Source organism: Schistocerca gregaria, chromosome 2 (assembly GCF_023897955.1).
Source record: "Schistocerca gregaria isolate iqSchGreg1 chromosome 2, iqSchGreg1.2, whole genome shotgun sequence".
In the NCBI taxonomy this organism is placed as follows: Eukaryota; Metazoa; Arthropoda; class Insecta; order Orthoptera; family Acrididae; genus Schistocerca; species Schistocerca gregaria.
This window is the reverse complement of record NC_064921.1, coordinates 26,071,939-26,216,117: the sequence shown is the minus strand read 5'-3', so window position 1 is coordinate 26,216,117 and position 144,179 is coordinate 26,071,939. Positions and strand designations below refer to the sequence as shown.

General features: G+C 43.4%; 1 protein-coding gene and 1 pseudogene across 1 annotated transcript; one reads left to right on the top strand and one right to left on the bottom strand.

Moving 5' to 3' along the window:
• Positions 1-26,845: 26,845 nt before the first annotated feature.
• On the bottom strand, positions 26,846-103,165 carry LOC126336253 (cytochrome P450 6k1-like). The gene is made up of 8 exons (XM_049999748.1): positions 103,025-103,165; positions 95,448-95,671; positions 76,183-76,421; positions 69,114-69,376; positions 58,693-58,874; positions 46,853-47,074; positions 38,434-38,685; positions 26,846-29,184 (listed from the first exon to the last, which is right to left on the bottom strand). Exons 2-8 carry the CDS (start codon positions 95,665-95,667, stop codon positions 29,021-29,023), a joined length of 1,542 nt encoding a protein of 513 aa, XP_049855705.1. The 5' UTR covers positions 95,668-95,671; positions 103,025-103,165; the 3' UTR covers positions 26,846-29,020.
• Positions 103,166-134,499: 31,334 nt separating this feature from the next.
• LOC126337121 (5S ribosomal RNA) lies at positions 134,500-134,617 on the top strand (annotated as a pseudogene).
• The last annotated feature ends 9,562 nt before the right edge of the window (positions 134,618-144,179 follow it).

The following is a 144,179-nucleotide window of genomic DNA, read 5'->3' as shown; positions in this document are numbered from 1 at the left end:
TAGTGAAACTTCCTGGCAGATTAAAACTGTGTGACGGACGAGACTCGAACTCGGGACCTTTGCCTTTCGCGGGCAAGTGCTCTACCAACTGAGCTACCCAAGCACGACTGACGCCCCGTCCTCACAGCTTTACTTCTGCCAGTTTCTCATCTCCTACCTTCCAAACTTTGCAGAAGCTCTCCTGGGAACCCTGCAGAACTAGCGCGCCTGAAAGAAAGGATATTGCGGATACATAGCTTAGCCACAGCCTGGGCGATGTTTCAAGAATTAACAGTGTATCTAAGAACACAATTCAATACTGCTTCAATGACCAACATAAAATTATTAAATCTTTCCATAAAAAGCAGTGTACCTAATCAGTACACATAATTTTCGACATATTTCTACAGAACCACATCTGAGACGCGTCAGATCTCTTCTCTTGCGGCTTTCCCACAGTCTGTGACTCACTTGCACACAATCCGGGAATCGAAATGCACATTCTCAGAAATTTCGCCCTCAGATTAAGCATGAAGTATGATAATAGTAGACTTCATTTGGCCAGAAATGCCCTGGTGTTCTTTTATGCCTTCTTTGTTTCGTCCAAGGTAGCGTAATTTCTTCGCTTCGTATTCCCAATTCTTATGTTGAGTTTATTGTGTCACATTTCACATATTTCTAACTACTTCTGTCTTCCTTCGGTTTATTGTCAATGCCTTGTGAGTGCTCATTAAACTATTCTCTCCATTCGGTATGTTCTGCAATTCTTCGTGACTTTCCACGAGTGTAGCGGTGTCATGTGCTAGTCTTAACATTTAAAGCTGTCACCCTGAGTTGTCGTTCCACACCTGTAACGTTACTTACGTCATTGCTTCTATGTATCGAGTGAACTTCAGGGGCGAAAGGCTATATACCTATCCTACATCCGTTTTAGACTGAACACTGCGGTTTTGGTCTTATATTTTTATTGTTTCCTCTTCGTTCTTGTACGTATTGCATATTACTCGTCTTTTCCCGTAGATTACACCAATTTTCCTGAGAATTTCGAACGTCTTGCACCAATTTATATCGCATAACGATGTTCATAGGAAGCCAAATCATACGAACGTGTCAATTACATGCTCATAAAAGAGGTGTACATGCCCTGAGAAAAGAGGAAGGGGATGAAGTATCGAGTCTATAATTTCATTTCTAGTTTGTTTTATGTGGGTTAGTGGGATATCTAAAAGAAAGGAATGTACTTAATGAAAAAGTCTAAGGGAATAGTGATTAAATTTCCCGTCGCTATTTTTGGTTTTTAGTTGCCCTTGTTCATTGAAAATAATGTCAAGATATGACACCATGCATGTGAAAATTCCTATTTCCTCTAAAATATATAATAGGCTGTCTTTTCCATGACTGGTAATTATGACTGACAGGCACTGCGTTATGTCACGTGAGTGTCCTCCTTTTTTGTTACGAAACAAACGAAGATATGGTGCTGCCAATGAGATTCAAGTTTTCTCTCAATCTTGTTTTTAGTTTTCTTCCCCATGTCTCCGAAACATGTTTTCTCATATTCGCTGTAATTTAACGTATAAACATTGAAAAGGAAAATTTATTAGATTATTCAGTGGAATAACAAAGTTGCGTTCTGAAGCTCATGTGCAGATCTATTCTTTCAAGTTCAAATTTGTTTTTATCTGAAAATTTTCCCCAATATGTTGTGACAGTGATTTGAGATTGATTGTTATCGCTTAGCTTTACTATGGTATCGATGTCTTTAAATTTGTCTTCATTAGTGTACCTCTTTTATCTAAATTCCATTGACCACTACGGTTTTGATAGTTTTATTAGAGTTTCTAGTTCACATGCTACTTTTTCTATACTTAGTGGATGTTTCATTAGTGTTCGTTAACACTTCCGAAAACATCGTGCTTTGTGTGATTTTGGATAGCAACAACTATTTTGAATTATGCAGTTCTCGACTATATTTTCGAGAAGATCCTCATTACGTGCACTTTGGTGACTTTGTGACTTCAAGATAAAGAAAGTATAAAAGTGTATATACAAGATGAGTGTGAAGAAACTTTATTGTTTTAGACCTTAATACATTAATAACCATTTTAGATAATAACAGTCGCTTTTCAACATGTGACAGTATAAATCGTAATGTTTTGTTTCCTCATACATATAAATCAAGCTATGCACACACATTGACACGGACAACGCCCATTTTGTATTCTGTTGCTCTTTACATAACTGTAGGAAGTCCTTAGTATTGGACATCTGATCGTTTACACAACCCCATAGGTAGAAGTCTAGTGGTGTGAAGTCAGGCAGCCTTTCTGGCCACCAAATCGAACCAGCTATTCCATTCGAGTTATTCGGATACTTTTTGTTCAGAAGCTGATAGATAGTTAGGGGTGAATAATGTGGGACAGCATGCTGCTAAAATATGACGTAGGGTGGAAGGTGTTCCAATTGTGGCACGGCAAATTCCTGTGACATATACAGATAAACATCTGTGTTGACGGTAGACTCGACGAAATGAGTACCCCGTGTTGCACTTGCGCATAACTTCATACCACACACTGAACTTGGGACTGTCCCTTTCCACTTCGAGCAGAGTACGGGAACACTTTGAATCGTAGATACCAAAGTTATGACGATTCACCTTTTCTAGATAGGCCTACTTGAAACGTTGACGCATCAGAAAAATATATTGTTTGCTTTAATCTTGGCTACCATAACCACTTCAAACGGTTCGAGCTGGGTTTGTCCATCGGCTTTAGTTCGTGAAACAGACGCATCTTGCGGTCATAAAGACATGACCAGGTTTTGTGTACTGTTAATCACAGCATTTTTAGCTCCTTGCACTGATTTTGTGATACTTCTTGCATACGCTCGTCGTACCTTGTCCACGTTGTCAATCCGCCCCATTTTTATGTAGAAAACTACCTGTTTCCTTAAGTCACCTAAGCTAAGGTCGAATAGTTATTCAGGATGGTAGTTTCCATGCACACCGTGGCCCGGAAGTTCCGATGTGATTTAGTGTCGGATTTTGTCTCCATGAACGGTGAGTTTAGTCCTGTGATATCGACATTATTCATGCCGTCTTTGGCAATGGAGAAATGAAAAGCCGGTTGCGTTATCTTGTTCTATGTTGAAAACCAGCTGTTATTATCGAGTGTAGTCTGAAAACTACTTGTGTCTAAAGGTGTAACGATAATTTATGGACACCTTATATTAATAAAAACATAATATTTTTCAGTATTTGCAAGCTGAAGAACACTACACGCACAAATCTTTCATTTGGTAATGTAAATGAAAATTCGTTTGGCCATTTATCCTCAGATAGGAGGTATGTGCTAATTAATTTAATCCTCTACTGGAAGCAATGTACTTAGACACTCCGTTAATGAAATATTGATCTGCTTTTGCCCCACTGCCAGGCTGGGAAAATTCATCAGGTCGAAAGTTTCTTAATGGCATTAGCGAGGAAGTTCGATTAATATACCAGCAGCGACTGAAACTCATTTACTTCTTAATTCTCTGACTTCACTAGCATGGAAATGTCACTGAATCCCGTGTCAGTGAATCACACAGGTCTAGTGCAGGATTTTGCTGTATGCATACCGTTGTAGTGCCCACGAACCTACCTTTTCACTCTTTCTTTACGTGACTGCAATCTAGCAGTGCTGACCACAGTTCTTTGCCTTAGTTACCTTCCTGGGCAACATATTCTGATGAACAACATGTGGTGGTAACACTGGTCTCTGCTATCTGTGCTTACCTCCCCGTTACGTCAATAACTATCTGCATTTCAGACTACCTGCATGACAACAGTATAAAAATTATGAAAATCCTTGCTGATATTCAGAGTGTTGATATTGTGCTTTCGAAACATGCGCAGCGCTAAAACCTGAAGACCAAAATCTTCTCCACTTCAGCTCTGTCCTTCATATTTGCAGGTCACTTTGGGGTCATCACCTATTACTAACCAATTGAGCACCTCAGTAGTACACCCGAGGGGCGTTCAAGAAATAATAGAACACATTTTTGTGGGACATCGTGGAATATTCCCACTTCAGTCGCAACAGTTTCATAAATTTCCGATCGGTGACGACGCTACACGTAACCTTCAAGACGTCTGTAACGTAGGTGCGTTTCAAGTAGAAAGATTTTATTGAAGTTCTTTTAGCGGAAAACCTCCATCGCAGGTATTCGGAGGCGATTGCGAAATGTCTTTAGAGAGCTTGCACTGAACAAAAGCTGGATGAGACGTTGGGTGAGACGTCTGTCCCCATTACAGCAGGGAACCATGCGGTTCTAGGCCCTACAGTCTGGAGCCGAGCGACCGCTACGGTCGCAGGTTCGAATCCTGCCTCAGGCATGGATGTGTGTGATGTCCTTAGGTTAGTTAGGTTTAATTAGTTCCAAGTTCTAGGCGACTGATGACATCAGAAGTTAAGTCGCATAGTGCTCAGAGCCATTTGAACCAAACCTGTCCGATCTCCAGCGTGCCGGCCGGCCGCACACAGCCGCAGGAAACTGAAGATATATGACTTCATAGTGTTCGTCATCACAACAATGGAAACAACTTGTCCCTCTCCGTGACATCACAAGGCCTCACAAAAGTCTGTACTCCCGGAAGGACCTCAAAAAACTTCATTGGACTGTTCTTCCTCATCCTCCCTGCAGCCCAGACCACGTACCTTCCGACTTCCATCTGTCTGGCCCAGTCAAGGATACACTCTGTGGGAAGCAGTAGGTGGATGACGGGGAGTTTATTAATCCATCAAGACGTCGGCTCCGAAGCCCGCCAGTACAGTACAGTAGTACCACGTGGGTACAGAGGTTCTACCAGTTTTTTTCTTTTTAATCTCATTTTGTTCTCTTTCGTTTGTTGCATCTGCTCGTGGCGGACGTCGTAAGATATCCGTTTAAGTTTTTTGTTGATCGATTAACTCTTTTTTTTTGTTACATAGGGCAGCTAACACTTTGACCGAATACGCTGAGCTACCGTGCCGGCGAAGTTAGGTGGAGTAGGTCCGTCGCATTGAACGAAGATTATATTGAAAAATATGGCTGTGTGTCCTTAGCGTAAGTTGTTTTAAGTTAGTGCAAGTAGTGTGTAAGACTAGGAATCGATTACCTCAGCAGTTTGGTCTCATAGGAACTTACCTCCACCTCTCTACTGCTTATTATGGAATGCCTCTAGTACATAGCTAGCGATCAGTTTGACAACTAGTGTGGTCTCTTTTCAGTTTGTTAATTTGTGTGTGGTTCTTCGTGAAAGATTCAGGTCACTCAAGAATGTAATGACGCCGGAATTGGAATACGACTTCCACGAGGATATAGATTCAAATATGTCTGAGACCCACACCATTCTCACTGTCTGTGTTGAAACAATCATGTCTCGCACTCAACGTGTAAGTTTTGTTCTGCAAGCGTGTGCTAGAGCTCCATATTCTGCACATGAAAGACTTAAAACTGACAGCATCTTTAAATGACATATATGGAGTGAATGTCCTAATGTCTATAGTACAGACGTATGGTACATACACGAAGAGAACTGGTTACCTGTGTAGCCCTGTGGTATTATTTAATGAGGCATCTCACATGACTGCTGGATGCCAGCACCGAGTGCAACCGGTTGGGACAAAAAATAAATTAAGGGATATTTTTTATTGATGTCAATTATTTGGGAGTTGATATTCTTTCCCAGCTGCATCTCTCTGTAAAAGTGCTGCTGTGTTAATGGAAGTTTTGAAATTGCGCTGTCTCTGTGGAGTCCCTGTCACCAGATACAGACTGGAAGCTTGTTCCGTCCAACGTCAGCGTATCTGTTTTCCCGGTTGGTGTCCTCATGACACCAAGTCGTTCAAGGCTTTGTTCCCACGACCTTTCAACTTTTTCGCATTGGCCTCAGTGAGACAGACGGATGCAGTTGCTGCCATCAAAACAGATACATTACGTCAGCTGATCGTCGCCTGTGAGCACGCACATTGGGATTGGCTCCGCCGCCAATTAGCCTTTCTTGCCAGGACGTCCTAAGCGGCAATCTCCAGTGATATTCTCCAGCATCCCGATTCAGCTTCCTTCCCCAGAAATACAGGTACGTGGGTATTACGGTCACTACATGGGGTGCCAGTATGACCTGGACCCATGTGCCTTTTACCAGTATTTGGGTTGGGGTTGGGTTGTTCGGGGTAGGCGACCAGGCAGCGAGGTCATCGGTCTCATCGGATTAGGGAAGGACGGGGAAGGAAATCCGCTGTGCCCTTTCAAAGCAACCATCCCAGCATTTGCCTGGAGCGATTTAGGGAAATCACGGAAACCTAAATCAGGATGGCCGGACGTAGGATTGAAGCGTTGTCGTCCCAAATGCGAGTCCAGTGTTCTAACCACTGCACCACCTCGCTCGGTGTATCAGTATTTGGTTCCGGCCCATTGGACATGGCGAAGAATGACACACTATCGTGAGCCTTTTGTGAATATGCTGTATCTGGTTTTCAATCGTCAAAGAGATGGATAAAATGTAGAATCCCTTTTCTCTTATAATATTTCATTCCTCTTACCTTCGATACAGTTACCCACAGTCGTTTAATGAACAAAGTAAGAGCACATGGGCTATCAGACCAATTGTGTTATTGAATTGAAGAGTTCCTAGATAACAAAACGCAGCATGTCATTCTCAACGGAGAGAAGTCTTCCGAAGTAAGAGTGATTTCAGGTGTGCCGCAGGGGACTGTCGTAGGACCGTTGCTATTCACAATATACGCAAATGACCTTGTGGATAACATCGGAAGCTCACTTTTTGCGGATGATGATGTAGTACATCGAGAGGTTGTAACAATGGAAAATTGTACTGAAATGCAGGAGGATCTGCAACGAATTGACGCATGGTGCAAGGAATGGCAATTGAATCTCAATGCAGACAAATTTAATGTGCTGCGAATACATAGAAAGAAACATCCCTTGTCATTTAGCTACAATATAGCAGATCAGCAACTGGAAGCAGTTAATTCCATAAATTATCCGGGAGTACGACTTAGGAGTGGTTTAAAATGGAATGATCATATAAAGTTGATCGTCGGTAAAGCAGATGCCAGGCGGAGATTCATTGGAAGAATCCTAATGAAATTAAATCAGAAAACAAAGGAAGTAATTTACAGTACACTTGTTCGCCCACTGCTTGAATATTGCTCAACAGTGTGGGATCCGTACCAGATAGGATAGATAGACGAGATAGAGAAAATCCAACGGAGAGCAGCGCGCTTCGGTACAGGATCATTTAGTAATCGCGAAAGCGTTACGGAAATGATGGATAAACTCCAGTGGAAGACTCTGGAGGAGAGACGCTCAGTGGCTCGGTTCGGGCTTTTGTTAAAGTTTCGAGAACATACCTTCACCGAAGAGTCAAGCAGTATATTGCTCACTCCTACGTATATATCGCGAAGAGACAATGAGGATAAAATCAGAGAGATTAGAGCCGACACAGGAGCATACCGACAATCCTTCTTTCCACGAACAATACGAGACTGGAATAGAAGGGAGAACCCATAAAGGTACTCAAGATACCCTCCGCGACACACCGTCAGTTGGCTTACGGAGTATGGATGTAGATGTAGATGTACTTTGCTTTAACTTGACAAGAAAAACAAGAAAAAACAAGGACAGGAAAACAAAGTGTTGAACTAGCAGCTGCTCTTGGTATTTTCACCATGGTCCATTTTTTACGTGTACTATTAGACAGATGATTTTTATTTGTTAATTAATAAAAAATTAACATTTTTACAGACCCTGACCGAAAATGAATTCTTTTTTGATTTTTTAATTCGTAGGACCATGTAGGAATAAGTTTCGTTTCTTTCTTTTTTGAGTAGAATGTTGTGAGGTTTCAACAAAAAATAAAACATGTATAAAGATAAAAGCTAAAGAAGGCCGGTACCTTGTGTAGGACCAGCACAGTGTGAAGCGAGGGGGAGGGGGAGGGGCAGGGGGAGGTGAGAGGCGAGGCATGACGGTAAGGCCTCGGGATCCCACCCCACCCATCTGGTCTGCGCCAGCGGGAAGCTGTCTGTGTACGCCCTTCCCTGCCGCTAAACCGAGTCCAAGTAATTTTCAAATACATAAAGGTCCCGAGAAAAAAAAGAAAACAGAAAAGAAAACCTCAGCGAACACGCGCTGAATGGCTAGCAATAATAAACAAAACCTTCTTTCTCACGGCACGGCAGGTAGCCAAACGACGGAATCGCCAACTTTCTCAAATGCTCTTACACAAATTGTTTGAAATTTAAAGGCTTTCATTACTGACAGGTTTATATGTCAGCTTCATGGCACAATGAATATGGTTTTGTCTATGGTCGTGAGTGGAGAATTTTCAGTAACATCTAAATTTCCCTTGTTGCCACGTCAAAAACTGCATCTTCAGCCAAATCACAGCGGAGTTCACACGCCGGCTGCAGTGGCCGAGCGATTCTAGGCGCTTCAGTCTGGAACCGCGCGACCGTTACGGTCTCAGGTTCGTATCCTGCCTCGGGCATGGATGTGTGTGATGTCCTTAGGTTAGTTAGGTTTAAGCAGTTGTGAGTTCTAGGGGTCTGATGACCTGAGAAGTTAAGTCCCATAGTGGTCAGAGCCATTTCCACCTTTGGAGTTCACACAGCCTCAACTCACTAACACGCTATGCTGTTGCAATTGCGGCAGAATCCCGGAACAATTCATTATTAAAAGAATACTAAGGGCAAGTCAGATGAATGGTTCTGAAAAAGCATATACTCCTGATAAATAGAAATGTGTAATTTCTTAGCTTATGCTGTTGCGAAGTCACACTAATTTTCACTTCATCGTCTATTGATGACGCTTAAAAATTACATTATTGCTTATCCTCCTTCCAACTTTATAGAAAATGTCAGTATGTTAGTTAAATTTCGTATCTGTTATGCACCTAACGTAAATACATAGTGACTCTACTTTTCGTTGCAATCTATTCGAATTTTGCGTGGTGTGTTACATAAATGCGAAATATCTAAAAAACGTATTATACGCACATCAGCGTAAGGTTAATGAATAAAAGTACAAGATTTGAAAGACTCAATTTATTTTAGCACACAATCTGTTTACAAATCACCTGAGTAAATTTGCAGGGTAGCCATAGTGCATGCGGTATTATAGATGTAGTCCCACTGTTACACCTTGACTAGCAAGATAACCAGCGCTCACTCCAGGCTCATGTAACTGAGCTGGACAACGCAATGAGCCAGTCAGCTTGCTGTCTGTCAGCATCCTATGTGTACTTACACATATAGTAATCGTCGAGGTTGTAAGGCACTTGATTTATCTTTCTTTAAATAGAGATATCATTGCCTCCACGAAAATTGTATTAAATAATCAGCAGAATTATGTTATTTGTACAAAAGTACTTTCCTGGTAACAGTCTCTCACTCCACTTCTGCAGAGGTAATTAGCACTGTCATGCTCAATGAAGAACTAATATTTCGCAATGAAACAGGTTCGTATGACTGCACGTATTTTCATTCATTAACATTTTTCCACGCATAACACTTTAATTTATGCAAATCTACTTAACAAAATTTTCTTTAAAGATACAAATCTTTGTTAATGGCAGTCATGGGCAGTGTTAAAGTCCTGTCCAGCCACTGCTCAACTGAAATACAAAAGTCATGTTTTCATTTTGCATTGGATTTTTGTCGAACTGGAAATAAGAATTCAAAAATTACGCGAACTGCTCCTTCCAAGAAGATACAAATACTTTTCTGGAAGAGGAATATTCCGTGGTTATTTAAAATTAAAATCAGTGTAACAACTACATTCTGAGCAATTAATTTACTTCCAGAAAGATTAGTTTTCAATACAAATGTCATCCATTATGCGGAATTGGTTTACTGAAAAAGAAGACATTCATCTTTTCAGCTGCACCACAACGAACTCCAAGTGAAAATGTATTTTCAGAGACAAATAAAACTATATCAGAAAACAGGCCTGACCCCAGACTTAGATCCCGTGGCTTTCTTTGGAACGTCACCTGCCATACCTGGGAGAAGTCCAAAAACTAAAGATTTGTTACCAGTTTCATCGACTGCTTTCTTCGCAAAACATATACGATCATTTAATTAGGAAGGCTTTGGACGAGACATTAACTGGAGAAGGTAGAACATGCTGCCCATTTTGAGAGTGAAAATTCTGACAGTTGTTAAATGTTGGTTTCGAAAATTTTGTTTGTTCTACAGAGTAAACAAATTGACGGGACTACAAAATAAAAATTTGCTCTAGACGAAATTCGAACCGAAAATTGTCGTAGTACCTATGTTGCTTTTTTTCCACTTCCCCTCATGTATCTCCCTTATTGTTGGAAGTCCGGTCTTAACGTGAGCGCTATTCGTCTTTCCGAGTTTGTTCACGGGATGAAGGCGTATTTTCGAGTACGACGAACTGCAGTCGATAGAGAGTTCGTCTCTTAAATGCTTATAGGTAACTTAAATACAACTTAATCTATTATTACAATCTACTGATTAAATTGTTATCCAGCGCTCCAAACCAAATATGTGGAGGCAGAACATGTAGTTTGTTTTATACATATGTGGGAAATAAGTTCGTTCAAGTCATCTGCGACAACATGTGCATTAAAAAATGAAATAAATGAGAAGAAACTTTTATAATCCATGGTGGGGGTGTAGTGTGCAAACTGCACGATTTAGGACCTATGAATCTTGTGGTCTGTTTTGATACTCAGAAGGTGGAAGATGTCGCGTATGTCCATTACGTCACCTATATGTAAATTCGAACCGCGCCTAATTACAGGTAAATGAAACTTCAAATCTGATATGGAAACCCAAAGGAATCTTTGGAACTGTGTGCTGCATTTCCCTTTTAGTGTTCCACGGGGAATGTCATGCTTTGAAATGAGGCAACTGCAGAAGTCCTGAAGGTTCAAGTGAGAGATATCTAGAGCATACAGTGCTGTCGATAAATGCCTTTGAGCTTTCAGAAGACGGCTGCTGAAAAACTACAGAATGCACTGAAAAGAAACACATATCATGGACATGGCACCTCTCCTGGTTCTTACCTCACATTGCTGGTGCTAAGTATCGATAGAGTTCGTAATGCGGCAAATGGCAATAAATGTTTGTAGTTGACAGGTAAGTCATTGACACGAATTGCCCGGGAAGGGGCGACAACAGCTTGTTTTGGATATCCGTTCATTGTGATGCCTGTCTGCAGTGCATACGAGAGTATGGAGCGGAAGATTTTTGAGTACGGTATCGCGTCATAATGTAAAATAAATATATCGGAGAAACCAACGATTCGACCACGGTTGCAGTGGCCTTTTTCTTGGTCTACTCGTGTAATTTGGCTGTACAGTCACATATATTATTGTTATTACTGCTCACTGAGCGTGACGTTACGTCACTGTTTTAAAACATCGTTATGGTGACTGGTCTGCTCAGGGGGAAGGAGCGGGAACCTTGTCATAACAGATTACTACGGTCGAAGCAGTGGGGATCTGCTGCCGTCTATTGCTTCTTGCATTGTGTGCGAATGAGGCGTGGGCTCTCGCCTTCCCCCTGCGGGACGCATCACGTGCTGTTGGCGCTGTCTGTTATACTATGAGGGCTGGGGCCAGGACGTAGCAATCCTGTATCCATCCTCTCTGTCCATGTTACGATGATTGGGGGTTGGGTTGTTTGGGGGAAGAGACCAAACAGCGAGGTCATCGATATCATCCGATTACGGAAGGATGCGGAAGGGACGCGGCCGTGCCCTTGCAAAGGAACCACCCTAACATTTGCCTGGCGCGATTTAGGGAAATCACGGAAAACCAAAATCAGGATGGCCAGAAGCGGGATTGAACCGTCGTCCTCCCGAATGCGAGTCCAGTGTGCTACCATTGCGCCATCTCGCTCGGTCTGTTACGATGGTTTACCATTCCTTTGACTTTTCTGATTTTGCGATTTATCAAACCAGGGTGCTTTGAAAGTACGCAAGTCTTTTTTAAATTTTATTTCCTTGCCGCAATTCTGGTGGTGTTCGGCCACTGCAGACTTGCTGTCTTGCCTTAGAGTTCCCCCACCCGCAGTATTACTTGCTTGCCAGTCGCACCGATGTACACTTCTCCACATTGACATTCCACCGCGTGTTTCCACGCAGCCTAACGCGTCCTGAATCTTGCAGCTGCTGTGGCTGACAGGGTGAACACCAACCCGGCTAAGATGTACGCTCAGTGACAGGTTTTTATCATGAAATGTATTCGCGAATTGTTAATCGGGTACCACTATTCTGTACAACTGACTAGAAAGAAATGAATATATGTGTCGGGATGGGACACGAACCCGGATTTCCCCCTTTATGTGAGTGGTCGTCTGAACCGTCCGGCTACCCTAGCACGCTTCAGGGACAGACGCAGACTTCCATACGTACCAGTCAGTGTCTGCTTCCCGCAGTGCTCATGGCACTGCTTCATGCCCTCACAGGGAGACAGACGTGTCCGAAGGAACATTGCGTCGAACTAGACTGACACTGTCAAATACATACACTGCACTAATGTATGATATTTTTCACATTGAGTCAAGGCACTGCTGGCTACAGTTTCACAATTTCTTGCCTAGTTTGCTTTCTTTTGTTAGCTGACTCTTTCGTCCCTTTCGATTTATGGTTGTAACCGTTAGCCAGAAAAGTTTTACGCAGCCTTTTAAGCTCATGTATTGTGTTTTGAGCATCACTTAGGCGTTGAAGATCGGATAACTATGTTCTTCTGCGGTGCGTTGGTCCACCGTAGTAACACATTACAATAAAGTTTCCGCTCCATCCGTTCGAGAGACCATCGCAACAACGATCTTTTAGAACTGTGATGTAGTGTCCTGCTAAATGCGCAGTAATAATGAAATCTGATGACTCTGCACAGCTAAAACACTCTATTAGACCCAGAAGAAGGCCAATGTAACCACGGCAGAAACACTGGTGTCTCCAATATAACTTTTTACGTTATGATGCGCTACCAAAAGCGGAAAAGTTTTATGTCAGGAGACTCTGCCGCTAGAAGCCCACGTAATTATATTTGGCTACATGATCTGCCATCTCTGAATCTTGCGCAGCTATGCCAGGGCGCCTACTACGAACTGAAACTTGCAGAGATGCTCCGTCCAGTGTAATGTGCCAAATTTCTGTGTGTCTTGTCATGTCCTAGCAATCGTCTTCTGAAATCCTGCAGATACGTATGAATAATCGTGCATAGTTCCCAGTTGTGCCAGCATATACGTAATGTTTTGCCACAGACTACGTAGCGTCGCATAAGACACCTTCAGCATTTCTTATGTTGTGTGTGGTCTACCTTTTCCTTAACTCGTGTCCACATTTAGTATTTTTCCATGCAAACAAATGTTTCTGCTAGCTTCTCTATGTGCTGACTCCTTTCGCTTAGGTGGTTCGCTGGAAGAACGTTCCTAGCTCCATGGCGCTATCGAAAGTACAGTGGTGTCCAAAATTAAAACAACAAAACATTACTTCCCCGTCCCGTGTCTAATTTACAATATAATCATACAAACTGTCAACACATGTCCGTATGATCGTGTTCTTCACGGAAGATGGCGTTCTGACTAACGGACAACCACGCCAACGATGACATCAGGGCATCTATCAAACAGGATAGTGTTTACTGGGTAGTCCCAAAATGTTAAAATGTGTGTGGAACTTTGGTGGGACTTAACTGCTATGGTCATCAGTCCCTAAGCATACACACTACTTAACCTAAATTATCCTAAGGACGAACACACACACCCATGGCCGACGGAGGACTCGATCCTACGCTGGGGCCAGCCCCACAGTCCAGGACTGCAGCCTCTCAGACCGCTCGGCTAATCCCGCGCGGCGGGATAGTCCCACATCCACAGTCACTCTACACAGCCACACATAGTGCAATAAGGTTCAGAGAAGACGCCTGCAAGACTGTCTGTGCTGAAGGGCCTAGGAAAAATGAGAGCACAACAGTCGGAAACAGATGTGGCCCGATGGTTTAATGTGAATCGTTCTGTTGTTTCTCGGATGTGGCGACAGTTTATAGAGACCGAAACTGTATCCGTGACACCAGGGCAGGGCTGACCACGTGTGACACCAGAAAGAGAAGACCGTTATTTGACTGTAAGGATACGACAGTACTGACTTACTACTACACGGCAACTGGCATCTGACCTCGCTCCGTCCACTGGTCACTTTGTATCGAGGCAAACGGTGTACAGAAGGCTTCGTCAAAGTGGCCTTTTTTTGTCGGAGACAAACTGTATGTGAATCTGTGACTCATCTTAACAGAAGCGAACGTCAAGGGCGGAGTCATCAACATACCATCTGCATGGTCCAACAGTGGGCAAATGTTCTTTTTTTCACGGATGATTCCCCATTTGGTCTGGAGAGTGATTCCCGACGGATTCGCATCTAGAGAGAACGTGAAACATGAGTTTGGGACCTAGACATTGTGGAAAGAGACCTATATCGAGGAGGAGCCTAATGGTGTTGGCAGGCGTTCTGATGATCACTCAGACACCTCTTCATGAGACAGTGCAGCTGAACTGGCAAGGTTTAACTGCTGTCAGGCAACGTGACGAAATCTTGGGATATCCTATGTGGTTGTCGCGATGTGCTATGGGCACAGACTTCGTACTGATCAACAATAACGCTCGGCCTTATAAAGCACGGATAGCTGATGTTTTCCTGGGAACAGAAGATATTGCACTCATTGTGTGGCCTGCTCGCTCTCCCGGTTTGAACTCCATTCTGGGATGTACTAGGGAGTCAGGTTGCATCACGTCAGCATCCACCAGCCACTCCGCAAGACTTGCAAACAGCTCTGCAGGAAGAATGGACGTTATTGCCTCAAGACGAAACTGAAGACATCATTCACAGCATGCTCAGTGGATGTCAGGCCTGTATTGTTGCCAAAGATGGTCACACGCCATACTCAGCACGTTAATCAGTTGTTGGAATTTGTGTGCATATCCGTTAAGTTGAAGCAAAACGAAGAACATTTTTGTCTACAGTTATGCATGTTGGAATTATTTATGTATAGTATTTTTGACACTGTTTCTACTTCACTATCACCTGTTTGTAATACGCTTAACATCTGAGGTCATCAGTCCCCTAGAGCGTAGAACTACTTAAACCTTACTAACCTAAGGACATCACATACATCCATGCCCGACGCAGGACTCCTACCTGCGGCCGTAGCAGTCCCGCGGTTCCAGATTGAAGCACCTGGAACCGCTCGGTCACCCCGGCCGGCACAACGATATGTGTGGGGTTCGATTCCCAGTCAGCACTGAACTCTTCGTCATATTATTTCTAGTTTAAACATGCTCACATGTCGCTGGTATTGTAACCCATATTTAACGTTCGTTTTCTGTAGAATGTGACAGCGATATGTTCCGGTTTGGAGTCATGAGAAAGAAAAAATTAATGTTTCGTCTCGTCATTCTAGTTAAAACATTAGCTACTGCCGAGAAAATCCCATATGTCGCAGTTGACTGTGCTTCGATAACAATCCGATTAGGTTTTGCGCTCGAATCACTGTCCAACACAAAGCTTTACCTCACGGCATTTCGAGTATGTTTCTACATCTACATCTACATTTATATTCCGCAAGCCACCCAACGGTGTGTGGCGGACGGCACTTTACGTGCCACTGTCATTAACTCCCTTTTCTGTTCCAGTCGAGTATGGTTCGCGGGAAGAACGGCTGTCTGAAAGCCTCCGTGCGCGCTCGAATCTCTCTAATTTTACATTCGTGATCTCCTCGGGAGGTATAAGTAGGAGGAAGCAATATATTCGATACCTCATCCAGAAACGCAGCCTCTCGAAACCTGGACAGCAAGCTACACCGCGATGCAGAGCGCCTCTCTTGCAGAGTCTGCCACTTCAGTTCGCTAAACATCTCCGTCACGCTATCACGGTTACCAAATAACCTCTTCTTTGGATCTTCTCTATCTCCTCCGTCAACCCGATCTGATACGGATCCCACACTGATGAGCAATACGCAAGTATAGGTCGAACGAGTGTTTTGTAAGCCACCGTCTTTGTTGATGGATTATATTTTCTAAGGACTCTCCCAATGAATTCAACCTGGTACCCGCTTTACCAACAATTAATTTTATATTATCATTCCACTTCAAATCGTTCTGCACGCATACTCCCAGATATTTTACAGAAGTAACTGCTACCAGTGTTTGTTCTGCTATCATATAATCATACAATAAAGGATCCTTCTTTCTATGTATTCGCAATACATTACATTTGTCTATGTTAAGGGTCAGTTGCCACTCCCTGCAGCAAGTGCCTGTCCGCTGCAGATCTTCTTGCATTTCGCTACAATTTTCTAATGCTGCAACTTCTCTGTATACTACAGCATCATCCGCCAAAAGCCGCATGGAACTTCCGACACTATCTACTAGGTCATTTATAATATTGTAAAAAGCAATGGTCCCATAACACTCCCCTGTGGCACGCCAGAGGTTACTTTAACATCTTTAGACGTCTCTCCATTGATAACAACATGCTGTGTTCTGTTTGCTAAAAACTCTTCAATCCAGCCACACAGCTGGTCTGATATTCCGTAGGCTCTTACTTTGTTTATCAGGCGATAGTGCGGAACTGTATCGAACGCCTTCCGGAAGTCAAGGAAAACAGCATCTACCTGGGAGCCTGTATCTAATATTTTCTGGGTCTCATGAACAAATAAAGCGAGTTGGGTCTCACACGATCGCTGTTTCCGGAATCCATGTAGATTCCTACAGAGTAGATTCTGGGTTTCCAAAAACGACATGATATTCGAGCAAAAAACATGTTCTAAAATTCTACAACAAATCGACGTCAGAGATATAGGTCTATAGTTTTGCGTAACTGCTCGACGACCCTTCTTGAAGACTGGGACTACCTGTGCTCTTTTACAATCATTTGGAACCTTCCGTTCCTCTAGAGACTTGCGGTACACGGCTGTTAGAAGGGGGGCAAGTTCTTTCGCGTACTCTGTGTAGAAACGAATTGGGATCCCGTCAGGTCCAGTGGACATTCCTCTGTTGAGTGATTGCAGTTGCTTTTCTATTCCTTGGACACTTATTTCGATGTCAGCCATTTTTTCCGTTTGTGCGAGGATTTAGAGAAGGAACTACAGTGCGGTCTTCCTCTGTGAAACAGCTTTGGAAAAAGGTGTTTAGTATTTCAGCTCTACGCGTGTCATCCTCTGTTTCAATGCCATCAACATCCCGGAGTGCCTGGATATGCTGTTTCGAGCCACTTACTGATTTAACGTAAGACCAGAACTTCCTAGGATTTTTTGTCAAGTCGGCACATAGAATTTTACTTTCGAATTCACTGAACGCTTCACGCATAGCCCTCCTTACACTAACTTTGACATCGTTTAGGTTCTGTTTGTCTGAGAGGTTTTGGCTGCTTTTAAACTTGGAGTGAAGCTCTCTTTGCTTTCGCAGTAGTTTCCTAACTTTGTTGTTGAACCACGGTAGGTTTTCCCCGTCCGTCACAGTTTCACTCGGCACGTACGTGTCTAAAACGCATTTTACCATTACCTTAAACTTTTTCCATAAACACTCAACATTATCAGTGTCGGAACAGAAATTTTTGATTTGATCTGTTAGGTAGTCTGAAATCTGCCTTCTATTACTCTTGCTAAACAGATAAACCGTCTTCCCTTTTTTTATATTCCTATTAACTTCCATATTCAGTGATGCTGCAACGGCCTTATGATCACTGATTACCTGTTGTGCACTTACAGAGTCGAAGAGTTCGAGTGTTTGTTATCAGTAGGTTCAACATGTTATCTCAACGAGTCGGTTCTTTGTTTAATTTCTCGAGGTAATTTTCGGATAGTGCACTCAGTATAATGTCACTCGATGCTCTGTCCCTACCACCCGTGCTAAACATCTGAGTGTCCCAGTCTATATCTGGTAAATTGAAATCTCCACCTAAGACTATAATATGCTGACAAAATTTATGTGCAATGTATTCCAAATTTTATCTCAGTTGTTCTGCCACTATTACTGCTGAGTCGGGAAACGGTGAAGAAGCAACATCTCTCGTAGTTCGTTAACAGGGTAGCAATTCACGTCCCTTAAAAATGTTTATGTTGAGTAATTTAAAGTTGATATTTGGTTACGGATACTGTCTACAATCGAGGTATATCATTCTCTGTATGCCTAGTCAGGAATGACTGTTAGTTTCCGTCAATCACGAAAACTTTGCTTAATCTGCATGACCTAGCATTGAATCCATATGCAGAACGAGATGGTTCGTCGTGTCATTTCAAGTTCATACATATTCTCAACTAGCTGCTCGTGAACAACTAAAATTTTTAATCTCATTTTATGTTAAATAATAGTACGGTATGTTACTTTGAAGAGGAAATCATGAATACGACAACTTACTACGTGCATTACCTATCTGACGTAATTATGGTAGTGGTAACATTTCAGGTAAGTCATTTATTGTAATAAATGTGAGCTTACAAGCCTTAATGGCAGTCTTATCTGAGACAGGGTGTTACCTGATAGTGGTAGTATCGTGGTATTACTTTACATCTTGAGTTATTGCAATACAGAGCAGTGTTTTCTAGTGGTGACTTGTTGGAACCATTTTCAAAAGTCAAACGACTACCGAGAAGCGATTGGAGGACCTGCTAGACAGCTGCATTAACCGGGTTGCAGGAGAATCAGGCGAAATGCAATTGAGGTCGTTCGGTTACTTTTGAGCACGACTGTACATAACGCAGTAGGTCACTATCATGCACATCCTGTAAATTGCATCGAGCATCCTCGAAACCAGCTAACTTGTTTTTGTAACAATTGCGCTTTGTCCTCCCTTAATATCCATAAATTTTCTTATGATCTACACGATCTTACTGCTGCTGATTTATTCGAAATCTGTTCATAATTGTTTTTTTATTATGCTGTGTATGATCTTCCATGTGCGTAGTTATGTTTAGTACCCGCTCCTTGGACAAAGATATCCCTTTACAGCAGGGCCGGCCAGAAATTCTGCACGCGTGCGGTGCTCCTGCACATGTGCAACTTCCGGGTTACAGCGTGCACGCCACAGCCGTCAGCGTTCATGTAGTGCATGTTTCTACGCACAGATATCGCTTTATCCACTTGCTGGGATATTCTGTACCCGCGCATTCTAGCGCTCTGTCCACAGCTTGCAAGCCAACCATGGGAAGGTATTCGCGTATCAAACATTTAAAATACTGTCACAGTCAACTCTTAGAGACGACTACTATTATGTTAACAGTTTAACCCAGTAAGACAAGTAATACAGTTAACAACCGTGCTTTTTTTTTATTAAGGCAGCTTGACTGACGGCATGTAAATACGCGTAATGTTTTTGATCTAGTATTTAAGAAAGAGAGCACTTAGCGTCTTCCATCTCCGGCGGTATTCCGCAAGGTTACCGCCCTTCGATTGTGCAATTTCCGCACTAATCGAAACGCTAGGGTTTCAGGTGCCAGCCAGCCAGCCAGCCATCCAGCCGAGCAGCAGCGGTCCAAACGTGCAGCAGCAGCACCAGCAGCAGCGTGCCCGGCCAGCAGCAGCGGTCCCGGCCAGCAGCAGCGGTCGAGCCGGCAGCAGCCAGCCAGCCCTCCAACAGCGGCGGTCCAGCCAACCAGCCAGCAGCGGTCCCGGCCCCGGCCACGTCTGCTGCAGTAGCAGCAGCTGTGGCGGCATTCCTGCCAGACGTCGTCGGCGTCAGCGTCACCGCCAGCGCCAGCAGCTTGGGACTCTGATCCTTATCTGTCTTCGTCTTCATCCATCTTCGTCTTCATCTTTCTTCGGCTTCTTCCATCTACGTCTTCGTCTCCGACTGTTCCCAGTTGTTTTTTGTCCTTGCCGTCATGTCAGCCCCTACCACCACTACGACCACTACCACCACAGCCATAGTTTACACTTCCCCCTTTGCCGCCACCACCACCATAACATGGTGTGCCCAGTCACACCCCCCTCTTTCCATCCCTCCTCTTCTTACTCTACCTTTGCCCTCGCTGTCGCCCCCTCTCCAGCTTCTTCCTCCCGCTCCTCTCCCTCTGATCCTTTGCCCCCACTCCCCCAGCCTATCACTGCAGCTCCAGCTAGGGTGGTGGCCCGTTGGGCCAATGCCGATGCCCTGCTCTCCCCATCGCCTTCGCCATCACCGCCGCCGCCGTCGCCTTCACCGTCACCATCACCATCTCCGGCGCCAACTGCTGTGTCCACGCCGGGACCTGCCCCTTCCCACCACCTCCCTATAGCTCCCATCCCTCATATCACCACCCACCCTTCTGCTGCCCTTAAGCGCCGTAGTGGCACCACCACCTCCTCCGCTCCCAAAAAGGCCCCGCCCCATCCTCTTCCCCCCCCACCCCCCAGGATGCCATGGATGTCTCCCCACCTGGCCCTGCTCCCTCCGTCTCCTCCTCCACATCCCCCCCTCTTTATGCAAATACCTCCTCTCCCGTCCTGATCCTTCCCTGCTTGAGGCCTGGAATCTTTCCCTCCTCCTCCGCCAACACTTCCCTGGTGCTCCCATCTCTCTCCTCACTCCCAGACGGGATTCTGTTATCATTTCCTCCCCCAGCGCTACCCCCCATACTGACATCCTCTCCCGCCTCCCCATCACCCGTTTGGCCCCCATACTTCCCTCACCCCTGCTCCTTCTCCATCCCAAACCGCCAACCCCAACCCCCACGTCGCCTGCCGACCCTCACTGCTGTGATCACTTGACTCAGTCTGTGGATCACAGAGGAGGAGTTGTTGGCGGAACTCAATGCCAATCCCATGCTGGAGGTACGGGCGGTCCACTGCATATTGAACTCGGCTGGCCCCACCCGCCTTATGCGGGTTTTCTCCGAGGACGCCCACTTCATTGACCGTCTTCTGAGGGACAGTGCCCTCATCTTCAACCAGCGCTACAAGGTCGACCCCTCCAATTCCCCTCCTCAATCCCTGCGCTGGGAGAGGTGTCTGCACTATAATGCACACACAACAGCCGAGTGCCGCGAGACCCCCAACTGCCCGCATTGTAGACAAGCGCTCTTCCTCCGACAGTGCCCTAACCTCCAATCCTCTCCCTCCTGCAATATCTGCAATCTCCCCCATCCCACCCACTCCCAGAAGTGTAAAGCCCAAACCCCTTCGACCACTCCTGAACTCACCGTACCTGTCCGTCCTCTGGACGACGCCATCCCTCCTGGCAATTCCCTTCGTCCCATCGCTTACCGCTGAGGACATCATCAGGTTCCTCACCATTGTCCTACAAGACGTCCACCCTTTCCAGCGCCCTCACACCCTCCAACAGGTCTCCCTCGCCGCCCGTTCCATTTTCCACTTGAAAATGACACACTACGACACCACCGGCAACTCCAGCGACACATTCGTAATTTGCTCGCGGCTAAGAAACGCCGGGACTGGCGACAGACATGCACCCGTTTAAATGCTACCCTACCTATAAACTCGTCCAAGTTCTGGTCAGCCTTCCGTCGCCTTACCGGAACTAAACCCTCCCCCTACTATCCTCTTCTCCATGATGATCACCCTTTCCCTGACACTCTTAGTAAGGCCAATCACTTTGCTTCCTACCTGTCCTTTGTCTTTTCCATCCCCGATGATCCCCAGTTCGATTACTCTCTCTTCCCGGATGTCCGTGATCGAACTGACATCTCTGTCCCTCCCCTCGCACCTGGTTTCCGGTACTTGGACAACATTGCACACACAGAACTTAATGCCCGAATCACTACACAGGATCTAATTGCTACACTTCGCACAAAACGCAACACCACTCCTAGTCACGATCGTGCCACCTATCGTCACCTTTGTGAAGCTCCTGCCTCTTTCCTCTCCACCTTGGCCAGGCTCTACAATGTAGTCCTGTCCACCGGATACTACCCTGACCTGTGGAATACCTCTTGTATCCTGATGTTCCTTAAACCTGGCAAACCGCCGTCTGCCGTCTCTTCCTACTGTCCCATCAGCCTTACCTCGGTCTTCAGCAAGGTCCCGGAATCTATCCTCACCCGCCGCATCCACCAGCATCTCAACCAGCACCGCCTCCTTCCCGTTACCCAGTGTGGCTTTCGGGCGTCCTTCTCTTCCAACGACCTTCTCCTTCACGTCACTTATCTCCTTTCCAACCAGCTTAATTCCAAGCGCTCCACTATCTTCTTCTCCCAGGACCTGGACTGAGCTTATGAGCGTGTATGGTATTCCGGTCTCCTCTTCAAGCTCCAATCCTTCGCCCTTCCCATTAACTACGTCTGATCGGCTCCTATCTCTCCCACCGTCCTTCCTACGTCACCATCCATAACACGGATTCCTACACCTTTTTTCCATCCGCTGGTGTGCCCCAAGGCTCCTTCCTCTCCCCCCTTCTGTACCTCTTGTATACGGCGGACATGCCGCTGCCGTCACCCCCCTCCACCTTCTCCAGTTTGCCGATGACACCGCCTTCCTTGCCCTTGCTGCCCCCATCCTGCAGCGCTCCCAACACCTTCGCAAATCCCATCTTGACCGGTTCACCGCCTGGTGCAATAAGTGGTTGCTCAAGGTCGATCCCTCCAAAATCCAGGCGATCATTGTAGGCAAAACCACCCCTTCCTGCCGTCTCCTTGATTTCGATCTCACCGTCTATGGCTGTCCTATCGCCCTCACTCCCACCCTCAAGTACCTTGGCGTCACCCTCGACCGTCGCGTCGCCTTTCCTGGACCCCCACCTCCGGACAATCCAAGCCAAGGCACACTCCTGACTCTGTCTCCTCAAGCTCCTTTATGGCCGTACTTGGGGTCGGACCCCTCCACCATCCTCCACACCTATAAATCCCTCATCCGCCCTATCCTTTGCTACACCCATCCGGCCTGGATTTCCGCCCCCCCCTTCCTTTTATAAATCCCTTCAAATCCTTGAATACCATGCTCTCCGCCTCTCCTATCGCATCAGTCTCCCCTCCCCCATGCAGATCCTGTACGATCTCATTCCTTTCCCCCACCTCCTCCTTTTCCTTTAAAGGATATGGATCCTGTACACCTCCCGCAAACTCGACCCTCCTTACTCGCTTGTCTCGCCCATCCTCTCCCACCCCCACCCACTGCCGTGCCTGTATTCCCATGTCCCACCCGGTCTCCATTTCCCCACCCTCCTTACCCTTTCCCAAGGCGACTTCCGCCAGCTCCCCCTCCCTGATGATGTCCTCCTCCCCTCCATCTATCCCTCCTATCAACTTTGTTCCTTTCCTCCCCCACTTCCTGTGTCCTTTCCTTTCGGCACCCTCTCTCCCTTCTCTTTCCTTTTCCCCCATCCCACTTCCTCCGCCCCTCTTCCCCCAGGCTGCCCCCCTTCCACCCATCCCCCTATCCCCCCTACCCATAGCATCTGCCTCTCTCCCTCTCCAATTCCCTTTCCTCCTCCTCCTCTCTTGGCAGGTCCCCAGACTCGCACACGGTCGGTGAACATTCGCGCACTGGAGATCACCGCCATCAGTGTCTCGTGTGTGTGCCTTCGTTTGTGTTTTGTGTTCTTCGCCATCACGCCACCACTGTTCACGTGTGCCGTCGCCGTCATCTATGTTATGTGCGCCGTGTCAACTAGTGTTCGTGATATTTCTCGTCCAGAGTCAACGGCTCCGCCGTTTTGATTGTTTTTCTCTGTACCTCCTATGTGTACTAGCTTTTGTCAAACTCAAGGCTGCAGAGCGGCGTACTCTGCTGCTGACAGCTCGCCTTATATAAGGTGACAAAAATAACAATAAAGAAAAAATAGCGACTTCCAACGAACCTTATTCATGATACAAAATAACATTAAACTAATGCTAGGTTTCCTATAACTAATTCTCGGTACCATCAGTAACACCCACATAATTTATTTCTCACTGACCTCTGAACTGAATGATAACCGCAGACCACTCCATGATCACCTGTTATTTCAATACCATTACTGCTATATCTTTCATCAGTTCCGTCTGAAATTTGCATAATAACTGACAGATGAATGTTATGTTTTATAGACTTCAGCTGAGCGTAGCCCTTCACACATTAAGAAAAAAAAACCTAAATGTAAGTGTACATTGGAACAATCGATTTAATGACCAATTTTCGTGATAATAATGTGACATGGAGCATAATGAGGCAATAACGCACAATTAGTAAACAATAACTTTTAATTATGAAAGGAATAAATCCAAACACATTTATCACTGGTCATGAGAAATGATATAGTTAATATCGGGCACAAAAGCACGGCTGATTCGCAAACGTAAGCAGTTGTGAAGATTTTCATCACTTATGCTTGATCGAAACCTTGATTTATTCATTTTCATCACCGAGAAAAATCTTTCACAAACATATGTCGACCCGAACGTGGACATAACTCTCGCGGCTTTTCGGTGCAGGCATGGAAATTCTTGTTGTGAAAAATTTTCGTAGACTTCTTTTGTACTTCGTACTGAAAAGAACTTGTCCTTCAGTATTGTATTGCACTGTAGGTCGATCAGGTCCACCTGTAGATCATTCGGAGCAGCTTCAACTGACGACGAGAACGTCGAGCAAAGAGGCGAATGGCAGGAGACAAACTCTTAACATCTGCAAAGCGTGCTCTAAATTTTTAATTTTTACAATTATTGGCACGTGTTCTTGAAATCTAGCACTTTCATGGACCAGTCCAAGAGTCGGAAAATGTGGAGTGCTTTCTGTTAATAGCTGGCTCTCCCAAAGCGCAAGTTTCCTTTCAAGGGCATTTACTTTTTCCAACATTTCACCTTGCAAACTGACGTTCCGGCTGTTATGTGAGACGTAATGTCCACGAGAAATGCAAGATCTGATATCCAACAAGGGTCTTCCAACATAGGTTCACTTTTTCCCTTCTCATGTAAGAATGTTACTATGACCAAATGTAAATCAAAAAATATTTTCAGCATTTTACTTCGACTGAGCCAGCGTACTTCGGTATAGTAAGGTATGTGCCGTACTCCGCTCCTGATTCCGCCAAGAATCGCCGAAACTGGCGATGCGTAAGCCCACGCGCCTTCAGACAGTTTACAGTACTCACAACAATGTGCATGACGTTTGCTAACGTTACTAGTTTTGCACAAAGCGCCTCTCGATGCAGAATGCAGTGAATTCCATGCAACGTCTCGCCTGTGCGCCCTAGCTTTTTGCACATCCGCGCTATGAGTCCTCTCTGATGGCCTTGCATTGATGGTGCTCCATCTGTGGTCACTGAGACGAACCGATTCCAGTCCATACCGACACCATCAATCGCTTGCTCGACAGCTTGGAGTAAGTCCGCACCTGTAGTAGTCCCTTTCAAAGGCACTAAGTCTAAAACGTCTTCTGTTCCACAAAGTGCGTTATCGACACCTCGTGTGTATATCACAACCTGAGCTGTATCTGTAAGATCTGTTGCTTCATCGAGCGCAACAGAGAAAGCAACAAAGTCCTTAGCCTTATTTATTAGCTGCCTGTGCACATCGCCGGCCATAGCACTGATACGTCTTGTCACTGTTTGTTTGGATAGACTGATTTCTTGAAACCTGCTAACGTTCGTGGGACACACAAGTTCTGCAGCATCAGTCAGACACCCTTTCACAAACTCCCCTTCGGAATAGGGTTTTCCAGATTGTGCAATTCTTAATGTGATTTTAAAACTTGCTCGCAGAGAAGATTTAGTGTGGTTGTCATTCTGGAAAACTAAAAACAGTACATTGTAAAGTGTACAGTAAAACAGACATAAATGCAACACAAGAAACTAAGAGTTCAAGAAGTATCTTTTACTTTGACGTACAGTAAAATCAAGTTTATGTGTCTCATCCATTTTCTTAATGATATTTAATTTTACTTGTCGTTCTTCACTGTGAGTCTTTGTGATAGATATTCTAGTGTCTCTCAATTGAAACCTTACGCTGGCCGTCTATTATTCGGCGCCACAGCAAACACTGAGTTTTCGCCAACGGCTACAAAAAAGAATTGCAGTTCCCAGTCATTTTTAAACGACTGAGAAATAGATCTCCCGTCCTTTGATTTTGCACAGTACCTGCCATTCTCAGTACTTCTCTGTTAAGGTTGTGGTCACCAGGGGTAAACGAGACTGGGTTTGTTGCGTTCTTGCTTGTACCATATAAAGAGGGAAGTGGAGCCGCCTCCGTTCATTTAGGACACATGTCTTCCGCAGCGTGTGGCCGGCCCTGCTTTACATTGGTTCACTGAAGACGGGATATGTGGCTCCCTGTCACACGATGATGGTGAACTACAGAGCTCGGCACCTGTTTCAAAATAAGTTTCACTTGTTAAGCAGGTACCGTCATCATTGTACTACTACATTGTCCGCGCAATTGATTGTGTATGGCGCCGCACATTTCAGTGACTCGTCTTGTAGAAAAGCCAGTATTTCATGTGTCACTCCATTATAACTCTGTGAAATTGCTTGGGTTCCTCTCTGACGAACGTCTGTGAGACGAAGTGTGTTGCAGACTGTTACAATTGACGGATATGGTGAAGGAATTTTATTTGCTGTAATGATCTAGGGTCACGTGTTGGTGGCATTAGTTTCGGTGCTTCAGTAATAGGTGAAGTTGACCTCACGTCCGAAGTCACTGATGCACATAACACTGTTGCATCACTGACAACGAGCAGCGACCTATCACTTCAGACGATGCCACTTCTGTATGAAGTGCCGACCGTTATGCAAAGTCACATTTGAAGGATTATGGTAAATACACATTAAAGAATCAGTTTTTAGTTTTCTTCTTTTAAACTTATATTTTCTTTATTTTTTACCGAATACACACACAAATATTCTCTCAATTAATATTGCCACTAACACATAACATTTTTGCTGTTACTAATCCTTATGACAATTGTCATTGTTATTATTACTTTATTCTAATTATTATTGTGCTGAAAAGTAGTAAATTGTAAAAGGAAGTGTTCTAGACACGACCTGTTACACAAATGTATTCAGTAGATCAAAAGTAAAAAAATATCATTAAATTAACTACAGAATGGGACGTCATATTGACATGCAATTAGTGCTTTCATTGTCAGAAAGGAAACGAAAGAATGGATTTTAATTCTAGGAGTAAAGAAATAGAACAAATAACAAAAAAGCATTTTGTAAAAGTGTCAAATGTAGAGCGTGGTATCAAGTATGAAACTAGAAAACAACATAAATGGAACTGTATTGAGTTTTCAACTTTATTTGTAGTTTCTTTTATTTAGTTATTTATTTATTTTTTGAGTCCTCAGTTTTCTGATTGGTTCGATGAGGATCGGCACGAATTCCTTTCTTGTACCAAGTTTTTCGACTAAGAGTAACAATTGCGCCCTATGCCTTCAGGTAGTTGTTGGCTGTATTCCAGTGTCTGTCTTCCTCTACAATTTTTAATCTCTGCAGCTCCTTCTAGTACCACAGAAGTATGGGGAGTTCGTAAAGATCAATATCGACTGCGCACACATTCACCTTAGATTGACAAGTTTTCTTTGGTGTGATGTTCCATCTCCGCTATTAACGAGCGTCTGTCAACTTTCTTCGTATACGACTTATGTTAACTTGCCTCTACAACTGTCTGCAATAGTCGTAATAAAGTAATGCAATTTCATTCTCTCAACCACAAACATTATTCTAGACTACACCAATTTCGTCCTATTAACACACACCCCACCATCCTGTCCCTCCATCATGTCATTACGTGTTCAATTCATGGGTCCAAATACTCATTTTACTGCTTCTGTAATTCACTTAACCTTTCAGAAAGTGCTTCTCATTGTTGTGCGTACTTAACACTCTCTCTCGGATCGCCACGGCCAGCTGCTGTGTTTATTATTGTTATTACGGTTATTATTAACATTTTACATACAATAACAGTTATTGTATGGGTCACACACATTTTACTGACTCACAGATGTATGTAATGGGCAGACGACTGAAAACTAGATACCAGGAAAAAGTAAGAAAATTGTTTACTACTTCAAAACCAATCACCCTAGATGTTAATACATTTATCAGACCGTGAGACAAGACGGTGAAAGCCTTCGTGGAAAAATGTTAGCGATTCCCCAAGAGATCTTAATTGTACAAAGGCGTGCGCCTCACCGTCGAAGCGAATCGGCGGCCGCGAATGTCATTCTTCAGGGCTCCACAGGGAAAGATCAGAATTGTATGGCGAATGTGTAAGGTCTTTCCAGCGAAAATTCTACAGGCATGCTTGGTCCGAGAAAATTCACGATCACCATTTATTTTCTTTGGCTACCACGACCGACTGCTGATTTACTTTCTGGAACATGGAGAAACAATCAACACACAGCGGTACGTGGTAGACGGACACCATTATTTTGCAGGTTAATAATACCCGCTCACATGTTGCCAAGGCTGTATCGACTGCACAGCAGCTTCGCTGGGAAACCCTTAAACGTCTTCCATATAGTCCCGCTCACTCCCGATGCGATTTCCATATTTTTGTATCCGGGAGAAGGACATTCGTGGCCGTCGGCGATTTGCTTTGGACGAAGTGGTGGACGCCTAGGTTCAATCAGGGCTTCGTAGGCAACAGCAAACATTTTTCAATGAGGGTATTGATCCCCTTGTCTCACAGTGTGATGAATTTATTAACAGTTATCACCATTAATTTTGAAATAATAAACAGTTTACTTACTTTTTCAACCTCTCTCCTTTTCATTGGACTGCCCTTTTGTAAGAACTAGTCTTTAGCAGCACAAGTGTGTTCAAAACATTGTGTACTCATGCAAAAAGTTGCAATTTCTTTCCAGAATGGTACAATCTGCTTGTGGAGGCAGAGAGAAAGTTCAGCGATCTGAATACGAGAGTTGAGCCTGCGTTGAGCGCTGTGCAGCAATCACTGTGAACTTTGGCGACACTCTGTCCGTAATGGGAGGAAAAATATAAATGTGTGAAAATGGTTTTGTAAGTGTATTTTATTATTAAAAACAGTACTGCTGCAAAGTAATCAGACGATTCAGCCACAGAGAGTCTTTGAGATTCTGTCTGGCTGGTACTGAATTTCCAATCATCGTTTCACAAATTTCAGTTCGATTTCCTTTGCGGGCACGAGCATTACACCTCTGCTGTTGTAGGTGACGTGCCGAGTCGTCTTCTCCGTAGGTCGCACGCTGCACTTGGATAGGATGTTCACAAGTCCCACTTTGGTCTGCAGCAAACCGAGTCTCTTACCTGCAAAGTGAAAAGAGAACGTCAGATCTGTTTGCCTATAACTTACGTATCCAGGTATCTGGATAGCGCATGGGATTTGACAATGAAATAATTCAAATACCTGTTTTGCCTTTGCTCTTCAGGTACTTTAGAAATATGAAAATGTGTACAACTTTTAAGTGCATTAATCATTCTGAAAGTTGCAGAACTAATAAGAATGAATGTGACTGAAGCCAACATGCAAATAGAAATTAGGTACAGGAAAATACAAGTTATTAGAATTACAGAGATGTGCATGGTCCGTGATCTTGGGAACTTAGGACTATATTATGGCCTGTGTAGTAAATTATATCTTAGCTACAGTTCATAGGAAGAGATTGTCATGATCTTACCGGTGATTTTCCTACGACATTTGTATACGAGTTCAGAAACTTTCGAAAGTTGTTGATAAAGCATTAAACCTTTCGACCAATGCGTTTACCCAGTGAACATAAAAACAAACGGAGGTCGGCCCAGAACAAGTTGAAATACTAAATTCACCGACACGAAATACACTAAGATTCCGCTGCCAGTACTGGTATGAAAACCGAAATGCGCATTCATCGCTTAGAGGTGATGGCAGGCCTGTCAGGAGCCAACCTCCAGGACTTGTAAACCGTTGCCACAAGAGGCTACCTCCCACTACGTGTCTAGGTGGGCCCTTGAGGCAAGGGAGACGGTGTTCGAACATATTCGCATCCTGCCACTGTGCAGATGAAAGGACGGTGGTTCAAACACACATGCGCACGTCCAGATATACACTCTTGGAAATGGAAAAAAGAACACATTGACACCGGTGTGTCAGACCTACCATACTTGCTCCGGACACTGCGAGAGGGCTGTACAAGCAATGATCATACGCACGGCACAGCGGACACACCAGGAACCGCGGTGTTGGCCGTCGAATGGCGCTAGCTGCGCAGCATTTGTGCACCGCCGCCGTCAGTGTCAGCCAGTTTGCCGTGGCATACGGAGCTCCATCGCAGTCTTTAACACTGGTAGCATGCCGCGACAGCGTGAACGTGAACCGTATGTGCAGTTGACGGACTTTGAGCGAGGGCGTATAGTGGGCATGCGGGAGGCCGGGTGGACGTACCGCCGCATTGCTCAACACGTGGGGCGTGAGGTCTCCACCGTACATCGATGTTGTCGCCAGTGGTCGGCGGAAGGTGCACGTGCCCTTCGACCTGGGACCGGACTGCAGCGACGCACGGATGCACGCCAAGACCGTAGGATCCTACGCAGTGCCGTAGGGGACCGCACGCCACTTCCTAGCAAATTAGGGACACTGTTGCTCCTGGGATATCGGCGAGGACCATTCGCAACCGACTCCATGAAGCTGGGCTACGGTCCCGCACACCGTTAGGCCGTCTTCCGCTCACGCCCCAACATCGTGCAGCCCGCCTCCAGTGGTGTCGCGACAGGCGTGAATGGAGGGACGAATGGAGACGTGTCGTCTTCAGAGATGAGAGTCGCTTCTGCCTTGGTGCCAATGATGGTCGTATGCGTGTTTGGCGCCGTGCAGGTGATCGTCGAGGGGACACTGAATAGTGCACGGTACATCCAAACCATCATCGAACCCATCGTTCTACCATTCCTAGACCGGCAAGGGAACTTGCTGTTCCAACAGGACAATGCACGTCCGCGTGTATCCCGTGCCACCCAACGTGCTCTAGAAGGTGTAAGTCAACTACCCTGGCCAGCAAGATCTCCGGATCTGTCCCCCATTGAGCATGTTTGGGACTGGATGAAGCGTCGTCTCACGCGGTCTGCACATCCAGCACGAACGCTGGTCCAACTGAGGCGCCAGGTGGAAATGGCATGGCAAGCCGTTCCACAGGACTACATCCAGCATCTCTACGATCGTCTCCATGGGAAAATAGCAGCCTGCATTTCTGCGAAAGGTGGATATACACTGTACTAGTGCCGACATTGTGCATGCTCTGTTGCCTGTGTCTATGTGCCTGTGGTTCTGTCAGTGTGATCATGTGATGTATCTGACCCCAGGAATGTGTCAATAAAGTTTCCCCTTCCTGGGACAATGAATTCACGGTTTTCGTATTTCAATTTCCAGGAGTGTAGATTTCTGTACGTCTCCCGAAACTGACGGAAAAAATAGCAACAGCAAAAACAATTAATGTACAGTAATGGAATTTGAGGAATACATTTGTCTAGGTAACGTATTTAAGTGATTAATACTGCATGATTACAGGTTAATATAAGCGCGACATAAGCCATTGCAAATGAGGAATAGTACCCGGCGTAGCCGTCAGAATGTTGAATGCAAGAATGCATGTATTGTGTTGTACAGGTGCCGGAGTCAGTTTGTGCTATAAACTTCCATGTCCGTTGCACTTGAACTGTCAGTGCAGGGACGGTTAATGTTGTTTGTGGATAACGCTGAAGTTGTTCGATGATGGCTCATATGCGCTGTGTTAGAGACAGATTTGGTGATCGAGCAGGCCAAGGCAGCATGTCGACACTCTGTATAGCGTGTTACGCTACAGCAGCGGTATGTGAGCGATAGTATCCAATTGAAAACCCCGTGGACTGCTGCTCACGAATTACGGCACAGGCTGGTTGCAGGTCCTCAACTGGTCTCCTTCCGACGCAGAAACAGCCATCAATGGCACCGATACAAAATAAGCTTTCATCAGGCCTCTTCCCTGCCCTCGAATTAGCTCCCTATTGACACCAGTGAAGCCAGAAGTGGCGCCGGTTTGGAGTCAGTGCAACGTAAGCTACAGCGCGTGTGGCTCGATTCTGTCCTTGAAGAAAATTATTTGTAACAGTTCGTTGTGTCACTGTGATGGTAACTGCTGCACAGATTTCTGCTGCAGGTACAGTACGATGAGCCGGAAGCATACGCCGAACGCGATGGTCTTCCCTCTCCATCGTGCTACATGGCCTTCTGGAGCCCGGTCTCCTTGCGCCCGTACTTTCTGGTGACCACCGCTGCAAGCAATCATGTAATGTGGCTACACTCACGTCAAGTTTTTCTACAATATCGTAGAAGGAACACCCAGCTTTTCATAGCCCCACTACACGGCCTCATTTAAACTCGGTGATGTGCTCAGAACGGCGTCTTTGTCGCCTGAAAGGCATATTTGACTAACTTCAACCCGCCACGTCCAGCCTCAAAGGTAACTGACACTCACGACTGTTGCAGTGCGGATTTGAAGCGAACCTGATCTGCATCGTCGTATTGGCGCAACTAGCGCTCTCTAATGCGACTGGGGTGAAATCTGAACAGACTCTGAGCATAGCTGGTGAATTAAATAAAAATTTAACTTCTGCAGGGAATCATATAACTCTCTTGGCAAATCTCTTTCCGAGATTGATTTCTGGAATACTCCTCTGTGATACAGACAAGGGGGAGATTGAATTAATAATTAATTCACTGAAGTATTCTCATGGTTATGATGGAGTGCGTAGCAGAATATGAAAGTACTGTGCTACAAACGTTAGCCCTGTATTTATCCACATTTGTAATTTTTCCTTGAGGAATGGTTGGTTTCCTGAACGATTAAAGTACTTGTTAGTAAAGCCGCTTTATGTAAAGGGAGAAAAGGATAACGTAGACAATTTTACATCAATTTCTATCTCATCACTGTTTGCTAAAGTTATTGAAAAGGCTGTGTATGTAAGGATAATTGATCATTTTATATCACACGATTTCCTATCAACTCTAAAGTTCGGCTTTAGAAGTAGCTTAACAACTGAAAATGCTATATTCTCTTTTCTCTGTGAGGTACTGGAAGGGTTAAACAAAAGATTTCGAAGGCTTGGCATATTTTTTGATTTAACTAGGGTATTTGATTGTGTTGATCACAAAATATTGCTCCAGAAGTTGAACCATTATGGAATACAGGGAACAGCTCACAATTGGTTCACCTCTTACTTTAGCAACATACAGCAAAAAGTCATTACTCACAATGTCGAGAATGGCTGTGACGTGGGGTCTGAGTCGGGTCAATTTGGGATGCCCCAGGGATCAGTGTTGGGGCCACTCCTGTTCCATATTTACATAATCGATAGCTCACAATTGATAATGGGTAACTTTTAAAATATTTCTGTTTGCTGATGACACTAGCTTGGTAGTAAAGGATGTTGTGTGTAACATTGGCTCGGTTTCAAATAGTACAGTTCATGACCTACGTCCATGGCTTTTAGACAATAAACTAACGCTAAATCTCAGTAAGGTTCAGTTTTTACAGTTTCTAACACAAAATTCACCAAAACCTGTCGTTTTAATTTCACAGTATGGGCATATCATTAGTGAAACTGAACAGTTCAAATTTCTAGGTATTCAGATAGTTAGTAAACTGTTGTGGAAAGCCCACGTCCAGGATCTTGTTCAAAGACTTATTCCTTCCATTTTTACTATTCGAACGGTATCTGAAGCGAGTCGTCGTTCGACACGAAAATTAGTCTACTTGGCTTATTTTCATACGCTTATATCGTATGGTATTATTTTTCGGGGTAACTCTTCAGATTCTAAAAGGATATTTTTGGCTCAGAAACGGGTGGTTCGGGCAATAAGTGGTGCATGTCCACGAAACACTTGTCGACCCCTGTTCACGACTCTGGGTATTTTGACATTGGTCTCTCAGTATATATATTCCTTACCGTCATTTCTTGTTAACAATATTAGCTTATTCTCAAGAATAAGCAGCTCAGTTAAAACTCGGCAGAAATCAAAAGTGCATTTGGATCGGACTTCCTTAACTCTTGTGCAGGAAGGTGTGCAGCATACTGCTGCATCCATTTTCAATATGTTACTACTGGAATTCAAAAATCTTAGCAGTAATCACGCGCTTTCAAATCGAGCACATCAGGTGATGGAAAAGATTGCCAGAATTAAAAACAACGAGTGACAGAACTGAATAATCCTGTTTTGGTTACATAAGGGTCGCGGACAACTCCCTGTGCCAAATATGTCCAGTTTTTCGAAACATATTTGTTTAACGGATGAAAAATTTTGCTTCAGTTCTGCTGCACAGCCCAAACTTGATAGTACACAGAATAAAAAGCGGCCATCCTCATTTAGGTTTTCCGTGATTTCCCTAAACCGCTTCGGGCAATTGATGGAATAGTTCCTTCGACAGGGAACGGCCAACTTGCTTCGCCATCCTTCCCTAATCCGATGGGACCGATGACCTCGCAGTTTGGTCCCCTCCTCCAAACCAAAGAACCAACCGATCGGCACGACTTCTCAGTGACAGTTTCAAAACTCACTGGAACTGCCGCTGTCAATGACTGCAGGTCCATTTCGTCCAGTCTTCGCACAGGGTACGGCGTGCAATGGACATTCGAAATCGTATACTCCGCATAGGTCCATTGTTCACAGTGCCAAATGACACGAAAACTAGTGAGCAACTGACTCGAGGAGAACAGTGCGGTCCGACGGGTAGCGAGTATGTCTCTTTTGAATGATGGAAGGAATCGAATACATAGTCTTTCGAATGAAACATTTAAGCCCGTGAATATAGAGGCAGGAGGTAGTTCCACAGTTTTGGGGATTGTTTTTCGTACTGTGACTTGGGCCCACTAATATAGCATATCGTGAGTATGAACCAGGATGTATATTTCAACTTGCTCGGTGATAAGTTGTTCCCGTTCCTTGTCCATGTTCATTAACAGTATGCTGTGGGCTCTCCAGTCCCCCAAGATGACAATAGCCGTGTTGACGGGCCCACATACACACTTTCTCCCTTTGTTGGATTTTCACGAATCCTAATAGACCTCGACTGGTCCGTTCAATCTCCCAAGCACTTACTGTCATACAAAAGTCTGCGACTGTTTCGAACAGCAGGTGAAACGTAGAAATTTCCTGGAATTTAAATTACTGGCTCCAACCCTCAGTTAATGGCATTAATTTCTTCATGTGTGGATGTCAAAACCTCGACGTAATTTCTGAACGTTAAAACTATTTCTTGTGTCCACCTTAGGCTGTCAGTATTTTTCTATATAGTCAGCAACTGCCTAATACATGGTGTAATGAAGGTCGTACGTGCGCAAAAAATTCTGATGACATGTAAATTGTTTCAGCGCTGAGAAGTCAATAAACTGCTTTATTCGGGTATTTCCAGAAACTTGTAAACACAAATGCTCTCCATTATGAAGAGCAGAGGAGCTGATTTACGGTATTTGCAGGATGTCTACTGATAGTGACATAGTTTCATCTGTATCTGCATCTACGTTTATAGCTAGATACATACTTCTCAGGAAACGGTATGTTGCGTGGCGGAGGGTAGCTTAAGCACCACTAGCAGTATTCATTCCTTTTCCACTCGCAAACAGATCGATGGAAAAGCGACTTCCTACATGCCCCCATATGGACCCCAAGTTCTCTTATATTCATGGCCCTTATGCGAAATATACGTTGATGATATTAGAATCGGTCTGCACTCAGCTTCAAATGCTGATTGTCAAACCTTTTTCAATAGAGGTCCACGAACAGCACGCATTTTCCCTCCAGGGTTTGCTACTCCAGTTCACGAAGCATCTGTGTAATACTCGCTTGTTGTTCGGTAACAGATCTACCAAACCGCTTATGAATTGTTTCGATGTCTTCCTTTAATCCGGATCCGTGGGAATCCTGAACATTAGAGCAGTGCCCAAGAATGGGTCGCATTGGTGTTCTACACTGAAGCGCAAAAGAAACTGATATAGGCATGCATATTCAAATACAGATAAACGTAAACAGACAAATTCGGCGCTGCAGTCGGCAACGACTATATAAGACAGAAAGTGTCTGATGCAGTTGTTAGATCTGTTACTGCAATGGCACGTTATCAAGATTTAAGAGAGTTTGAACGTGTTGTTATAGTCGGCGCACGAGTGATGGGACACAGTATCTCCGATATAGCGATGAAGTGCGGATGTCCCGTACGACCATTTTACGAGTGTACCGTGAATATCAGCAGTCTTTTAAAACATCAAATCTCCGACATCGCCGCGGCTGGAAAAAGATCCTGCAAGAACGGGACCTACGACCACTGAAGAGAATCGTTCAACGTGACAGAAGTGCAACCGATCCGCAAATTGCTGCAGATTTCAATTCCTGGCCATCAACAGGGGTCAGCATCCGGATCATTCAACAAAACATCATCGCTGTGCCTTTCGGAGCCGAAGTCTCACTCGTGTACCCTTGATGACTGCGCGACACAAAGCTTTAAGCCTCGCCTGGGCCCGTCAACACCGACATTGTACTGTTGTTGACTGGACACATGATGCCTGGTCGAACGGGATCTCGTTTCAAACTGTATCGAGATAATGGATGTGTACTGGTGCGGAGACAACCTCATGAATCCATGGACCCTGCATGTCAGCAGGGGACTGTTCAAGTTGTTGGAGGCTCTGTAATGGAGTGATATGGCTCCCCTGATATGGCTAGATACGACTCTGACAGTTGAAACGTACGTAAAGATCCTGCCTGACCACCTACATTCATGTCAATTGTGCATTCCGACGGACTTTGGTAATACCAGCAGAACACTGCGACACTCCACACGTCCAGAATTGGTACAGAGTGACTCTAGGAACATTCTCCTGAGTTTGAACATTTCCGCTGTCAACCAGACTTCCCAGATATGAACATTATTGAGCATGTCTGGGGTGCCTTGCAACGTGCTGTTCAGAAGATATCTGCACGGGTCAAGGTGTCTGTTACCTCCAACACTACTTTAGATACTAATGGAGTCCATGCCACGTCGTGTTGCGGCACTTTCGCTTGCTCGTGGAAATCATACACGATATTAGGCAGATGTACTAGTCTTTTTGATGCATCAAGTGTATTTGGCGTCCCCTTTAAACATGAACCACACTTTCGTCAGATTCTCCCAATAAACCGAGGTCGACCATTTGCCTTCCCTACCACAGTCCTTACGTGCTCTTTCCATTTCGGGTCGCTTTGCAACGCTACACCTGCATATTTAATCGATGTAGCTCTGTCAAGCAGTACACTACCAATGTTGTATCCGAACATTTCGAGATTGTTCTCCCTAATTACGTGCATTAACTTTCATTTTTCTATATCCAGAGCAAACTGCCATTCATCACAACGATTAGCGATTGTGTGCTCCTGTAGTTTATCGACGACGACACCTCACGCCTTACAATACAACGTCATCAGCAAACAGCCTCAGACTGCCACTCTTCCTGTCCGTCTATCAACTTCCCTGCGCAATCATGACGATACCCATGTTTCCGATGAAGACTGGTCGCCGAGGACAACATACTGAGTTTTGTCACTTAAAAATCTTTCAGCCACTCGCATGTCTGGGCACCTATTCCAGATACTACTACCTTCGTTAAACGTCTGTAGTGGGTCACCGTGTTAAACGCTTTCCGGAAATCTAGGAGTAGGGAACCCACCTACTACCCCTAATAATTCGTTTGCAGGATATCATTCGAGAAAAGAACAAGCTGAGTTTCCCCTGAGCGTGCTTGCTTTGTCTGGTGCCTTTCATCCAGTGTGCTTTTATAACTAAAGAAAATATGTGATTCAAACTTTTTCTATTACATGGTAGTATTTCTAACGTATGATACGTCTTTCTCTGTGGTAAACTTTGAAGTGGTTCAGTTCGTCATAAACACTGATAAGTGGATATAAATGCAGCTCTGTAAATATCCAGCAAACAGTGTACTCGAGGAAACCTTTCAAACTATAGTGTATCTGATCCAGGAAAACACGCAACAAACCAACTAAACTTAGGAGAACGAAAAACCAGTCAAAGCTTCAAATATTTACTTTTTATTCATTCGACGATTAATTTCGGGCCGAGAACCACTTCCAAATTATCATAACATTGTCGGAAATGGCAGCTGCGAAGTTTTTGAAAATGATCAATGAAGATTTACAGTGCATACAGGTAACTGTTTCCTGTATGCACTGTAAATGTTCATTCTGCATTTTTTGCCATATTCAGAAATGGCATTTTCGACAATGTTATGATGATTTTAAAATGAGCCTCCGTCCGAAACTAGTCATCGGAGGAATAAAAAGTGAAAATTTGCAGCTCGGACTGGTTTTTTTTTCTACTGATTAACAGAAGTTGCTGACGTAAGCTACTCCAGCATCCTGAAAGCTCGGAAAATAAACTTAACTGTAGAGTAAATTTCTTTATCTATGTTTTATTGTCTACACTGCTGATACTTCTAACTGTAGTTGTATACTTATATTAATCTGTATCATGAACAATGATAGAACAACTGTAGGCAACTAACCAATGCAGATGTGAGGCCCGTCCCCGAATGGCAGGTACACGTAAGGGCTCCTCTTGGCCTTCTGCTCTTCTGAGAACCTCTCGGGGTCGTAGCGCTCTGGATCAGGGAAGTGCTCCGGGTCGTAGTGGAGGCCGAAGAGGCTGATGAGGATTCCCGTTCCTCTGTCCACGACGACGTCGCTGTCTGGGATCCTGTAGGGCTCCACGCAGTCGCGGTTCAGGAAAGACAGCGGAGGGTACTTCCTGAGCGTCTCTGCCAGAAACCAAGAAGAGGGCACTGAGTCAGAGGCCACTGGCATCTAAACACCACAACTCACCACTGGAGTGCCGGCTGGCACCTGTTGTAGGGTTCAATCTGGTTCTCAAACAGTATGGGCGAAGGTTCACTATTATGACTGCTAAACTTTCGGTTCCGGACTGCGCGCCTAGAACCGCGAGACCACCGCGGCCGGCAAAAACCGACTGCAGCAGACACTTATTGTCTCATATGGGTGTTGCCGAACGCAGCGCCGTATTCTGCCTTTTTACATATCTCTGTAAGCCTACAGGTATACCAGTTTCTTTGGCTTTTCAGAGTAATATGGACACCTGAGTATAAAAAAGAAAAAAGACCGTGACCACATTCAGACTTTCGAGGGAAACATACCTACAAATATGTCTTAACTGCACCTGACACAAATAGCATATTGAAAATATCATTTTATCATATTTGGTAGAATATCATCAATATTATTAAATGATATCAAGGATGAAATTTGTCGTCGAAGTTTTATGTCGACATAACGTAGTTCTATCTCTTATTGTAGAGGGGCTGGAATTTTCAAGAAAACTGCACCATATACAGATTGCACAATGTCATTTAACGAATTTCTGAAAATAAACATACATCTCATGTGGATAACATATCTAAATATTTATAAAGAACAAAGCCATTCCGTCGTTATACAGCAGGAGGTCTTGGTTCACTATCTCCATCTTTAGAAACCTATACATCCTTCATCACAAATATTCTCTGATTTTAGATTCAGGCAGAAAGTACAGTACACAAGGACTATGCAAGGGAGAAGTTTCTCGTGGTTATTTATCTTTTCTAGGGCTCTTTCATCACGTCTTGTAGCTCATGAGCGTTTGTAAGTATTTAACTTCATCCTTCGTTTGAAATCCAGTTATCAGTTGTAAATTTAATGTTAATGTTGTTGTTGTTTTTGTGGTCTTCAGTCCTGAGACTGGTTTGATGCAGCTCTTTATGCTAATCTATCCTGTGCAAGCTTCTTCATCTCCGAGTACCTACTGCAACCTACATCCTTCTGAATCTGCTTGGTGTGTTCATCTCTTGGTCTCCCTCTACGATTTTTACCCTCCACACTGCCCTCCAATACCAAATTGGTGATCCCTTGATGCCTCAAAACATGTCCTACCAACCGATCCCTTCTTCTAGTCAAGTTGTGCCACAAAATTCTCTTCTCCCCAATCCTATTCAATACTTCCTCATTAGTTATGCGATCTACCCATCTTCTTCAGCATTCTTCTGTAGCACCACATTTCGAAAGCTTTTATTCTCTTCTTGTCCAAACTATTTATCGTCCATGTTTCACTTCCATACATGGCTACACTCCATACAAATACTTTCAGAAAAGACTTCCTGACACTTAAATCTATACTCGATGTTAACAAATTTCTCTTCTTCAGAAACGCCTTCCTTGCCATTGGCAGTCTACATTTTATTTCCTCTCTACTTCGACCATCACAGTTATTTTGCTACCCAAATAGGAAAACTACTTTACTACTTTAAGTGTCTCATTTCCTAATCTAATTCCCTCAGCATCACCCGACTTAATTTGACTACATTCCATTATCCTCGTCTTGCTTTTGTTGATGTTCATCTTATATACTCCGCTCAAGACACTGTCCATTCCATTCAACTGCTGTCTCTGACATAATTACAATGTCATTGGCGAACCTCAAAGTTTTTATTTCTTCTCCATAGATTTTAATACCTACTCCGAATTTTTCTTTTGTTTGCTTTACTGCTTGCTCAATATACAGATTGAATAACATCAGTGAGAGGGTACATCCCTGTCTCACTCTCTTCCCAACCACAGCTTCCCTTTCATGCCCCTCGACTCTTATAACTGCCATCTGGTTTCTGTACAAATTCCAAATAGCCTTTCGCTCCCTGTATTTTACCCCTGCCACCTTTCGAATTTGAAAGAGAGTATTCCAATCAACATTGTCAAATGCTTTGTCTAAGTCTACAAATTCTAGAAACGTAGGTTTGCCTTTCCTTAATCTTTTTTCTAAGACAAGTAGTAAGGTCAGTATTGCCTCACGTGTTCCAGTATTTCTACGGAATCCAAACTGATCTTCCCCGAGATCAGCTTCTACTAGTTTTCCCATTCGTCTGTAAAGAATTAGTGTTAGTATTTTGCAGCTGTGGCTTATTAAACTGATTGTTCGGTAATTTTCACATCTGTCAACACCTGCTTTCTTTGGGATTGAAATTATTATATCCTTCTTGACGTCTGATGGTATTTCGCCTGTTTCATACATCTTTCTCACCAGATGGTACAGTTTTGTCAGGACTGGCTCTCCCAAGGCCGTCAGTAGTTCCAATGGAATGTTGTCTACTCCGGGGGCCTTGTTTCGACTCAGGTCTTTCAGTGCTCTGTCAAACTATTCACGCAGTATCTTATCTCCCATTTCGTCTTCATCTACATCCTCTTCCATTTCCATAATATTGTCCTCAAGTACATCGCGCTTGTATAGACCCTCTATATACTCCTTCCACCTTTCTGCTTTCCCTTCTTTGCTTAGAACTGGGTTTCCATCTGAGCTCTCTATGTTCATACAAGTGGTTCTCTTTTCTCCAAAGGTCTCTTTAATTTTCCTGTAAGCAGTATCTATCTTACCCCTAGTGAGATAAGCCTCTACATCCTTACATTTGTCCTCTAGCCATCCCTGTTTAGCCATTTTGCACTTCCTGTCGATCTCATTTTTGAGACGTCTGTATTCCTTTTTGCCTGCTTCAATTACTGCATTTTTATATTTTTTCCTTTCATCAATTAAATTCAATATTTCTTGTGTTACCCAAGGGCATCTACTAGCCCTCGTCTTTTTACCTTTTTGATCCTCCGCTGCCTTCACTATTGCACTATTGCATCCCTCAAAGCTACCCATTCTTCTTCTACTATATTTCTTTCCCCCATTCCTGTCAATTGTTCCCATATGCTCTCCCTGAAACTGTGTCAAACCTCTGCTTCTTTCAGTTTATTCAGGTCCCATCTCCTTAAATTCCCACCTTTTTGCAGTTTCTTCAGTTTTAATATACAGGTCATAACCAATAGATTGTGGTCAGAGTCCACATCTGCCCCTGGAAATGACTTATAATTTAAAACCTGGTTCCTAAATCTCTATCTTACCATTTTATAACCTATCTGATACCTTTTAGTATCTCCAGGTTTCTCCAAGTATACAATCTTCTTTCATGATTCTTGAACCAAGTGTTAGCTATGATTAAGTTATGCTCTGCGCAAAATTCTACCAGGCGGCTTACTCTTTCATTTCTTAGCCCCAAACCATATTCACCTACTATGTTTCCTTCTCTCCCTTTTCCTACTCCCGAATTCAAGTCCCCCATGACTATTATATTTTCGTCTCCCTTCACTACCTGAATAATTTTTTTAAATTTCATTATACATTTCTTCCATTTCTTCGTCATCTGCAGAGCTAGTTGGCATATAAACTTGTACTACTGTAGTAGGTGTGGGCTTCGTATCTACCTTGGCCACAATAATGCGTTCACTATGCTGTTTGTAGTAGCTTACCCGCATTCCTATTTTCCTACTCATTATTAAACCTACTCCTGCATTACCCCTATTTGATTTTGTGTTTATACCCTGTAGTCACCTGACGAAAAGTCTTGTTCCTGCTGCCACCGAACTTCACTAATTCCCACTATATCTAACTTTTTAAATTTTCTAACCTACCTGCCAGATTAAGGGATCTGACATTCCACGCTCCGATCCGTAGAACACCAGTTTTCTTTCTCCTGATAACGACATCCTCTTGAGTAGTCCCTGCCCGGAGATCCGAATGGGGGACTATTTTACCTCCGGAATATTTTACCCAAGAGGACACTATCATCATTTAATCATACAGTAAAGCTGCATGCCCTCGGGAAAAATTTAATGTATATTTGGCAATTCTCTTTTTTGTAACAAGGGAACACAGGTTTAAATATTTATTAAAACTCGGTCGTCAGGCTCATTCCTGAAATGGCTGTAATTCTGTTCTCACAAAAAAACCAAATAAAGACAATTTCAATGTGAAACTAAATTCTGAAACTACACTCTTACCCAGTAACACATAAATCAAGAACATTAAATTAAAACTTGGAATGTATACAAATTAGTGATTGTCTTTTTCATTATCTTTATCACTTCCGGAATTACTAGAAACGTGAGACTTCGAAACACACTCTGCCACACTGAACACTGAGTAAACATGCAAATTATACAGTCTAAGAAAAAAAAAACAAGTACTACGAAGGAATTGTCCGAATGGGACAGAAATGGGTAGATGAGATGTACTTGTACAGACAAAGAATTGATTACAGTTGAGGAAAAGTAGATTATTTGTTGAATAGAAGGAGCTCCACAAACTGAGAAAATCAGTAACGAGTTGGCCGTTGCTTGACCGTTATGCAGGGAGTTACTCTGCTTGGTATTCGTTAATAGGCTTGTTGGATGTCCTCTTGAGGAATATCGTGCCAAACTCCGTCCAATTGGCGTTTTACAAATCCCGACCTGGTTAGAGGCCACTTCTCATAAAGCTCCAAATTTTCCCAATTACAGAGAGATTTGGCGATCTCGCTGGCCAACTTAAGGCAACAAAACGGGGCGCAAATCTCGCCGAGGTACCGCTGTACCCTGGTACCCTGGTCACTGTAGGTCGTTGGCCATATGGCAGAGCACAGCCTGGGTAGTATCCACCCGCTAACTGGACCGTCTAGAGACTCGTCTTCGACTCTGAATTTCATTGACTGGAGTAGAAGTGTACTCAGCGATGAGTCTCGCTTTGAACTGAGACGTGAGAAAAGCGAAGACGTGTCTGGAGCAACCCCAACGTCGACGGTATGCTACTCCCCGTTTTGTTGCACTTCATGGCAAGTCATCTTGGCCTTACATTTCAGCAAGATAAGGCCCGTCCGCACACAGCGAATGTTTGTACTGCTTGGCCTCGTCATTACCTAACCCTATCTTGGCGAGTAAGGCCATCATATCTCTCCCCAATCGAGAACGTCTGGAGCGCAATGGAAGGCGCCCTCCCACCAGATCGGGATGTTGACGACCTAACGCGCCAATATGATACGACATCCCTCAGGAGGCCATAGAAAAACTCTGTCAAACAACACCAAACTTACATAAGGGCCAGAGGTGGAAGAACGCGTTATTGACTTGATCATTTGTGAAGATCTTTCTCTTGAATAAATCATCAAATTTTCCGAAATTGTAATCATTTGTTTGCCTGTCATGTACGTAACATCTGCCGATTTCCACCTCCTTCGGATAATTCTTTCGTGGTGCGTCACTTTTATTTTTTTCTTCCTTAGAGCGTATTACTGAACACAGAGATCTCAGTTCTTAGAAATACACAAATCTGTTAACCGACGTCGGGGGAATATACATTGCACGATATGACTGTTTATTCTCCTGACAGTTACCTGTCTCTACTACAAGAATCAAAATGAAACTCAGAATTGACAAAATTGTACATATGTCAATAAAATTCTTCTGGGTTAGAGACCGCATTGTCATTTATAAAGTTCCAACGTTTCGGCGTCTGTTGCAAGACGCCTACCTCAGGGTGTGTTGCTAACTGCTGAATGAGCGCAAGTGTGGGTACATATATTCTATGGAAGAGTGTTGTGATTGGATGTGAGGGTGAGGAGCAACAACAAAATAAAAGGAGCAACAACAAAATAAAAGACATTCTGGGCTCGACAAAAGATACAATTGACAAGCTTCATGCCGCCGGAGTTTATGAAATCGAGTGTGAATGTGGACTGGTGTATGTAGGTGAGACTGGGCGTCCAATAAGCACGAGGCTAACTGAACATGAAAGATATATCCGCCTCAAACAATATAGCAAATCAGCGGTGTCAGAACATCATGAGCAGTGCAGGATGAACATCGAATTTCGAGAGGCCAGGGTACTGGCGAAACAGCCGTTTAGTTTGAGGAGGAAGATTAGAGAGGCTATAGAAATAGCCAAGCGACCCGATAATATGAACAGAGAAGACGGGTACAGACTTCCAGCGTCTTGGCTGCCTGCTGTGACAGCTTTGCGGAAGGACAGCTCGCGCAAAGCAACAGGCGTGCGGTAGGCCACAGCGGAGGATGGTACACAGAGCGCTGACGCGGCCTAGTCGATACTAGGCAGTTAGTAAACAACGCTATGCTGCAGTCGCCGCTAAGTCTCATATTCGCCGATTTCCACCAATGGCAGGCAGTAAAGGAAACTCCAATGGAAAACGCCTATTTCCGTCAATAACAAGACGCAATGCAAACGCCAATAAAATTAACTCCTAGTGCCCTTCCTCCTCACCCTCACATCCAATCACAACACTCTTCCATAGTATATATGTACCCACACTTGCGCTCATTCAGCAGTTAGCAACACACCCTGAGGAAGGCGTCCTGCAACAGACGCCGAAACGTTGGAACTTTATAAATGACAATGCGGTCTCTAACCCAGAAGAATTTTATTGACATTGACAACGGCCGCGGAAGCCTACGGTTACAAAATTGTACATAGTCCCCATTTTAACTCTAGCGTCAATGTCTACATCTATATCTATATCCATACTCCGCAAGCCACCTGACGGTGTGTGGCGGAGGGTACCCTGAGTACCTCTATCGGTTCTCCCTTCTATTCCAGTCTCGTATTGTTCGTGGAAAGAAGGATTGTCGGTATGCTTCTGTGTGGGCTCTAATCTCTCTGATTTTATCCTCATGGTCTCTTCGCGAGATATACGTAGGAGGGAGCACTATACTGCTTGACTCTTCGGTGAAGGTATGTTCTCGAAACTTTAACAAAAGCCCGAACCGAGCCACTGAGCGTCTCTCCTGCAGAGTCTTCCATTGGAGTTTATCTATCATCTCCGTAACGCTTTCGCGATTACTAAATGATCCTGTAACGAAGCGCGCTGCTCTCCGTTGGATCTTCTCTATCTCTTCTATCAGCCCGCATCTCGTGGTCGTGTCGTAGCGTTCTCGCTTCCCACGCCCGGGTTCCCGGGTTCGATTCCCGGCGGGGTCAGTGATTTTCTCTGCCTCGTGATGGCTGGGTGTTATGTGATGTCCTTAGGTTAGTTAGGTTTAAGTAGTTCCAAGTTCTACGGGACTGATGACCATAGATGTTAAGTCCCATAGTGCTCAGAGCCATTTGACCCATTTTTTTTTTATCTCTTCTATCAACCCTATCTGGTACGGATCCCACACTGTTGAGCAGTATTCAATCAGTGGGCGAACAAGCGTACTGTAACCTACTTTGTTTTCGGATTGCATTTCCTTAGGATTCTTCCAATGAATCTCAGTCTGGCATCTGCTTTACCGACGATCAACTTTATATGATCATTCCATTTTAAATCACTCCTAATGCGTACTCCCACATAATTTATGGAATTAATTGCTTCCAGTTGCTGACCTGCTATATTGTAGGTAAATGATAAGGGATCTTAGCAGCACATTACACTGAGATTCAATTGCCATTCCCTGCACCATGCGTCAGTTCGCTGCAGATACTCCTGCATTTCAGTCAATTTTTCATTGTTACCACCTCTCGAAATACCATATCATCATCCGCATAAAGCCTCAGTGAACTTCCGATGTCATCCACAAGGTCATTTGTGTATATTGTGAATAGCAACGGTCCTACGAGAGTCTCCTGCGGCACACCTGAAATCACTACTATTTCGGAAGACTTCTCTCCATTGAGAATGACATGTTGCGTTCTGTTATCTAGGAACTCTTCTGTCGAATCACACAATTGGTCTGATAGTCCATATGCTCTTACTTTGTTCATTAAACGACTGTGGGGAACTGTGTCGAACGCCTTGCGCAAGTAAAGAAACACGGCATCTACCTGTGAACCCGTGTCTATGGCCCTGTGAGTCTCGTGGACGAATAGCGCGAGCTGGGTTTCACACGATCGTCTTTTTCGAAACCCCCGCTGATTCCTACAGAGTAGATTTCTAGTCTCCAGAAAAGTCATTATACTCGAACATAATACGTGTTACAAAATTCTACAACTGATAGACGTTATAGATATAGGTCTATAGTTCTGCACATCTGTTCGACGTCCCTTCTTGAAAACGGGATTGTCACTACAGAATAAAGGAAGAATGATATGAAACTTACCAGACACCACTTTGTCCAGATACGACATCTCCGCTATGCCGTCGTACGTAATATTGCCATCATATCGCTGCAGCACAGAGTCTATCTCCAGCTGCAGATTACTTTGGATGTCCTCATGCAGCGCCAGCTCATATAAGCTGTAGCTGATTGTGGACGCAGAAGTCTCGAAGCCCCCAGCGAAGAAGCCAAGACATTCCGCCGCCAGGTCCTCCAATGGGAAATCTGTAGTGGCATAATGTTTTGTTGCTGTTAGTGAGTAAGAAGAAACACCGACCTTTAGTGAATCTACGGTGTACTGATTTTTATTTATTGTCGTATTGTAATATAGCGCCCTAATGTTATTTGAATGGCTTCTGTCTGTCTAAATGGATAAATTCTCTTTCTTCGCTGACGATGTCGCAATAAAAAAAAAAAAAGAAAAATGGTTCGAATGGCTCTGAGCACTATGGGACTTAACATCTGAGGTCATCAGTCCCCTAGAACGTAGAAATACTTAAACCTAACTAACCTAAGGACATCACACACATCGATGCCCGAGGCAGGATTCGAACCTGCGAAAGTAGCAGTCGCGCGGTTCCGGACTGAAACGCCCAGAACCGCTTGGCCACCGCGACCGGCTATCACATTTAATATTATCTACTTCTGGGAAGTGAAGCAGCAGCTGTATTTTATTAGTAACAATGGGTATTATTCACCCACTTTAATCGTGTTTCACACATGTTCACAACACATTTCGAAGATAATGCTCTCGTCATGTGACTGTCAAAACTGAACACAGGCAGTTAAAACACTAAAGCTCTAACACCATATTTTCGGCGTTCAGGAAGTAAAATGGAATAAATATACAATGGGCTGTGGATCTATCTACATCCTCATTTAAGATCGTTTCTTTCTGTCCTTAACTGTCACAACACACTCAGAATACACGCACAATGCCTTGCCCATTTCAGCTGTAGGTTCTAGGAGTCTCTAGTTGATGCTCCACCTAGTGTCCAGATGTTAGTGCGGTCCGCTATACACGAGGTACAACAGTACACTATATGATTAATAGTATCCGTACATCTATTAGTGGACATAATATAAGGTGTGTGTACCCTTTCACTTGGTGAATTCTTGATCCCTGCTGTGGACACCCTCAAAGGCAGCCCATTTTTCCACCGCTGCCTAGGCCAGACAAGATAGCGGTGAAGGTCAGGAGTGACATCCACGTTCTAACTCATCCTAAAGGTGTTGCACTGAGTTTAGGCCTGGTATCTGGGCAACTCAATACAGTTGTGGAATGTTCTCAAACCATTTCCTCACATATACAGGTTTGTGACAGTCTGTATTGCAATGCTGACGAAATCATCGCCTCCAAACTGTTCCTCTATAGTACGCAGTTCACAATGCTGTTATTGTCTTCATGTGCTTCATCATTTAGCGTTTTGTTAAGCGTGATAAGGAGAACACATTGTAAACACGCGAAACATCCCTAAGCCGCAACACCACCTCCAATGTGGTTCTCTGTTGGCGCTACATTTGACAGGAGGTAACATTACGCAGGCTTTCGCCAAACCCATTCGTCGGACTTTCAGACTATTCGTTCCAAGTCAGTCGTTTCCAGTCATCAACTGTACACCACCTACAGTGTCGCTTATCTTTTATTACAGAAATGTGAGGGTTATGAGGAGCTACTTGACTTTTATAAGCCGTTCTTCAAATTCCCCACACAGAGTTACTGTCCTAGCTGGATTGCTGATAGCACTTCGGAAATCTCGAGCATTTCGTTCCACTGATTTCCTGCTCGTTTCTACAACCAGACTGCGCGATGTTGGTCGTTCCCTGTCCATCAGTAACCAAATTATACCTAGTCTTTGTTCAGCTGTGACTGATTCTTTGCGTCCTTTGTTCAAAGTCATACTAACAACAGTCGACTTGAGCAGCTTTCAAAACGCTGAAATGTGTCTTGTGTATTTGTTTCTCAGATGACATCCAGTGGTATGTTGGAAGTCAATGACCTCTGCTGACCGACTCATTTCGCTGTTAACTGCACTACTGGCCATTAAAATTGCTACACCACGAAGTACAACTTGCTGACATGAGGAAAGTTTCCATCCGATTTCTCATACACAAAAAGCAGTTGACCAGCGTTGCTAGGTGAAACGTTGTTGTGATGCCTCGTGTAAGGAGGACAAAAGCGTATCATCACGTTCCCGACTTTGATAAAGGTCGGATTGTAGCCTACTGCGATTGCGGTTCATCGTATAGTGACATTGCTGCTCGCGTTGGTCGAGATCCAATGACTGTTAGCAGAATATGAAATCGGTGGGTTTAGGAGGGTAATACGGAACGCCGTGCTGGATCCCAACGGCGTCGTATCACTAGCAGTCGATATGACCAGTATCTTATCCGCATGGCTGTAACGGATCGTGTAGCCACGTCTCGACTCTGAGTGAACAGATGGAGACGTTTGCAAGACAACAACCATCTGCTCGTACAGTTCGACGACGTTTGCAGCAGCATGGACTATCAACTCGGAGACCATGGCTGCACTTAACCTTGACGTTGCATCACAGACAGGAGCGCCTGCGATGGTGTACTCAACGACTAACCTGGGTGTACGAATGGCAAAACGTGATTTTTTCGGACGAATCCAGGTTCTGTTTACAGCATCATGATGGTCGCGTCAGTGTTTGGCGACATCGTGGTGAACGCACACTGGAAGCGTGCATTCGTCATCGCCATACTGGCGTATCACCCGGCGTGATGCTATGGGGTGCCATTGGTTACACGTCTCTGTCACCTGTTCGCATTGACGGCACTTTGTACAGTGGACGTTACATGTGTTACGACTCTTGGGTCTACCCTTCATTCGATTCCTGCGAAACCCTACATTTCAGCAGGATAATGCACGACCGCATGTCCAAGTCCTGTAAGGGGCCTTTCTGGATACAGAAAATGTTCGACTGCTGCCCTGGCCAGCACATGCTCCAGACGTTTCAACAATTGAAAACTTCTGGTCAATGGTGGTCGAGCAACTGGCTCGTCACAATACGCCAGTCACTACTCTTGATGAATTGTGGTATCGTGTTCAAGGTGCATGGGCAGCTGTACCTGTAGACGCCATCTAAGCTCTGTTTGACTCAATGCCCAGGCGTATCAAAGCCGTTACTACGGCCAGAGGTGGTTGTTCTGGGTACTGATTTCTTAGGATCTATGCACCCAAATTGCGTGAAAATTTTCTCACATGTCAGTTCTAGTATAATATATTTGTCCAATGAATACCTGTTTATCATCTCCATTTCTTCTTGGTGTAGTAATTTTAATGGACAGTAGTGTAGTTCTGTACTGACAATACATTAGGTGTAGTAATTTTAATGGACAGTAGTGTAGTTCTGTACTGACAATACATTACTTCGTGCATCAGTCTAAACTTGTGTGTCCACCTTTCGAGAGATGTAGTGGTCAAGTTCGCATGTCATTGGGGTGTACAGATACATGTGAACAGATGGTGACTGAACAGCAGCTGCTAATGCTTCTGCTGGGTCCTGTTACTGTCCACAGTTGAAGAGCACACGGCCTTGTCCTCGGTTGTAGAGTGTGAGGGATGGTTAAGCACCGAAATGGGCGATCTTAAAATTAAATGAGGGCCAACAGTGCAATGCGTCTTTACTTCAATTGATTTCACGAATCTTCCAAATGTATTGTTAGAGCTTTAGTTTTTAAACCGTACTATTTTAGTATTGATGACCTGATAATGATAGTACTGTCTCTGTAGACGTGTTTTTGTGTAACGCACGTTTTAAACAGTTGAACGTTACCAATTGTTACTGAATGCATCATTGTGTGGGAACTGCTAGTGTCGTGGTTAAAGTACGTTTGCTGAGTGACCTAAGATTCTGCTTGTGGCGTACATACACAACCGTTAACAACACACACAACCACTGACACGACTCAAGGGGACAGAGCCACTATTCCTGTTCTGCCACTTGAGTGATTCCTGCCTGACACATCCACGACGCAGGAGTGGGCACCCTACACATCGATAGGTTGAAGTGATAGAATGGCTGAGTTCAGGCAGGGACTCAATTTCGTGGGAAGTAGAACGGAACCCATGCCTGGGGTCATAGCTGAAGGGGTACAGAAGGAGACGTCGTGTTATACGGCAGTTTATCCTCAAACTGTCGCGCAACATGTTTCATAACGTTGTATGCACGTCACCATCGTGGACTTAGTTGACCATAATAACTGAATACCGCAAATTATTTCTGTGAGGGGACTGTTACTGTCTGCAGCCTTGGAGAGCTTTTGTAGCTTGTTCACAACGCGGGAGTTTATTTAAAAGGACGAGGGATAGGGTTTAAAGCTGTCGTTTAGATGAGGTATGTGAAGCAGAATTCTCTTTGTTCCACCTCTGCACACCAGGAGGTCCGGACATCCAGCTATCATAGGTAAAACTGTGTGGTTCAAGAAACTAAGAGGAATCCTTTTAGGAACGATAAAATCTCAGCCAGGTGCAGACTTCACAGACAGCAGAGCATGCACGATACCTGCCATTTTCCTTAGAAGCGACGCCACCGCAGGAATGTTCGATTAAAATCCTTGCAATGGATTTTCCGAGTGGCTCATTTTATTTATTTCTGCAGAATCTGACTTACCTACATACATCTATGTGCAAGCCCTTTTATTTATCAGATTCAGAATCCTGTCATGTAGTGGGAGAGATTTTGTGCTTTGCTCCCCATAGCACAGCATAATTGGTTAATCATAAAGTCTGCAGAAGCAGGAGCTTGTTTTACTGATTTTCAAAATCATTACTGGTTGAGACTCGTAACGTGTACTGCAGCTGGCTGGTGCGATTGCTACATTGGCAAAAACTGCAAAGTTCCAGAGCCTCTTCCCATATTTAGATAGCTGTTTAAATAGTGTTTCTGGTTTTCAAAGCTGTTTGATGTACTGTTTGATTCATTGAATCACTAAAATAGTACATTAGATGCCGAGAAAAGTAATTTTATTTATGGTTTTAGTTTATTCATATTGTAAGTAGGCTGTTTAGGTTTTTATGTTGGTAACGCCACTACCGCACTATATGAAAATCACTGACTGCGCTGTGTGAAGGCTGTGGTTGGTTTGCATTGTTGGAGTAATATTCGCCATTGTAGTGTTGGGCAGTTGGCTGTTAACGGCGCGTAGCGAAGCGCAGTTGGACGTGAGCCGCTAGCAGTGGATGTGGGGAGAGAGATGGCGGAATTTTGAGAGCGGCCGGGCTGGACGTGTGTCCATCAGAAAAAGTAAATTTGTAATATTGGATATCATGGACTGATATAGACATTACGACTTTTGAACACTATTAAGGTAAATACATTGTTTGTTCTCTATCAAAATCTTTCATTTGCTAATTATGCCTATCAGTAGTTAGTGCCTTCAGTAGTTTGAATCTTTTATTTAACTGGCAGTAGTGGCGCTCGCTGTATTGCAGTAGTTCGAGTAACGAAGATTTGTGAAAGGTATAACTTAATGTTAGTCAGGGCCATTCTTTTGTAGGGACTATTGAAAGTCAGATTGCGTTGCGCTAAAAATATTGTGTGTCAGTTTGGTGTTGACCAGAATAGGTAAAGAGGGAAATGTCTGAATACGTTCAGTTTTGCTCAGCTGTCTGAAAGGCAAATAATGTAAGAGGTTTATCAGCACAGTACTTCATTAAGTTTTCTAAGGGGACGTTTCAATATTATTCTTCCTCGTCTTAAAAGGACGACCACGTGTGAAATAGGGAAAGTGATTTAACTTGTCTGAATACAGTTACACTCATTTTCCACCACGTGACCAAGGGAACTCACGTCTGTTGCCATCCTGTGGCCGAGTGGTTTTAAGCGCTTCACTCCGGAACCCCGCGGCTGCCACGGTCGCCGGTTCGAATCCTGCCTCGGGCATGGATGTGTGTGATGTCCTTAGATAGGTTTAAGTAGTTCTAAGTCTAGGGGACTGATTACCTCAGATGTTAATTCCCATAGGGCTTAGAGCCATTTCAACCATCTATTTATAATCACTGCAAAATATAATCTGCTGACACAATCATCATGCATTTTTGATAGGTCAGTAATGCCCAGCCACACAAAATTTGTGTCGCCAGGCCTGCGGCATCGAAAGAAATAGGGTTCTGAGCAGATGTCTAAAGCTATTAATTTAATAAGGGAGATAATTATTGGACACATTTCCAAGCTGCAAAAATGTTTGATGCCCCTCGGACTGCACTTTTTCGTCTGGATAAATCTGAAACTTCTCATCAAAAGTAGGCAACTGCAACAGATTTAGGAGATACAACTGTGCTGCCGGTGAATCTCGAAGAGACGCCGGTTGTTTGCTGGCTATACATGAAATCTCTTTTCTACTGAAATCTTCCCACTCCATGGCTATTGTGTAGCAACCTTAGTGAAGAACTTTCAGTAAGAAAAGCAGTGCATGCTGCAACTCAGACTGTTTTTGTTACTGCAAATCTTTTCTAAAGGTTAAAGAGAAGGGAAATTCGCCGGCTGCATATCAGCTGGGCATCAGGAACGGTATCAAAAATCATTTTGGTAGCAGTGTCATTGTAGAAAAGGACTCGCTAAGAAGGTTTTTCAGGAGGGCACATCAATATTTTATCAATTCAGAAGTCACCTCGGACATCACAGGTCATTGGATAATGAATCTCAAAATCTTTCAATATTCCTCATGAACGGCTTCTTTAGCACAGATTCCCTAGTGAAAGATTATTCAGTGTAACGAAAAAGTCTGTCAATCGTTCAAATCAAACTTCCCCACATCGTACGCAATAAGAGGAAATGACATATAGAAGCGTCATTGTACGGATGAGCACTGGTGGTTCTTCCTCCAATGATTATGTTCCTAAAGGAGACAATGAACCACCAGTTAATGAGAGGAGCATCAGTTGCGTCTATTTCTGCTTGTCATTCCTGTGGCTGAGTAGAGCAATCTGTTCAAGTAGCGATTTGCACATTTTATTTACGAAACGTATCCGAGTAAGGAGTCCCTTGTGCTTCTCGTCCTAGATGGCCTTTACAGTCACAGCAAAAACGTTGAGGTAATTGAACTCCCTGGGAGTCATATTCAGGGTGGGGCACGAAATGTGTTACCATTTTGGTTTTGAATATAAACTTTATTGTCAATACAATCTGAAAGGAACATGTACTACAATTAAGAGCCGTCCATGGACATTTGTTCCAACTCACCACATTCTCAATAGTCCACCATTTCGTTTCCTAAAACTGAAGTTAGTGATTACCCTACGGCACATGTCTTCCAAATTTCACTGCAAGCTTGAAAAATAAGTCTTCTGAGCTCCATTAAATCACGTGGACGTTTCGGGAAAATTTTTTCCTTTAAGTATCCCCAAAGAAAAAATCACGTGAATTGAGGTCTGGACTATTGGGGGAGGGGGGGGGGGGGGCAATTTTGTCCGTCATTGAAGCGACCTGGAAACCTGAGTGAAACGATCCGCATGTCGAAATGCTCGTGTAAAACTTCCAGCACAGAGTTGGCAGTATGTGGCTTTGCTCCATCTTGCATGAACCACTGCGTGTTGAAGGACAAGGCAGTAGCAAGAAGCTGTGAAATGAAGCTCTTGCGAAGCCTGCTCAAATAACACTCACTGTTAACAGTTTCTTCAAAGGAAAAGGGTCATACTGGAAACTGCTGCCCACGTTGTAATCCTCGGAGCATAATGTTGTCGTTCATGAAGCACTTGTGGGTTTTTAGTGGCCCAAAAGTGTACATTTTGTTTGTTGACCACACTGTCTAAATGAAAATGCGCCTCGTCTGAAAACTAAACGTTGTTGAGAGTTCTTCCCTATCCTCCGCCCACTGAACAACCAGTAGTCTCTGCTGCTTGTGTTCGTCAGTGAGCTTCCGTGCGCAGGTCATCTTGTATGGGTACATATGGAGGTCACTTTTAGGAATGCGTTCAACGGAGCGTCTGAATATTCCCAGTTGCACTCTACACGATTTCCCGGGACTTCTCCGTACAGCAACTCTTACTGCTTCAATATTCTCTGGCGAACAAACAGGCTTAGGCCAAGGTCGCTTCGCTTCCAATACTGTTCCTTTCTGTACAAATTTATCGTGCAGCTCGTGGATGGTCTTTTTCCAAGGGACCCATCGTGTGTTAAACTGTTTTCGAAAACGCCCCTGAGTCACAACAAGGCTTTTCGTTTCTTGGAAAAGTAACACAATTGCCGATCGTTGCTGTGTCGTCAGTCTTCCATTGTTAGCCATTGTTGCTTACTAGTCTCCTAGCGGCAGTATCGTGAATTACACGTCATTTTGTAACTCAGTTGTTTTTGCAAGCTCTGCTGGTACTGATGTAGAGATGTCAGCGGAGTATCTAATGTGCGTCGTAAATTGTGAAAGAAACAATTGGTAACACATTTCGTGCGCCACCCTGTAGTTCGTCCAGTTAACCTCCCTCCCCAATGCACTCATGAGATTGAGCCACCGGATAAAGAGATCATGGGATCGCTCAAGACCTACTGCACCGAATGGACTTCAGACAGAACACTGGGACCATTTTATGTTGCAGAAGAATTTGGTCGAGCCTATCAGTGGGTTCAGGGACACTAGCAGTTTCCCTCTCAACAAAAAAGTGTTCAGAGAACATGACTTGGTTGCTAAAAACGATAGATGTCGCGAGAACAGAGCTACCCAACGTCCTGTCGAGTGAGAAAGTCAAGAGGTGCTGGATGCGCATGAAACTAAAGCAGGTTAGTAAAATTAGAATTATTTATTGCCTGTTAAAACAAATCCTTAATTAGCTATTCTACAATGCTCAAAACAATCTACACTTCATGAATAACGACACAGCATTTTCCGTTTGCCACAGTCGTCTACTGTCCCAGTTACTATGAGTTCCTGTGACATATCGCCTACACAGCAAAGACGGCATGAAACTGCTAGACACCAAAGGCTCAGAGCAGGCTTTGACATTTCCCCCCTATAAACAAATGGAACCCTTACGTAACGCAAGAGGATCTAAACGCCCATTGACATCTACCAGAAAAGATTGTGGGGCAAAGAGAATCTCAAAGGAGCTTTAAAAGAGAAAGTAGCGCCAAACTACTGACTTCAGTGGTTCAGACACAGTGGAACTGCTAGACTCCACTGATAAAGAGAATGCATTCTGAACCAGGAAGTGCAGATACAGAATGCATATTTTGTGAAGCAAAATTTTCCGTGACGTTGTAGGTAAAACCTGATAGAATGAATACAAAGAGAAATATGTGCCTATTGAGAGTATCCTGGTTGTGGTAAACATCAGTATATTTATGATGTTTGTGCTTCAAAAACCGTTTCATTGAATACGGTTTCTACTGCTCCATATCCCCGTCGATATTCCATAACCCCCACACTTATCTGTCTTCAGTTTTCTGATATAAGGTGTTGTAACTGCGACCAGGACGGCCGCGGGGTAGCACAGACGGAAGGCGCGGGGGGACCCGCGGAGAGGCCCGCGAACAACAACACAACGGGAGAGGACGGACACGACCAACGTAGGACGGAACGAATACGACAAGACCGAACAACGGAGTCACAAGGAAACAAACTCGTACACTAACCAGGAAGAAAGCAGTCTAGCGCAAACGAGGTGTAAACCGACGTAAGCGAGATCAGACTGACTGGATGAGCTTTTTTTCCCTTTATTGTGATTTTAAAACCCGTAGAACAGGTATGTTGGCAGCAGCTCTTCAGCCAAAGATAGTACAATGATAAAAACAGAGAAGACACATGAGTAACAACAAAACGGCGGGGGGAAAAAATTGGCACTCCACAGTACAAACTGTTGACACAAAGCGCAAACACTGAAGATGTCAATGGCACTGGTGAACGATGGAGTGCGACGGTGAACACTGAACACTAAACACGACGGCACGCACGAGACACTGATGACGATGATCTCCAGCGCGCGAATGTCCACTTAGCGAGTCCGGGGACTTGCCAAGAGGGGAATAAGTGTGAGATGGGCAAGAGGGGAGAACAAGGATGCCAATGGCTGAGGAGATAAGGGGAGGAGGAGAGGGACAGGGGAGGGGAAGCCCAGGGGAGGAGTGGGGAGAAATGGAGGAGGGAGAGAAGGGAGGGAGGGTACCCAAAGGAGCAAATACAGGAAGAGGGTGAGAGGATCAAAGTTGGTAGGAGGGGTAGATGGAGGGGAGGAAGACATCTTCAGGGAGAGGGAGCTGGCGGAAGCCACCTTGGGAGAGGGTAAGGAGGGTAAGGTGGGACGTGAGAATACAGGCGCGGCAGCAGGCGGGGGTGGGAGGATCCGTATCCTTTTAAGGAAAAGGAGGAGGTGGGGGAACGGAATGAGATCGTACAGGATCCGCGTGGGGGAGGCGAGACGGATGCGATAGGCGAGGCGGAGAGCATGGCGTTCAAGGATTTGAAGGGAACTGGATGAGCGAGTGGCCAGCGCTTAAGTACGCTCTCGGGGGCGCCGCTGTTGGCCGCTGAGACCACGTGTTCCACTGTGGCGCCCTCACGCTAAAAGCGAGCCAGGAGGCGCGCGCCGCCACAGCTTACAGCGTGATGGCGCAGAGACCTCTATGGGTCTTCGACGTACATGACGTTTGGCGGGGATTCAAATTCTGCGGCGCGCGTTACCAGATAAGGGACATTAAAAAAGAAACGAGTTGGAGGGATAATTGCAGAAACCAATACCTGTAGGAGTAGTGACCCTAGATGTTGAGACACTTCTCCCACGGTGACACAAGGCGGTGAATGGTTGTCTCATAAAATTCTCGGGGCGTCGATGTTAACCAGTTTCGCACATACTGCTGGACGTCGTCCGATGTGAATCATTTGCTCCTCAGAGCATTTTCGAGGGGACCAAAATTGGCGTAATCACAGGGAGAGAGGTCCAGACTGAATTGAGAGTAGCCGAGAAACTCCCGTTTAAATTTCTACAGGAGTGGCGCAACTGTGTTGGCCGTATGAGGCTTTCCATTGTCGTGGAGCAGAATAAACCCATGGGTGAGTTTGCCTGGTCGTTTTGATTTGATCGCTTGGCGAAGGGTGGTCAAGGTTTGCGAGTAACGCTGGTCATTCACTGTTGCCCCATGCTGCAGAAAGTGAATCAGAAGGGGGCCATCTTGGTCAAAGAAGAACGACAGCTTAACCTTTCCTGCACTTGTGTGGAAACGATGTCCAGTTGTACGTGCAGAACTGGTTAACATCGCGTCTCCGGGAATTTTATGAGCCAGTCATTCACTGCCTTGTGTCACAGTGGGTTAAGTGTCTCAGCAGCCAGTGTCGGTACTTCTAACATACTGGTATGGGTATCTGTAATCAAGCCTCCGGCTCATTTCGTTTTGAACGCCCCTGATAATAATTTACACATTTCATTTGCGAATTAGATATATTCGTACAGTGATTGAAGCAGATTAACTTACAATATATCTATGTTAAAACACTTTCCTTCGGATAAATATCTTACAAGTTATTCACATAAAAGAAAACTGTCTTTCTTAACCTCCTCCTTTCTTCTAGCCGTTATGCAGTCAGATCGCATAATAAACTTATTATCTTTGAGGAGTTATTCACTTTATAAAGAGGATATCTTAGGGCAATTTCAAGGAGAACTTAATGACAGCCGCTACAAACAGTAGTTTTAAATAACTACGTACAACACATAACGTTTCAATGTGAGAGAATAAAATTCGTTAATCAACATGGATGATTGAACAGCATGTTCTAGGAAGGCAACAATAAAAAACAAAATAAAATCACATTCTGATTATTGCACCAGCTTCTCAAGACTTGTACATAAATGTTTGGGTCATTCAACTTAGACGTATAAGAGATAAACTCACCGATTCGTTCCGTATTTTTTCCTATTTGCGGTTTGTCTCCATCGACGAATCCTTTATTTTTAATTTGCATGAGAAGATTAAAAAAATCGTTCCTGGTCACGTTGTTCTTCTCCCTGTATTCTACATTGTCTGCTATCATTTTCCGAAAAGGGATGCTAGCTTCTTTGAAGCTACCCTTTATCCTGAAAAGCAGAAATGCTTCATATCAGTTACGATATTGATCGTTTTGCACAGCAAATAGTTTGCACATACAACACATAAAGTAGCGAGGCTACAGCACTATGTTGCGAACTAAATTATTTGCTCACTGAACATAATGACGACAGTGAAACAGAGTAAAAAACAAAGTTTCCTAGGACAATATACGCTGTCACTCTAATTGCAGAAGCCAAAATTTGAACTGTATCGAATGAAAGAGAAGAGAAATTCTTTACTAGAAACTGCAGATTCTAAACAGAGAGAGCATTAAATGTTTGTTGTTGTAAATGGGACCACAAAGTCACTGCTCTACACTAACCCTAATCTACGAATTCATTCATTTACACACCGTGTATCATAAATATATAATCGTTGTGGAGAACGTCCTTGGATGTGGAACAAGCCAAATTAAATATTAACAAGCTTAAGTATGCAGTGCTGGTAACCTCAGTAGATGGGATATTTTCAGAATTACACTCCTGGAAATGGAAAAAAGAACACATTGACACCGGTGTGTCAGACCCACCATACTTGCTCCGGACACTGCGAGACGGCTGTACAAGCAATGATCACACGCACGGCACAGCGGACACACCAGGAACCGCGGTGTTGGCCGTCGAATGGCGCTAGATGCGCAGCATTTGTGCACCGCCGCCGTCAGTGTCAGCCAATTTGCCGTGGCATACGGAGCTCCATCGCAGTCTTTAACACTGGTAGCATGCCGCGACAGCGTGGACGTGAACCGTTTGTGCAGTTGACGGACTTTGAGCGAGGGCGTGTAGTGGGCATGCGGGAGGCCGGGTGGACGTACCGCCGAATTGCTCAACACGTGGGGCGTGAGGTCTCCACAGTACATCGATGTTGTCGCCAGTGGTCGGCGGAAGGTGCACGTGCCCGTCGACCTGGGACCGGACCGCAGCGACGCACGGATGCACGCCAAGACCGTAGGATCCTACGCAGTGCCGTAGGGCACCGCACCGCCACTTCCCAGCAAATTAGGGACACTGTTGCTCCTGGGGTATCGGCGAGGACCATTCGCAACCGTCTCCATGAAACTGGGCTACGGTCCCGCACACCGTTAGGCCGTCTTCCGCTCACGCCCCAACATCGTGCAGCCCGCCTCCGGTGGTGTCGCGACAGGCGTGAATGGAGGGACGAATGGAGACGTGTCGTCTTCAGCGATGAGAGTCGCTTCTGCCTTGGTGCCAATGATGGTCGTATGCGTGTTTGGTGCCGTGCAGGTGAGCGCCACAATCAGGACTGCATACGACCGAGGCACACAGGGCCAACACCCGGCATCATGCTGTGGGGAGCGATCTCCTACACTGGCCGTACACCTCTGGTGATCGTCGAGGGGACACTGAATAGTGCACGGTACATCCAAACCGTCATCGAACACATCGTTCTACCATTCCTTGACCGGCAAGGGAACTTGCTGTTCCAACAGGACAATGCACGTCCGCATGTATCCCGTGCCACCCAACGTGCTCTAGAAGGTGTAAGTCAACTACCCTGGCCAGCAAGATCTCCGGATCTGTCCCCCATTGAGCATGTTTGGGACTGGATGAAGCGTCGTCTCACGCGGTCTGCACGTCCAGCACGAACGCTGGTCCAGCTGAGGCGCCAGGTGGAAATGGCATGGCAAGCCGTTCCACAGGACTACATCCAGCATCTCTACGATCGTCTCCATGGGAGAATAGCAGCCTGCATTGCTGCGAAAGGTGGATATACACTGTACTAGTGCCGACATTGTGCATGCTCTGTTGCCTGTGTCTATGTGCCTGTGGTTCTGTCAGTGTGATCATGTGATGTATCTGACCCCAGGAATGTGTCAATAAAGTTTCCCCTTCCTGGGACAATGAATTCACGGTGTTCTTATTTCAATTTCCAGGAGTGTACATACAAAGCTACGCTAGTGGCATCTAGCGATAATACACAGAAGTGAAAAAAGTCATGGCGTACGTCCTAATATCGTGTGGACTTGCTTTTGCTAGTCGTAGCGCAGCAACTGGACGCGGCGTGGACGCAACAAGTCGTTGGAAGAAGCTCCCTGCAGAAATACAGACTCTTGCATCCTGTATAGCCATCCGTAATTGCGAAAGGAATGCCGCTCCAGGATTTTATGCGGGAATTGGGATTTTGATTATGTCTCATACATATTCGATGGGCTTCATGTCGGGCGGTATGGGTGGCCAAATCATTCCTTCGAAGTATTCACAATGTCTTTCAAAACATTCGTGAACGATTGGGCCCGGTTACATGTCTTGGAATATCCAGCTCATTTTCTCCAAGTAGCCGAACACAACCATTTTCGGTCGGTGATTGGTTCATTTGGACCGGAGCCCCAGTCCATTCAACGTAAACACAGACCACACCGTTATGGACCCACCACCAGATTGCACACTGCCTTGCAGATACCTTGCGTCCCTGGCTTAGTGAGTTCTCCGTCACACTCGAATGCCACCATAAGCTCTTGCCGTCTGACCTGGCCGCGGTCTCCAAGTCGTCCAGCGTCCAGCCGATACCGTCACGAGCCCAGGAGAGGCGCTGCAGGCGGCGTCGTGCAGGCAGCAAAGGCACTCGCGTCGGTCGTCTGATGCCACAGCCAACTAATGCCAAATTTCGTCGCACTGTCCTAACCGATACGTTCGTCGTACGTCCCGCGTTTTTTTCTGCGATTATTTCGCGTAGTGTTGCTTGTCTATTAGCACTGACGACTCTAGACAAACACCATAGATCTCAGTCATTAAGTGAAGACCTTCGGTGAGAAGTAATACCTGAAATTTTTGTATTCTCAGCACACTATTAACACTGTGGATCTTGAAATACTGAATGCCCTAACGATTTCCTAAATAGAATATCCTACGCGTCTAGCTCAAACTAGCACCATTCTGCATTCAAAATCTGTTAGTTCGTGCCAGGTTCACGTCGAAAACCTTTTCACCTGACTAACCTCAGTAGAAATGAGAGCGCCACCAAAGCACTGCCGTTTTATGCCTCGTGCACCCGATATTACCACCATCTGTATATGAGCATACCGCTGTTTGAAGAGCTTTGTCACCAAAACGCAGAACAACAGATGGAAGATATGTGCCACGAGTAATATAATGAAAAACAACAATATCTGGAAAACAGCATTGAGACTGAGACATTTCGTACCATGGTACGTTAAAGGATCAGAGTAAAGCTAGAAAGTGAAGGCTGAAGATACATTTGTCATTTCATAAAGAATTCTGACCAAATACTACGGGAGAAGGAAAATATTGTGATATTTGAATGACTGACTGAATACAAGAGCACACAGGCACGCAAACACCAGTGTAGTAGAAGCGAAGTCGAACGTGGCTATAACACATATGCGCAGATCAAATAATTTCATTATTTATCAGTACAAAAGCTTGTAATTAAATAATGTAATAATTACAAAAGAAAAATTACAAAAGAAAAATTCGGAGTAGGTATCAAAAACCTATTGAGAAGAAATAAAAATTTTAATTCTGTCAGAGACAGCAAAGGACTTGGAATAGCATTTGAACGGAATGGACAGTGTCTTGAAAGGAGGATATAAGATGAACATCAACAAAAGCAAAACGAGGATAATGCAATGTAGTCGAATTAAGTCGGGTGATGCTGAGGGAATAAGGTTAGGAAATGAGATACTTAAAGCAGTAAAGGAGTTTTGCTATTTGGGGAGCAAAATAACTGATGATGGTCGAAATAGAGAACATGTAAAAGGTAGACTGGCAATGGCAAGGAAAGCGTTTCTGAAGAAATTTGTTAACATGGAGTATACATTTAAGTGTCCGGATGTCATTTCGGAAAGTATTTGTATGGAGTAAAGCCATGTATGGAAGTGAAACTTGGACGATACATAGTTTAGACAAGAAGCTTTCGATATGTGATGCTACAGAAGAATGCTGAAGATTAGATTGGTAGATCACGTAACTAAAGAGGAGGTATTGAATAGAACTGGGGAGAAGAGGAGTTTGTGGCACAACTTAAAAGAAGAAGGAATCGGTTGGTAGGACATGTTTTGAGGCATCAAGGGATCACCAATTTAGTATTGGAGGGCGGAGTGGAGGGTAAAAATCGTAGAGGGAGACCAAGAGATGAGTACACTAAGCAGATTCAGGAGGATGTAGGTTGCAGTAGGTACTGGGAGAGGAAGAAGCTTGCACAGGATAGAGTAGCATGGAGAGCTGCATCAAACCAGTCTCAGGACTGAAGACAACAACAACAACAACAATAGTTACGAAATTAGTGATCCCAATAGGTGTAGGCAAAATATCAATAATAATAATGTTAAAAAGTGAAAAATAGCTCGGTCAAATGTTTTGCGATATGTCTTATCTAAAGGAGGAAACAAAATAGAAATATCTGACACACCGTATTAGCTGTACCCAGCTTCGACCATCACTCGAAGGCGGTTCCAATGAATCTCTGATCTGTTTCATTTCTTACCTTTAGACGAATAATATCACAAAATATTTGACCGATTTTATCAAATTTTCATTTCATTTTAAAGTTTTGTTCAGGAAAAATGATCATTTAGAGACGTCATCTGTTTTCTTAGCGTCTTCTGTTCTCTGTTTCTGATTCGGAGAAAATCATTTCGATAGTTAAATATCACACGAGTGTGAAGTTTTATGCGCAAAATAGCGAGGCCTTGAAAAGACCAGCGGATAAATATTTCTACCGGAGCGTAAAATAGGTGAGTATGCTCCTGTTAAAGATCCTGACTGAAAAGTGGGGCACCAGCTGCCTCACTCTATCTCCCTCATCACCTTTCAAAATTTTCCCAAACATCTGGCATGCGAACATGTTCGCTCTCTCTGTGACATGTTACTCACCGCTCACTCTCACAAGCTCTAACAGTTTGGCCATCACAGTGAGTCGCTCACAACCATCCATTCCCGATTGCTCATTCTCATTGACTCATTCGGACCAACTTATTGTCATCATATTTTTGTGTCTTTCTGTCACTGTCTCCCGTCTCACGACCTGAGTCTCCTTCGTTCTGTCCTCCCATTACTGTCTCCTCTAACCACCACTGTCTCCTCTCGCTCTCTGTTGCTGCTACTCTCTGATTCATTACTTCGCGATACTGCTGTCTGTTCTCACTGTGACAGTCTCTCTCGTCACCGTTGTCATTCTCTCTCGCTGTCACTGTCCTTCTCTTTATTCGTCTTCCATTAGTTCTGTCTCTGTCAATCTTTTCCTATCACTGTTCTGTAATTGTCAACAATGTTCCACTGCAACTGTATCCCACTCTCTCCCTCACACTGTCACTGGCTCCTACGTTTTTTCTATACTACAAACACTGTATACGCTTGCAGAATTTCTTGCTTTTCCCTCTCTATCTCTCTGCCACTGTCTCCTCTCTCAGCATAATAAACGGCGAATATGTTCGCATGCCAAAATCTTTGGGAAATTTTTAGATGTGCTGAGGGAGATTTAGCCAGCTGGTACCTCACCTTCCAGCCATAGTCATTTAAATACGAGCATATATTCCTTCCATAGGAGCATTTTCCCGCTGGTTCCCTTCTTTTACCTCCTACAGCAGGACATGCCACTCATCTGAAAAGAACTTTACGGGCCAGTAAAATACTACGAGTTTAATTATGTGAAACTGAAGTAACGAAACACTAACTTTGCACCTCGGACCGGATTTTATGTGTAGATAAATTTTGCATGTGCTTCAGTACCACAACACATGGTTCCCAGAACCTTTCTGATACTAACGGAGACACTTCTCAGTACAATTCTCCGTGTTACACGGACTGCAGTCTTGTGGGCGAGAAAAGACCAGCCCGTAAATATTATGAAATAAATGTCTGAGGTAAAAGACCATGCGGAAGGCTCATACAGCACTGTTCAGGCGGAGTTGGCGAGCACAGAAACTGGAGCTGGAGAACGATGATGATGAATTAGAAATTAGTTGGAAACTACTGGTCACGGATTTCCGAGAGACTGTCATGCCACCACTCACTAGCCACTGTGACTGATGTCGTCACCCAAGCTCAGTTCGAATCCATGCTTTGCTGGGTAAGAGTCATTGTCGCTTCTAGAGATTGTAGATCTGTGTTCAAATTTTGGCACCCCGTGTACCCATGTGGATAAAAGAACGGTGTGAGACGGTGTCTGTAACCCGCGTGAAGCATAACGTACCTGAAATGACCGTTGATACGCCTCAAAATATTCGAAGATTTCGTGCACTTCAATAACGAAGTGCACCGTGACCTGCCAGTCATCATCCCGGAACATTAAAAATCTCTCTCAGGTCTTTGCAGGGGAATATGAACGAGGATTTAAAGTATCATCCCTACATTCTGCGAGTAGCTCGACAGTTACGGCTGCGAGATAAAAAGAGTAGGTGCAATTTTTGTGCATTACTGGACTCAATCGACCAGAATAACAGATTTCAGACAAATCCTGTGATGTCTGAAGAGGCAAACTTTCATATCAACGAGCTTAATGGTTGATGCTTGACGTCGAAATTTTTTGGACACCAATAATGGCGGGCGGGGTCACCTGACCTTTCAACCGCTGAGTTTGTTCTGTGGGATCATCTCAGTCACGACGTTTTTTACGGCGACTCAAAGATGGCCAGAATGCTGAAAAAGTGGACATAAAAAAAGGTTCGAAATTAGGAGCTGAATTTTAAATTCTACTCGGCATTTATTTGTGAGACGCTCGCCTATCTAGCGGGCCTGGAGGAGTACTGCGCCATTCGGATGACATATTTTTGTTCAGCGGAATCAGACCCAAATGTTTTAAACAGAATGTATTCCAGGAGGTAAGTAGTTAATTACCAACTCGTATTTTACTATCTGATCTTTTATTAGCAACTGATTTTTCTAAGTTGACTTTTACCGGAATGCAATCAAAGAAATTGTAAAACCTCGAGAGAATAGCAGAGTTAAGGTTTAGAATCCTCAAAATCCCGCCCTTTGTTTCATTCTGTTCTTGTGTGTGTACTAGTATCTTCTCCAATCAATCTTAAAATCCAGCTACCAACCGCATCTCGAGCTATGAGTCATTTTTTGAGCGACAATTGCAAAATGCCATTATTTACAATGATAAAATACAATTGAAAATTGTAGTAAAACACCAATGAAACACATACGCACACGTGATGATAGGATTTTTATTTCTATAACATTGCTACACTACTGGCCATTAAAATTGCTACACCAAGAAGAAATGCAGATGATAAACGGGTATTCATTGGACAAATATATTATACTAGAACTGACATGTGATTACATTTTCACGCATAAATCCTGATAAATCAGTACCCAGAACAACCACCTCTGGCGTAGTAACGGCATTGATACGCCTGGACATTGAGTGAAACAGAGCTTGGGTGGCGTGTTCAGGCACAGCTACCCATACAGCTTCAACACGATATCACAGTTCATCATGAGTAGTGACTGGCATATTGTGACGAGCCAGTTGCTCGGCCACCATTGACCAGACGTTTTCAATTGGTGAGACATCTGGTGAATGTGCTGGCCAGGGCAGCAGTGGAACACTTTCTGTATCCAGAAAAGCCCATACAGGACCATCCAAACGTGAATTATCCTGCTGAAATGTAGGGTTTCGTAGGGATTCACAGGTCTTAACACATCTTAAATGTAACGTCAACTGTTCAAAGTGCCGTCAATGCGAACAAGAGGTGACCGAGACTTGTAACCAATGGCACCACATACCATCACGCCGGGTTATGGGCCAGTATGGCGATTACGAATACTCGCTTACAATGTGCGGTCACCGCGATGTCGCCAAACAGGGATGCGAACATCATGATGCTGTAAACAGAACCTGGATTCATCCAAAAAAATGACGTTTTGCACCTAGGTTCGTCGTTGAGTACACCGTCGCAGACACCCTGTCTGTGATGGAGCGTCAAGGGTAAACGCAGCCGTGGTCTCCTAGCTGATAGTCCTTGCTGCTGCAAATGTCATCGAACTGTTCGTGCAGATGGTTGTTGTCTTGCAAATGTCCTCATCTGTTGACTCAGGGATCGAGACGTGGCTGCACGATCCGTTAGAGCCTTGCGGATAATATGCCTGTCATCTCAACTGCTAGTGATACGAGGCCGTTGGGATCCATCACGGCGTTCCTTATTACCCTCCTGAGCCCACCGATTCCATATTCTGCTAACAGTCTCGACCAACGCGAGCTGCAATGTCGCGATACGATAAACCGGAATCGCGATAGGGTACAATGCTCCCTTTATAAAAGTCGGAAACGTGATGGTACACATTTCTCCACCTTACACGAGGCATCACAACAACGTTTCACAAGGCAACGCCGGTCAACTGCTGTTTATGTATGAGAAATTGGATGGAACCTTTCCTCATGTCACCACGTTGTAGGTGTCGCCACTGGCGCCAACCTTGTGTGAATGCTCTGAAAAGCTAATCATTTGCATATCACAGCATTTTCTTCCTGTCAGTTTTATTACGCGTCCGTAGCAGGTAGCAATTTAAATGGCCAGTAGTGTAATAAGTTATTTTAAAAGACAAATATAATTACTAAAATTTTATCGGTCGGTCAGCAGTCTGAAGATGCGCGGGAATCAGCAAACAAGATAATAAAGTAATATGTCTAAGCTTTGCACCAATGTCCTCCTGTGTGAGAAATATAGAGGGTGTATTCCGGAGACTCTTGGAAACAACAGATCAATATATTTCTTCTTTGCGGAAACCATCTACGAGGAAAGTGAAAATTCTGTCGTCGGAAGCTGTTGCCGTCTTGGTACCTGCTACAGAGGATTACGAGGGATCAGATGCTGAGTATGAAGAGATGCAAAGGTGTGAAACTAAAACTTCCCAATAGATGGTGCTAGCCGTCAGTGTAGGACCCATGAGACCGGGTCTGCAGCACCATCTGCTTCCTGTAACGGCTGACGACGAATATGAACACACAGTAGCCCAAGTTCCATATATCGTTATTTGTTTCAAACACGTAAACATGTTTGAGTTCTGTGCCTACGAACTGCGATTTGGGGACAGCACTGGTTTCCTGTTATTATTTGAAGAAAACGACTGCAGAATCACATCGAATGCTTGTCGAAGCTTTCGGCGAACATGGTCTTGGGAAAACTCAGTGTTTCGACTTGTTCAAAAAATTCCAAAGTGGTGATTTTGACGTGAGGGACGACGAGGGCGGAAAACAACTGAAAAAGTTCGTAGACAACGAATTGCAGGCCTTATTGGGTGAAGATAATATTCAAACTCTACAAAAACTCTCGGAACAATTGAATTTAACGCAAAAAGCCGCCTCTCTTCAGTTGAAAGATACGGGAAAGGTGCAGTAATTTGGAAAATAGGTTCAGCATGAACTGAATGAAAGACAGCAAGCCAGACTTGTGAAATGCTTCTCTTCAGATACAAAAGAAAGTTGTTTGTCCATCGAACAGTGACAGGTGATGAAAAATGTTCTGAGAATCCTAAGCGTCGTAAATCATGGGTGAATCGAGGAAAGTTAGTGATATTCACTGCCAGACCAAAATTGCTTTGGAAATAAGATAAAGCTCCGTGTTTCTACATCTACATCTACATTCATACTCCGCAAGCCACCTGACAGTGTGTGGCGGAGGGTGGATCAGAAGCCGGCCGAAGTGACCAAGCGGTTATAAGCACTACAGTCTGGAACCGCGAGACTGCTACGATCGCAGGTTCGAATCCTGTCTCGGGCATGGATGTGTGTGATGTCCTTAGGTTAGTTAGGTTTAAGTAGTTCTAAGTTCTAGGGGACTGATTACCTCAGAAGTTAAGTCCCATAGTGCTCAGAGCCATTTGAACTATTTTGGGATCAGAAGGGTGTCATCTATTATGAGATGCTAAAACCTGGTGAAACGGTTAACACTGATCGCTACCAACAGCAAATGATCGATTTAAATCGAACATTACGTGAAAAACTACCGGAATATGGGAAACGGCAGCACAAGGTCGTATGAACTGGTATTCATGGGACGCATCATTGCTGTGACTTTTCGATTCTTACGTAAGCTAGGCCTTACTGCTATCCACGGCGCTGAGCATCCAGGGAGCACGGTGTTGAGGAAACATTCATTTGACATTATCCTCCCCTTTTATAATAAAAAGCAGTTTAATTACTTGCACTAAAGCTTTATAATCTATAACTCAACCACTCCCATGACTTTATGGGCATAATTCTATACACGAACAATTGATATTACCCAAAGGACTTGCCTCAGTAAGCTGGCCAGCCGTGGAGACATGAAATTCAGTCTGACGCTGAGACTCGACAGGAGGCCGGTTGCGAACGCCTTGCTGCTCCAGTCGCGGAACACGGAGTTGGGGTTTCGCTGGGAGTCCGACGAGAGGCCGAAGCCTACCGACACGATGGCGTCAGTCGTGAAGCGAGACGCCACCTCGCGCACCTCCACAGGGTCTCCGCGCCTCGCCATCTCCGTCGCTACTTCAGCCAGCTCTCGGCCGCATTCCTGGATCAGCTGTTGCGCACAGCCCACTTGAAATATATACTTCACAATAAACACAAAGTAAAGATTTAGTCTCATACATTGCTTTTAGAATCAAAACGTGCAAATCTTAGATATGACTGAGTGATACATGTACATGCTCTTCATACAAATCCTTTATGTTGACAGGAATGATTCTGAGCTAAGGATGTGGCAACATTTGTACCTCACAGTACAGGTTGGCTGTATTAATTAAAAACATGTTCGTATACCTATATGACTTCGTACACAACAGCAAGGAGAGGTGGGGTGGCAACTGTCGTCGTAGGAAAGCTGGATAGAAGCAGGCATTTTTGTATGTCCATCCTTGTGATTGGAGGTCTGGGGGACTCCAGCCATGTTGTTGTTGTGGTCTTCAGTCCTGAGACTGGTTTGATGCAGCTCTCCATGCTACTCTATCCTGTGCAAGGTTCTTCATCTCCCAGTATTTACTACAGCCTACATCATTCTGAACCTGCTTAGGGTATTCATCTCTTGGTCTGCCTCTACGAGTTTTACCTTCCACGCTGCACTCCAATACTAAATTGGTGATCCCTCGATGTCTCGGAACATGTCCTACCAACCGATCCCTTCTTCTAGTCAAGTTGTGCCACAAGCTCCTCTTCTCCCCAATTCTATTCAATACCTCCTCATTACTTATGTGATATACCCATCTAACCTTCAGTATTCTTCGGTAGCAACAAATTTCGAAAGCTTCTTTTCTCTTCTTGTCTAAACTATTTATCGTCCAAGTTTTACTCCCATACATGGCTACACTCCAAACAAATACTTTCAGAAACGACTTCCTGACATTTAAATCTATACTCAATTTTAATAAATTTATCTTCTTCGGAAACGCTTTCCTTGCCATTGCCAGTCTACATTTTATATCCTCTCTATTACGACCATCATCAGTTATTTTGCTCCCCAAATAGCAAAACTCCTTTACTATTTTAATTGTCTCATTTCCTAATGTAATTCCCTCAGCATCACCCGACTTAATTCGACTACATTCCATTCTCCTCGTTTCGCTTTTCTTGATGTTCATCATATATCCTCCCTTCAAGATACTGTCATTCCGTTCAACTGCTCTTCCAAGTCCGTCGCTGTCTCTGACAGAATTACAATGTCATCGGCGAACCATAAAATTTTTATTTCTTCTCCCTGGATTTTAATACCTACTCCGAATTTCTCTTTTTTTTTCTTTACTGCTTGCTCGATATACAGACTGAATAACATCGGGGAGAGGCTACAACCCTGTCTCACTCCCTTTCCAACCACTGCTTCCCTTTCATGACCCTCGACTCTTATAACTGCCATCTGGTGTCTGTACAAATTGTAAATAGCTTTTCGCTCCCTGTATTTAGCCCTGCCACCTTTAGAATTTGAAAGAGAGTATTCCAATTAACATTATCAAAAGATTTCTCTAAGTCTACAATTGCTAGAAACGTAGGTTTGCCTTTCCTTAATCTAGCTTGTAAGATAAGTCGTAGGGTCAGTATTGCTTCACGTGTTCCAACATTTATACGCAATCCAAACTGATCTTCCCCGAGAACGGCTTCTACCAGTTTTTCCATTCGTCTGTGAAGAATTCGCGTTAGTATTTTGTAGCTGTGACTTATTAAACTAATAGTTCGGTAATTTTCACATCTGTCAACACCTGCTTTCTTTGGTATTGGAATTATTATATTCTTCTTGAAGTTTGAGGATATTTCGCCTGTCTCATACATCTTGCTCACCAGATGGTAGAGTTTTATCAAGACTGGCTCTTCCAAGGCTGTTAGCAGTTCTAATGGAATGTTGTCTACTCTGGGGGCCTTGTCTCGGCTCAGGTCTTTCAGTGCTCTGTCAAACTCTTCACGCGGTATCATATCTCCCATTTCATCTTCATCTACATCCTCTTCCATTTCCAGAATATTGTTCTCAAGTACATCGCCCTTGTATAGACCCTCTATATACTCCTTGCACCTTTCTGCTTTCCCTTCTTTGCTTAGAACTGGGTTCTCACCAAAGCTCTTGATATTCGTGCAAGTTGTTCTCCTTTCTCCAAGTGTCTCTTTAATTTTCCTGTAGGCAGTATCTATCTTACCCCTAGTGAGATAAGCCTCTACATCATTACATTTGTCCTCTAACCATCCCTGCTTAGCCATTTTGCACTTACTGTCGATCTCATTTTTGAGACGTTTAATTCCTTTTTGCCTGCTTGATTTACTTTGTTTTTATATTTTCTCCTTTCATCAATTAAATTCAATATTTCTTCCGTTACCCAAGGGCATCTACTAGCCCTTGTCTTTTTACGTACTTGATCCTCCGCTGCCTTCACTATTGCATCCCTCAAAGCTACCCATTCTTCTTCTACTGTATTTCTTTCCCCTATTTCTGTCAAAGGTTTTCTTATGCTCTCCCTGAAACTCTGTACAACCTGTGGTTCTTTCAGTTTATCCAGGTCCCTTCTCCTTAAATTCCCACCTTTTGCTGTTTCTTGAGTTTTAATCTACAGCTCATAATAGATTGTGGTCAGAGTCCATATCTGCCCCTGGAAATGTCTTAAATTTAAAACCTGGTTCCTAAATCTCTGTCTTAGCATTATATAATCTATCTGATACCTTTAGTATCTCCAGGGTTCTTCCATGTATACAATCTTCTTTCATGATTCTTGAACCAAGTGTTAGCTATGATTACGTTATACTCTGCGCAAAATTCTACCAGGCGGCTTCCTCTTTCATTTCTTAGCCCCAACCCATATTCACCTACTATGTTTCCTTCTCTCCCTTTTCCTACTCCCGAATTCCAGTCCGCCATGACTATTATATTTTCGTCTCCCTTCACCACCTGAATATTGTTTTTTAGCTCATCATATATTTGATCAATTTCTTCGTCATCTGCGGAGCTAGTTGGCATATAAACTTGTACTACTGTAGTAGGCGTGGGCTTCGTGACTATCGTGGGCACAATAATGCGTTCACTATGCTGTTTGTAGTAGCTTACCCATACTCCTATTTTCCTATTCATTATTAAACCTACTCCTGCATTACCCCTATTTGATATTGTATTTATAACCCTGTATTCACCTGCCCAAAAGTCTTGTTCGTCCTGCCAGCGAACTTCACTAATTCCCACTAAATGTAACTGTAACCTAACCATTTCCCTTTTTAAATTTTCTAACCTACCTGCCAGATTAAGGGATCTGACATTCCACGCTCCGATCCATAGAACGCCATGTTTCTTTCTCCTGATAATGACATCATCTTGAGTAGTCCCCGCCCGGAGATTCGAATGGGGGACTATTTTACCTCCAGCCATTCAATTTTGTAATAAAGCCGTTCTTATGACATCATCTATTGTATGGCTACCAGTTACGGTGCTTCAGTGCACCGTCTTCATGCGTTAGTTGATGCTGATTGGGTTAACGCCAGTCATATACTCGATGCATCAGTGGTTAGCATAAATGGTTTTCACCGACCACCTGTAACTTCTATGTTATCTTTACAATCATCAACTACAACTGGTTTTTCCAGACTACCTGTAATTGCGATGTTGTCTCTCCAATTAGGAACTACAGTTGATAGTGGATGGTTGGAGAGACAACATCTGCGAAAACCAGTTATAGATGTTGTCCACTAATACAGCGGTACACAGATGGTGTTAACCCCTTCAGCATCAACTAAGGCCAGTAGGTGTTGGAACATCATAATGATGGCTGTAGGTGTTTCACTTTATTCCAAAAGCCTAAATGGTTAGGGAACAAGAAACACAGCAAATGGAAGATATACTTAGCTTCTGTTTCTCCAAACAAACGTAGACTCATTACAAATATACAGCGAGAAGTGGAGTCCAGCTATCACAGTATCAACAAGGATGAAGCTTATGAACTACAGTGTCACTGCAATGAGCGCCAATTGTTAGTGGGTTGAGTGGCCACCGACGGCCATCCTATGCTGTTGCAGCAGAGGGCGCTCAGAGTACTGGGCTGCTGGAGGTGTACCACGGTGGGGACGGCCCAGTGAATCTGCTGCATCCTGCATGGCAGCTATCGGCGTCTCACATAGACTTGCAATTCCATTGTTGTGATGCCCATGGTGTGGTATCGATATGCCATGCCACACCGTGACTGGCTCACAAATGCGAGATAGAAAACTTTTTCTCATTTTTGTTCAAATAACTGAAATTTGTGGATGATTATGTGAATCAAATTTTGTAACAATAGCTGAAATGAGAATGTAGTGTGTAATTTTTATACAGTGTCAAATGAAAAAGCATAGCATCCAGGTGGGGAGGAGTAAACGAAATTAAACTTTGTGCGGTTGGTACTTGGCAGTATGTGCTTGTCTGTATGACATTGCACCCATTCAGGCATGGTTGCATGCACTAATTCGGTTGGGACGGGGTGTTATAAAGCCATTGTATCCTCTCTTAAGATAAACTGGCCCACATCTTTTGTCACTGATTCTTGATATCCAGGCGTAACACCACTGCGCTTTTCCAAGACCTGTCCCAAATCACTACTACACTCACTGAAGATGGCAATCTGGGGCAGAGCATAACAACATTTTATCACTCAACACAATTCCACACCATTGACTCATCACAGAGCCAGACCATTCATCAGTCATGTTTCCCAATCGCAGAATCATTCCAAACTCAACTGTTTGCATTGTGGTGTTGCCAACAACCTATGCTGAGATGTTCGCTAGTCTGGCTGCTGCTAGCCACTGGCCAAAGTGATGTTATGATCCAGAATGTTACAGGGAGCATGTTATTTGTCCTCAGATGTCAGGCACGCATGTGTATGTGTTGAAATCTATGCTTGGTGCACAATACAGCGAACCATCAATTTTCTAGGCAGATGTAGTCGATTGTAACATCATCATGAGTACACCTGCCTTTGCGTTCTCATGCCGTCCAACAATGGGCCACTGTCACATCGAATTTCCCTACAAATGTAGATACTATACTGTTCGAGCATTGTGGAGACCCAAGATGAGGCCACTTTAAAAACCTACACGTGCTGACAACGCTGCCACATATGAGTACTCGACATCCCCTTGTCCTCCACAGTGATTACTCAACATCTGAAGGTGTCCCGGCCCTTTATATCCTACCTACTTATATACCCTACACTAAACATGAACAACAGTGATACAGTCAGGTGACTGTTCTACCTGTCACAGATAATAATTGCCACTGTAATCGTTGTATGGCAACCGATGGTGTGTACATCTACGAAGTTATATTGACATGTGACCATGTCTTGTGTGTGTATCAATTCACATCAAACACAGTGCAATTGATACTTCCTGTCTGGCCATGATGTTCTTCTTTGTCTACCCACGTTGTTCATCCACTACGAGGATTAAATCTTTACTTCGGCTGTGATAAGTTTTGGTAGCATTTCAATGGAAATGAAAAGAATGGTGTTAGGCAGGCCATTATATATGTATAAGTGTGAGATAAGTCATTAAAAATAAGAAATGTTGGTACATTAATAACCGATGTAAACTGCATGAATGTTGAAGGCAAGTATTCAAATGCCAATGCTTTGGGATGTACATGTTCCAGATGTCAGGTATGGGATAGAGTTCCATGACTGTTCCACTTGGTCGAACAATACAAATACTGCTAATGCTGGTTGTGGATAAAACTGGAGTTTACCAACATGTTGCATATGTGCTTGAATGGTATCAGGTCCAGTGATCGAGCACGCCAAGGCAATGGGTCAACACTCTGTAGAGAATGTTGGGTTACAACTGGTGTTTGAGGAGAGCATAATTCTGTTGTAAAACACCCTTGGGAATACTGTTCATGAATGGCAGCACAACAGGTCGACCCATTGGATGGACGTACAAATTTACAGTCAGCGTGCGTGAGATCACCACGAGGGTGCTGCTACTGTTACATGAAATTGCACCCCAGACCATAAATCCATGTTTGGTTCGAGTGTGTCTGGCATGCAGATGGGTTGGTTGCAGGCCCCCAACTGCCCTCCTCCTAATCAACACACAGGTATCACTAGCACAAAGACAGAACCAATTTTCAACAGAAAACAGAACAGACTTCCACCCTACCCTCCACTTAGCCCTCACTGAAGTCACATGCGGTGGTGGTTTGGGGTTAGTGCAATCTACGCTACAGAGCGTCTGGCTCTGAGATGTCTTTGAAGTAACCGATTTTTAACAGTTCATTGCATCATTGTGCCAACTGCTGCTCTAATCGCTGCAGAAAAAGCAGTACGATGGAAGCTCAGCACGAGGGTCTTCCCTCTCGCTAGTGTTATGAGGGTCTCCAGAACCATATCTTCTTGCGACAGAACATTGTCATGAGCTACTCTGCCAGCAACCCTGTAATGTGGCTACATTCCTGCCAAGTCTTTCTGAAACATTCTAGAAGCAAAGTCCTCATTCAAAATCAGTGAGGCGTTGTAAATGACGTGTTTTTCGATTTAAAGACATTTTTAACCAACAGAAAGTAACCATGTCTAATCTTAAAGATAACTAACGCTTATGACGGTTACAGCGTGCACTTAAGGCAATCCTCATTTGTACTAACACAGTACCGCATTCAGCGCCACTCTTTTGCGACTGGCGAAAAATTGAATAGTCATAACTTATCAGACGTAGAAACAAGCCTATCAAGTTTTGTTCATGTTCACAACTCCTTCATGGTGTCTTGGTTTTTTTCTTCCGTCAGTGCAGGACTCATTCCGTATTATTGCTGTACGTGTTTGCAGTGTTCTGTTTAAGTCGTAACTAAATAAGTACGTAACTCTGTAGTATATATACCATTATCATTATTCAACTCACCTGGAACAGGCCTTTCAGTTTGCCGGAGCTGAATGCAGGGGTCAGTTTGGCCCTGCGATGTTGCCACTCCTGAGCAGGCAGCCAGAACAAGTGCCTGTTGAGTGGCTCCTCATCGTCCATGAAGATCCCCCGCTCACGGAACGAAGCGAAGTCCTTTATCAGAATGTGCCGAACAATTTCGGGATCCCGTACGAGAAGCACAGGACGGAGTATCGAGTAGATACCAATGAATCGTTTTCCTGAAATTATGGAAATAAAATACTATGTGATTACCCACCAATTCGATCCACTTTTGCCACGAAGGGCAAATACATTTCATCTTGCAGAAGCTATGGAAAAAGCACGCCGAATTTAAAAGAAACCAAAATCCTCAAGATGTGCTACATTCTACAGAAGCTAGAAATTTAAAATGATACTTTTACTGGAAGTTCTGTCTCGAAATCTGGTCGAAAATAGGAGGAGGTTCGGTCGTTTGCAAAGGACACAATAGGCAGCATATAGTAAACACCTCGATTAAAAAAAGCGATGATAATGTTACCGAAGTCGGGGCCACTAAAGTGGACTCCCTAAATGTGGTTTTCCTAAATTTCTTTACCAAAGAAGACGAAGGTAATATTCCAGATTCGAATCAGGAACTGCTGCTAACATGAGTAACTTAGAAGTACATATCCTCGGTGCTGAAAGACCTGAGTGGAAACAAGGCCCCGGGAGTAGATAATGTTCCATTAGAACCACTGATGTCCTTGGGAGAGCCAGTCCTGACAAAACTCTACCGTCTGGTGAGCAAGATGTACGAGACAGGCGAGATACCCAGAGACTTCAAGAATAATATAATAATTCCATTCCCAAAGAAAGCAGGTGTTAACAGATGTGAAAATTACCGAACTATCAGTTTAATAAGCCACAGCTGCAAACTACTAACGCGAATTGTTTACAAACGAATGGAAAAACTGGTAGAAGCCGACCTCGAGGAGCTCAGTTTGGATTCCGTAGAAATGTTGGCACACGTGAGGCAATACTGACCTTACGACTTATCTTAGAAGAAAGGTTAACGAAAGGCAAACCTACGTTTCTAGCTTTTGTAGACTTAGAGAAAGCTTTTGACAATGTTGATTGGAATACTCTCTTTCAAATTCTAAAGATAGCAGGATAAAATACAGGGAGCGAAAGGCTATTTACAATTTGTACAGACACCAGATGGCAGTTATAAGAGTCGAGGGGCATGAAAGGGAAGCAGTGGTTGGGAAGGGAGTGAGACAGGGTTGTAGCCTCTCTCCGATGTTATTCAATCTGTATATTGAGCAAGCAGTAAAGGAAAAAAAGAAAAATTTGGAGTAGGTATTAAAATCCAGGGAGATGAAATAAAAACTTTGTGGTTCGCCGAAGACATTGTAATCCTGTCAGAGACAGCAAAGGACTTGGAAGAGCAGTTGAACGGAATGGACAGTGTCTTGAAAGAAGGATATAAGATGAACATCAACAAAAGTAAGACGAGGATAGTGGAATGTAGTCGAAGTAAGTCGGGTGATGCTGAGGGAATTACATTAGGAAATGAGACACTTAAAGCAGTAAAAGAGTTCTGTTATTTGGGGAGCAAAATAACTGATGATGGTCGAAGTAGAGAGGATATAAAATGTAGACTGGCAATGGCAAGGAAAGCGTTCTGAAGAAGAGAAATTTGTTAACATCGAGTATAAATTTAAGTATCAGGAAGTCGTTTCTGAAAGTATTTGTTTGGAGTGTAGCTATGTATGGAAGTGAAACTTGGACAATAAATAGTTTGAACAAGAAGAGAATAGAAGCTTTCGAAAAGTGGTGCTACAGAAGAATGCTGAAGATAAGGTGGATAGATCATGTAACTAATGAGGAGGTATTGAATAGGATTGGGGAGAAGAGAAGTTCGTGGCACAACTTGACTAGAAGAAGGGATCGGTTGGTAGGACATGTCCTGAGGCATCAACGGATCACAAATTTTGCATTGGAGGGCAGCGTGGAGGGTAAAAATCGTAGAGGGAGACCAAGAGATGAATGCAGTAAGCGGATTCAGAAGGATGTAGGCTGCAGTAGGTACTGGGAGATGAAGAACCTTGCACAGGATAGATTAGCATGGAGAGCTGCATCAAACCAGTCTCTGGACTGAAGACCACAACAACAACAACAACAACACCCTCAACGGATCACAAATTTTGCATTGGAGGGCAGCGTGGAGGGTAAAAATCGTAGAGGGAGACCAAGAGATGAATGCAGTAAGCAGATTCAGAAGGATGTAGGCTGCAGTAGGTTCTGGGAGATGAAGAACCTTGCACAGGATAGATTAGCATGGAGAGCTGCATCAAACCAGTCTCTGGACTGAAGACCACAACAACAACAACAACAATGCCCTCGGTGTAGCGCAGCATCTCACTTGACTTAATAAAGGAAAGTCTTCCAGTTCAGACAATATATCACTCAGATTCCTTTCCAAGTAAGCTGATATAATAGCTCCATACTGTGTTAGAATATGACAGATTATCTCGAAGAAAAATATCTATTGACAGATAACCCGTAGGAATTCATAAAGTATCGTTCTTGAGCAACACAAATAATTCTTTATTCTCATGAAGTAATTACCATCGACAGGGGATCTCAAATTGATTCCATGTTTCTAGAGTGCAACATGGCTTTTTATAACGTTTCTCACAAGGGGGTCTATCCAAATTGTGTGTCTATGGAGTACCGTCTCTGTTGTGGAACTATACATCCTGTCAGGATGACCACAGCTCGTAGTAACTGAGGGAAGGTCATTGAATGAAACGGCAGTGACATTTGGCGTCCCCCCAAGGGAGTGTCGTAGGTACTAGACTGTTCCCAATCTAAATAATGACTTAGGAGACAATCTGAGCAGCCCTCTTTAATTGTTTGGAAATGATGCAATCATTTACCGAGTAGGAAAGTCGTCAGAATCTCAAAAAGAATTGAAAAATGATGTAGATAAGATATTCGTATGGTGCAGAACGGAATCCGTTAAATTTACATTACACAATATATCACGCAAATCTAAAGGTAATTCAACTAAATACCTAGGGATAGCAATTACTATCAACTTCAACTGGAATGATCACGAAGGTAGTTATGTGGGAAGGCCAGCCAACCACTGCGTTTTATTGAGGAACCAAAAGATGCCACAGGTATAATAAAGGGATTATGTTTACTAGGCTTATTTGACTTCATCTAGGATCTTGCTGTGCGGTATGGGGTCGTTACCAGATAGTAATGACGGACGACATCAGTTCAGCGATGAATTGAAATTGTTGTTGTTGTTGTTGTTGTGGTCTTCAGTCCTGAGACTGGTTTGATGCAGCTCTCCATGCTACTCTATCCTGTGCAAGCTTCTACATCTTCCAGTAGATAATGCAACCTACATCCTTCTGAATCTGCTTAGTGTATTCATCTCTTGGTCTCCCTCTACGATTTTTACCCTCCACTCTGCCCTCCAACATTAAATTGGTCATCCCTTGATGCCTCAGAACATGTCCTACCAACCGATCCCTTCTTCTAGTCAAGTTGTGCCACAAACTTCTCTTCCCCCCCAATTCTATTCAATACCTCCGCATTAGTTATGTGATCTACCCATGTATTCTTCAGCATTCTTCTGTAGCACCACATTTAGAAAGCTTCAATTCTCTTCCTGTACAAACTATTTACCTATAGCCGCTTATTTTCTCATTGTAGTTACTTCACGAGACGTCTGTTGGAGGGAGTAATACAGTCCCTCACAAGAATTAAAAGTGATAAACTGATCACTTCTCAGTCTGCCTTTTGTCAGTGTATCGCTTACCTATCATATTAGCATGAATCTTCCAGTCTTTGATTCCAAGACGTATGTGGGAGGATGTAATGTGTTTGCTCATAACAATTAGAAGAAGTGATCACCTCTCAGCCTCCCTACTGGTAGAGTATCGCTTACCGCCCATATCCACAAAAGTCTTTCAGTCTTCGGTATATAGCACCCCCAGAAAAGTTACAGATCCTGTTATTTATTTGGAAATCCCATCACGCTGCGACAACACTGTTCCATTAGTTAGAAGGCTACCTAACTGTCTGCCCATCAGTGACTATGAAGTGAGTTGTCACAGCGAGAAGAAAGTAATACACTAATGTTCAGGGAGAAACTCTCCACCATGTGGTTGCTTGGGTTCCAGATATTTTTTCCGACTGCGACTTCTCCTAGTGATTTGTAGTGAATGGCATAATAAAACATTAGCGTATTTCTTCGGCTAGCTTAAATTCAATACCTACATTTATGTACACTCTGTTCCGAAGCCCTTCAACCCTGAAGCCTCTGCAAATCGATATACTCGTAGCTTACCAGTGTCGCAACACTATTACTGACAGGAGCCTATATCTAAACACGTATTTCGCAAGCCACTACACAATATGGACAATGTCTTAGCAATATGATCGATTTCTTCGTCCGTTATCCAGCCATCCGCGTAATGATCGAGTAAAAATTAATGTATGCCTCTGTATGTACCATAATCTCCTCTGTGATAGTTTACGCCAGATATAAGTTTCTTAATGGTAAATGAAGCCCTACTGCTACACTTTCACTATATGAGGACTGCACAAAGAAAATATGATACTTCTGTCCTAATGTCCTTTATTCTACTCCAATAATCACTACACTAGATACGCGACGGCATAATGGTACGAGATTCTCCTCTGACAGCATAGCGTTTCGTGAGAAATACATCATCTGTTTTTCAATCGAGATATACCTCCATAATACAACTCTAACAGTATCACAAAGCTTCCAACAAGCACAGTATCTATTGAATCACCTATAGTGGTGCAACAGCCTGACACATCCACGCACAATTCAGAACTACTGGAAAAGTAGGGTAAGAGTCGGAGTTTAATCATAGACTTGTTCATATGTACCCCAAGTGCTCTTCGGGAGTGGACCGATCGCGGTACCGTATTCAATCTAGAACAGAGTACATCTACATCTACATCTACATGACTACTCTGCAATTCACATTTAAGTGCTTGGCAGAGGGTTCATCGAACCACAATCATACTATCTCTCTACTATTCCACTCCCGAACAGCGAGCGGGAAAAACGAACACCTAAACCTTTCTGTTCGAGCTCTGATTTCTCTTATTTTATTTTTACCATCATTCCTACCTATGTAGGTTGGGCTCAACAAAATATTTTCGCATTCGGAAGAGAAAGTTGGTGACCGAAATTTCGTAAAAAGGTCTCGCCGCGACGAAAAACGTCTATGCTGTAATGACTTCCATCCCAACTCGTGTATCATATCTGCCACACTCTCTCCCCTATAACGCGATAATACAAAACGAGCTGCCCTTCTTTGCACCCTCTCGATGTCCTCCGTCAATCCCACCTGGTAAGGATCCCACACCGCGCAGCAATATTCTAACAGAGGACGAATGAGTGTAGTGTAAGCTGTCTCTTTAGTGGACTTGTTGCATCTTCTAAGTGTCCTGCCAATGAAACGCAACCTTTGGCTCGCCTTCCCCACAATATTATCTATGTGGTCCTTCCAACTGAAGTTGTTCGTATTTTTAACACCCAGGTACTTAGTTGAATTGACAGCCTTGAGAATTGTACTATTTATCGAGTAATCGAATTCCAACGGATTTCTTTTGGAACTCATGTGGATCATCTCACACTTTTCGTTATTTAGCGTCGACTGCCACCTGACACACCATACAGCAATCTTTTCTAAATCGCTTTGCAGTTGATACTGGTCTTCGGATGACCTTACTCGACGGTAAATTACAGCATCATCTGCGAACAGTCTAAGAGAACTGCTCAGATTGTCACCCAGGTCATTTATATAGATCAGGAACAGTAGAGGTCCCAGGACGCTTCCCTGGGGAACACCTGATATCACTTCAGTTTTACTCGATGATTTGCCGTCTATTACTACAAAATGCGACCTTCCTGACAGGAAATCACGAATCCAGTCGCACAACTGAGACGATACCCCATAGCTCCGCAGCTTGATTAGAAGTCGCTTGTGAGGAACGGTGTCAAAAGCTTTCCGGAAATCTAGAAATACGGAATCAACTTGAGATCCCCTGTCGATAGCGGCCATTACTTCGTGCGAATAAAGAGCTAGCTGCGTTGCACAAGAGCGATGTTTTCTGAAGCCATGCTGATTACGTGTCAATAGATCGTTCCCTTCGAGGTGATTCATAATGTTTGAATACAGTATATGCTCCAAAACCCTACTGCAAACCGACGTCAATGATATAGGTCTGTAGTTAAATGGATTACTCCTACTACCCTTCTTGAACACTGGTGCGACCTGCGCAATTTTCCAATCTGTAGGTACAGATCTATCGGTGAGCGAGCGGTTGTATATGAGTGCTAAGTAGGGAGCTATAGTATCAGCGTAATCTGAAAGGAACCTAATCGGTATACAATCTGGACCTGAAGACTTGCCCGTATCAAGCGATTTGAGTTGCTTCGCAACCCCTAAGGTATCTACATCTAAGAAACTCATGCTAGCAGATGTTCGTGTTTCAAATTCTGGAATATTCCATTCGTCTTCCCTGGTGAAGGAATTTCGGAAAACTGCGTTCAATAACTCGTCGATAACAGTACCATCGGCACTGCGCAGCGAAGGTATTGACTGCGTCTTGCCGCTTGTGTACTTTACATACGACCAGAATTTCTTCGGATTTTCTACCAAATTTCGAGACAATGTTTCGTTGTGGAACCTATTAAAGGCATCTCGCATCGAAGTACGTGCCAAATTTCGCGCGTCTGTAAATTTTAGCCCATCTTCAGGATTTCGCGTTCTTCTGAACTTCGCATGCTTTTTCCGTTGCCTCTGCAACAGCGTTCGGACCTTTTTTGTGTACCACGGGGGATCCGTTCCATCTCTTACCAATTTATGAGGTATGAATATCTCAATTGCTGTTGCTACTATATCTTTGAATTTGAGCCACATCTCATCTACATTCGCATAGTCAGTTCGGAAGGAATGGAAATTGTCTTTTAGGAAGGCTTCTAGTGGCACTTTATCCGCTTTTTTAAATAAATTTATTTTGCGTTTGTTTCTGATGGATTTGGAAGAAATGGTATTGAGCCTAGCTACAATGACCTTGTGATCACTAATCCCTGTATCAGTCATGATGCTCTCTATCAGCTCTGGATTGTTTGTGGCCAAGAGGTCAAGTGTGTTTTCGCAACCATTTACAATTCGCGTGGGTTCGTGAACTAACTGCTCGAAATAATTTTCGGAGAATGCATTTAGGACAATCTCGGAAGACGTTTTCTGCCTACCACCGGTTTTGAACAAGTATTTTTGCCAACATACCGAGGGTAGGTTGAAGTCCCCACCAACTATAACCGTATGAGTGGGGTATTTATTTGTTACGAGACTCAAACTTTCTCTGAACTGTTCCGCAACTGTATCATCGGAGTCTGGGGGTCGGTAGAAGGAGCCAATTATTAACTTAATTCGGCTGTTAAGTATAACCTCCACCCACACCAATTCGCACGGAGTATCTACTTTGACTTCACTACAAGATAAACCACTACTGACAGACATAAACACTCCACCACCAATTCTGCCTAATCTATCTTTCCTGAACACCGTCTGAGACTTCGTAAAAATTTCTGCAGAACTTATTTCAGGCTTTAGCCAGCTTTCTGTACCTATAACGATATCAGCTTCTGTGCTTTCTATTAGCGCTTGAAGCTCAGGGACTTTTCCAGCGCAACTACAACAATTTACAACTAAAATTCCGACTGTTCCTTGATCCAAGCACGTCCTGTAATTGCCAAGCACCCTTTGACATTGCAGCCCATCCCGCACTTTCCCGAGGCCTTCTAACCTAAAAAACCGCCCAGTCCACGCCACACAGCCTCCGCTACCCGTGTAGCCGCCAGATGAGTGTAGTGAACTCCTGACCTATTCAGCGGAACCCGAAACCCCACCACCCTATGGCGCAAGTCTAGGAATCTGCAGCCAATACGGTCGCAAAACCGTCTGAGCCTCTGATTCAGACCCTCCACCCGGCTCTGCACCAAAGGTCCGCAGTCGGTTCTGTCAACGATGCTGCAGATGGTGAGCTCTGCCTTCAGTTTACCCACATAGTAGCACAGGTATGCATAGTGTAGTTACTGATTTAGAAGCATACCCAGTACCTAGACGCTTCTCTGTGTATCACACATCAAGAGCCAATTAACCAACAGTACAGGGTTCCGCAAATAATAGTGGCCCAGAGAACAGAATTTCAGAGTAGAAACAAACACAGCAGAAGAAAGGAAATGCGGGCTAATCTGACAGCAGCAAATGTTAAAAGTTACCTACATCATCTCTTGTCACTTTTGGGCCCTGGTCAGCAAGTTGCTGGAGGCGGATGGAAGTAGGACTGTTGGTATGTGCTTCAGACTCATCCGAAACGTTCTGCTGCACTTCTTGAGGACTACAAACGTTGTTGCAATACATCTTAGACTTGAGCACTTCGGCCACAAAGTAATAGCACACTGACAGATCAGGCGACCTGGGTGGCCAGCTAGGTCTATGAGCAGACTCCTGTTCTAGATGGAGTATTTGTACACATGAACGAAGTGATCTGCCAGCCTCTTGCAACAGGTGTCGGGTCGATCTGTTAGGACTCAGAAGCATTTTTTAGTGAATTTCAGTTACATTTTCTCATGTGTGGACACGTTTTGGGGTGTTTTTTGACCTGTTCAAGACAAATCCTGTTTGGCGCCATTTTCGGACTGAGTGTTGCATGGCGAAATTTGCTGGCACTTTGAAACCATTATACTTCTCAACAAACAACTGAGCACACCATTTCCACAATTCTATTTTCACGTAACTTTCAACAACCAACACCTGATGATCCATTGTGAGTACCATCGTCCCCTTTGCACTGCGCCACTCACACTGACATAGCCTGCACCACTCTCTGAACCGGTGTGGATCACGTGGCGGGCGTGCACATGGTGTGTGCGTCACAAAGTGAGATTATATGCAGACATTCACGCCCAATCGTATCCACTCGCCTACTACACTGGGTCACTTTTATTTTCCCCACCCTGTACAAGACGGAACAGCAGTCATTTTACTGCTTCTTACACCTCGATTCCAGTTGCAGTGCCGCAGTCTCCAGGTGGCATGCCAATGGGAATGACGGCCACTCGCCTACTACACTGTCTGTTCGTTGTGGGTAGATTATCCATTATTAAATATCCATGCAAACGAATTGGAGCGTTACATAGTTTTCTTCTTTAGCTCACCGACATGTGAGTTTTTATTGTTTGGGTTGTTCCTCTTAAGATTTCAACAAATGAACCTGACAGCGACAAACGCATTCTTTTTCGGCACGCTCCAGATGCTTGCTGTTACTGCTTCCAGTGACAGTCTATGGGATTTCTAGTACTATTACTGTGCAACAGATTTAGTTACATTCAGGTCAACTACCGTCCCACCACAGGTCTTCGCGCCTGCTTGCAGACAACCCCATCGTATGCAAACACGTTACGTACGCCGCAAGCTGCTGTACAATGCATGATCGAGAATACATCGCACCAGTTTAATCGATTACCCTTCCATCCCAATCTTACATGCTGATAGAGTAAGGAGTGATCGTCCATAGACTTCCATACACACCCTAATCCACCATGTGGCTGGAGAAATACAGAAGGAATAGGTAATACTACTGCTACACTGTCCACATCGTGCAATGGTGTGTGGAATACGCATTTTAATGAATGTTGGTACATGTCATAGCAGGGTTGCAACTCTGGTAAGCTACAGTGATTTGCAGACAATTGAGGATTGGTGCGAGCTGGAATTGAATCTAGATAAATGTGAGTATTGAATCTAAAATAGCTGAAGAAATCAGCTGACTACAAAACAATTGGAGCAGAACCAGTGTTAAATGCCGAGGAAAGGGCGAATAGTTGGAAAGAGTACAGGGAAGCGGAGGAGAACCTGTCAGAAGACGTCATAGAATAAGGAACTGGAATCGACAAGGTGATCCATGATTAGAATATAAACGATCTCTGTTAGACTTGAGATACAAATGAAGCAGAAACGACATATAATATTCCATGAGAATTTCTGAAATCATTGTGGGGAAAAGGGTACCAAACGACTACTCCGTCTTTTTGTGTAGAATCTGTGACACTAGCAGTGTATAAACAGACTTTCGACAAAATATGAACCACAGAATTCCGAAGAGGTCAAAGACTGACAGTTGCAAAAATTATCACATAATCATGTTAACTTCTCATGCGGTAAGACTGCTGACAATATTAATTTACAGAAGAATGGAAAAAGAAAATTGAACATGTGCGGCTACATGATTTCGATATCTAGAACAAATAACATTTGCACATAAACATATGTCGGGAACACCAAACAGTTGTACAAATAATTATATAACAGTGATTTGAAAATTCGATTTCACTCAAGGTCGGTGATACTTCATTAAAAACCCCAACTTTGGAGATATACTTTTCAAAATCAGGGTGACGTACCTGTAAATTGGAAATGTATGTGTAGTAACTCATATTCATATCCACCAATAGATGTTTGGATACTTTTGAAATGGTAGTGTAACGTGTGCATGTGTCGATTTCATTGGCATACTGAAGTTCCATCTTCATGGAGGTATATGTACTTACCATGAAGATACTCTTTAGCTTGGATTTGAAAGCGCGTAGTTATTAGTAAGATTTTTGAACTATTTTGGTAGCTTACTGAAAGTGGATGCAGCAGAATATGGCACTCCTTTCTGTAGAAGAGTCAAATAAGTGTGATCGAAATGCAGGTTGGATTTCTGGCTAGTATTAACTGAGTGAGAGTTGCTAATTCGTGGGAATAATGAGAGGATAATGAACAGGGTTCGACAAGAGGTTCACAGACTTACAGCACTTATTGACCGAACCACCCATTTCTGAGCCAATAATATCCTTTGAGAATGAGAACAGTTACCCCCAAAATATAATACCATACGTCGTAAGTGAATGAAAATAAGCAAAGTAGAGTACTTTTTGTGACGAACTATCACTTATTTTAGTTATTGTTCTAATAGTAAAAATGGCAGAATTAAATATTTGAACAATATCCCAAATATGGACTTTCCAATATAGTTTCCTGTCAATCTGAACACCTAGAATTTCTAACAGTTCAGTCTCACTAATCATATGCCCATTCTGTGTAATAATAACGTCAGGATTTGATGAATTTCATGTTAGAAATAGTAAAAACTGAGTCTTACTCTGATTTAATTTCAGTTTATTTTCTAGAGGACATGAACTTATGTCTTGAACTGCACTGTTTAAAACCATGCCAACGTTACATACAACAACCTTTACCACCAAGCTAGTGTGATCAGCAAGCAGAAATATTTGAGAACGTAGAAGGCATATCGCTTATATAAATCAGGAAGAGGAGTGCCCCCAGCACTCACCCCTTGGGCACCCCTCACAACTGGGCACCACTCGGACTCCACTTCACAGGCGTTCTCAGTATTGTGGAGAATGACCTGCTTTCTGGTCTTAAAGAACCTTGTGAACCAATTGTGAGCTACTCCCCAAACTCCATAATCAGCGTTGTGAAACCATTTTCCTAGAGAGTTATATGATTCCCTGTAGAAACTAACTTTTTATTTAGTTCACCAGCTATATTGAGAAAGTGACTGTTAAATACTGTACATATATTTGACAGATATATGAAAGAAATATTTTTACTACGAACTGAATTTATATACACGACCTTCTGCTTATGATCAGACATTATCTCCACGAGTAACTAAATTGATTTAATTTTATTCTGAGAATTAGCTATTCTATTGGGATACCACATACTCTGTGCCTTCCAATTAACATTTTAAGCACCTTATAGTAGTGTTTGTAATGGGCTACTGTAGCTCAATTGTGACTACTTCTAATATTTTCATGTAATTCCCACATTCTTGTACATAATATCCTTATCATACTAATCAGACTCAGGCTGCCTTTTACTGCTAGTATCCTGTTTAGAACGTTCTAATGGGAAGCAACTTCAAAGAACATGAGAGATGTGTTAAGGGAAACATTATATTTTTCATCTATGTTATCAGCACTATAAATATGCTGCCACTCTTTTTCCTTAATAAGGTTTAAAAACTATTGCCTTTGGATTAGATTTTCTACATAGTTTGTAATTATATATAACGTTTGTTTGATTACAAAAACCTTTTAGGGTTAAAACTTGTGCATCATGATCAAGGTCGTCCATCCTTTTACAAACGGAATGCCAATCTAGTAGTGAAGAATGAAAAAAAATATTGTCTTAGTTGTGATACGGCTCTCAAAATATTGTCTCAGTTGTCCTAGTGTTCCCCTGCGTCCAAATTATTTTAATAAAAGTCCTTTTGGCCTTGTTCGTATTTCTATTCCTTGAATTATGCTTCTCAGGTATCGAAGTATGTTATGCTTTTCTTTCCATCTCTCAGAGAAGCACTTGGATACAACGTCCTCAATTATTTGTTGGATTTATTCAAACCTCTGTCTTTCCCTACAGTTTTTACTCTCTACACAACCTTCTAGTACCGCGAAGGTTACTCCCTGACTTCACAACATACGGTGTATCAGTTTAACCCTTCTTCTTGTCAGTATTCCCCATATGTTCCTTTTCTAGCCAATTCTGCGTAGAACCTCCTCATTATTCATTTCAGCGGTCCACCAAATTCTCAACATTCTATTGTAGCACCACATCTCAGATGTTTCGAATCTCTTCTGTTCCGTTTTTCCCACTGTCTATGATTCACTTGCATACAACGCTGAGCTCAAAACGTACATTCTCAGAAATTTCTTTCACAAATTAAGACCTCTGTTTGATTATAGCAGTCTTCTGTTGGCCAGAAATGCCCTTTCTGCCAGTGCTAGACTGATTTTAATGTAATCCTAACTTCCTCCGTCACGCACACAGGCAGGAGACAAACAGGCCAGAGAAAGTGAGATACCACGTCTCGAAAAATCCAGAGAACAAAACGTACCTGTCTGAGGTCGTTCCCTTAAACGTAAGTGATTCATTCGTTGTTGATAAGGGTAATGGAGCATTCGATTCTAGTGAGAGCGTCTCATTAATTTGAAGAAAGTCATGACGTCGTTTTTAATATAAGTTGTGGTGAAAGTGCGAAGGTTATGTCACAGAGTAAATAGGCATGGGAAAATGGACTAGGAATCGTTATGAGAAATTACGATTCATACGACGTCTTCAGTACCGACGAAACTGCACCATACAATGCCATTTAAATCAGGGACAAATCTATGAATCGTGACACTGACGGCATCCTCTGAAGAACTCGGAACACGGATATAGGTTTAATCGGGACCGAGGACGAAACCTTCGACAAATATAAGGAGGTGACTCCTGGGATTCTACATCTACATTCCGCGAATTAAGTAAAGTGCATGGCAATTGGTAATGTCCCATTGTACATGTTATTAGGGCTTTTTTCTAATTCTATTCACATATGGAGCGCGGAAAGAACGATTGCTCAAATGCTTCTGTGTGTGCTGCAACTAATCTAACTTGTTTTCACAATCCCTGTGAGAGCGACATGCAAGGTATTGTAGTATATTCGTGGAGTCATCATTTAAAGCTGGTTCATGAAACATTGTTAGTAGACTTTCTCAGAAAAGTTTCCGTCCGTCTTCGAGAGTCTGCCATTCAGTTCATCCAACATCTCCGTGACACTCTCCCATGTGTCAGACAAACCTGTGACCATTCGTGTTGCTCTTTCCTATATAAGTTCAATACCTCCTGTTCGACCAACTTGTTAAGGTCCCACACACTTACGCAATATTTTAGGATGGATAACTTAAAATACCGAATTTCCCTAATATTCTACAAACAAAACGAAGTTTACCACCTGTTTTACCCATGACTGAGCATATGTGATCTTTCTATTTCATGTCCCTAGTGAGTGTTACACGCAGGTATTTGTATGCCTTTACCGATTTCAGCTGACTCACTGATATTATGTTCATAGGGGACTACAATTTCCTATTTTGTGACGCGCGCAGTTTCACATTTCTGAACATGTAAAGGAAATTGCTCTATTTGGACCTCTGTGAGACCTTATCAAGGTGTGCACGAAGATTTGTGCAGCTTCGTTCAGACTGTACTTAGTTGTAGGTAACTGCATCATCTACAGGAATCTGAGATTATCATAAATATTGTCCTCAAGGTCATAAACACACAACGTGAACAGAAAGGGAACCACCACACTTAGTTGAGCTCCATTAAATATATCATTCTGCGTCGGAAATGCTCACTCCAGTCACAAATTTCGCCTGATATTCCATAATATCCTGCTTTTGTTAATAAGCGTAGATGTGGTACCGAGTCAAATTCTTCTCGGAAATCGAGAAATCCGCCCATCAGCCCGACTGCCTTGATCCATGGCTTTCAGGATGTCGCGTGAGGAAAATGTGAGTTGTATTTCAAATGCTTGGCACTGGAGAGGTTGTTCTGTTGGAGATACTTCACTGATGGAGCCTCGACTGCTACAGCGTCATAGTGATAGACGGCGTGAGGAAGGGGAAAGGGGGGGGGGGCGAGAGTGAGCACTGCCTTCCCCTTCCACAGTGGTCCAGGCGGTCAGTTCATCATCGCGGCCGACAGCCGATCGATCGGCTAAATATTGTGCTTTTTGGGCGCCAACAGCCAGCTATATATCTGTGGAATATTTTGATATAATTTCCTGAGTAATTGTGTAAGCACAGCATTAGTACTTAATAATTTAATAAAAATCAGTCTAGATAACATCATTTTTGTTTTGTTTTTAATTCCGGTAATCTGTTTCGCTCTATACCAGCATCTTAAGAGCAAGGGCTCCGAATGACAGAGGAAGCCGGTTCACGGGTCTGCCCTGTGGTACCGGCTGATAGCTGTCACGAACTGCGACTTACTGAATCTTTCGCAGGCAACATCAAGGGATCGAGACAGACTTCGCACAGTTCACGGGCGCCACATACGAAGAAGCAAGAGTCGCGATGAAGGGAAGTATGGCCTGAGCCGAGGATGCGGAGAAATGGAGCTGTTAAAGGCATAAAACACTCAATTATTCACACACTGCTACTTTAGCAATGTAACTCACAGCTTTTGAAAAGCTGTTCGACTACGAGAGCGCTACGCTAGATTACAGTTCTGCCAACAGATGCTATAATATAGAGCGCTGGAATTCCACAATTAATATCTTACATTTCATTTTCGGATAATCGGGATGATGAATTACCACAATAAACACGTGTGGGCGGATAGAAATCCTCGAAACATCGTGGAACAAAGCACCTGTTTCGGTTTAGCACTCTAATGATCTCGATGTCGACGGGACGTTAAACCCCTCCCTTTAGTGTCAACATGTGGTTAATTTTGGGTGGCAGATTCAAAGGCCATGAGTACACTTTACTGGACATGTTAATATATGTTCTGTATTACCAGTTTTACGCCTCATATTACCTGCGTTATTATAGAGCTGCACAATGGGGTACTGCCAAATTTTCTACGCCTTGTAGCGCAGTACATACCGAGCGCTGGAAGACGTGGGCACACACACTAGCATTGTATCCCCTTCACCTTAATTATTCCCTTATATTTGGGGCTAAAGGTCATTTAAAAAGCATTGGTCCCTTGAACACCCAGAGACAACGTGGGATAAACAATTAACCCCCACGTGTTGTCTGTCAGACCTCAGAGTTTCGTAGTATTTGTTGCTGTATCTAAACTACCCTAGTTACAGAACTATGCGGACACGAAGACCTTCACAGTTGTCGGTTAGTGCAAGCGTGGTTGTTTCGTTGCAGTTTTCTTATGAGGTGCAACTTTGTGGTTTGCGACTTTTTGCGCGTGGTCTGAGGGACCAAACATGGGTATCTGCTATGTGATCGATAGCTGGTCCTTCCCGAGGGATGAAGGTGAATGATCCCGGTTTTGACCACATAATACTGCAGTGGTTAGAGGAAGAAGTAAGTGATTGTGACAAAGAATTCGGAATTCGTTGTACACACTGATCATGATTGGGAATCTCAACTGGGGATGGCCGACGACGAGAGAGAATCATAATGAAGATGCAAAATGCACTCAGTATAGCTGTTGTCGTTAAACTCTGTGATGGTCTGTGCCCATTTTTTTTACGAAATCGTTGACATTAGAGCAGTAAATGAATATGTGATTTACTGCTCTTACAAAAGCAATCCCCCAGTTTCTAGATTAGATTTCATGAAAATGTTTGCAATGGAGCTCGTTGGTCCATTCACGGATATTCGAGTTACTGACAAACACTTCACCGTTGAAACTCGAACTTTTATTAGGTGAACTACCATGCTTTGAAGAGAAACTTGAAGAGCGGGAAGTGTGCTGTACGCATGCTTCCAGCAAAAGAAGAAAACTATATACAAGTGCAGTTCTTGCGCGAAGCCTTCATTTCAGGTATGCAATGCAATTTGCTGAATTGTCACCATACGTGAGGATATGTCTCTATCTGTGTATGTGTGATAAACAATGCGAAGAAGACTGGTAATTAAGTGTAATTAAAGCATGTAATAAATGCAACCAAGTGAATTTATATTTGTAAAATGTTGCTAGCAGTTTTCGTGAATAAATATATTCCTTCTAAACTTCGCTTTTCCTAAACTAAGAGTTTCTATGTAAAATGAACAAAAATCAATATTAGAAACGTAATGCATTGGGCTTTTTCATATGTATTTAACATATTATTAGTTTTTGTCGTTTATGATTATTAATATTTTTAGTTAATCAATTAATTTGTTTTTGAAGTTGGAATGGTGTAATTCGTGTTACATGCATTAAGGCATTAATACATCAATGTTGAGAAGTTCCATGGCAGTTATCTGATTTCTTGGTATTAAATATTTTTGAGGTCTTCCAGACCACACATGGGTACTTCCGTGAATGATATTACGCTGGTTAAGGGTTAAGAGGAGCGTGAGTTTCATAAATGTGACCAACTACGAGGGCAGACAGACAGGTATGTCCGCACTAACTCATCATCGTTTGAGAAGGAGAGCCTGAAGGTGCGTAACAACAAATGATAACCATACCTGTAATATGGGCAGACACGGGACTGTAATAGCAAAGCATGGCCAATACGTCAGCAAGTATACCATCCGCTCAAACTTTCTCAGATATCACTATGGAAGACGGAACTCATCAATAGATATCACGAGATGCACACCCGCCAGTATAAAATGAGGCAGGAATTATTAAGTTATCGGGATGTGTCGGTCAGTAGCATTAAGCTACTTCGACAGTGGCTTAGTCACTGGGGCTCACCTGAGTGAGCGAAAGAACAACCACAAGCAAGACAATACCAGGCAGACCACATAGGCTGACGGAAGGGAATAGTCGAGCATTGCGGAGAGTGGTTGTAAGAAATAGCATTGAGCGGAAGGAATCACCCGTCAGTTCCAGAATGCTACCAGCAGTACAACTAGTGCCATAAATGATGGTGATGATGTTTGGTTTGTGAGGCGCTCAACTGGCTCAACTGCGCGGTCATCAGCGCCCGTACAAAGCCCAAATTTTCATGCAGTCCAATTTTTTCACGTTCCAATCTAACTACTGTCACGAATGATGATGATGATGATTATGGTGAAATGATGAGGACAACACAAAATCCACAACCCAGCCGGGAATCGAACCAGCGATCCTATGATCCAGAGGCACCAACGCTAACCACTGGTCCACGAGCTGTGGACAGTGCCATGATTGTACGTTAGGATGGAGTGCAGTGGTCGAGCAGCTCCACGTAAGCCACACATGTATGAAGTCAGTGTTAAACGACACTTGATGTGGTGTAAAGAGGGACAGTCGAAGACTGGGAACAAGTGATCTGGAGCGATGATTCACGCCGTACCCTGTTGCAGCCCGATCGAAATATTTTGGTTTGGTGAATGCCTGGAGAAAGTTGCCTGCTTTCATTAATAGTAGCATACGTAAAGTACAATGGAGGATGTTCTTCGCGTTTAGGGTGTGTTACCCTTATTGCGCTTAAGAAGAGCTAATGCCGCAAGAGTGTGAACACACTTAACAGCATCGTGTACTGCGCACGGCAGAGCAACTGGTCGCAGTAGATAGTTTGTTTCAGCACGACAGTACAACTCGTCATAAAGCACGATCTGTGCAGCAATGGGCCGTGGACAACAACATCGCTGAAATGGACTGCTCTGTCCAGAATCCAGACCTGATATTAACGAGACACCTTTGGGATGAGCCAGAATGTCGAGTAAGCTCCACACGGCAGCGCCCAACGCCACTAGTTTCTCTAGTTTCGGCTCTCCAGGAGGAATGGGCTGCTGTTCCTCCACAGCTTACTGGAAGTGTCCCCAACACAGTTCACGCCTCCGTGAACGAAAATGGTGGACACGGCTCGTATCAATGTCCAATTTTGATCAGATAGTGTACTTTTTTCCGGACGTGTGGTTATACGACAACGTTTGTAGTTTTAGCAGTACTAGTTCCTCCAAGAGAGTAACACCCATTTTTTAAACATTTTTGTGAACTTAACGTATGACTCCGTGTAGTTCCTTGAAGATCTGTTGTGTCATTCCATGATCTTAGCAAGCTAGTGTTACATATAGAAATTATTTAACTTTTCTCTAATGTAGTCCATAGTACAACCTGAAGGTATCGTTGCTAAATCATTTCAGAACAAGCTAGTGAATTTAATCTTTATCTTATTCTTTTAATAATCCAAGAGAAGAGAATTTATTCCTATTAAAATTATTATGTACATGTCACCTATTATCAGCCACTGAGTGCGCTGAAGCCATTACAAATTACGTTTTAGTCCTCAAACATACTATCTGCAATATGAGACTGGCTGACGTAGAGTCCCCCGAACATCTGTTGTGACAGTTCATAAACATAACACGATAGTGTTATATCTATGTCTTATTTAACGTTTCCCTAATTGAATCTGTCGTACAACCTGAAGATAGCATCGCTGAATTATTTCATAACAAGCTACTGAATTTTATATTCATCTTATTATTCTCTGAATAATCCACGAGAACTGAGTTCCTATTAAAATGATTATGTAGTTATTACCATTTGTCAGTTACTAAGTGCTCTGAATGTAATTACAAAATATGTTATCATCATTAGATGTACCATCTGCAGTATGAATCAGTCTGAGTAACACATAATAATAATGATAATAGTAGTAAGAATGAAACATAACCCACCTGAATAACGTAGCGATAAAGGGACACTCACCTTTTGCCTTCTCGTACAGCTCACGGAGAACATCCCCAAAGAACTTCTGGCCCAAAAGGCTGTGCCCCAGGTTACCGAATGGGAAACTCGGCTCCAGATAAGGGACGCCCTTCTTCTTCCAGTACTGGTATCTCCACTGGAAGCTCAGGTGAGCGGCCAGCAACAGCGTTGACAAAGCGAGCGCCAGCTCGAGCAGCCAGCTATCCAGATACACGCCCATTGTTCTGTAAACAAAGCATTACGTCACCACAGCTGAACGCTGGAGCACTGAATGACCATCGAACTAAGCCAACGTTGACGGAGGGCGAAATAGGGGTTATCGTTGTGCGGCACTAACGCTGAATAAAAATAATAGTCCGTCGCTAGGTAGTTTGAAGGCTCCTAATGTATTCAAGGTCTATATTGCATTGTTAACCACATCACGCAGATCCTGTAATTGTGCTCCAGAATTTTTACTGTTTTTAGTGGATGTTCCTCTTTAATACAGCAGTATAAATGGTGCAATACCGGCGAACTGCAAAATCCATGCAGTTTGCACGTTTGTATACATATATAGGATGATTATAATTAAAGTTCCAATTTCAAGATGCTGAAAAAAGACACTGCTCAGAATGGCGTCAAATTTGACAGGAATATTACCGAAGAAGATGGAAACTTCATGGAAAAAAAATTTTCCCACTAGACTGCACTGTAACCGTCGTAACGTAAATGGGTTCATCTACAAGTGACAGATAAATCACAATGCGACGGCTACGGTGTGGCTTGCAGATGAAACCAGCCGTACCGTGCATTGTGCATTACTTCACAAGTTTGCCATTGTACAGCCCTAGCGCTGTTAGTTAGGAAAGACCATCCACCACGGCAAGGTCGAACTTCTACTAATTTACTAACCACCTTCCACACGGAGCACGTCCGTATCTCATCACTGACTTCTGGTATCAGCGGCACGCAGTTGACATCAACAAGTGTATGGGTCTCAAGATGACGTTGTTACAACGTTGAAACTAGATGCCAATACAAAATCGACACCTGAAATACAGCTGGAGGAATTTCTTCACTTTTAATATAAATTTATACCAGCTGACGTCCCACTGTCCTCCATTTCTACTTTGGATGTACGAAGATCTATTTTATGCCTCGCCATTGCATTCGATTTTTAAGATTTTTTGAAGACATGTATCAAACTTTGCAATTGTGAAGTACCTTAGCGTGTTTGTTAATAAAAGCATAGTAGGAATTTGTTTAAAGTAAGTTACCTACACACATTTCCACTTACAGCCACCTAATGGAGACAGGTGGTTTGCATCTCCGAACGAATACAATTCGCTACAAGAACTGCTTTAATGGATTACGTCAGGAAGAACGAGACAAGGAACAGGTAGGAGGATTTCTAAACGTCAGTTCATTAAGAAGATCCAGGAAAGGGTTAACTGAACTTCTGCAGTCGTGAGTTGGAATGAACGATCAGTTCCATAGCCTACACCACTTATGCTGACACGCAGCTCGACTGAGAAATATCTACGGAGGTTTAGCACTACGGAGGGATCTAGTACAGGGACCTTTGCCATACCAAAAGCAGATATCCCAGTTTCGAGTCCTGGTTCGGCACAGTTTTAATCAGTCGTTATTTGTTGAAATCGAATGTCATTCCTATTTCCAAGTCTGTATAATAGGGAAAACCGTTTAGTTCTGCGCTCTTAATGAAAGACTCTGCATAAAGTTCTTTAGGTTCCAATGTGAACAATGTGAAGACAAGTTAAAAGGAATACAAAACTAAATAAGGAACCTCAAGATAAGCCAGTTTTATCGTTAGATGAGCCCCTCATTGTGCTGGCCGGTGCTGGTTTACTGTTGATATATTCTTTTCCGGTTGTCATATGGATTTACCTTACGTGCAGTTCGCCTAAGGTATATATTCAGCAAAGGCAAGCTGCAAGAATATTCCATAAATTAACTAGCTGCACATCTCTTAGAGGCCTTTTTAAAGACCGTCGGATTCTTACTCACACTCCAGAGTATTTTCTCGTTAACGGTTTTTGTTGCTGATAATGAAAATCAGATTTAGACAATCTGTAACGCACATAGTTACAATGGTAGAGCCAAAAATAATTTTCACGTGGTTTCTGCCTCCTTGTCTAGTTTCTTATCCAATTGTATGCATCAGGTTTCTATAAGATATGTGGAAGATTCGAAAACCTTCAAAGAAAAATTTAAAAAAATAGCTTATCGGTACCTCATTATCTACATTCAAGGACTGAAAAATTTTTCTGCTACACGGAGAACAGCAGTGTTGATCGTCAAGCTGAATGAGAAGTATAAGTATATTAAAAGCAAGACTCTGCATTTAATATTGATGGAAACATTTTTTAACATCTAAGTAATCAAGTAAACACGAAGCTATCTGTGGGAGATAAAAACCGGCCATGTAATATAAATGAGAGACAGTAACTTATTTAAAGTATCAGATTTATTTTAAAATTAATTAGTTAAATTTAGATGTGGTAATCACGAAGCATTCAACAGACTGAACCGCCAAAGAAACTGGTATAGGGATGCGTATTCAAATACAGAGATATGTAGACAGGCAGAATACGGCACTGCGGTCGGCAGCGCCTATATAAGACGAAGTTCATATGGTTGAAATAGCTCTGAGCACTATGGGACTTCACTTCTGAAGTCATCAGTCCCCTAGAACGTAGAACTACTTAAACCTAACTAACCTAAGGCAGCACACACATCCATGGCCGAGACAGGATTCGAACCTGCGACCGTAGCGGTTTAGCGGTTCCAGACTGTAGCGCCTACAACCGCTCGGCCACTCCGGCCGGCATAAGACAAAGTGTCTGGCACAGTTGTTAGATCGGTTACTGCTGCTACAATGGCAGGTTATGAAAATCTGAGTGAGTTTCAACCTGGTGCTATAGTCAGCGCACGATCGATGGGGCACATTATCTCCGAGGTAGCGATGAAGAGGGGACTTTTCAGTACGACCATCAATATCTGGAATCCGGTAAAACATCAAATCTCCGACATCGCTGCGGCCGGAAAAAATGCCTCCAAGGATCGTTCAAAGTGACAGAAGTGCAATCCTTCAGCAAATTGTTGCAGATTCCTGTGTCAGCCTGCGAACCATTCACCGAAACATCTTACATATGGGCTTTCGGAGCCGAAGAGCCACTCGTGTTCCCTTGATGACTGCACGACACAAAGCTTTATGCCTCGCCTGCGCCCGTCAACACCGACAATGGACTTTTGATGTCTGGAAACATGTTGCCTCTTCGGACGAATCTCGTTTCGAATTCTGTCGAGAGAATGGACATGTACTGGTATAGAGAGCCCTTCCGGCTGGCTGCGAGATCTAATGCACTTCTTTCCGAGCCGAAAGACGTGCCGGTCCCCGCCACGTATCCGCCAGGAAGATTAGTTCAAATGTGTGTGAATTCGTAAGGGACCAATCTGCTGAGGTCATCGGTCCCTAAACTTACGCACTACTTAAGCTAACTTATGCTAAAAACAACACATACACCCATTCCCGAGAGAGGACTCTAACCTTCGGCGGGGGCGAAATGGTGTCGAGGACCGGTGTGCCGGCCAGCCTGTGGATGGTTTTTAAGACGGTTTTTCGTCTACCTCGGCGAATGTGGGCTGGTTCCTCTTATTCCGTATTCCGCCTCAGCTACACTATGTCGGCGACTGGTGCACAGTCACTGTTACCACATTCGTGCACACCATAATTACTCTACCACGCAAACATTTGGGGTTACACTCGTCTGGTGTGTGGGGGGAGGGGGGGGCCTGGTCCACTGGAGGCCGAACCGCACATAACCCTGGGTTGGATGTGAGGTGGCGGTGGGGTGTGTGGACTTATGTGACCTGTTGGGGGGTTGTGAACCACTGAGGGCTACGTCAGCGAAGCCTCTCCGTCGTTTCTAGTTTCCCGGTTCAATACAATACAATACAATACGGATATACAGACGACCTCATCATATCATGGACCCTGCACACGAGCAGAGGCCTGTTCAAGCTAGTGGAGGCTCTGTAATGGTGTGGGGCTTGGGCAGTGAATGTGATATGGAACCCCTGATACGTCTAGATACGACTCTGACAAGTGACACGTACGTAAACATCCTATCGAATCAGCTGCATCCATTCATGTCCATTGGGCATTCCTACAGACGTGGGAAAGAGCAGCAGGACAATGTGACATCCCACACTTGACATTGCTACAGCGTGGCTCCAGGAATACTCTTCTGAGTTTAAGCGCTTCCACTGGGCACCGAACCCCTCAGACATAAACATCATTGAGGATATCTGGGATGCCTTGCAACGCGCTGATCAGAAGAGATCTTAATCCTCTCATACTCTATGGATTTATGGACAGGCGTGCACGATTCATGGGGTCAATTCCATCAGTACCACATCAGGCACTAGTCGAGTCCATGCCACGTCGTGTGCGGCTCTACACGATATTATGCAGGTGTACCAGTTCCTATCGCTCTTCAGAGCAGTTCACTGCATGGCGGCATTTAGTAGAAAAGCTTTAATTTCAGTTAGTATCCGACTAGCACTTATTACGCCAGAAGTGGACTCTAACAGTTAATATTTGATAAAGAAAATATGTTAATTTCGCACCTAAATGATCGTGGGACCTCATCACTCAGAATCCCCGAATTGGATCAACGTTCGCGGATTACTCACAGCTCCTCAGGCCACTGACGTTCTTCAGTACCACATGGCACCGCCAGGCTCGCTGCCTGAGTTCCGAAACTCGGAATCACTTGTTAAGACAATCGTAAACGATCAAACATTTTGTCAAACTTCACTACGCTTGGCAAATATTAGACCGTGTACGATGCAGTGTTTGCGAGAAATTTTGATTGACAAAAAGTTTGAGAAGATGGCGGATGTTGTTTGTGTAGATGTTTCGCCACATATGCTTAGTGAAAAATATATCTCATTGTATCGTGAATTTGCACTTCTATGAAAACTACGATCAAATATACAAACAAAATAGCACTGACAATTACCTAAATGGTAGAGGTACTACCTCTTTCCCAGTCATATATTACGGATGAAGAAGTTATGAACACAATAAATATCTTTCGCATACAGTAACATATAAATGGGAGTGCAATGAAATAACAGAAATTGAAGTCCTCCGGTTCTTCTACGGTCGATGTGAGCTGTATGTTCTCAAGTTGTGGTAATTTAATGATCTGTCATTAGAATACTAAGTAGAAGAGAATGAGGTTTCACATACTTGTGTCTTCTTTTTCAATGTGAGCCGGCCGCTATGGCCGAGCAGTTCTATGCGCTTTAGTCCGGAACCGCGCTGCTGCTACCGTTGCAGGTTCGAATACTGCCTCGGGCTTTGATGTGTGTGATGTCCTTAGGTTAGTTAGGTTTAAGTAGTTCTAAGTGTAGGGGACTGATGACCTCAGATATTAAGTCCCATAGTGGTTAGAGCCATTTGAATCTTTTTTTTTTTCAATGTGAGGGCGAAGTAACGTTAAACAAGTTATTAAATGTTTCCCTGTTTGTCAGCAAAAAGTTGAATTAATCATCGGGATATAAGTGAAACGTTTCCGTTAACGGGTTTCCAGCTGAATATTGCTTATTTCAAACCATTCCCGAACCAGCCTCATGCTTTTTTCTTCTTTAAACAGCGTGCCAGAGGCAATGTTGTCAATGCTTTATCTGCATTTGCAGCCATTCGCACTAGTAACAAAATGCAGCATACACGGGAAGTGCCTGCTTCAAAAGTAAGGTCAAATTGACAAGCTTTCTTAGTACGTGTACGGGCTTGTTTGGCAAATCCGTGGCTAGATGAGAGCGACCTTCATAGCTCTTTTAGGAGGGACTTAATAAGTTTTAAGAAGTTTCATTGCCCATTCGGAGAAATTTGATGTAATCATCGAGTTCTATGAGTAGCATTTCCTTTAGCGTATTTTCGTGGGTAAATCTCTCATTTCAAGCAGTTTCCTGGATGAGAGTCTTGTTTTCTTCTCCTTCTTTGAACACAGTGGCTAAGTCAACGCCAGGACTGTTTTGTCTAAATTTATGGCCGTTCTCACTTCTTTCAATACACTCACGAACACGAATAGTGCCTGCTTCAAAGTGAGATTAAACTGACAAGCATTGTTTGAACGTGTACGGGCTTGCTTGTCAAATCTGTGACCAGATAAGGGCGATTTTGTCAAACACGTTTTATCGTTTACGGGGGCCTGTACTGGTCCCTATAGCGTTCTACATTGCTGCTTACGAAGGGTAGTTATTACACTGAGCGTTTCAATTCAGTGTTGGAAGACTGTCAAATAAAAAGTTCAAAATAAGGCGAACGTCGCATCTAACACACGCTTTTAACCCACCAGGAGGTTTCCGATCAGTGCACGCACTGCTACGAGTGAAAATCCATTCTGAGATAGCAACTGAATTCACAAACAGATGTCTATTTTGCTGCTGTAGCCATCTACCGAGAACGACATTACTTATCGAATGCAATCTTTCTAAGGTTTAACTTTTTAACAAGACGGTGCAACTTTCGTTGGTACAACTCATTACAACGAGTGATTAATATCAAGATTTCCAAAGCCCGTAGAACATTATTAAATGACACGCTTTGTATTCTATCGAACCCAATACCAATAACTATTGAAACCAAGAACATATTGAATAGATACACTGTAATTAAAACTAGAAATTCTAAACAAACATTGGAAACTGCTGCACATTTCGAAAACTGGCCACTTCGCGCAGATATCGTCCTGTTCAACTATGGTAGTAGTAAAAGGAAATACTTGATATGAGTATTAACAGACGAGAGAAAAACAGCAGGAACATGATCATACACAATAATTTTCATAAAAAAACACGTTACATAGCTTACAAAGAATGGCAGCAGTTCCCGAAGCAAAACAGCAATATACTCTCAGGGGAATCCAAACAATCGAGTGTAGCTTACTTAAAGAAACAAGAATTAGTGTTAAAGTCTTTCAAAATGAGAACTAGATTACAGGCATCTGCTGGATTAGAGGTCATACAGGCATGTACGGAAACGAACTGGCAGAGCTCTTCGTCAAGGAGATATCTACGTAGATAATAGGAGGACGTTTCCCGCAGCAAACGTCCCATTACTTGCGTGAGAGCTCTGGAGGTATGGCAGAAAGATTGGTAACGGACGCCAGAAATAATGACTACAGAAGAATACGATCCAAAGTGCACCTAAAACTGACTATTAAATTTCCGGTGTCTGCTAACTTCACTGTGATACTACAAAGGCACAAAAAAGTGAATACCTATCACCATAGATTAAGCAAACCTCTCGATACTATGTGTCCATATCCATGTACCAGAGGCAATTAAATTTAAGTTCGCTCATAAAGTTTAAAAATAAAATCGAAACTAATTCTAGTACAGCAACAACTGTACCAATTCAATATTACCAATACCCGTTTTGTATTAGAGTAATGGCCGATTATGACATGAATTAACACTAGTAGTATTACACTTTTTAATGGAGCAAGTGAAAGAAATCCTCTGGGAATCGAACATAAGTAATCTGTAATTGGATTACTCACCTTCCGGAGTAGATCGAAACGAATAACGCTAGCTTGATCGTCGCACAGTTTGAACAGAAAGCTCTCGTTACAATATCTAAATATAACAGAATGGAACGCACATACCGCTTGCATGATGCAGCTGTTTTATATACTACTGTAAGTTCGCGCACAGCGGAGCGTTACGTGGTTGGTGGAAGAGAGGGGGGGAGGGGGGAGGGGGGGGCTGAGTAGGCATGCGTAAGCATGACGCTGCTCTTTATAGCGCGTGTCATTGCGCAATACGCAGTACCGCGCAATTACATCGACCGCCTGATACGGATGTTGATGGATTGCTCAATACATTACAAATTTTGAGAGGTCGTAGTGTGTACCAGAACGTAACAAAAACGTCCGTTAAACATTGCCTCCAAAATGCATGTTTTAACAGTTGTGAGCACTTTTTCATCTGCACTACTGCGAAACACTCACCTCTTCTAATACCAACTATCTCTGCATCTACATAGATACTGTGTAAATCATGTTTAAGAGCCTGGCAGACGCTTCATCGAACCACCTTCACGATTCTCTATTATTCCAATCTCGTATAGCGCGCAGAAACAATGAACACCAATATCTTTCCGTAGCACCTCTGATTTCCCTTATTATGTCATGGTATTTTCTTATTACGAACGACAAATTCTCCTGTACTTGACCGTAGATACTAAAACTCTAAACTTCATTCGAACAGGCCCTGCAGGTGCAACGGTACCGACCAACCGCCGTGTCATCCTCAAGCCACTGGCGTCACCGGATGCGGATATGAAGGGGCATGTGGTCAGCACACCGCTCTCCTGGCCGCTGTCGGTTTTCGTGACCGAAGCCGCTACTTCTCCATGAAGTAGCTCCTCAGTTTGCCTCACAAGGGCTGAGTGCACCCCACTTGCCAACAACGCTTAGGAGACCGGACGACCACCCATCCAAGTGTTAGCCCAGCCCGACAGCGCTTAAATTCGGTGATCTGACGAGAACTTGTGTTACCACTGTTGCAAGGCTGTTGGCTGACCACAGATACATGAAACGCTAAACATCTGTTAGTCATGTTGTTCAAACCGTATTTACAGCTGTGGGTAAGAGCAGTGCATATATTAATTGTAAGAGAACAGGCATGTTCAGTCCATATCCAGCCTGTCGTGCTGGGGTAGGTATCATACCAACTGGAGATGCGATTTATGCACGGTAGAACACCAGCCCAGTATCTCCAAAACGTCCTGGAACGCCTCACACGAACGTTAATTGAGCAGGATTGGTCGGGGAAGTTCGTTACGTTGGTCAGCTCGTTCTTCGGATCTTAATCCCTTGGAATTTTGGTTGTGGAGACGGTTGAGAGCTTTGGGGTGAGTAAACCCCTTTAATGATGTACAAATGTCAGAGTGACGCGTCATTAGTTTTCCAGCCCATCCGTGACCAACCTGAAGTTTTTCAGAGAGTATGTATCTCTAAGAAGTCGGACAGAAACATACCTTACTATGAGTAGACATCATATCGAGCACCTGCTTTAGCGACGGCCCCAAGTGCAGATCGCATGTAATAGTAACCTCTGCTGCTTGACAGTAACAGAATAATGTATTCCCATTTGTTTACTGCACTCTGCAGGTCGTTCATCGTAACAAAAAGATTACAGTGAAGGAGTTGTGTTTCACAATACCGAAAATGAAAAAGTGCTCGTTGCTCTCACGTTCCGCATCATAGTGCGTATGTTCACCCCAACTTTTTTCGTTGTGTTGGTTCATACAGACACGTCTCACAATGTGGAATACTTAGTTTTAAAGCGATCTATGTTCAAGAAGGCTGTGAGTGATTTAAAGGTGTTGACGATTGTCCAATATTTTACTGAATGTATTCGCCGTGTGCTGGCGGTATTGTACCATTCACGTCAGTTCCTCCCGAGAACGACAGACATTCAATTCTCTCTGAATGATTTTTCGCAAAGAACTGAAAGATGGGAATGATAAAATATTGTAAGCTGGGCTGGACGACCTATATCAAAGCATCAATTGCCAATTTGAGGAAATGAATTTCTTAACTGATTAGGAGACGCCAGCCACTTCGTTGTCCACGATAGGGAGCCTATCTGATGATCACAGTGTCATGTCAGGATAAATGTTTACTTTACTTGTAGCAGTTCTCAAAACTGGTGAATGCAATCAAGTCGGCTGTCCATCGAACGCACTTGTCTATTTTTCTTGTAACATTTATTACAGCGGAGACATAAGATCATGTAAGCTATCAATCAGCATAAGAGTAATTGTTTTATTTTGTTTGTAACAGCTATGTGATAGAGAAATAAACAGAAAGCACATGTACACGACAAATTGTAGTTATTTGTTGTTGTGATTTACGAATATAGGGGCTTCCATGAAAGAGTCTTTGATCCATTGAAATGTTCACAGAAAGCTTCTCAAACCTGTTTCAGCTGTTCTGCGTAGATGCTCCTCGTGTTTCCAAGGCAAGCAAGTGAGCTGCAACACACATTCACATGGTCGAGCGCCGATGTGTTCACTGTGGCAACAAGTTCTATCTGGAGTACCACGGACGTAAATGTGCCACACTAGTATTGTACGTTTCTAGATCTCCCACTTTCACGCAATACCTCTACACTGACATAATGTTATTGTGACAATAATATTGGGCGTGTGAGGGCCGCTTAAGTCCTTATGATAACGTTATCTCTGGTCCGTAACCAAACACTACACAGATAGGAACGGCTGTTCAAACACTCTCAAATTCTTAATGTCAGCTGCTGCCTGAACAGTTTTTGACGATGTGAATATGGCAAAAATTCATCTGGTTTCATAAGCTGTCTTCTGCATCGCTGAAGATAAAAACTTGTGAAGAATTTTAACTTAGAATGAGATTTTCACTCTGCAGCGGAGTGTGCGCTGATATGAAACATCCTGGCAGATTAAAACTGTGTGTCCGATCGAGACTCGAACTCGGGACCTTTGCCTTTCGCGGGCAAGTGCTCTACCAACAGAGCTACCGTGTTTCGGTAGCTCAGTTGGTAGAGCACTTGCCCGCGAAAGGCAAAGCTCCCGAGTTCGAGTCTCGGTCGGGCACACAGTTTTAATCTGCCAGGAAGTTTCAATTTTTACTTACTTATCGATACTGAGAGTGCGTGTTGGCGTCAGCTGTAAGTTCTCAGTTCATCTGGTTGCTGGTACGGGATCTCCCTTAAGCCGCCCTCTCACCGAACGTGAAAACGCATGTGGACGAGGGGTTGGAGTGGAATTCCACATTCCACTGCACTGTAAAGCGTGGAATGAGGAATAAGGCATGCCAGATTTTGCCTCGTTGAGAGGAACATGGCCAAGGCGACATCGCTTTTACATCATAAACAGATCTTAAGGTTAATCATATTTTGTATTTAATCATAGTTTGTATTTTTTTAAAGGATATGTGGCATGAATATACTCTGTCTCCAGGCGTCATCAAATTGAGGATTCTTAGAGTCGTTTTAGACATGACTTCTTACAATGAAGTGACAGCAAACTACGTATCGGTACTTAAGGCTTCAAGTATCTGTTATTTTTAGTGTCATAACTACTGTCCTATTAGAGTTCACCATTTAAATACTACGCAAAATGATGACATATTAGAAGCGCTTCTTTTTGCAACAATCTGTAGTAGCTAAAGATCAAATAATGACATTTGCAGATACAGTCTTTATCGAGTGTATCCCGTATAGGGCGGCAGAGGTGCCGTATCGAGCCTTGGTGTACGTGATAAAGTCATCAGCTATGATGTGGAAAGAGGAAGGTTCCAAGAAATCCCCACTCGTACCAAACCTCCAGAAATGTCTCGGTTTAGCCGATGACTCCATAGATGGTGGTTAAGGGGCGTATAGTATAACTGGCCACCCTTTGCCAGCCGAGTTTTGTGATAATTAAGCCAGTCCGTCCTAGAACTGGCTTTGTGAACGGCCACGTAGGAATTCTTCTACCTGTTATTTGGACATGCTCTCGTAGTTTTAGGTCTCCCTGTAGAGCTGTAGCAGCGCCGTCGGATTCTCAAAGTGCTGTGGTCTATATGGTCTATGTTTTATGTAATCGAGAGGGAAGAAGTTTTTATTACGGTGCGCTTATTTAAGAAGCACCTTAAAATGAACTTGTTCACACTGATTATAAGCTAACTGTTAATGGTACGACAGCATTGTCAGCAGCATGACTAGACTGAAAGGCATCCTATCGACACCGCCGACTATCGTGCACAGTCTGAAATTTGAGGAACAATCGCTACAGTTCTTGTGCGATCGTACATCTTCGCTTATGTCAAAATTATTCATTTATTTATTAATATTAACGATGCCTGGCTTTGTGAAATTACTGAAAGATAGTGTTTATGACACGTAGACTTCTCCTAATATCTGAGTGGCAAAAGTAACATTTGTTAGCAAATGTTTAGTAACAACAATTACTTAATTCACGTGAGAATAAATGTACTTTCCCTACAAATATCTTTGCTGACGTCACGAGCGATTTCTGCATCGGCACCTCATTCCAGTGGCTCTGAAAGCGCCAGATAGCCAACCGCCTCTGCCAACGACTGTGGGAACCGTACTTACTGCCGCACTGATCCATTCATTTCATGCGTAAAATAGCAAAATTGGAACGAAAGTAAAATGCACTCTGATTTGTAAATAAGTGATACCTCACAAAGTAGTAGGTTCGTGTTCACTTCCTACCCAAATTTATTTTTCAGCCTTTTTTTGTAAAAGTTAATGGGTCTTTCTAATTCATTTAGTTGAAGTATTATCTGCAGTAGTCTACGTTATTTAGTGTAAAATATGTATTATCGGCAGTTCTTGTTTCAAGAGCCAACGACTACCTTATTTTCACAGTGGCCAGAAATCTTAAAATATCTTTTTGAATGAATGTGAGCAGATTCCAATAAATCTTCCATTCAAATAAAATTCAGAAGAATGTCGATCATGAACCCTCTGTAATTAAGTACGTTACTCCAGGCTGGTGGTGGTCAAATGAACACCGAGAGTGCGGATATTGTGAACGAGCAACGTGACTGTAGAGCAACTACACTCAGTTTGAAACTGAAAATGGGATGAAGACCCAGTTGAGTTAACGTTAACGTATAGCTTGTGGTAGGAAGTATCTCAGATCTCTGGACAGCACAACATGGTGCTCCTCCGCCAGCAATTCACTGTTCCAACTGTCGATGGGCCCAGAATCTTTTTCGCGATCTCTTCCGCTCTTCTATGACAATCTCTATTTGAATTAAGTCTGTTATTTTAGGCGCTTCAGTTTCCGTAAAGAATCTGTCTGATTTGCGCTCCAGACGCAGGTGGGAGACTATGTGCAGACTAAGTGCATAGTACTGATTAAGGCGCTTTATGTAACGATCACTGAGGCGACCTGCCCATTTTCCGTCGGGTAAACAACCAGTAATTTGGATCAACCAGTATTTGTTGAATGCTTTCAGCTGTAGGAGGTGCAGCGCGGTGCTCTCGCTGGAAACCAGGCCTCACTGTTGTAACTCAATTGCACCTCTTGAAGCATCTTACGTTATCACTTACTCGACGCGACGCACATTGGAAAATGTACGAGCGGATGAACTAGTTGCGCCACTCAGATCAGTACTGGAAACTTAAAACTGGATCCAGGGTAAGCATTTAGTCTCGACCTTCGATTCTTTCAAGAATGCAATTCCCGTGCATAAAACGTAATATCTTGTAAAAGATGTGCTACCCAATTACATAACTTTGCAGGCACATTCACTGGTATCTGTTGACATTCACTGCAAACTGTGTTATGGTTAGAGTTAGTACTCAAAAAGAAAGAAATTAAAACATGCCCGCTGCAGCAGCTTAGATATACGAGGGCTTTTCGGAAAGTAAGGTGCGATCGTGCGTGAAATGGACACCACAGAGAAAATCCGATACAGCTTTGCGCAGATGTGTTGGGCAGTGTCTCTAGTATGCCCATCGATCGCGTCACATCGCTCTTTTCAGTTTTGAGTGCACAGTGAGCACATAAACATGCATAGGGAAGCACACGTGGTGTAGGGGTAGCGTCTTTGATTCATAATAAAAACGTCTTCGGTCCCGCGTTCGATCACCGCCACTGCCCAGTTCTTGATAAATAATCAACATTGGCGGCCGAAGACTTCCGGCATAAGAAGTCAGCCTCTTTCTGCCAACGGCCTTGTCAAAGAGGGCGGAGGAGCGGATAGAGGTTCAGGGCACTCTCTTGTCCTAGGGGTGGGAAATTGCCCCTAAAGGCGGAAGAATCAGCAATGATCAACGACATGAGGACGCAGAAGGCAATGGAAACCACTGCATTAAAGACACGTAACGTGTATCCACAGGACATGTGGCCTGTACTTGAAGAAGTGTCATGATGATCTCTCCATTGGCAAAAGATTCCGGAATAGTCCCCCATTCGGATCTCCGGGAGGGGACTGTCAAGGGGGAGGTTACCATGAGAAAAAGATTGAATAATCAACGAAAGGATAACGTTCTACGAGTCGGGGCGTGGAATGTCAGAAGCTTGAACGTGGTAGGGAAACTAGAAAATCTGAAACGGGAGATGCAAAGGCTCAATCTAGATATAGTAGGGGTCAGTGAAGTGAAGTGGAAGGAAGACAAGGATTTCTGGTCAGATGAGTATCGGGTAATATCAACAGCAGCAGAGAATGGTATAACAGGTGTAGGATTCGTTATGAATAGGAAGGTAGGGCAGAGTGTGTGTTACTGTGAACAGTTCAGTGACCGGGTTGTTCTAATCAGAATCGACAGCAGACCAACACCGACAACGATAGTTCAGGTATACATCCCGACGTCGCAAGCTGAAGATGAACAGACAGACAAAGTGTATGAGGATATTGAAAGGGTAATGCAGTATGTAAAGGGGGACGAAAATCTAATAGTCATGGGCGACTGGAATGCAGTTGTAGGGGAAGGAGTAGAAGAAAAGGTTACAGTAGAATATGGGCTTGGGACAAGGAATGAAAGAGGAGAAATGTTACTTAAAAACCGTCTTGATTGCAATTTTTGTTTTATTCATATGACCGGTTTCCGTTCATTCAGAACCATCTTCAGATCTAATATTTCAGTTACAGGAGTACATATGTGACGTAGCATGTGAAAATTACTGGATTTGGACGGGTTCCTCCTGTAACTGAAATATCAGATCTGAAGATGGTTCTGAATGAACCGAAACCGGTCATACGAATAAAAAAAATTGCAACCAAGACGCTTTTTAAGTAACATTAAAAAATCACTGATTGCTGTTATCCCACAAGACATTATGTCTGTTTTTGAAAAGAGGAGAAAGACTAATTGAGTTCTGTAACAAGTTTCAGCTAGTAATAGCGAATACCCTGTTCAAGAATCACAAGAGGAGGAGGTATACTTGGAAAAGGCCGGGAGATACGGGAAGATTTCAGTTAGATTACATCATGGTCATACAGAGATTCCGAAATCAGATACTGGATAGTAAGGCGTACGCAGGAGAAGATATAGACTCAGATCACAATACAGTAGGCTGAAGTTCAAGACATTAGTCAGAAAGAATCAATACGCAAAGAAGTGGAATACGGAAGTTCTAAGGAATGACGAGACACGTTTTAAGTTCTCTAACTCTATAGATACAGCAATAAGGAATAGCGCAGTAGGCAGTACAGTTGAAGAGGAATGGACATCTCTAAAAAGGGCCATCACAGAAGATGGGAAGGAAAACATAGGTACAAAGAAGGTAGCTGCGAAGAAACCATGGGTAACAGAAGAAATACTTCAGTTGATTGATGAAAGTAGGAAGTATAAACATGTTCCGGGAAAATCAGGAATACAGAAATACAAGTCGCTGAGGAATGAAATAAATAGGAAGTGCAGGGAAGCTAAGACGAAATGGCTGCAGGAAAAATGTGAAGACATCGAAAAAGATATGATTGTCGGAAGGACAGACTCAGCATACAGGAAAGTCAAAACAACCTATGGTGACATTAAAAGCAACGGTGGTAACATTAAGAGTGCAACAGGAATTCCACTGTTAAATGCAGAGGAGGGAGCAGATAGGTGGAAAGAATACATTGAATGCCTGGTGAAGATTTGTCTGATGTGTTAGAAGAAGAAACAGGAGTCGATTTAGAAGAGATAGGGGATCCAGTATTAGAATCGGAACTTAAAAGAGCTTTGGAGGACTTACGGTCAAATGAGGCAGAAGGGATAGATAACATTCCACCAGAATTTCTAAAATCATTAGGGGAAGTGGCAACAAAACGACTATTCACGTTGGTGTGTAGAATATGAGTCTGGCGACATACCATCTGACTTTCGGAAAAGCATCATCCACACAATTCCGAAGGCGGCAAGAGCTGACAAGTGCGAGAATTATCGCACAATCAGCTTAACAGCTCATGCATTGAAGCTGTTTACAAGAATAATATACAGAAGAATGGAAAAGAAAATTGAGAATGCGCTAGGTGACGATCAGTTTGGCTTTAGGAAAAGTAAAGGCACGAGAGAGGCAATTCTGACGTTACGGCTAATAATGGAAGGAAGGCTGAAGAAAAATCAAGACACGTTCATAGGATTTGTCGATCTGGAAAAAGCGTTCGACAATATAAAATGGTGCAAGCTGTTCGAGATACTGAAAGAAGTAGGGGTAAGCTATAGGGAGAGACGGGTCATATACAATATGTACAACAACCAAGAGAGAATAATAAGAGTGGACGATCAAGAACGAAGTGCTCGTATTAAGAAGGGAGTAAGACAAGGCTGTAGCCTTTCCCCCCTACTCTTCAATCTGTACATCGAGGAAACAATGATGGAAATAAAAGAAAGGATTAGGAGTGGAATTAAAATTCAAGGTGAAAGGATATCAATGATACGATTCACTGATGACATTGCTGTCCTGAGTGAAAGTGAAGAAGAATTAAATGATCTGCTGAACGGAATGAACAGTCTAATGAGTACACAGAATGGTTTGAGAGTAACTCGGAGCAAGACGAAGGTAATGAGAGGTAGTAGAAATGAGAACAGCAAGAAACTTAACATCAGGATTGATGGTCACGAAGTCAATGAAGTTAAGGAATTCTGCTACCTAGGCAGTAAAATGACCAATGACGGACGGAGCAAGGACATCAAAAACAGACTCGCTATGGCAAAAAAGGCATTTCTGGCCAAGAGAAGTCTACTAATATCAAATACCGGCCTTAATTTGAGGAAGAAATTTCTGAGGATGTACGTCTGGAGTACAGCATTGTATGGTAGTGAAACATGGACTGTGGGAAAACCGGAACAGAAGAGAATCGAAGCATTTGAGATGTGGTGCTATAGACGAATGTTGAAAATTAGGTGGACTGATAAGGTAAGGAATGAGGAGGTTCTACGCAGAATCGGAGAGGAAAGATATAATTGGAAAACACTGATAAGGAGAAGGGACAGGGTGATAGGACATCTGCTAAGACATGAGGAACGGACTTCCCTGGTACAAGAGGGAGCTATAGAGGGCAAAAACTGTAGAGGAAGACTGAGATTGGAATACGTCAAGCAAATAATTGAGGATGTAGGTTGCAAGTGCTTCTCTGAGATGAAGAGGTCAGCACAGGAAAGGAATTCGTGGCGGGCCGCATCAAACTAGTCAATAGACTGATGACAAAATAAAAAGGTTCTAGGGGACTGATGACCTCAGATGTTAAGTCCCATAGTGCTCAGAGCCATTTGAACCATTGTTTGATCAATCGAGTAGCACTGTTCAACTTTTATTTGTATTACTTTCGCCGTGGTTACGCTTCAAAAGATAATGGAACTTTGTGATTTTGTAGGAATAACAAATTAATACTGGAATTTTCTCAGCCAACTGGCTGGCGGGGATGAGAAGAAATGGACAATTTCACGGATCAAGAAACGAGATACAAAAACAAGAAGGTGAGCCAAAAGAATTGAAAACCTGTTATTAAACATATATACCAAAGGTCTTACCGCAATGGTAACACCGGTTCCCGTCAGATTACCGAAGCTTAGCACTTTCGTGTTTGGCTAAAGCATGGAAGGGACAGCGTCCAGGAGTGCCGAGTGCCGTTTGGCGAGGTGAACTCAACCCGGCTGAGGTGAACTGAGGAGATACCTGACTGAGAAGAAGCGACACCGGTTACGAAGTCTCACAACGGCTGGGAGAGCGTTGTGCTGATCACGTGACCCTCCATATCCGCATCCGGTGACGCCTAAGGGCTGAGGATGACACGGCGGCCGGTCTCTACCATTACGCCTTAAAAGCTTGTTCGGATAGTGTTCTTTTTTTGTTTGTTGTTTTATGTAAATACATGATTCTACAAAATAGTTTTACAGCCTGTTGTTATTTTACTTTTAGGATAAGTAACTCAGTTAAACCATTTTCTGATATTGGACCGAACTGGGGACTCTCTGGCGTCTCCCTCTGGAGGCCGCTGCCCAATTCGCTGAGATGGAAGCCCGTTCTCATGATGGATATCACGTTCTTCAGATATTCCAATCCGCAAACCACTTCGTTCCGGAGGTAATAGGTTACAAATAATAAAATAATAAATAGTAAACACGACCTCTGTATCGCTGTTTTGTCCCCCCTTGTTTTTCCAACACCTCGCTTTAATCTCAGGGATGGGGTTAAGCATTACGTCCCTTGCGATGAATTCCACTTAATCATTTTGTTGGAGTTGGTATGGAGCAATATTTATAAATTGAGGGCATTTCATGGCTTCCAATGTGTGTTATCTTTTGAAAATTCCAGGCAAATTAAAGCAGTGTGCCATATCGGCACTCGAACCCGTGACAGTTGCCTTTTGGGGACAAGTGCTCTACCGACTGAGCTATCCAAGCATTGATTCTGAGACGTTTATCTTTTTGTGATACATTTATCGTTCCACAGTGGCATTTAATCTATATTTAATTCTTCTTCATAAACTTAATACCGAAAACACTGAAAGTTTCCGTTGAAGGGATTGTCTGCTCATACACTTCATCTGGAAACATCTCATCGCTTGGTTCACCAATTTGTAAAATGTCTTTTATTTGTCTCTGTATCAAACTAAAATGCGGAAGCCAAAGGTCCCGTGTTCGAGTGTCGGTCCAGCACACAGATTTAATCTGCCAGGAAGTTTCATATCAGCGCACACTCCGCTGCAGAGTGAAACTCTCATTCTAAAACGTCTCAGATCAGTGCATATCAGTTGTTAGTTGTCTATGCAATAGGACTACCCATCGTAAATAGTGCTAATGAAAGAACTTTGGCAGAGTACGTACCCCAAACGTATATCGTCTTACAGTTTAAGAGTAAACATAAATTACTCACTCACAATACTTATTCCACTTTTTCCAGCATTGGACGCTTTGTGACATTTTAGGTAAAGAGAAAAAATCATAACATACCGTATTTTTCTGATGTTGTATTAAAATGAATTTTTAATTTGATTGTATTGTATTTTTATTGATTTGGTGAATGAGAGTGTGAAGTGTCATTTATCCATCAACTCATACAAATAAATCGAACATTTGTAAAATCGTAATTTCGTTATTTAACTTAAGGAATAACTAGTACACACAGTCAAAGAATGCTAGTAATAATTATATTGAATATCCATATTCACACAAAATGTTCATAATTTCATTCAAAAATTTCTATATTAAGTTTCTACTATCCGTACGTCATCCAATACAAGCCAGTCTACTAAATGAAGGCGTCTGATTGTGCCGTTCCCCTATGCTACAGCCTCGATGTCGACAAGGTTTTTATTCGATGGGAAGAAGAGAGGATGGAAGTGGCAGACAGTAGTTTCCTATCTTCATTGGCCTCACGCGCAGCGTACGTTGTCGGCAGTGCAATCGTTCTGCAGGCAGCCTCAAACGCCGGTTCTCTGAATTTTCTCAATAGTGCTCCTCCGAAAGAACGTCGCCTTCACTCCAGAGATTCCCATTCGAGTTCCCGAAGCGTATCTACAATATTTGAGTACTGATCGAATCTACTGGTGACAAATGTAGCAGCCCACCTCTGAACTGCTTCAATGTCTTTCCTTAATCTGGCAGGGTACGGATCGTAAACACTGGAACAGTAGTCAACAATGGGTCGCACTAATGTCCTGCATGTGGGCTCCTTTACATTTGAACCGCACTTTGCTGAAATTCTACCAATAAACTGAAGTTGACCATTCGCCTTCCCCACTATAATCCTTACATCCTCATTCCATTTCATTTTGCTTTGCAATTCAAGCCCAGATATTTAATCGACATGACTGTGTCAATCAGCACACTACTACTGCTGCATTCGCACCTTATGAATTTGTTTTTCCAACTCATCTGCATTAATTTACATTCATCTGCATGAAGAGAAGCAGTAGAATCTCTCGCTGTCTGCGGCAGGTATTATCTTGCTGAAATGTAAGCCCAATGTGGCTCGCCATAAAGAGCAACAAAAGGGGGCGTAGAATATCGTCGACGCATCGCTGTGCTGCAAGCCTGCAGCGGATGACAACGAAAGGCGTCCAGCAATGAAATTACATGGCAGGCACCCCAGAACATTACTCCTGATTGTCAGTCCGTATGGTGGTCGCCAGCCGGGAAGGTGTGGTCGTCTGCAAACACTTCTTCACTAATCATCGGGCTCAGTTCGAAGCGTGACTCATCGCTGAAGACAACTCTACTCCAGCCAATGAGATTCCAGGCCGAATGTACCCGACATCACAGCAAACGGGATTTTTGGTGTACAGAGGTCAGCAGTATTGGATGCTACGGTATGATATGAACACAGCCTCCTTTCTGTAGGCCGTCTATTAACTGCCCTTGTGAACATTTAAGCGCCAGCTCCACCTTAAATCTATTATAATGATAAATCCGCGTCTCTGGTGATTGATTGGTCTGTCGTCTCTCTAGGTCGACCGCTTCCTTCCTGACGCTGTGTTATGCCATGGTTGTTCAGTCGTTCCTGCCCACATCGTCGAATAGTGGCATCACTGCTGTTCAAATGTCGAGCGATTCGCCGATTACCGTAACGACTTTTTTGGGTCCAACTACGCATAATCTCTCAAATGCTAACAACTAGATGTATTGTTCACGCATCTACCTTCGAGGCGTAGATACTGCCCAACTAAGTACACGGAATGAACTTCGGAAGGTCTTTGTGCCCTGGTATCGATTTGTCCCCGCTTACTATCGTTGCCAGCTGCGCGATGAAACACTGCTGCAGCATCACACATTCATCCATCGTCCCTCGCTATCGATAAATATCAATTTGTGATCCATTTCCAAAACTCCTTCGCGGTGCATCGCTTTTTTGTCTTAGAGTGTATTTAGAACAAAATGATAACTTACGATGAAAATTCATGTTTTACATAGTACAAAGGTTGTATACATGGAAGAATCCTGGAGATACTAAAAGGTATCAGATAGGTTATAAAATGGTAAGACAGAGATTTAGGAATCAGGTTTTAAATTGTAGGACATTTCCAGGGGCAGATGTGGACTCTGACCACAATCTATTGGTTATGACCTGTAGTTTAAAACTGAAGAAACTGCAAAAAGGTGGGAATTTAAGGACATGGGAACTGGATAAGCTGAAAGAACCAGAGGTTGTACAGAGTTTCAAGGAGAGAATAAGGGAACAATTGACAGCAATGGGAGAAAGAAACACAGTAGAAGAAGAAAGGGTAGCTCTGAGGGATGAAGTAGTGAAGGCAGCAGAGGATAAAGTAGGTAAAAAGACGAGAGCTGCTAGAAATCCTTGGGTAACAGAAGAAATATTGAATTTAATTGATGAAAGGAGAAAATATAAAAATGCAGTAATGAAGCACGCAAAAAGGAATACAAACGTCTCAAAAATGAGATTGACAGGAAGTGCAAAACGACTAAGCAGAGATGGCTAGAGGACAAATGTAAGGATGTAGAAGCTTATCTCACTAGGGGTAAGATAGATACTGCCTACAGGAAAATTAAAGAGACCTTTGGAGAGAAGAGAACCAGGTGTATGAATATCAAGAGCTCAGACGGCAACCCAGTTCTAAGCAAAGAAGGGAAGGCAGAAAGGTGGAAGGAGTATATAGAAGGTTTATACAAGGGCGATGTACTTGAGGACAATATTATGGAAATGGAAGAGGATGTAGATGAAGACGAAATGGGAGATAAGATACTGCGTGAATAGTTTGACAGAGCACTGAAAGACCTGAGTCGAAACAAGGCCCCCGGAGTAGACAACATTCCATTGGAACTACTGACGGCCTTGGGAGAGCCAGTCCTGACAAAACTGTACCATCTGGTGAGAAAGATGTATGAAACAGGCGAAATACCATCAGACGTCAAGAAGGATATAATAATTTCAATCCCAAAGAAAGCAGGTGCTGACAGATGTGAAAATTAACGAACTATCAGTTTAGTAAGTCACAGCTGCAAAATACTAACGCGAATTCTTTACAGACAAATGGAAAAACTGGTAGATGCGGACCTCGGGGAGGATCAGTTTGGATTCCGTAGAAATGTTGGAACACGTGAGGCAATACTGACCTTACGACTTATCTTAGAAGAAAGATTAAGAAAAGGCAAACCTACGTTTCTAGCATTTGTAGACTTAGAGAAAGCCTTTGACAATGTTGACTGGAATACTCTCTTTCAAATTCTGAAAGTGGCAGGGGTAAAATACAGGGAGCGAAAGGCTATTTACAATTTGTACAGAAACCAGATGGCAGTCATAAGAGTCGAGGGGCATGAAAGGGAAGCAGTGGTTGGGAAAGGAGTGAGACAGAGTTGTAGCCTCTTCCCGATGTTATTCAATCTGTATATTGAGCAAGCAGTAAAGGAAACAAAAGAAAAATTTGGAGTAGGTATTAAAATTCATGGAGAAGAAGTAAAAACTTTGAGGTTCGCCGATGACATTGTAATTCTGTCAGAGACGGCAAAGGACTTGGAAGAGCAGTTGAACGGAATGGACAGTGTCTTGAAAGGAGGATATAAGATGAACATCAACAAAAACAAAACGAGGATAATGGAATGTAGTCAAATTAAATCGGGTGATGCTGAGGGAATTAGATTAGGAAATGAGACACTTAAAGTAGTAAAGAAGTTTTGCTATTTAGGAAGTAAAATAACTGATGATGGTCGAAGTAGAGAGGATATAAAATGTAGACTGGCAATGGCCAGGAAAGCGTTTCTGAAGAAGAGAAATTCGTTAACATCGAATATAGATTTATGTATCAGGAAGTTGTTTCTGAAAGTATTTGTTTGGAGTGTAGCCATGTATGGAAGTGAAACATGGACGATAACTAGTTTGGACAAGAAGAGAATAGAAGCTTTCGAAAAGTGGTGCTACAGAAGAATGCTGAAGATAAGGTGGATAGATCACGTAACTAATGAGGAGGTATTGAATAGGATTGGGGAGAAGAGAAGTTTGTGGCACAACTTGACTAGAAGAAGGGATCGGTTAGTAGGACATGTTTTGAGGCATCAAGGGATCACAAATTTAGCATTGGAGGGCAGCGTGGAGGGTAAAAATCGTAGAGGGAGACCGAGAGATGAGTACACTAAGCAGATTCAGAAGGATGTAGGTTGCAGTAGGTACTGGGAAATGAAGAAGCTTGCACAGGATAGAGTAGCATGGAGAGCTGCATCAAACCAGTCTCAGGACTGAAGACAACAACAACAACAACAACAATAGTACAAAGAAAATGATATTAGCAAGACAAAACTATACATGAAGAGCTTTTAAACACAGCTGATGAGTTCGTAGTGTAGTAATATTGACCTTCTGCAAACAGTTCTCTTTGTAAGAACGACTCTCACTTTTAAACACACTGTACTGTTTCGTGTAGTATTTCTGATTGAGGGAAACCACAGCAGCGCGTTATTCTTGAAAGAGAGAGCATTTGAGAACATTTATCCAGCAAGATGTCAGAGTTGTGCACCGCCATTGCTCTGAGCAGCAGATGAGCCGCAGTTCGAGCGATATTCGACGGCGTCGCTCGTCCCCGTAGCGAACTGCAGCAGTATGATGGTGTAGGTGAGCACGGTGGCCGCGAAGCCCGCCAGGAGACGGGCGTCCACTGTGCACATTGCGCATGCGCTGAAGGATACCGGCCTCGTCTGCACCTGACGCGATAGCTGGCGGAGATGTGTAGACAGCTCCTCGGGTCCCCCACCTGGTGAAAGGAAGGAACTCGAATTTGAAACTGGTCACGTAAGGAGAGTTTTGAGGAGGCTGCTTGCTTCACCGACACCGCACTCAGTGGCATCGTCTTCAGTGCAGCCACTGTTACTTGAGTTTGAAACGGGTATTATTAGATACGGAAGTTCACATCCCTTCGTGCGAGTGGAGTTTACTAGCGTTACAAGCGTCTTGGTACGTAATGATGGTGTCATAGGTAATGTTAACTACAATGAAGCGTCAAAGAAACTTGTATAGGCATGCGTATACCGAGTTATGTAAACAGGCAGAATACGGCGCTGCGGTCGGCAACGCCTATATAAGACCAAAAGTGTCTCGCGCTGTTGCTTGATCTTTTACTGCTACTACAATGGCACTTCATCAAGATTTAAGTGAGTTTGAACGTGCTGTTATGGTCGTTGGACGAGGGATGTAGCAACCCGTCTCCGAGGTACCACTGAAGTGGAGATTTTCCCGTATGACCGTTTCACGAGTGTACCGCGAATGTCACGAATCCTCCAAACATCAAATCTCCGACAACGCAGAGGCCAGACAAGATCGAGCAAGAACGGACCGAACGACGACTGAATCCATTCGTTCAAATTGACGGAAGTGCAACCTTTCCGCAAATTGCTGCAGACTTCAATGCTGGCCCATCAACAAGTGTCAGCTTGCGAACCACTCAACGAAATATCATCTACACGGCCTTTCGGAGCCGAAGGCCCACCCGTGAACCCTTGACGACTGCACGACACAAATCTTTACTCCTGGCCTTTTCGCGTCAACATCCACATTGGACTGTTGATGACAAGAAACAGCTTTTCTGGTCGGACAAGTCTCGTTTCAAATTGTATCGAACGGATGGACGTGTAAGGTGTGGAGACAACCTCACGACTCCAAGGGCCCTGCATGTCAGCAAGGGACTGTTCAAGCTGTTGGAGGCTCTTTTATGGTGTGGGGCGTGTGCAGTTGGAGTGATATGGCACCCCTGACACGTCTAAATGCCAATCTGACAGGTGACACGTACGCAAGCATCCGATCTCATGAGCTGCACCCATTCATGTCCATTGTGCATTCCGACGGACTTGGGAAATTCCAGCAAGATACTGCGACATCCCACACGTCCAGATTTGCTATAGAGGGGCTAGGCTCCAGGAACACTCTTCTGAGTTTAAACACTTCCGCTGACAACCAAACTCGCCAGACATGAACATAATTGAGCATATATGTGACGGCTTGCAAAGTCCTGTTCAGAAGAGACCTCCACCATCACGTACTCTTACGAATTTATCGACAGCCCTGAAGGATTCATGGTGTCAGTTCCCTCAAGCACAACTTCAGACATTAGTGGAGTTCATGCCTCATTGTGTGGCGGCACTTCCACTCAAAAATATGTGTTCTAGAATCGATTTGTAAAGCCAATTTTGAAAACGACTTACATTTTACATCTATCTTGTAAAAATTTGTCACAAAATAATATCACGTTTTAAATATTTTACCCCCTTTGTCAGAAAAGTTCTAAGACAGGTTCTATAAAAATAGAAAGTTGTTCTACAAAGTAATGATCCTAGCTCCTATCAAAGTAAACCCCTTGGCAATCCATACACAGTTGCCAACATTTCTGGAAGTCTCGGAAACAAGAAGGGAAATTTTCAACTGCGATGCTTGTAAGCCGACCTGCAACAGTCCATTGGATATCTGCGATATCTTTATGAAGCTTTCCTTTCAGAAAGTGGCAGGTGTGGGATGACAACAACAGAATTTCTGGCTAGGTACTCGCTAGGAGATACAGCAGTTTGGGGACTGCTTTGTAATGCAGCAAGTACCAGTCGTGAGGAAGCCACAAAACAAGGCGGCGATGTCGAATTGCTTGTCACACACGTTTACAGTCTTCGATGTAATGATTTTGGTTCATTGTTTTATTTGGAGGAATTTATCAAAGAATTTGACAAAAATTATCTTTGTTCTCGAAAGCTGTCGTATGACTTTCCTGACGCTACTGATTCAGGATTCCGCCATTCAACACTTTCATGCGTCATGTGTGGGGTGCTTCGTGTGAAGGTCATACTCGCAGAATGTACGTACATCCGCAGCAATAGTCTTTGACATGAATATGGGATCACCTCTGGCTCTATTCTGTAGTTCAGCAGAAATTCTTCGTGTTTCCTCTTTCAATTCGTCTGTTAGTTTCCGTTTCGCTAAAGCTTCGCTTAAAATCTTATGACATACATAACGATTCAAATTAAATACTTCTGATATCGCACGCACAGTCACTTTGCGGTCTTCTTGCAGTATCTGGGATCGTCTTGCACTGAGTCTGTGCCTTCACGAAGCCTTTCGTGCCACTCGAAAACACGACTTAATGAATGTGCCTTGCCTGATATGACTGCTCAGTTGTTGCCCACGTTTCAATAGGGGCTTTGCCGAGCTTAATGCAGAACTTAATGTTCACACTTTGCTTACAACCAGCATCCATTGTGTCACCATATCTAATGCCCCATGAACCTAAACAGTGTGTTGTTCAGCCCAGCACTGCCATCTAGTGACTTTGAGCAGAAAAATGGCCAAGATCATTTCAAGGACGCACACATACCAGGTAACATGAAAACAACATTTATTCCTTTGCAGTACTGCAAACTCAGAAACAAAAGAACCTGTCGTGACACTTTTCTGAAAAACGGAGTAGTAATTGAAACACAAATTTTAAAATGAAAATAAAATCAAAGTCTAAATTTTTGTAATTATTGTTTTATTTTTCGAAGACACATTTTAGAATACTTCAGACAGCTGTCTCAACAAGATTACATATACTCTGACACATCTAATTTTCGAACTACTCCATTTCTTATTTCCTCATAAAACATTTACCTTCCCAGCTCCTCTTTAACAGCCAATAATAATAGGCCATCATACTTTCATGACACTTTCCCTGGTAACTCTTGTCTAGCTCCTAAATATCCTCGTCGATGTGTTCTCTTTGCTCTTCTCTATAATGTCCAAGATTGTCAGGGATTATTTGAGTGTACGAAGCTGATTTTTATATTCATGATAAAACGCGATTTCTTAAGATTTTGCATTATGATTTAGACAATATTATTGTAATTAGATTCTTTTTATTTTCTAAAATGTTTTCAGTAAGAGGCTGAGGGAATTGCTCGTAAATTTTCTATAACATTCTTTCTATTCGTAAATTCGTGATCTTTCATCAGTTCGTGCATTGGTGGATCAACAAACAGTCCATATTTCAATACTCCTTGACTGACGAAGAGGAAGCTTGTAGAAATGTACTGAAATGAGAATCTACATTGTAGAAGAGATTGAGATGAAGGTATATTACTTCCTATTGGTATTTATATAACAGCCTCCTCAATAATTCGGTATCTAGCAGGAATAATTATAAAATTGGAAATATCTTCTATATTTTCTTCGTTGTAAACTTTACTATTTAATTTTTGGTCTTTGGGTGTCTAAATCTGTTATATGGTTATATTATTTCAGTGTTTATATCCTCTAAGACAAAAAACGAGGCATCCCAAGAGGACGGAAGATTGCGCAGGTGGGGCGAATTTACAGACAAACAAATTATAATATCACAAAAACTGGATGATATATTCAAGAGAAAGATCTTCTCAAATTCATCAAGTGAGTAACATACTGGTCCACTTCTGGCCCTTATGTTGATCGGTTTGGCACTGTTTGAGTTATTGGATCTCGTCCTGAGAGGTAGTTTGCCAAATTCTGTCCAATTTGCCTATCCGAGACGCCGCCGGAAAAGTATTCACTGATCTTCAGAGCTCAGTTCGGAGTGAGACTCATCACTGAAGACAGTTCTATTCCAGTCAATGGGATTCCGGACGCTTGGAGACGCCCCCGACGGCGGGGGTACCAACCTAGCTGTCGTCTGCCACATGGTTTGACGGCAGTGAGACGTGGTAAAAATTTCTGTTTTGAATAGCGCGCCGCAGCTCGTAGTGTGAAGCAGTCGCCCTCCGTTTCTGGCGGTGGCGCCGCTATGGCAATCGCAGCTTTGGTGTCTCACTCTGGTGGGAAAGGGTAAACGCTGCCTGTTCACGTGTATTTAAGGAGCGCTATGAGCTCGCCAATCGGTCAATCTGGGTCAGACTCTCATTCCCAGCTTGCTAATCTGTCTCTCGTCCGCATTTGTTAGGTAGTTAATGGCTGTCTGTCGTTCGGATCAACCTTTAAAGCGGGCAGAATGAGAGTCTTTCCACTCCGACAGTAAGAGAACTCAGCGAGTGGTCGCCCGGTCGGGGCTCAGTTCCTGCATCTGAGTCTGCGAGTTAGGCCGCCAGTCTGCTCGAGTTTGCGGAGGCAATGGTCATTGGCGGTTGGATCGACCGGTTGGTCGGTCGCGCACCGAGACACAGGATGACTTGTCCGCCTGGAGCGTCGGCGCATGTGAGGTCGCCACGTGAGTCCAGTGGGCCGCGCCGTATGGCGAGGGGTAGTGGCTTCGCAGTCGACACGAGAGCAACAGGAGTGAACCCACGGTATCAGTCTGGCCGGTGCGAGCTGCGACGCCGTGAGACGGGAGATCGGCGCTCCTTCCTGCGTCCGTTGAAGCGGCTGGCAGCGGACGGTTCGGGAGAGCGATTTGGGGGTGCTGCGCCAGGTCATCTCGAGAAATCGAAGTTTATTAGAAGTTAAGTGGTAGGTGACATATTGTTTAATTTACTCTTGTTTGATTTACTCTTGTTAAATTCCACTTGTTTTCTTGGTGAGGTCACCAGCCGTTTTGCGTTGGGGTCGTCCCACCATTCTTCTCCGTTTGCCCACCAGCGGGAAGGTGGTTGTTTATAAACTGGGTGGTCTGTTTTTCTCTTGTGGAGTAGGGGCGGGTTAGAGCAACCTGCGGTTCGTGTTGTTCAGTAATCTCCCTATCAATCTACCGTACTTTAGTGGCTGCCTCTGTCATGTTCGTCGGATTTGGTGTGTTAGCGAATCTATTGCTTGGAGTGTAACGGCCTAATACCTGAAATACGTTTTGATCTTTACAAACTTTGATATTATTGCCTATGATCTTGAGAGGCGGTATCTGTGTACTGTAGAGCATCTTAACTATTGTTTGGACAAACTTGTAGAATTTTATATGAGATTGCATTTCATGAGCTTTTATTTAAATGATCATTTTAGTATATAAAGTTGCCACCCTTTCACCGTAAGACTTTTCCTAGAAGTTAAAATCAAGTTGCACATTCGGTGGCAAGGTTAATGTTTTAATTGTTAGTGTTCTGTACCATCTCCATCCCTCCTAAGAAGGATGCATAGTTTGTGTACTTGTGTAAATTGTTAAAACTCTTAGTTTAAAGTAAACTGGTGTGTTGCAGATTTGCCTCAGCGTAGTCTTTCAGAGGCTGTTGTGAGCGGTCGTAGCTACGGCCTTGTCAAAAGGGAGCGGCAAGGTTCTCTGCCTGAAAGCTCATACAGTCAAAACTTGTTTCTTTCTTTCTCTGAATAAATTCTTTGATATTTAGATGGTGCTTTCTGATTATAATTTTAAACGTTTCTTTAAAAATATGCTTTTAGGCACTATTAAAGTGAATAAAATCCCCATTTGTTAAAAGGAATTTCGTTATGATTTCATCAGTTACTCCCTGGCAACTACTTTCATGCTTACATAGTGTGGTTAAATGTGTTAATGTTCTTGATGAATCGTTAGTAAATAAAATAAATTCTTAAGAATATTCTTTGAAAATAAATAACGGTTCAGGCAGCAACCCTTTTGTTGTCATTCGCGGCACTCTTATAGCGCAGCGATACGTCGACGATGCTCTACGCCCCGTCCTTCATGAGACGCCACAATTAAGCAACATAATGTCCGCCCCCACACGGCGAGAGTTTCTACTGCTTCTTTTCCTACTTCCCAAACCGCCATGGCCAGCGTGGTCGCCGGATCTCTGTCTAACTGACAAAGTTGGGGACAGCATGGCTAGGGCTCTCTAACTAGCTTGGGATTTGCCAGTCTTAAGTACCAGTTCGACAGAATTTGGCACGATATCCCTCAGGAGGACATTCAACAACTCTATCATCTACATCTACATCTACATCTATATCCATACTCCGCAAGCCACATAAAGGTGTGTGTCGGAGGGTACCTTGAGTACCTCTATCAGTTCTCCCTTCTGTTCCAGTCTCGTATTATTCGTGGAAAGAAAGATTGTCGGTATGCGTCCGAGTGTGCTCTAATCTCTCTGATTTTATCCTCATGGTCTCTTCGCAAGATATACGTAGGAGGGAGCAATATACTGCTTGACTCTTCGGTGAAGGTATGTTCTATAAACTTCAACAAAAGCCCGTACGAAGCTACTGAGCGTCTCTCTTGCAGAGTCTTCCACTAGAGTTTATCATCTCCGTAACGCTTTCGCAATTACTAAATGATCCTGTAACGAAGAGCGCTGCTCCCCGTTGGATCTTTTCTATCTCTTCTATCAACCCTATCTGATACGGATCCCACACTGCTGAGCAGTATTCAAACTGTGGGCGAACAAGCGTATTGTAACCTGCTTCCTTTGTTTTCGGGCTTCATTTCCTTAAGCATCTTCCAATGAATCTCAGTCTGGCATCTGCTTTACCAACGATTAATTTTATATGATCATTCCATTTCTATGACTCCTAATGCCTACTCCCAGATAATTTATGCAATTAACTGCTTCCAGTTGCTGACCTGCTATATCGTAGCTAAATGATGAAGGATATTTCTTTCTATGTATTAGCAGTACATTACACACGTCTACTTTGAAATTCAATTGCCATTCCCTGCACCATGCGTGAAGTCGGTGCAAACACTCCTGCATTCCAGTACAATTTTCCATTGTTACACCCTCTCGATATACTACAACATCATCCTCAAAAAGCCTCAGTGAGCTTCCGATGTTATCCACAAGGTCATTTATATATAGTGTGAATAGCAACGGTCCTACGATACCTGCCTGCTGCACACCTGAAATCACTCTTACTTCAGAAGACTTCACTCCATTGAGAATTACATGCTGCGTTCTGTTAGCTAGGAACTCTTCAATCCAATCACACAACTGGTCTGATAGCCCATCTGCTCTTACATTGTTCATTAAACGACTGTGGGGAACTGTACCAAACGCCTTGTGGAAGTCCAGAAACACGGCACCTACCTGGGAACCCGTCTCTGTGGCCCTCTGAGTCTCGTGGATGAATAGCGCGAGCTGGTTTTCACACGATCGTCTTTTTAGATTCCTATCAATCAATGCCAAGCCGAAAAACTGCATGTATATGGGCGAGAGGTGGACCAGCACCTTTCTCTGGTGATCTTCGTCCATTAAGGAAAATATCATCTATGTAAAAACATCACAGCTGATAAGCACAGCATTCATAACGGAACTGAGCAATATAAAGACGATCGAATGTGACATGTTGAATAATCGGTGGAAAAGGCAATAAATTTTTGTAGAAAGAAATCTTTCTTGACAGTACGACTAGTAGGGGGACTTTGGAAGGACTGACTGGGCAGGTTGCCAGGCATATGTAGCTCAAGATGTGTCTTGGAAGTGTAGACAGATCGTGTTGCGAATAGGTGGACGATGTAACTAAATTTTGGACTATTAGGTTTTAAACTTTATCTCAGTACTGCTAGGGCAAGATTCCGAACAATTAATTTGAAAGTACTACTAAACGGGCAGCATGCTAGTCAAATATACGATGAAGTAGTCCTCCTTGTGAAAACTGAAGGCGTCCTGGTTGGCCGAGCGGTTAAAGGCGTTACATTCTGGAACCGCGCGAGCGCTACGGTCGCAGGTTCGAATCCTGCCTTAGGCTTGGATGTGCGTGATGTCCTTAAGTTAGTTAGGTTTAAGTAGTTCTAAGTGCTTGGGGACTGATGACCTCAGAAGTTAAGTCCGATAGTGCTCAGAGCCATTTGAACCAATTTGAAAACTGAAAGTCTTCACAATAATGACGCAATGCTACCTGTCCCGTATTTTATAAAGATTGTGAGTGCTTAGCCAAGAAACAATACTTCGGAGCACCTGTATATTATATTCTATTTCAGTTTGTGATTTTCATTTAATTATCGAAACAGATATCGTCATCTTGCTGATATCCAACATGTTACAAGAGACAATATCCTCACATCGACGGAAGAGAGTGATTACTGAATTGCAATTCATCTTGAAGTTGAAGCATCTACGATTCACTTTACAGGTGGTAGCCGCTATCTCATAGCTGTGTCGCACAAAAACAAAATTTCAACGGAAGAATATGTCACCTTGTGGATTTAAAGACACATCCCATTGTGAAACAATAGCAGAAAACTGCATTCCGCTGACAGGATCTTTAAATTGAGACCGTATACACAAGTGTTATCATAAATCATTTCCATTCAACGGCTAATCAAGAAAACTCCAGCTACAGTCCAAACTAGTAGTTGTTTCTAGAACATACATTATGAAACGTTTTTTACTACGACTGATCTAAACTTATACTACAGCGGAATGTCAACATACACCAGTAAAGCTATTCAGTTCATTTACTCGGTGCATTACATTTGTATAAAAGTTTTGAGTTACCCGTCCACATATCTACCTCCTGTGACTAACAGTTTGCTGTACAGAAGTATATGTCTTTTTATGTAATATTTGTGCTTCATTGTGCGTATTGCATTGTTAGAGTGATTGTGGACGTGCTGTGTGTTTCATTGAGCACTGGCTCTCAGATGATTTCATAGGAGAGATCGTTCAATTTTTTTAAAGTGGTTTGACGAGGGCCTGTCCAATTAAGTTAATTTACTCAGCTAGAGGTTCTTGTGGAATGTTTGGGTACTGAAATACTATGTCAGTATGGTGTAGTGAATCCTATTAATCAGAAGTTTAAGTTTAGGATGAGAAAAATATTGGTTTTCCATTACTTGTTATCTGCAATACGATCTGATGTGGAGAACATCAATCACCATTAACTTTCACAGAGTACCTTAACCTAAGTTATGCCACAGAGAAAAAAAAGGGGAAGAAATTAAAGTTTTTCATAAGTTTACAATAGGATGGCCATAGGCGACACTGGGCATAGGTAGTGCCACAGCTATGCAGCAGAAAGAAACAATCAACTCCCTATGTCAGCTGTAGACATGTGCACGGATTGCTACATCGCCACTAATCTCCAGGAACAAGCTACACATTAAGCATACTTCGAAAAAGTCATGGCATACCTCCTAATATCTTGTTGCACCTCTTTTTACCACGCATAGTGCAGCAACTCAATGTGGCATGGACTGAATAAGTCCTTGGAAGTCCCCTGCAGAAATACTGAATCATGCTTCCGCTATAGCCAGCTACCTCTAATTTCGGAAGTGTTGCCTGCTCAGGGCGCAGTATGTTGTCCTCGATCTGACCTATCGATTATGTCCCATAAATGTTCGATGTGATTCATGTCGGGTGGTGTGGGTGGCCCAATCATTCGTTTGAAATGTCCACAACGACTTTCAAACCAAACACGAACAATTGTGGCCCGGTGGCATATTTTGGAGCATCCAACTCACGAATGGCTGAAAATGGTCTCCAAGTAGCGCAAGATAGCCATCTGTAGTTAATAGTCGGTTCAGATTGACCAGATGACCTAGTCCATTGCATGTAAACACATTTTGGATATACCATCAGCTTGCACAGTTCGTTGTTGACAACTTTCGTGTATGGCTTGGTGGGTTCTGTGCCACACTCGAAACCTAATATCAGCTCTTACCAACTGAAATCTGGACTCATCTAACGAGGTGACAGTTTCCCAGTCGTCTAGGGTCCAACCAATGTGGTCACGAGCCCAGGGAGTCGCTACAAGCGATGTTGTTGTCGTGCCATCAGAAAAGGCACTCGCATTGGTCGTCTGCTGCCGTAGCCCATTAACGTCAAATTTCGCCGCAGTGTCATAGCGGATATAATCGTCGTACGTCTCACATTGAGTTCTGCGGTTATTTCACGCATTGTTACTTGTCTACTGGTACTGACAACTCCAAACAAACGCCGCTGCTCTCGGTCGTTAAGTGGAGATCACTGCGTTGTGCGTGGTGAGACGTAATGGGTGAAATATGGTATCCTCAGCACGCTCCTGACACTGCGGATCTCGGAATATTGAATTCCCAAACCATTTCTGCAATGGAGTATCCCATGCGTCGAGCTCCTAAAATTACCCGCTTTCAGAGTCTGTTAATTCTCGCCGGGCGGCCGTAATCATATCGTAAATCATTCACCTGAGTACAAATGTTAGCTCTGACAATGCACTCCCCTTTTATACCTTGTGTACCCGATACTTACGTCATCTACAAAAGCGCATATTGTTGTCCCATGACTTGTCACCTCAGTACATAATCGTAGCATTTGCAGTCAAGAATCTGTACCAAATTATTAAGCAAACACAGCACAATGGGGTCTGCTGGAAACCAACGAAGAACCGGGCCACATCCGGTCATATTAAACAGTTGCTCACGTCGTTAAATGCTCACTAGTTTCCGTAAATGTTGCAGTTCTCCAGCTCTGTATTCAGTTGGTCATCAGAGTCCATGGCGTAACGGAACACTCGATTCAGTGACTATTACGTGTAGTGATAGCCATGTATTAGGTATTCCGGAATATCTCGTGAACACGCTGCATGCGTTCCTGAGATGGCGACCCCCAAGTAACCAGGGCCTGTCACCCCTGGGACTCTGCATTGGCCACTGCTTACCACATCGGTGTCGGGACGGCTGACAGTCTTCCGACGCCTGCACATACTGCTTTGCTTATTGACTGACACCATCGCCACTGGTGCCTGAGAGGGCTGCCCAGTGGCTCTTTTCCTCATCATCGCTGCAGGCACCTCCAGGTACCATGTGCCTTACCTGCCCTTTGGGAACAGTTGACTGCCCAAGGTTTGAAAGTGCAGCACACTCTGATGGATCAGCACGCTTCGCTCCACCAGAGCGGGATCGAGGCGGCTCAGTGCGGTGTGGAGGCACAGTCTCATGCTACGGCTTCACCTTCCAGACGGCAGCCTCGAAGACTTCGCCTGGGCTGCAGGAGCAGCAGCCATGCCAGCCAGCATGCCGTATGAGTCAGCCTAATTCCACCGCGTCATTGCCAAGAGGCGTCACCCGGGACTAACGAGAAGACACAGGTGTGTAAATCTGAATGAACTGGTATTAACTTACTGATCATGTTTTATTAGCACTGAAAGACGCTCTACAAATTCCACAGTACTATCCTGGCAACATAGAGGTGCCACTCCTCGGCATCCATATAACCATATACATCGATGGAAAAAATCATTACCGAAAAATAATTAATGTAGAGTAATGAAATTTGGTGAATATATTTATTTACGTAATATATTTCAGTGATTAACGTTGCAGAATCACAGGTTAATGCAAGCTCGAGATGAGCCATTGGAAATGTGAAATGCTGGTACATTAATATCCGGTGTGAGCGCCGGGTTGTTGAATGTAAGCATACGCACGTGCTAGCTTTGTTCTGTACAGGCGACAGATGTCAGTTTAGGGGATGGAGTTACATGCCAACTGCGCTAGTGCAGTCAATATAGCGACGATTAATGTTGTTTATTGATGGCTCTGGAGCTGTCGTCAAATGATGCCCCATCCGCGCTCGACTAGAGACAGATCTGGTGATTGAGCAGGCCAAGACAACATGTCGACACTCTGTGTTGGGCTACAACAGTGGTATGTGGACGAGTGTTATCGTGTTGGAAAAAGTTCCCTGGAATGCTGCTCATAAATGGCAGCAGAACAGGCCGAACGACCAGACTGACGCACAATTTTGCAGTCTGGGTGCGCAGGATAACCAATAGAGTGCTGGTGCTGTAATACGAATTCGTCCACCAGATCACAACTCAAAGTGTAAGTCCAGTATGTCTAACCCCCACAGACAGGGTGGCTGGAGGCCCTTCACTGCCCTCCTTCTAACCAACACATGGCCATTACTGGCAACGAGGCAGCACCGTCTTTCAAATGGTTCAAATGACTCTAAGCGGCGTGGGACTTGACATCCGAGGTCATCAGTGCCCTAGACTTAGAACTACTTAAAACTAACTAACCTAAGGAGATCACACTCAGCCATGCCCGAGGCAAGATTCGAACCTGCAACCGTAGCAGCAGCGCGGTTCCGGACAGAAACGCCCAGAACCGATCGGCCACAGTGGCCGGCCAACATCGTCTTTCAGCATAGAACGCGACACATCTCCATCCTGCCACTTGACACCACTAAACTCACAAATGGCTGTGGTTTGGGGTCAGTGGATCCACACAAGAAGGCATCTAGCATTGAGGTGTCGGAAGTAACTGCTTTGTAACAGGTCGTTGTGTCACTGTGGTACAACTGCTGGCCACATTTCTGCTGCAGATGCAGTACGATTGGTCAGTGTCATTCGCCGAACACGGTGGTCTTCCCGCTCGGCAGTGCTACGTGACCATCCGGAGCTGGGTCTGGTGACAGTACAGCTTTTCCTAGCCCTATTATTCGACGTCGTTCAATATCAGTGAGGTGTCGATAATGGTGTCTTTGTCGGCTTTAGTTACTCAACGGTAACTAACGCTTATGTAAGCTGCAGCATGTGTTTAAAGCAAATCTGATTCGCATCCTGAGAGTGGCGCTACCAACGCCACTCTTATGCGACTGATTCGAAATTTGAACAGACCCCATCTTTTAGATGTACAAACAACTTTCGTTTATGTTGCACAACTCCTTCTTGGTGTTGAGACTTTTTTTGGCAGTGTAGATAAAGTCGCTGTAATTACAGTCAGCAAGTAGTTAGGAAGTTGTAAGTCCTTACCACTTTCCTCATTTAGCACTAAGTGGTATGTAGTGATGGTTACAATAAGTTTTGCTGTGTACGGTCAGCTACTTTTAGTCTAAGGTACAAAATGTCTCCTTTTTTGCTGAAACGTTACTCTCTAATGCTTTTCATTTGCTTGTATGTCCCGCTTATTTAAAAATACAGGGGGTTTTCGTGTTTCCAGCCAGCTGTCATAATAAAAATATTTTAACTAAAAATAAAATAAGCTTTGTCCTATTTTGAAAAAGCTGTAGGTTTTAGAAGATAACTATTTAGAAATCAACTTAAATTTTAATTAAGAACAACTTTTCGATAACACTTGTCTATAATTTTTATGAAAAGCTGACTGCAATTCCATGAGTCCATGGACACGGAAAGGCAGCATTAATAGAGAAATAAGTAGCGTATTCGAACGTTTTGCTGTCTGTAGACAAAGTAAATAGAAAAGAAAACAAATAAATTTTTTTAAAATAATTTGGTGTTGAGAGAACATAAACAAATACTTTTAGGTTTACTGACGATAGATTGTCGCTGGGAGTTTTGAGATAGGTTCAATTGAAAGGATAGTGTCTAAAAAGAGGTGGTGAAATAGACACAAAGCAAACCAAGCGTAATGGAGTGTAGACGAAATAGATATGAGAAGATTTAGAATCTAACATGAAGTGCTAAAAGTAGAATACAATTTAGGTCACCGAGCGAGGTGACGCAGTGGTTAGCACACTGGACTCACATTCGGGAGGACGACTGTTGAAACCCGCGTGCGGCCATCCTGATTTAGGATTTCCGTGATTTCCGTAAATCGCTCCGGGCAAATTCCTGGATGATTCCTTTGAGAGGACATGGCCGACTTCTTACCCCATTCTTCCCCTATCCGATAGGACCGATGACTTTGCTGTTTAGTCCCTTCCCAAAATCAACGACAATAACTGACGATGGCAGAGGTAAAGAGGATTCAAAATGCTTAAAGCAAGTTGAGTCCTCAGAGGAGGAGTTTTGATATTTGTGAATCTTAGTAAATTACCTGAAACACTTTATTATGGAGATGACAACTTGTTTGTAAACATATGGTACTGGTTTCTACTGGATTTTTGGAGGAATTTTTCAATGTAACCATTTGCACGAGCAAGAACAAATTGTTTGTTTGATAGAACTATTAATAGTATGAATCTGTCCCTAGGATAACTAATAACATTAATGTTAATTTGATCTCTATCATTTCAGTATGCACAAACAACACAGTTGGTTGCAGTGTTTGTAATTTTCGTATCGAGAGAATTTCGTAAGTGTTAGGGTCTCCTTATGCTGTGCAGTCTCTTTTAAGAATAATCGGAGTTTAATTTTTCAAGAACGACTTTCCTAGAAGTTAAACCCTCCTCCATCATTCTTAGTAATATTTTGAATGTGCATTGCAACATTCGCCACAGGCAGCCACAGATTGTTTCTGAGACCCATAAACAAATTTTGTAGTGAGTAGATTATTTTTCTTCAGCTACTGGATTTATGAATTTAAATTTTTCTTTCGAGAACCTCAGTAAACCAGACACAAAACTATACACTGAGCAAGAGGTAAGTTAATTTTATTCCAGGTAGATTTTGCTTAACATTCCTATGAGAAAATATTTCGTTTATGAGGTGTTGTGCTAAGCAAATACATTAAGTAGTGAACAGGGTACGTAATACAGTTATTTTTGTTCTGAGTTGAGCTGTATATTATTGTTGTGGACTGCACGACACGCAACTATCATAATGCAGTTTAGTAATGAATTTCCATTTAATGGTTTTCACTCAGTAAACACTTGTTACGTTTGGCATTTAATCAGATGAGTTTCCATTATTTCAAATTCAATATTTCACTGAGTTCATAGTTTTGTGTCACGACGCTGTTCAAATGTGCAACGCAAGGTCAACCTACAGTCAGAATTGATTAGCAGTAGAACACGATATCCAAAACACACATCACACTAGGATAAAGGTTTTGAGAAACGAATATTCAGTATTCTCAGTCTTAGATAAATTTTTATAGAAAGCTTACAGCATGAATCAATATCGCCGTAGACGAACTACTGCCTCCTCGGGCTGCTTGCAAGATTATCATCAATATAATGCCATGCAACTGGATGAGGTCACGCTTCCAGCTCCTAAGAGAGGATTCAATTTTGCGCACAATCCGTGTCTATTACGGCCATCAGGTGGCTGCTGGACTTACAGCTGAAGCTGCTGAAAAACTACACCCAATCAACGAATAGAAAAAAATATGTCGTCTGGGGGAAAAATAGTTTAGTACCAAACAATCTAAAAGGGCTTCTCAGATTGTATCCGAACTTGTTTATTCATATCAAGAACAGCAGACGGCCCATAACACTTCCATGGAGTCGCCAGATATTACTTCTGTTTTACTCGAATACTTCCTGGCAGTTACTACAAACCACCACCTTTCTGACGGGCAATCACAAATCTGGTCGCACAACTGAAGCGATACTCCGTAGGCGTTTATTGATAAATGAAGAGTATGAAGAACAAATATGATGTGTGAGTGCCATATGTAAGGGCAACGGCCTTGCCGCAGTGGATACACCGGTTCCCGTGAGATCACCGAAGTTAAGTGTTGTCGGGCGTGGCTGGAACTTGGATGGGTGATCATTCGGGCTGCCATGCGCTGTTGCCATTTTTCGGGGTGCACTCAGCCTCGTGATGCCAATTGAGGAGCTACTCGACCAAACAGTAGCGGCTCCGGTCAAAGAAAACCATCGTAACCACCAGGAGAGCAGTGTGCTGACCACACGCCCCTCCTATCCGCATCCTTACCTGAGGATGACACGGCGGTCAGATGGTCCCGATGGGCCACTTGTGGCCTGAAGACAGGGTGCTGGAGTCATATGTAAGTGCAGCAAAACCATATTTAAAGATAAATGGTTTCCTTGGGGTGTAACATGCTGGAACACACGGGGTGGAAGTGAGAAACATGAAGGTGAAAAGGACTATGGTCATGCACTTCCCCCTTCATAAGTCTGCAAAATGAAGATCGCGCGTTATATTCGCCATTCTCTCTACTGCACTTTATCAGAAAAAGAGAGTACAGTATGTTTCACAAAGTTATACCGACCCTTCCGCAGCTCGAGTTATAAATCATTGGTGAGACAATGCGCACCCACTCCTGATATGGAGGTGTAGATTTGCCATAAAGTGTATTAAACACCACAAGGAAAACGGATATGGGTTGCTAATACTACAAACGTAAGAATAGTGTAGTGACAGATTCTACATAAATCTTAGGACATTGTTCTTCACTGCTACAGGGGAAATTGCTTTTTAGTCGTCCTGTACGGCAGTTGTGGCGAACTTCCCGGAATGGCGACCTATTCGTCCACGAGCGCCGCTCGTTCATCAGTTTACAGACACACTACACCTCCTCTAGTGTTTTCTGTCCGGTTCTGTTATGCAACTGAACAAAATAACTTCACTGAGCTTGTGTCTATATGGTGGAATTATTTTCAGTTTATTAAGTCAGTATTTATATGCAGTTGTTAAGTGAGCTGTTTCTTAAAATACGTTCCTGTGTAATGTTGAAGGGCCGGCGATTGAGTTGGTAAATGTGGCACCTTGCTGTTGTGTATCATTGACTTCATATTATTAAGCCATGTAACCATGTTGTAATTACTTGGTGGTGAACTAGTGAATTATCGGAAAGGTATTCCACTTGTCTCACCGTTAACTGTGCAACTGGTAGAATGCATAAATCCCTTCCATTGAGGAATTGCTGGCACATGTAGAGTGGGCTGCACTGAGTGGAGCCACTTACCACACATCCACTGCATATATTGCAACCGGGGTGTCAATGTGTCTGATGGAACACGACAGATGTCATTTACGTTTAGAACAGTAATCTGATGGAATGCCTTGGTTGACTTGTCTTGAAGTATCTTAAGTTCCATAACACCTACGTGATCTACTTCTGTTACAGAGGGAGCCAATATAAGCCTCTGGGTCTCTTCTGGTTTTAGGAGAGCTGATGCTGGGATGTTGCATTTCACACCCCTCATGCTGTCACGTACATACGTTAGACTGTCAGTGCTGTCAAACATTAGTGCCTTGAAGCAAGTTTTGAAGAACCACCAATTTAGTAAGTAAAAGAAGTGTGAAGTGTGGAAATTGTAGAGGCGGATGAGGGGTGAGTACAGTAAGCATGTTCAAATGGTTGTAGTTGCAGAACGTAGGTGCCGCTGAGGAACGGAGTGTGTCTGATACAAGTCCGCCAATAAAATAGAAAATAAAAAATACGCTCTATGGTGCAGCTAGTCAGTGTATATGTATATACAATAGCACAGTAGAAACATGTTTGTAGCCTACTCCGACAGACACTCTTTGGATTAGCTAATTCTAAAATAACTGCGAGTACATACCTGCAATATTCCGCAGCAGGCAGTCTTCAACGATTTCTGCAGTCGTTTTCACCTGCGAAGAAGTTGACTGAGATACAACAGCGAGGATAACCATTCTTATCGCACTCATGACTGCAGGACCTACACAGAAGTAGATGGAACTCGGCAGGGTTGACCGCGAAGATATTACTGCTATGGTGAGAAACACGGTCTCAATGACTAAAGCAGTATCCTGAACTACAATCATCCCAAGCGACACACCACACAGCTTATTCGACGAAGATGCCAGCTTCGTAAGTTTCATATGCAAAATTTGGAAGTCCACCACTCGATAATGAGTGAACAGTAACGGTCGTTGTCTGATACATAACGGCTGCACTACAGAAGAATTTGAAGGTGCGGATGCACGAAAATTTGTAACTGGTCCACGGATCCTGTGTGTTTGAAAAATATTGTTAAAGTCGCTGGACATGACGCGATTCAGAAATACGAATCTTTCACGCATAAGGAAACAAACCACCACGAATTGTAGTGCCGCCAGAAAAGTTATGCAATTGGCTGCCATAGTTGCTATAAAACAAATGGGAATAGAAGAGAAGACTGCGGAGACAATCGTGGCAATGTAGAAAACGAGGCCAACTGACAATGCAGTTCCCAAGAAAATCTTGGTGTTTTGATCTGACCGCTGGAAGCCGTAACCTAGCAGTGAGTCTGCGTAGGCCATGTCTTGGAGCAGATCAGAAAAGCCGTCATCACGGGCCACCAAGTTGACCAGCAGAGTGACAGCTGTCGTCAGCGTGGTCACTGAACAGGTGAGCGCTGCAGAAATGTTCCATTTGTACCAGCATACTCTCGTACCGTGGTTCACTGCGTCTTCTATGCCAGTGTGGCTCAGGTATAGGAATGCCACGAGAACGGCGAACGTATAGCCGCGAGAACAGCAGTCGAACAGCCGGGAACCTCGGGGTCGGTAAAGCGGCAGCCCCACCAACGCAGACACCAGCTGCAGTGGTCGCAGAATCCTCAGGACACCTGCTCTGCCATCTGGCTGGAGGCGGCTGCCCATCACGGCTTGACGCTCAAGATTCAGACTGTGGGTGAAAAAAATCTGTGTCTATCACAAATACAAGATACGCGCGGCTGCACAAGAAAGCATTCGCCCATCTTGCCAGCAGATCCCTACAGGTTTTAAACGTACAGGAGAGGAAACATCGTTTTAATTATCTTAAGCACGTATTGAAATTTCTGTCTAATTTATGCCTTTGCATCTTCTCACTCATCCGATAATTGCGTCGGTTCTCAGTGTCTAGGTGTTCCCACGTCAAGTCTCCACGTTCGATAAGTCGATTGATGAGCTACATAAGACGCTACTGCAGGGTACTAACGCTAATGAAGAGCACATGTGGCACTGTGAAATACGTCACTTATTTGCTGGCCGACAGTTGATCCCCTTTCGAAGTAATTGCTGTTTTCTTTGCAGTGAGCACTAAATTGTAGATCGAATTTAGCAAACTAAAAAAAAAAAATACGCCATCAATTTCCCATAAAGGTTTGTTAGTCTGTTATGCTTATAACAGAGGAATAATCATTTGCAAAATTTTAAAAAAATGGAACATTCTGAAATCGATTTACAGAGACAAAAATGTACGATAAAACACTCTACATAATCGGTTCTGGAACTTTTTTCCGTAACAGCAGTCCTCTGATTGATGTAATGGCGCCCGAGACGAATTTCTCTCCCGTGCAAACCTCTTCATCTCACAGTAGGACTTGTAGACTACTTCCTCAGTAGTTTGCTGCATGTATTCCAATCTCTGTCTTCCCCTACAGTTTTTACCCTCACCGGCTCCCTTTACCAGCACGTGAGTTAGTCCTTTTAGTCTTAACACACGTTCTAACATCCTGCCCCATGTACTGTCATCCTGACACCTTTCTTGTCAAAGTTTTCCACACATTCTTCTCTTTGCCAATTCTCTGGAGAACCTACTATTTCCTATCAAATTCCGCTGTAGGGCGTTCCTGCAGTGTAGATACGACGTAGGGCAACTCCGATGCTGGTATATGAGCACCGACAAGTAATCAAGAGATTATCGTGGAATTTGTGTATTTCCGACGTGCCTGTGGTGAATGCTGAAACGTGAATTGTGACGACGTTATTACCAAATGCGTCGAAACTTCACCTTCGTGTCGATATTATTCTTTTGGCTGCCAATTTATAAATGGCGGCAGAAATGCGTTGGAGAATGTGTATGGGGCAGCATGTCTGTCGAAAAGCACGTTTTGGAATAGTGATCCGTTCTGTGGTGGTCGCGGTTCGACACAAGGCGCCGGTAGATATCGGAGGACAACCTTATCCATTAAAAATGAACTCGGAGACACTCGAGCAACCGCCCTATATCTGCCCATACTATTATCACGTCGTTGGACCCCTGGAAAAGTCATTGAACGATTCAAGATTCACGTCCGACGAGGATATGCAGCATGCAGTTACTTCACGCAGCAGGACACGCAGTCTTACCAAACGGGTATTTTCAACTCCGTCAGTCGGCTGGATGATTGCCTCAATGTCCATGGCGATTTTACTTGATTGGCATACCGATTCTTGTCTGTATAGCTTTGGAACGGAAACTTTTTGTATCACCCCTTACAAATCTCAACTTCCTTCTACAGAAAAACAGCTGAAACGCTTTATCTTTCTTTTCAGTTTTCCTACAGTCCGCGATTTGATTCTATACGAAGCTGTAGTCCAAACGTACATTCTCAGAAATTTCTTCTTCAAAATAACATCGATGTTTGATACTAATAGAATTCTTTTGAGCAGGCATGTCCTCTTTGCCTGCATTTGTTTTCTGTATCACGGGTTATTTTGCTTCAAAGGTAGCTTCGTCTGTTCAGGGGTCCCCAGTTTCATTTTAAGTTATAGTAAACCTCTTTTCTGCCAGTTCTCATTACTTTCATCTTTCTTCGTTTATTCTCAAGTCAAATTCTATAGTCATTACACTGTTCATTCAATTCAGTGCTCCTACAATTCTTCTTTACTTTCATTCAACGTAGCAATGTCATCAGTAAATATTATCATTCATAGCCTTCCACCCTGAATTTTAAACACACTAATGATCCTTTCTTTTAGTTCTGTCATCTCGTTCTTCGAGATACAGACTGAACAGTGGGGGCGAATGCCTGCGTTCCTGTGTTACAGCCATTTTAATCCGAGAACTTCATAACAAACTCTTCGTTTTGTTTTCCCTCCTTCTGTATTTTATTCTTGTTAGCAACGTGGATGCATGACCTGTCAAGATCACTGTGCGATAGTTCTCACACTTGCTATTTTCGGAATTGTGTGGGTGATATTTTTCTCAAAGTCGGATGGCACGCCTCCAGAATCAAATGCTACACAACAAGCTGAGTTCCTGTCTGGTTGCACTTATCTCCTATTTATTTTAGAAAGCTAGGGCAGTTGCCTCTCTCTACCTTCAGCTTATTTGAGTGGAAGTCTTCCAATGCTTGTTAAATTCTGACCCTAACACCGGATCCTCTGTGGCTTCCATGCCGACTCCCACTTCTTCAGTCACGTCATCAGGCAGTTTGTCCTACTTCCCGTGCGGAGGCCTTCAACACAGCGTACTTGATCCTCACATACGCTCTCCCAACGGTGGATTTCCTCTTACACCCTTACCGTTCACCATCTAGCTTTTAATCTCACCGAAGATTGTTTTGATTTTTCTATTCGATGAAGTAGTTCTTACGACGAACATTTTTTTCGATTTTCCTGAGGGCTTTTAAACTTGGATTCCCTGCCCTTCCTATTTTTTAAAATATATTTTCGTCCGTCAAAAGTCAACAACCGTCTGAAATAATCTCATAACTCACAGAACGTTAAATGCTGTTCTATCATCCTGTTCCCTTTTCTGTCTAGGAACACTATTTCTGAGTACTGTAATCGTTTTATCTATACTGTAGTACATTTGGAGATATAATAAAACGAAAATTGTAACCTACAACTGAATTATTCTCCAGGTATATCGTAATGGTATGGTTTGAAAAAGTTGATCTGTCTGTTATGGTAACCGTGTAGTGATGTGAAAAAAAATTGTTGCAAGGAAACTAGTTAAATTTCGTACGAAAATATTGGTAAGTATGAATAATAATCCCCTTAGTACTATAGTGACTGGTGAGTGCACGTAAGTGCCATATTCCGTTTAACTTCAAATGGTTCAAATGGCTATGAGCACTATGGGACTTAACATCTGAGGTCATCAGTCGCCCAGAACGTAGAACTACTTAAACCTAACTAACGCTAAGGACAATACACACATTCATGACCAAGGGAGGTATCGAAACTCCGACGGGAGGGGCCGCACGAACCGTGTGAAGGCGCCTAAGACCGCGCAGCTACCCCGCGCTGCACGCTGTTGAGGAATCATCTCCAGGCAGGCCTTGGCAAATACGATGGGTTTACCCAAAAAAACCGGAGTAATTTTTAAAAGCTATATATTTTCAAATTGTTTACAAATCAATCTTATACCCTTGAAAATACTTTCCATTACAACTAGTAATTTGTCCCAGCGGGGTTTCCACTGTTCAAAACATTTTTTGTACACATCTTTGAAAATGACTGACAGCTCCTTCCTCGTTGTGTTTTTTCGTTTTTAGTGCTATCAAATCTGTGTCCTTCCATTCCCTTTTCATGTGAGAAAAAAAAGGCGCACGGAGCCAGGTTAGGCGAGTAAGGTGCGTAGGGCAACGGAACCACGTCATTAGTAGCTAAAAACTCTCTGATCGGGATGGCTGTGTGCGCAGGTGTGTTGTCGTGGTGGAAGACCCAGTCATCTGTCTGCCACAAATCGAGTCGTTTTGACGTATATTATTGCACAGTCTTCTTAAATCCTCTTAAAACGGTCTGTGAACACAAATTCTCGAATTTTTTCCAATACTTTTGTCGATTCGGCCAGTTGATAGACGTCCAGAACGAGGTATGTCGCCACTCGACATGACGCCATTTTTAAATCGAGTAAATAACATGTACACTTGAGTTTTTCCCATAGCACGATCTTGGTAAGCTGTTTTCAATATTAAAACAGTTTAAGGAAAATTATTACCCATAGTATACAAAATTTCACAGCTGCTCGTCGTTCCCTTGCCATCATAAAAAAAGAAACAATAACAGAAAGGCCCTAGCAAAAACAGTCACTGTATATGAACAAACAAGCCTAAGTGGACAACACAGGTGGCACTGAACTGGCAAAGAGTTACCTCAAAGACGCCTAGCTCGGCCAACCACATTTTTTTGGGTACCCTCTGGTAAGCAAGGGCTACGGTGACCAGCCTCCTACGTAATTCTGTATTGCTGGTGCAGTCCTCTGTAATGTGACGTTCTACTGTTAGTGATTGGCTGAGTTGCTGCTTTCTGCAGTGCAACGCCGGATTTCTACAGCCAGCTACGGGCGAGAGAATATTTCCCATCGTGACATCCCGCCGAAACGATTATAAATGCTTCCAGGTCAGTAGGTAGCAGTAGTCCTACTCTGCTGTCCTTTCGAATGGCGCACACTTCCCCCTTGCGCTTGTTGCAGTGCTATAAAATTCATCCCACAGCTTGCCACGCACATCCTAGAGGGAAGTGGTCATCTTGCACAAGTGATGTCATCTGCCTGTAGCACCATAAATTTCGAACGATCGTGTTTTGTAATAGGGGTTATTCTGGAAGATACAGCTAAGAACAAAAGGAGATTATAATGTAACGACTACATAATGCCTAACTACACCACGAAATTTAAAAAAAATCTTGATTATATTCTATCCTATATATCGATAATACACTATGATACCAAAAGTATCCAGAAACCACCAAAAACATACGTTTGTCATATTAGATGCATTGTGCTACCACCTACTGTCAGGTACTCCATATCAGCGACCCAGTAGTCATTAGACATCGTGAGAGAGCAGAATGGGGCGCTCCGCGGTACTGACGGACTTTAAATGTGGTCAGGTGATCGGGTGTCACTTATATCATACGTCTGCACGCGAGATTTCCACACTCCCTAGGTCCACTGTTTCAGATGTGATAGTGAGGCTGAAACGTGAAGGGGCAAGTACAGCACAAAAGCTTACAGGCCGACCTCGTCTGTTGACTGACAGAGACCGCCGACAGTTGAACAGGGTCGCAATGTGTAATAGGCAGACAGCTATCCAGACCATCACACAGCAATTCCAAACTGCATCAGGATCCACTGCAAGTACTATGACAGGTAGGCTGAAGGTGGGGAAACTTGCATTTCATGGTCGAGCGGCTACTCATAAGCCACAAATCACGCCGGAAAATGCCAAACGACGCCTCGCATGGAGTAAGGAGCGTAAACATTGGACAACTGAGCAGCGTAAAAACGTTGTATTGAGTGACGAATCATGGTACACAATGTGGCTATCCGATGACACAGTGTGGGTATGGTGAATGCCCGGTGAACGTCAACTGCCAGCATGTGTAGTGTCAACAGTAAAATTCGGAGGCGGTGGTGTTATGGTGTGCTCGTGTCTTTCATGGTGGGGGCTTGCACCCCTTGTTGCTTTGCGTGGCTATAACAGCAGAGGAGGACACTGATGTTTTAAGCACCTACTTGCTTCCCATTGTTGAAATCGATCGAGCACCTGTCCATAAATCACGGCCTGTGGCGGAGTGGTTACACGACAATAACATCCCTGTAATGTACTGTCCTAAACAGAGTGCTGACCTGAATCGTATAGAACACCTTTGGGATGTTTTTGGAACGCCGACTTTGTGCCAGGCCTCACCGACCGTCGTAGATACCTCTTCTCAGTGCAGCGCTCCCTGAATAATTGGCTGCCATTCCCCAAAAAACCTTCCAGCACCTGATTGAACGTATGGCTGCGAGAGTGGATGCTATCATCAAGGCTAACGATGGGCCAACACCATATTGAATTCCAGCATTACCGATGGAGGGCTCCACGAACTTTTAAGTCATTTTCAGCAGGTGTCCGGATTTCTTTGATACATAGTGTATCTTAATCGATACTAACCTGTGGATGAAGCTTGTGAAAATGTGGTAGTGTCGTTACTCTGAAAAATCTTTATGTTTTATGTATCTGTATAAATTACTACTTATCATACAACGAAAAATGAGTTATTAGTGGTAAATGACTGTTCAAATCCCATGGGAACTTCATTACATCAGATTTTCTGATTCACTAGTGTAAGAATGTCCCGCGTAAGAAGGCAACCACAGTGAGTTTTCCTTTGACGCGTTTTTGGATGACATTGGCACCCTAGCGGCCGAAGGCAGAACCTAACTGGAAGCAGAAGGACGACAGGCACCAGACAATGAAGCCGTGCGGTCGATGTGTTAAAGTGTACAATGAAAAACAATCTCGTGATTGCGTTAAATATCTGATTAAGACGTCAGTGAAGTGGCGCGCCGATACTTCGTTCAGTTATAAGCCCTCTCAAAGTAATGTTTGTTACGGACGCCAGAATCTGCTAGTATTTGAGCAGCCCACTTCGATTGTTTTCAGATGATGCTGTTATTTATCGTAATATGAAGTCGTGATTTCCGCAAGAATTGTGCTGCAAAAAGTGCAAATTGCCTCCAAATACTGAAAAGTTGGAAGTCACACACATGACTGAGCTAAATTTCAGTTACAGGATACATCATAAAAATCGAAAGGCTTCAAAGTCAGCCGGCCGCGGTGGTCTCGCGGTTCTAGGCGCGCAGTCCGGAACCGTGCGATTGCTACGGTCGCAGGTTCGAATCCTGCCTCGGGCATGGATGTGTGTGATGTCCTTAGGTTAGTTAGGTTTAAGTAGTTCTAAGTTCTAGGGGACTAATAACC

What these genes read in the sequence shown, in the direction of transcription:
- LOC126336253 (XM_049999748.1), bottom strand. Translation starts at nt 95,667, where the DNA reads ATGGGCGTGTATCTGGATAGCTGGCTGCTCGAGCTGGCGCTCGCTTTG. An exon ending in AACTGAAAGGCCTGTTCCAG is followed by an intron (nt 69,377 to 76,182) that starts GTGAGTTGAATA and finishes TGTGCGCAACAG; the next exon opens with CTGATCCAGGAATGCGGCCG. An exon ending in AAAAAATACGGAACGAATCG is followed by an intron (nt 47,075 to 58,692) that starts GTGAGTTTATCT and finishes ATGCCACTACAG; the next exon opens with ATTTCCCATTGGAGGACCTG.